At 39.6% G+C, this 141,717-nt stretch overlaps 12 protein-coding genes across 17 annotated transcripts in view; 5 read left to right on the top strand and 7 right to left on the bottom strand.

Annotated features, from left to right (window-relative positions):
* tmem198aa (transmembrane protein 198aa) overlaps positions 1-6,216 on the bottom strand; it is a 27,171-nt gene extending 20,955 nt beyond the window's left edge. The window contains exon 1 of the mRNA XM_072685646.1: positions 5,802-6,216. The gene's annotated coding sequence lies outside the window, so the exon portion shown is untranslated. The remainder of the gene's footprint in view (positions 1-5,801) is intronic.
* A 2,262-nt stretch (positions 6,217-8,478) lies between these two features.
* bin1a (bridging integrator 1a) lies at positions 8,479-24,449 on the top strand. 4 transcript variants are annotated; one of them, XM_072685642.1, is made up of 20 exons: positions 8,479-8,757; positions 11,893-11,973; positions 12,219-12,273; positions 12,366-12,460; positions 13,216-13,311; positions 13,413-13,523; positions 14,234-14,326; positions 14,463-14,548; positions 15,475-15,550; positions 15,633-15,688; positions 15,876-15,920; positions 16,478-16,550; positions 17,080-17,202; positions 17,295-17,381; positions 17,579-17,596; positions 19,037-19,297; positions 19,644-19,787; positions 19,922-19,981; positions 20,126-20,227; positions 22,021-24,449. In XM_072685642.1, the coding sequence occupies exons 1-20, from the start codon at positions 8,671-8,673 to the stop codon at positions 22,120-22,122; spliced, it is 1,851 nt and encodes a 616-aa protein (XP_072541743.1). In that variant the 5' UTR covers positions 8,479-8,670; the 3' UTR covers positions 22,123-24,449. The 4 variants fall into 4 exon arrangements, with proteins under 4 accessions (XP_072541743.1, XP_072541744.1, XP_072541745.1 ...); XM_072685643.1 differs by lacking the exon at positions 15,876-15,920; XM_072685644.1 differs by lacking the exon at positions 19,037-19,297.
* A 1,905-nt stretch (positions 24,450-26,354) lies between these two features.
* Positions 26,355-32,816, top strand: slc23a3 (solute carrier family 23 member 3). The gene is made up of 12 exons (XM_072685071.1): positions 26,355-26,495; positions 27,115-27,251; positions 27,356-27,426; positions 28,033-28,106; positions 28,345-28,526; positions 29,563-29,662; positions 29,867-30,068; positions 30,625-30,875; positions 31,859-31,964; positions 32,084-32,251; positions 32,380-32,475; positions 32,578-32,816. The coding sequence occupies exons 1-12, from the start codon at positions 26,355-26,357 to the stop codon at positions 32,814-32,816; spliced, it is 1,767 nt and encodes a 588-aa protein (XP_072541172.1).
* Positions 32,817-33,049: 233 nt separating this feature from the next.
* Positions 33,050-41,623, bottom strand: ihha (Indian hedgehog signaling molecule a). The gene is made up of 3 exons (XM_072685640.1): positions 41,249-41,623; positions 38,291-38,552; positions 33,050-34,865 (listed from the first exon to the last, which is right to left on the bottom strand). The coding sequence occupies exons 1-3, from the start codon at positions 41,546-41,548 to the stop codon at positions 34,186-34,188; spliced, it is 1,242 nt and encodes a 413-aa protein (XP_072541741.1). The 5' UTR covers positions 41,549-41,623; the 3' UTR covers positions 33,050-34,185.
* A 29,158-nt stretch (positions 41,624-70,781) lies between these two features.
* mettl5 (methyltransferase 5, N6-adenosine) lies at positions 70,782-73,846 on the top strand. Its single transcript, XM_072685070.1, has 8 exons — positions 70,782-70,853; positions 71,948-72,227; positions 72,346-72,460; positions 72,565-72,746; positions 72,869-72,951; positions 73,034-73,085; positions 73,424-73,473; positions 73,669-73,846. The coding sequence occupies exons 2-8, from the start codon at positions 72,128-72,130 to the stop codon at positions 73,708-73,710; spliced, it is 624 nt and encodes a 207-aa protein (XP_072541171.1). The 5' UTR covers positions 70,782-70,853; positions 71,948-72,127; the 3' UTR covers positions 73,711-73,846.
* A 345-nt stretch (positions 73,847-74,191) lies between these two features.
* On the bottom strand, positions 74,192-80,401 carry klhl23 (kelch-like family member 23). Its single transcript, XM_072685069.1, has 4 exons — positions 80,159-80,401; positions 78,727-79,947; positions 77,439-77,591; positions 74,192-76,117 (listed from the first exon to the last, which is right to left on the bottom strand). Exons 2-4 carry the CDS (start codon positions 79,940-79,942, stop codon positions 75,807-75,809), a joined length of 1,680 nt encoding a protein of 559 aa, XP_072541170.1. The 5' UTR covers positions 79,943-79,947; positions 80,159-80,401; the 3' UTR covers positions 74,192-75,806.
* A 390-nt stretch (positions 80,402-80,791) lies between these two features.
* On the bottom strand, positions 80,792-86,929 carry phgdh (phosphoglycerate dehydrogenase). Its single transcript, XM_072685067.1, has 12 exons — positions 86,761-86,929; positions 85,745-85,896; positions 85,260-85,325; positions 84,953-85,007; positions 84,667-84,765; positions 84,444-84,576; positions 83,830-83,978; positions 83,480-83,632; positions 83,061-83,199; positions 82,662-82,789; positions 82,290-82,509; positions 80,792-82,184 (listed from the first exon to the last, which is right to left on the bottom strand). Exons 1-12 carry the CDS (start codon positions 86,896-86,898, stop codon positions 82,030-82,032), a joined length of 1,587 nt encoding a protein of 528 aa, XP_072541168.1. The 5' UTR covers positions 86,899-86,929; the 3' UTR covers positions 80,792-82,029.
* Positions 86,930-89,819: 2,890 nt separating this feature from the next.
* cfap210 (cilia and flagella associated protein 210) lies at positions 89,820-93,824 on the top strand. Its single transcript, XM_072685066.1, has 9 exons — positions 89,820-90,021; positions 90,628-90,836; positions 90,948-91,121; positions 91,673-91,878; positions 92,016-92,172; positions 92,391-92,530; positions 92,727-92,919; positions 93,150-93,314; positions 93,408-93,824. Exons 1-9 carry the CDS (start codon positions 89,961-89,963, stop codon positions 93,759-93,761), a joined length of 1,659 nt encoding a protein of 552 aa, XP_072541167.1. The 5' UTR covers positions 89,820-89,960; the 3' UTR covers positions 93,762-93,824.
* Positions 93,825-94,760: 936 nt separating this feature from the next.
* fastkd1 (FAST kinase domains 1) lies at positions 94,761-102,541 on the top strand. Of its 2 annotated transcripts, XM_072685064.1 has the most exons (15): positions 94,761-95,071; positions 95,265-95,697; positions 96,092-96,160; positions 96,642-96,767; positions 96,877-97,275; positions 97,468-97,578; positions 97,954-98,085; positions 99,049-99,535; positions 99,630-99,744; positions 99,842-99,970; positions 100,238-100,369; positions 100,492-100,608; positions 101,509-101,644; positions 102,020-102,134; positions 102,244-102,541. In XM_072685064.1, the coding sequence occupies exons 2-15, from the start codon at positions 95,363-95,365 to the stop codon at positions 102,334-102,336; spliced, it is 2,496 nt and encodes an 831-aa protein (XP_072541165.1). In that variant the 5' UTR covers positions 94,761-95,071; positions 95,265-95,362; the 3' UTR covers positions 102,337-102,541. The 2 variants fall into 2 exon arrangements, with proteins under 2 accessions (XP_072541165.1, XP_072541166.1); XM_072685065.1 differs by lacking the exon at positions 94,761-95,071 and having other exon boundaries at positions 95,392-95,521.
* Positions 102,542-103,567: 1,026 nt separating this feature from the next.
* On the bottom strand, positions 103,568-106,493 carry klhl41a (kelch-like family member 41a). The gene is made up of 6 exons (XM_072685063.1): positions 105,429-106,493; positions 105,152-105,309; positions 104,953-105,060; positions 104,682-104,867; positions 104,323-104,469; positions 103,568-103,679 (listed from the first exon to the last, which is right to left on the bottom strand). Exons 1-6 carry the CDS (start codon positions 106,491-106,493, stop codon positions 103,568-103,570), a joined length of 1,776 nt encoding a protein of 591 aa, XP_072541164.1.
* Positions 106,494-107,187: 694 nt separating this feature from the next.
* Positions 107,188-118,604, bottom strand: bbs5 (Bardet-Biedl syndrome 5). Of its 2 annotated transcripts, none has more exons than XM_072685061.1 (12): positions 118,439-118,604; positions 110,889-110,971; positions 110,628-110,693; positions 110,332-110,381; positions 110,095-110,222; positions 109,667-109,802; positions 109,350-109,445; positions 109,189-109,251; positions 108,241-108,375; positions 108,040-108,123; positions 107,784-107,807; positions 107,188-107,656 (listed from the first exon to the last, which is right to left on the bottom strand). In XM_072685061.1, the coding sequence occupies exons 1-12, from the start codon at positions 118,498-118,500 to the stop codon at positions 107,555-107,557; spliced, it is 1,029 nt and encodes a 342-aa protein (XP_072541162.1). In that variant the 5' UTR covers positions 118,501-118,604; the 3' UTR covers positions 107,188-107,554. The 2 variants fall into 2 exon arrangements, with proteins under 2 accessions (XP_072541162.1, XP_072541163.1); XM_072685062.1 differs by having other exon boundaries at positions 110,889-110,967.
* An 877-nt stretch (positions 118,605-119,481) lies between these two features.
* Positions 119,482-139,806, bottom strand: col28a2a (collagen, type XXVIII, alpha 2a). The gene is made up of 35 exons (XM_072685058.1): positions 139,651-139,806; positions 137,884-138,458; positions 136,481-136,501; positions 136,315-136,374; positions 134,446-134,499; positions 133,641-133,685; positions 133,444-133,470; positions 133,311-133,355; positions 133,160-133,204; positions 132,721-132,774; positions 131,307-131,375; positions 130,947-131,015; positions 130,220-130,288; positions 129,066-129,134; positions 127,492-127,560; positions 127,214-127,282; positions 127,023-127,091; positions 126,851-126,922; positions 126,686-126,754; positions 125,587-125,658; positions 125,300-125,368; positions 125,040-125,108; positions 124,779-124,847; positions 124,597-124,665; positions 124,439-124,507; positions 123,957-124,025; positions 123,364-123,432; positions 123,172-123,252; positions 122,974-123,009; positions 122,853-122,889; positions 122,197-122,754; positions 121,746-122,011; positions 120,958-121,276; positions 120,653-120,838; positions 119,482-120,130 (listed from the first exon to the last, which is right to left on the bottom strand). The coding sequence occupies exons 1-35, from the start codon at positions 139,790-139,792 to the stop codon at positions 120,123-120,125; spliced, it is 3,738 nt and encodes a 1,245-aa protein (XP_072541159.1). The 5' UTR covers positions 139,793-139,806; the 3' UTR covers positions 119,482-120,122.
* Between the last annotated feature and the right edge of the window lie 1,911 nt (positions 139,807-141,717).

The raw sequence follows: 141,717 nt of genomic DNA, 5'->3' as shown, positions 1-141,717 counted from the left end.
CATTACGCCTCTGACATTAACCCCAACCCACACAGTGGGCAGTGGAGTTTAAAAGCCAAGTATGTATCAAAACAGTTTGTTTAGACTCTCACACAGAGGAACAGCTGGAGGCATCATCTCAGCTGAACCGAACGGGTGCACAGAGCTGAGAGGAAGACAGGGAGCCAAATAGGCTTTACTCAGATTAAGGCTGCGCTCCCTGGCCAAGTCCAACATGAAGAACACAAACCAGCGCAAGGGTCAGCCATTATACACATATCTGCTGTGCCAGTTGCTGGCTGATTGACCTCAATGCCTAAGACACAAGTGCAATGCATTTGTGGTGACTATAGCGCAAAAAAGAAACTGAGGACTGAAAGGTTTTTTTTTTTTAAATCAAGGACAAATAAATAAAGCAATTGATTCACCCTTCAATGAAGAGAATTCCAAGAGTCAATAAGCGCAAAAGCACTTGCATTCACTACCATATGAGATGAGTGTACATAGCTGGGTGCATTGATTCTCCACTACACTTTTCAAAGGCATGGCTCAGAGCCATTAGACATAAAATGCTTACTTTCAAGACACAGACTAAGCCTAGGCGTAGACCAAATGGAATTTTAATAGACAACTCTCTGCAATTTATTTTCAGACAGGACTTCCTCTTCATCCAGGAAACTGTCCCAAAGCATTCACTAGGGTTTTCAAAGTCTTAATGATTAATATTACACAGACCTGGACGAACCACCAACTATGTGCCGTTATATCACATTCAGCAACATAAGGCAGAGTCTTCAGATGCAGTGCCAAGGACATCTACGACTCCCAGGATGGGGGATACTCTTATGAGTCAGCTCTAAACCATCCATAATCCATCTGAGCAGTCACAGTGGATTTTGACACCACTACACATTCAACACAGATGTGTTAAGAACTACACATAGTTCCCTTAACTGGACACGTCAATGTCCTCAGTTAGCAACAGCATTTTTTTGTGTTTTGTTCAACAGAAACTGTCTGTATCAACACATACAGCGAGGGCCAGCCTTCAGGACAGGGATTAAACCTATGCTTGGACTACACAGCATTCTGGATGGAACTTACAGGACATTACATTAAAGAAAGATGCACTCCAGGATTGGACATAATATATGTCTTAATGTCTCTCTATGTCTTCATATCTTTAGGGACATGGTTGCGACAGTAACAACCTCTACACTTTTACGCTAGACTTTACGCTAGAGGTTAAAGTACAGTATTGGATGAAACGTCATTACTCCAGAGAATGCAGCTACACAGCTTCAAACCCCAATGCTAGCGGGCTTTACACACCTCAAGCCTATATAAGGCATCGGGCATAGTGACCTTAGGCCCATGTGCAGCTATTCTAGCCGCTTTGTATTGGCAGTGCTTTTCTATTGAGGTTATATAAGTTGTGTGCGTAGTTGATCACCTGTGTTAGCAATGAGTGAATGAATTTACTAATTAAAAGAAGTGTCTAGCTAGAACAGATCTACAGCAGTCCTAAAACATGGTTGCATAACAAAGAGCACAGCCCTAGGAAACTTTTAATTAAAATTACTATCAAAATTAATATAAACTTGCTGTTTTTCAATAAACCAATCAAACAAACAATCTATGAACAAACAAACGGACAATTCAACTAAAACAACAAATACTTCTCCACATTCTACACAAAATGCCACTTTTAATGACTACTGCAGTCTCAGAATTATTCAATCCCTTCATGACAAGCATTTTTAGTAGTGCACCGTTTAGCTGTTATGACCTGCTGCAAACGTAATGCATAGCCAGACAGCAGCTTCTGGCAGCGTTCCTCAGGAATCCTTAGGAGTGACCCATTACATATGCCTCTAGTTTACTAATATTCTTGATTTTGCCTTCTTTGTATTCCACCAAAGATTTTCTATGGGGTTCAAGTCAGGCGACTGACAAACACTCTTCTTCTTTGAGGTATACTTGGGATCACTGTCTGGCTGGAAGGTCCAATGATGCCTCAGATTTAGATTCCTCTGAGAAGGCATAACATTGTTTTCTCCTCCAGACATACCACTGATTCATAGGCCCAAAAAGAACCTCAAAATTTGGTTTACGAAGATTTCCATTTATCAATTAGGATATTCTGGAGTCTTTGGAAAACAACTATATTGTTATTGTCAATCAAGTCAATTTATATAATTTGGCCTTTTTTAAAAGCTCTGTTTACTTAATTAATTGCCTAAATAATATGTAGATTACTTAATTAATCATTTAATTGGCAGTGAAAGCCTTAATAATAATAATCTGATTTGAATCTGACTCTAATGAAGATTTATAATGAGTGCAATTAATCTTGGAACTACCAGCAGTATGTTTCTTCAGCACTCTCTAAATCATGGCCACTAAAACTAAATCCAGCTCAATCCGCTAGCTGCCCCCCGGACCAGTATCCACACGTAGAAGCTGTAGCTGGAGGGTAGGACAGCACTGACGGGGATAATGGGATTAACACTGACTTTCCCTCTCTCTCACTTGCCCCTCTGTTCTATCTCTTTCTCACTCACACTCCTTTGGTCCTTTGTGTCTTTTCTGCTATCTCGCTCCCAATCTCCCATGTATTCTATTCTTCACTTTAGCTCGCTTGCGTCCAATCACATTATCTCACTTTCTCTGCTAATCTCTCTCTCTCTCTCTTACCATGTCCCTCCCTTTCTCCCTTCTTTGATCTCAGATGAGATACGAAAATGTTTGGTCTGCTGTAGCGTAACTCAGTTGGATGGTCCCTCAGAGGAACACTGCCGCTGCCTTCATAGCCACATTATTACATAACTGCTTTCATTATACAAGATCTCATTCAGCTTCACCCTCCTAATCGCTTCCCCAGCCACTCCTCGCCAGTTCACACCACCACTACGCTAGCCTGGGTGTCCACACATCTGCATCTCATCATAAAAGCACATGTTTTATGAGCAGATTGGGGTAACAGGGCCAACAATGGAACACTGAATGAGTTCATTTTTGGTACAACTCCCAGACTCTCAGCAAAACAAGTTTCTTCCCCAAACCCCTAATCAGGGATTCCCTATCCCTAAACATGGTTTACATACTACATCTCCAGTTTATAAGTTTATAGACACCTGCTTACCAAACATTTCCTAAGATTGAGGCTAGTAATAAATAGGTTGTCTACTTTTTTTTAAGCAACAGTCAATACTCTTCTGAGAAGGTTTTATGCTAGCTGCTAGAACATTGCTGGGATGATTTGCCTGCATTCGGCCACTAGAGCAATACTTAAGTCAGGTAATGATGTTGAATGATTTGGATTACAAATGCTTCTTGCATTAATCCCTAAGGAACTGGATGGAGCTTCATCACTCCACAAAATGCAACCCAAAAGTTATTTTATACATCTCTATCCAATGCTTGGCACTGGGCATGGTGACCTTAGGATCATGTGTGGCTGTTCAGAGTGTCCCAATCTTTTGGCACTGGTTTTCTACTGAGATTATACAAGCTGTGCATCCATAACTCAAGTAGTTGATATTAAACTTTTGGGAACACAAAGCGATTTTACTTGGTAGACTCCTTAGACTCCTAGATTTTTCATGTGCAGCGAACAGCCAATATTAATTGTGAAATTAAGAATATGCAGTTTTTCAAAAACATCCCAGTGACAGAAACATAACCCAGTGCAATCTCTGCTTATTTAAAAGCAGAGTTACAGTAAAGATGTGTTTATAATCTCATCACAGTTCTCTATCCCCATCCTGCATGCATTCCCTCAGGCACTTTGCTGGTCAATAAATATGGGCAGCACAAAAGCTTTTAAATCTTCTAAATGCAACTGTGTCTCCTTTGTAATTTAATTTGCACTGTTTTTCACCAAGAAATGTCTGCAGATCAAGTACATGCTCTTTAATTATTGATGGCTGGGTCTCATGCTTCTCAAGAATGACAAGATTGAGGGAAATCAAACAGTGTGTCTGAACTTCTCCCCCACCAAAGACTCCCTTACAAGCTACCAGAAGAGATAGGATTCCTCCACAGCAACTCTGTTATCATTTTCTTTGGGAAAACAGGGATGTAAGACCGTCATCTGACTGTAGAATTACTTGCAAATCCACACACTTTAATGTTTCATATGTGTACGCAATGCATGACAGGCCCCGATGCCAAGATTAATGCCATCACATGCCAAAGAGTACACACACTCTGCCTGCTCTTTTTTTACTCTTACCTGCTTCATGTCAATTAGCTGTTAGAAAGGAGGTGTGAAGTGCAAAACTGCTTGAACAGAATGTGATTAACACTACATGCTCAAAAGCTCTACTGAAGTGACTCAGACGTCTGCTGATTTGGTGAGAATGGGGAGACAGTGACACCCTAGTGCTAAATACTAGGATTGTTTCTTGAATGAACTGATTCTTGAATGAACACTGCTAGAACCATTTCACAGAAAAAAAACATACGAAAGCTGTCCTTATCAGTGCCCAATGGTGTGTAAAGCCACCAGGTATAGTTGTCCATGTTTGGCTTCATAATACTCTGGCTTATGTCAAATAAATCAGTGTAGAAGATCAACGGCCCATACATTTTTTACCAAACTGGATTAATGGCTACAGACTAGAGATGACAGTAGGTATGGATTTTAAGATATCAGCAGAAAACTCTATACATATCAGTAAGAATTCCAGTCACAAACCCAGCCTAAAACACCACAAACTCAGACTGTACAGTGTGATGTTAGCTGTGTATTTCTTCTTGTGGGGCAGGAGTGTTTGGGTAGTTTGAGCCTGTTGGCCTTTATATATGATCATCTTAAGCAATGGTTTAAATAAAACAGTTCATCTTAAAGCTTAGTTTGTTTTAAGCAAAATAATAGATCAGGGGCTGATTTCCAATGTTTCCAAATTAGTATTAGAGAAGACAAAATAGTACAAAGCAGAAGATCCCCCCAAAGCAATGGATCTTCATAATGAAAAGCCCCTAGGAGACAGTCCAGGCAGCTCTGTGAACACGGTGTACTTGTACACAGCCCATTCCCACAGTTCACATATCATAGTATCTGGCCTCTAATCTTCTGTTTAAAGTGCCATAAAAACACAGCAGTGTATAAATGTCCTCCATTTCTCATATAAAAGAAACAGCACCTTCTGTCACCCTGACCACGTGACATTACATTGGCTGTTTTCACTTGTTTTCTAAGGGACTAGCTCGTATAGGGTTAAAATTACATTAAAGGGCTTGTTCGTGATCACTGTCTCTTAGATAAATACCTACATGGTTGATTGCCATTCAATTATATATATATATATATATATATATATATATATATATATATATATATATATATATATATATATAATACCAGGGCTGGTGAACCGTTATTCAAGCTGCTGAATGAAAACGGACCAAAACACTGAGAGCCAATAGACACAGAGGGAGGAAACAAAAGGACTCCTGAGAGCTGAGAACAATAGCACGTCGTCTTCAAGTGCTTCTTCTGGCATTTTTAGATGTTTTAAATAGCAATACAACTAATAGGAAACCAGGCAGGAGGGATACATAAAAGAAAGATGCTCTGACACACACAATAACGATTATTATATTTTAATTTTTAATGTAGAAGGGACCTCAGTGTCCCATCCCACCACAACCCATAACACTCACGATTCAGATGCTCTAACGCAACATTGCTTGCACCATTGTACCATTGCTTGCCACTAAATAAATCTGCCCTCATGTAAAAAAATGACCAAATCCTCTGGTTCGTGTCGTGTATTGTGTTTTGAACCCACACCAACACAAAAAAAACAACTTACCTCCTCCTTCTCCTCCTCCTCCTCCTCCTCCTCCACCACGGTTCATTCAGGAGTTCGTGTTTCCTTGCTGTGGAAACTATTCGAGCCTTAACGCTGTAAATAAGCTCAACATCCTCCACAAAGCTCAAGTCTGTGTCTTCAGCAATGAATACGAGCACATTGGCTGAGTTTAACGGCCATTTCCAGTCTGGATATTCATAACAGGTGAATTTCTCCTCACCACAATTGCTCTGTGGTGGAGATGAGAAGCGCTACCATTTGTTGAAAGCAAGCCAAAGCCATTTATTTGTGCTGACAGACAAGGTCAGGTTAAAAGAAGTCCTGGTCATTCCCGCTGGTCAGTGTCTCCGTGTTATCTCTGCTGGATTCAGTTTGGTCCAGCGGATCCAGCTCGGTTCAGCTTTTCAGCCGCTCTAGGCTTTGTTTGGACTGTACCATTGGAGAGAGCAGGGGGGGGGGGGGGGGGGGGGCAGTAGGCAGCAGACAGCAGTACACATCAGTATGATAGAGGCTGAGTAGAGGGTCATTTATATTACTTTACTAATACCATCATCACCCACATCATGGTATTAGATTATATTTAAATAAGCATTAATGAAGGTAATGAGACCATTTTGCTGGAGTACTAGTACCCCAAATGTTATACTGTTATACTGTAAACATACCTGGCCTTTTGATTGGGCTGTTTTCTTCGACACCAAATGTATTCAGTATTGTATTGTAAACTAGGCAAAAGGCACATTTTGAGAAAGGTAGCTCATTTATTATTTTCCTCCTAATTCCCACCCTGATTTTAATCATTTTCAATTCCCACACTATTGGTTCTATACTCCCATATTCTAGACCTCTTCACACAGTACCACCAGTGCTAGGAGGGTGAAAGTTATGCCTAATCCTAGTCACATGAAGCCAACCATATTTTTTAAACTGCTGCTACCACAACATCAGTAAGGAGCTGAACACGCTTGGAGGAGAGCACTAACTGTTATTTTTTTAACATCAGCTAGCCATCATACCCACCCAGAGAGAGTGAGGCCTGCTGTGCCCTTCAGGACTCCTGATCCTGGATGGCTGTAGCATCACCGGGTGCTGAAGAGTTCTTTTAAAAACAGTGATAAGCACCCAGTAATTCACATGCGCTGCAGTTCACCACCAGAGGGAACACAAAATAGATCTTGGTACCAGTCAGATATCACAGGACACCTTCAGAGGTCTTGTGGAGTCCATGCCTTAACGGCTCAGGGCTGTTTTGGCGTGACAAAGAGGCCCACACAATATTAGGCAGCTGTATTTAGTCTTATTGTTGCATACATGTTCATTATAATTACATTCTTATCATTATTATGATGTTCAGTACAGTATATAATTTATCAAACACATCACACAGGGCAGTGGTGGCTCAGCGGTTAGAGCGCCGGGCTATCAATAACGGGGTTGTGGGTTCGATTCCCAGGCTAGACAAGCTGCCACTGTTGGGCTCTTGAGCAAGGCCCTTTACCCTCTCTGCCCACTGCTCTGGGGGTGTGTGTTCCCTACCACAGATGGGTTAAATGTTGAGGGCACATTTTGGTGTATAGTGACAAATACATGCACCTTTACTCAAATGTTTAGAAAGCATTGTTAGTTTTTATTTACATCACTGAGATTTTCTCTCATAGTTTCACTGTGTCAATGTGCCTAAACATCAAACAGCAGGGAGTCTTCTATCTTATCTTGATCTTGGAGGCCTGTGGCAGCATTATGTTCATCACTTAACATCAGGGCATGATCTTCAGAAGAAAACTGTTTCATTCACATTGGCTTATAGTCATCTGTATACTTAGATGATATATAAATCAATAATCAAAATAGGACATTTAATGTACATGTGACTCACACCCACTATCTCGATGATACAAAACACCCCTAATGTTGAGATTCTGTCGCCCCCGTGTGGTGAAACCTCATCAGTACAACCTTTTCAGTATCCTGTATCTTGTTTTTTCAGTGATGCTGCACTCTCAGCAAGTTCTCCTCTTTTGCAATGCAAAGAATCTGACAAATGAACATCCTGATAAAAAAAAACTAAATAAACAAACGAGACAGCTCAGTATTTATGACTGACACCAAACTATCCTCAGCTCAAGGCTGCTTTTTCACGTGCTTGGTCGTGAACTGTCCTGAATTTAACTAAGAAATGCAGATATAATCTGTTATCAGTTATAAATCATATGATGTAACACCTTGGTAGCACTGCATTGCTTAATCAGCATCAATCACACCCTCAGTTCAACGAGGAGGCTGGATTATTTGGAGGAGAAAATGTGGAGGAGGAATATTTGCTGCAAAGGGGAAGGGTTTTCTAGTAGTCCAGGAGTCACTGCACTTCATTATCTAACGATCAAAACCTTTAGGTGCTGAATTTAGTGTGTCAGAGCAGGAAAGCAGAGACCACTTTTTTGGAAGCCTACCTATTTACCTGAAATGAATGCACCTACATGGCAGCCCACCCCAAATGCTGGTTAGTAAGGTACATAAGCAAGGTTAGCAAGGTTTTATAACCTCATCTGAACGTGCTCACACAGAACTATATGAGCTAGCTATATGAAATGAATGGGCCTCTAAGGAAGCCCCCCACTGAAGCCCCCCACTGAAGCCCAGCCTGATCAGACGCGCTGTCTCTTTAAGGTGACGTCGCCATCGCTCAACGCGCATCTCAGAGGTCCGTGCAGGTTCACCTTCTGCTGCGAATATCCTCATTACGGTGACTAACAGGCCGAAAATCCACATCTCACACTTATCGTCGTGGATAATCGTGCAGACGATTCCCCTAATGCAATAGAGATTTGACATTTTCGAGCAGCGTTTTGGGGTAAATAAGCGAGACAAAATGGCCGAGCTGCCGATGGGGAAGGGGGTTTCTGCGGGGAAGATAGCGAGCAATGTGCAGAAGAAATTAACCAGAGCTCAGGAAAAGGTAAGACACGGTCTTGATTATTCTTGTATTCCTTAATATCATGGTTGTCACTCCTCGTCCACATGGGCGCAGCACAGGCTCCAGGGCTGCCATGTCCCATCACCCTGCTCCTAACACGACTGCTGGCTTTAGCAGGAGAGGAAATATGGTTGTATTTCACATTGCAGTAATAGGAGGGCAAAGCCGACGATGCCTGAGCTACTGCGCAGGCCCAGCACCAGTCTCACCCTGCTTACACGACCCCAGTCCATGGTGCTGAAACATCCATCCACCCACTGCAGTGAGCTCTGCTTAGCCCGAGCACATCTCACTGCAGGCCACCTGCTTCTGCATCCAGGCCCTAGGCAGTCTTATGGGACTGGTGTGCTGCTGGTGCTAGCTCTAGTATGGGTCGTATGAGGCTTAGCTATTTTCCTTGAAACCACTTCTATTTAAACATGTACTGAGGGTGGTGGTAAGGGTGGTGTTTAGATGCTGGAATAGACACCAACCAGTTAGTGTGACAGTCAGATTGTAAGGAATGAGTGATCAGAAGTGTCCCAAAGTGTCCTTTTAATCCATCGCACACTGACCTGGTATGTACTGTGGATAATAGGAAATTTGGAAAATGAAATCTTACATGATGTAAGGTCAGAGAGAAAATACAACAGTTCCAGCTCATGTAGATAAATATTCTAAAAACCACCATATTTATACATGAATACAATAGGTAATGTAAACCAACTATAGCAGGTAAGGTAGAAGTGTCTCCCTTGAAGCTAAACCGCTAGGGACAGTAAAGCAAGGTCGGTGTGCGTTAACATTCAAGGCTACATTCACACGACTAAGATTGCAGCCAGTCGTGTAGTTAAGCAGTCTGACTGCAAGCAAACGAGAGTGATAGACAGGCATAGTGTCTGAAAGTTAGTGTCGACTGACTGCCCCATAATTGTGGGGATGGTCATGGCTGGATCACCCAGCGTTATGAATTTACAGCACTAAACCATGTTCTCCGCACCTACTCACCTGTCTTTTTAACTGGCTCTCAAACATGATAGCTGTGTGGGCCTGTGGAGTACTCATGTTTCTAGCATTGCCCATTTTCCTTATTAAAGCACTATATAAGAGGGGCTAGGTGCTTTTCTGGTTCTAGAAAGCTCAACATAGACGTGAGTCAACAGACGTCCCAACAGAAAACATTCCCTGGAAGGGTTGTCCCAACTGTCACCCTGATTTTATAGACTATTGATTTTTGTAATGGGGGGTGCTTCCAGTATGGCAACCGAGTGGCTTCACTTTGCTGCTGTGTTCAGAATGCATGATCAACATCTCTCTGTAGTACACCTGAGGGGGAGGAATGGGGAATATGCAGCAGGATACTGCTTACTTCTACTTCTAGGCAGTATCTAAAGTAGTCTCCAGCAGTTTAAAAATACTTGCCTGTAATCATTAGATAGATGCAACAGAAGAGCCATGTCCAACATTGTCTTGCTCTACACCTCATAAAAACAGTTTTGCATAGTATGTCAGTTTAAATGTATTTTTTACATGCAGGAAGTGCAGAATGTGACAAAGCTTTCAGGCACACATTTATTCTCATCTCACAAAGTGTCCTGTGTCGCATTGTTTTAACAGATGCTGATGATAAGGATGTTCGTTATGGACATGGTAAAAAACACTGCTCCCTAAGGCACAAGCTCTAGCAGGACTGCAGTTAGTGTTTGTTTTTGTGGTCTGGAAAATGTAGTCCTTTACAAAATACCTGTAAAATAAGCTCATGAATAGATGCTATCTGGATGCTTACTGGCATAATACCTGCTACAGTTACAGCAGCAATCCATTGATGGCAATGGATCAGTGTTACAGTTACTATGCAGTAGCTACACTGCCCATGGATTGGATGTAGGCTTTGGTTAATTAGTGTTTCTGGAGCACCAGGTGAAGGACTGTAAAGACCTCCATTAATCAGTTTCAGATACTAGAACATAGTAAGGTAAAGGTGCACGTATTTGTCACTGTAAGTGTACACTGTACAGCGAAATGTGTCCTCCGCATTTAACCCATCTGTGGTAGTGAACACTCACACACACACACAAGTGAACTAGGGGCAGTGAGTACACACACACCCAGAGCAGTGGGCAGCCAACTCCAGCGCCCAGGGAGCAGAGAGGGTAAAGGGCCTTTCTCTTGCTATCGATAGCCCGGCGCTCTAACCGCTGAGCCACCAGTGCCCCTTTAGTAGTTTAAAGTAACAAATTCAGCCTAATATTTATTGATGAGTAGTAGTTTTAAAACTGCACATGACAAACAATAAAATTGCTGTAATCCAGTACCACATTGGGTGAATCAAACTATGGACAGCACCAAAAGCAAAGCTAAGCCACACTTCACTGCAGTATCTAGATGTACCTGGCTACAAAAAGAAGAAAAAGCCAACTACAACCCTTCTGTATGGGACAATGTGTTTTGGTACACATCTTACCTGTTTGAAACAAATCTCTGTTAAGAAAGAGAATGTGTTTGCAAATATTTACTAAACAGGCAATCCCCTTACATACAATGGCGCTTGTAAAAGTTCAGATGGGAGAATACAGATACTAAATATTAGCACACTTCTGCCCAACAGTAATATCCTAAGGTTAGGATCTACAGATACAATTCCTAAAAGCAAAGCAGATAGATAACATGCAGGTACACTCAAGCTAACATAACCAGAATGTAGGAGAATTAACACCACAGCAGCTTGTACGTAACACACGTCTCCCTCCCAGCAGCACATAACAACAGTATGTATGGTCTTAAATGCTTTCCCTACTGAAAGCGTTGTGTGGGTTTGAAGCTGCTTCTTATTTGAATGGTGAAGCAAATAAGCTTTAGCAAAATCAATCAACACACCAGTTCATTAAAGAGACAGTCCGATGTAGATGCTCCAGATGTATGGATGTATGTGAGACTTCCTCAGGTTAGATGAATAATAAGCTTTTTTTCTTTTCCCAAGTCAGAGTTTTACAAATTACCTTAAATGCAGAGCTGTTTGCATACTAGATGAATATAAATGAAGCACAGCTTTTCTAATGGATTATCAGTATTACCATTACGAGTGTACACAGGTTTTCTTTACTCTTCTGATTAAATTTTGTAATTTGCTTCTCTCAGGTTATGCAGAAACTTGGAAAGGCAGATGAAACGAAAGATCTTGCATTTGAAGAAGGAGTCATTAACTTCAACAAACAACTGGTGAGAATGCCTTTGAGACAGTTTCCTGAACGAGGATTAAACCTAGTCTTACCTAAATCTAGACTAAATTTCTGTCAGTGATGAATACAGCTGACAATACATTTTAGTCTAGGCTAAGGCTAAATCTGGGTCTGAGAAACTGGCCCTTGGAATCATTAAAGGAAAACAATCTCTCAAAGACTCTTTTTGCTCTTTGCTGTGTGTACTGCCTTGACTTTAATGAATTTCTTGATTCCTTCTTTAAGGCTGAGGGCACCAAACTGCAGAAAGACCTGCGAGCCTATTTGGCTGCTGTAAAAGGTACATTGATTGATTTAAGGTCAACTGTTTTATACTCTGGCTGGTTTCAGGTTAGGTTTCAGTGCTGATGTATTTCACTTTGTTTTTAACAGCAATGCATGAGTCCTCCAAACATCTCCAAGAGTGCCTGGCTGACATGTATGAGCCGGACTGGTACGGCAAAGACGAAATGGATTCTGTTGTTGAGGTTACTGTTTTTTCTGGTTACTCTCATTATGGTACCATGAATAGAGATGTGAGAGTGATACAGTGTTAGCTTTAGTCTTTTTTTCTGCCCCACAGCATTTGTTTCTCATTTCATCATTTCGATCTCTTATGAATCTGTTGTTTTCTCTGATTTTGTTTCTTTCTGAAAGGAATGTTAGAAATGCACTAGAGGAATTGCAGAGGTAACAGTTGGGAGGTAATTCAAGGCTTTAGGCTACAAGGTTGTAAACGTTAAGAGCAATTGGACTTAAATGTAGATGAATCCCTTGATGTTACAAAGGCTTTTGCAGAGGCTTCATGTTTCTTATCATGCTGTTATGGAAAGTATATGTGTAGTGTAATGACAATCTCATGCTAGACTCTTAAAAATTACTCTGCTACAAATGGTTCTTTAAATGATTGCATAGAAAAAAACATGTGGTTCTTGGGTTCTTTAAAGAAATGTGTGGTTGTGAAGGTCCAAATGATTTTCACACTCTTACAAAACAGTTTTTTACAAAATGTCTTTATGGAATCGAAGGGTGGTCAAAGAACCATTTGGAGCACCTTTATGTTTAAGAGTGTAGTATAACCAAGCATGGACATGAGCTAGATGTAGACAGTTAGGCTGTAGCGGCATAGATTTAGCCAGGTGTTTTAGATGCAGATGTTTGAGTATGATTGATTGATCCATAAACACAGTTACTGGCTTGTTAGATATAGTTTCATTGAACACATAATTTTTCTGCTGTGCAGGACTCAGACCTCCTATGGACAGACTTTCACCAAAAACTGGTAGATCATGCCTTGATCTCCATGGACACATACTTGGGTCAGTTTCCAGATATTAAGGTATGTAAATACTGTGATTTGTATTAGATGTTAATTGGTGTTGTATGGTGTATCAATACAGAGTGTGTTTAAGTAAATTGCAACTGTGAATCCATTTCAAGACCCGTATAGCGAAGCGAGACAGGAAACTGGTGGACTACGACAGTGCCCGCCACACCTTTGCTGCTGTAAACAAAGGCAAGAAGAAGGAGGGCGGGATCAAGATTACTAAGGTAACAGTGGCTTGACAATTATTGATATACATATATTATGTGGATAAAAGTATTGGGACACTTGTTCATTCATTTCATCTTTTGAAGTCAAGGGTCTGCTGGAAAATAATGGTTCCTGCTTTGTTGGAGTATCTGTCTTTGTGTCTGTTTGAGTATCTGTTCTGTCCAGGGAAAGCTTTCTACTAGATTTTGGAGCATTGTTTTGAGGCATTTGAATGCATTCAGCAACAAGAGTGTTACTGGGATCAGGATGTTGTATGATCACCAACCCACCTCAACCCCAGCTCATCACAAAAATATTGGATGGAGCACTATAATTTCACACAGTTCCACTGCTGCACAGCTCAATGCTGGGAGACTTTATTTCTCTCTAGCCCACGTCTGACATTAGGCATGGTGCCAATACATTCATGTTTATCTACTTCAGAAAGTTCAATTCTATTGGCACTACTTCTTTACAGTGACTAGACAAGCTGTGTGTGTGCATTTGCACATCTGTGGCAGCAGTTGGTGCACCTTAAAGTAGCTGAGTGCACCCATTAGAAAGGCTATGGTATAGCACAGTCTATGTTTGGTCATTCGTCTGACCATGACAGTGAAACATGAACAACTAGTTTGTGCCATACACGTAAAGTGCAGTAGTTATTTCTTCTTTTTTTTAAGACAATAGCATTCATTTTTACCTCTCGTTTTGTCTTGTGGTATTATAGCCAACATCTTTACTGGAGAGGGCCACTCCAGGGTGGGCACAGGGGATCCTATCTGCTCATAACGTGGCTCAAACCAACCTGTCCAGGTGTCAGGTAATTAAATACATGTATCTTTTAGTACAGACCTTCATTTGGTCGACTTTTTCTGAGCAAAGACTGTCTGTGCTGTTTTCCCCAGTAACTAGTGTTTGTTCAAACATGTTGTTGGTGTGTGAATGCTTGTGTACAGGCAGAGGAAGAGTTGGAGAGAGCACAGAAGGTGTTTGAGGATATTAATGTAGATCTTCAGGAGGAGCTGCCATCCCTCTGGAACAGGTAAAAACTGAGTATTCTATGATGATTCTGTCCAAGCCAATCAGATGGCCAAGCCAGGCCACCTTAACAAGTTCAGCCCAAGGGCAGACCGCATAGAGGTGCATAGAGAAGTCTCCAACAATGCTAAATTGTCATCACAAGACCAGGGTGACGAGTACAGGTAGCTCTTGCCACAGTTGATATTAAAGTAAATGTATCCACCATCAGAAAGAAACTGTACAGTGGAATTTTCATGGAAGTGTTCAAGGAGGAAAACCTCAGGGCAAGACTCAAGATTAATCTATTCATTGTTCCCAGTCCTGCACTTTATCAAGGTGTCCTTTGGCAAGCAAACGTTAGTCTTTCCCTGATGTGTTTTTTGTTTCTTTTCTGGACAAGGATTTCATCCTTGTTGCGCATATGTTTAATATGTTTTGTTGGGGAACAGTTTGCTAATGGCACTTTTAATAAAAATAAATCAAGGCAGGGTCTCAAAGTGACTCCACTTTCTAATGCGCTTCCGCTATCTACAACTATGGCACGAGGGTCACAGATTTGATGACATCAGCGGCTGAAGTCTGAGAGAGCACAATTGGCCATGGTCACACCTAGTAGGCAGATGGTTCTCTGTCCCCTCATCCCTCTTAAAGCAATGTTGGCCGGCACAGGCGTCTGTCAGCTTGTGGGTTGGAGCTGGGGACCCAACACTTTCTTCTGAGCAGCGAAGCTGCATCAGTGGCAGTTTGCAAAGAGGCGGTGGCTGGCTTTAAATGTATTGGAAAAGACGTGTGTTAAATTCTTACCATGCTAGTGTCAGGAGCATTGCTAGTGCTAGGGGGAGCTTCCAAGGGGTGGGTTAATTGGCAATTTGACAAAAAAAAATCTAGATAATGTGTGAGGTGTCTTTATAAATGCTATTGATTTCCATACTCTTCTCTGTATTCCAGTCGTGTCGGCTTTTACGTGAACACTTTCCAGAGTGTCTCTGGCCTGGAAGAGAAGTTTCACAGGGAAATAGGAAAGGTAAAGTTGTCACCACAAGTTCAATGGCCTGTGCTTTGAATTTTAAAGAATGAATTGTTTAATGTGCACTTTGTTTTTACAGCTGAGCCAAAATATGTGTGATATATTGGTGAAACTGGAGAATCAAGACATGTCCAGGTCAGTTATATTTGTATGTTTTTGCTATGATAATCAGTACTGAATACTGTCTGTATTACCTACACAGCTTTTAAGAACCTTTACCTCTACCGTTAGTAGATGCTGCAAAACAGACTACCCTGTAAAGATACAAAAAATAATAAATAAACAGTAAACAAATGAATGAACGCCAAAACCACTCTCACAGAAAAGCAGGTAACCGAGGGGGGGCCACGTCAACAACTCAAAGGAGGTAACAGTGGCAGCGCTGTAGTGCTATGTGTGGGTGTGTTTTTGAGGATGTTTGAGTGTATGTGTGCTGTGTGTGTATGTGTGCTTTCTCTTTTAATGGAGGCTTTTGCGTGTTTCCTTTTGCTGCCCACATGGACAGCAGTGTGTCTTGTTTGAGATGAAAACTGTATTGACACAGTCTGCTGCCCATAAGCTTGTAGTGTTAATGCATTCTAGTTCCTCTACACTTTTATACACAGCATTTGCATAAATCAGTGGCATTTAGAGTCTACTCTACGTGAGTGCACACAGAAACATGCATGTGTAGAATGAGTTTGCATAAGAAGCAAGCGTGTCTGAGGCTCTTTGCATGAGTAAGAGTTGTTTTGTATCCATGTAGATGCACAAAGTTCTAGACTGATAATCCTCCAGTGTAGACTAATGACAAAAAACTGCCTGCTGAGGTTAAGGCTTGCAATGCAAAGCAGCTGGCCTTGGATGGGGCCTAATAACAAGCATGAGAGCAAGTGGCTAAAGGCAGTAGAAATAAAATAATACATCTGCTCTTTGTTTTACTAGTGACAGAACACAAGATGCCAATCACACTCTGAGCCCAGGAGGACCACCAGCCATCCCCAAATCTCCCTCTAAGGTAGTAATGATAAATCTACAGGTTCTGTTTAAAGGAACTTACATTGTGCCACCTCTATCTCTCTGTTGCAACTTACACTTTTAAAAGAAAAGGTGTCATACAAGAACCACATTTAGTTAATTTTAGTAAATTTCTTCATAGAGTGTTTTGTGAAGAGATTTGCAGCATGTATAGCACAAGGTTGATGACCACAGACAGTAATGCCCCTGTGCTTGATATAGAACAAATTCAAAACAAGCCATTATAAGTAAATGTCTGGGTATCAGGTTTTCGGTTCTATTATAAGCACAGGAAAAGGAGTCTAAATTATTGTCCAAAGAAATCAGTTCTACACTACAGCTTCAGCTCAGTCAAAGCTCTAAATGCTGGAGAATGTCTTTTAAAAAGCCATCAATTGAAAGCTTCTTTGTGGAGCCAATGGTGGTTTTCAATCATTTTGACACCTTATTCGTAAACTAATTACTTTACTTAAAAGCAATTTGGCACTTTCTATGTGCAGTTAAAAAGTTTTTTTTTTTCATGTTAACAGCTGAAACCTGCTGTTCCTCCACCTCCAAAAGTAACTCCATCCAAGGATCTGAAGCCAGAGAACATTATTAACCTGTTTGATGAAGCCGCTACTCCAGGCATCAGTGTTACGTCTCCGACACAAGTCAGTTTTTAACAAAGTTCAAAGCTGCATTAAAGGTTGTGAGCATTTGCATTGACATTTGATATTAAACTTGTTTTTCTCTTTTTAAACAGTATGATGCCCCAGCCACTAGTAATCTTTTGGATATGGACCTGGATGCATTCCATGCTGCTACCACACCAGTCGCAACCAACCAACCGGTGTGTATCTCTTACTTCTTAAAAGAATGCCTTAAAAGATTTCAAAAGACTGATTTTTGCCAACATGTTGAAATGTTGTTATTCCATCTTCATGGTAACAATACAGCATGAATGTGTTTCACTTGTTCATTAGTCTCATCTTTGTGTAATGTCTCGTTCATTTTCTGAAATCTGCTCAACACTGTGGTTCACTGAAGAACTGGGATTCGTGGGAGGTGAGTTTAGTTAATGTTCAGTCTGTCTTTGTAGGAATCTGCCAGCGCTGCATTTTCACCTGGTTTTGATGGACTCTCATACACATTGTTTCATATGTGTTAATGTATGTGTCCCTCTATTTCTGTCTTTACTATCTACTGGTAAACAGTCTTTAGTCATTGGAAATGCTGCGCAGGGGTGTAAATGTTTGACCTCTCACTTAATATTGATGTGCTTGTAATTCTTTAGGCACGTATTCAGGACCTTATTATAATTCAAACTTTCTGATTTGGTTCTATTTGGTTATTTGGATAAGGTTCAAAGTTTCTGATTCTGTGTTTCAAAATTAATAATTGATATGAAATATATATAAATAATACAAAAACATATATATAATACAAAAACATGGGGGGAAAAAGCTTAAGAGTTGTATTTAAGCCAAAAAATGAATACATACCTTTTTGATTCTACACTTATAAGGTTGCTTCAAATGGTTCTGTGAGCAGTGCCAGAGAAGAACCACGTTTGGTTCCATAAATAACTGTAGAGATGTGTAAGTGTGAATAACTGTTTAAGCATTGCAAGAATCTTCAAAGGGTCTTACACACTTAAAGGTTCTTCACACATACATTTTATAGGCAAATGTTTTGGGACACCTGATCATTCATTATTTCTTCTAAAACCAAGGGTATTAAAAACAGATTTTCATGTTTTTGTTGGAGTAAATGTCTCTACAGTCCAGGGAAAAAGGCTTTTGTGTTAGATTTCAGGGCATTGCTATGAGGGTTTTGAATGCATTCTGCGATAAGAGCGTTACTGGGGTCTGGATGTTGGATGATCACCAGCCCATCCTATCGTTAACTCATCCCAAAAGTATTGGCTAGAGCACCATCATTCTACATGGCTCCACTGCTTTACAGCTCAATGCTCTCTATTCCACGCCTGGCATTAGGCATGATGCAAATAGGTTCACATATATCTGCCCCAGATATATTCTAATGGCAGTACTTCTCTACAGCTCTAGCTGAATGCATTCATTAGAAAGGGTGTCCAATAATATTTGGACATATAGTGTGTCTTTGGAACAAATATGGGTCTTCTATGGTATTGCTCAAAAAACATTTAAAGCATCTGTATTTTAAAAGGTGTAACAGTTAGTTTAGTTGAACGACCACCTTCTGGTCCGTGCCATGAAGCGCTGATGCATTGGTACGCCTCTAATGCCACAGCAACAAAATAAAAAACTTAGAACCCTTTATTTTTCAAAAAGGCAACATTTTTGTATATTCGAATCTGTGGTCAAAGCAATGCTCACCTCTTTCACACTCTCCTGGCCTTCGCTCCTCCTTCACTGGCCCTTGTGAACGGCACCCGGCCCATGCCTCCCCCTCGGCTCCCATATGCCCTCCTACCATTGCTTCCCACCACCACACTGCCCTCACTCCCACCCCCCCCTCAAGCCGCAAGCAGAGAGCCATGCTGAAGCACCCCAGACATGGGACGATGATGGTAGCCAGCCTGTGCGCACTGGCTGGGGTGATGGTTCTACCCAGCCTACTTGGGATGATGATGGTAGTCAACCAGTGCGTGCTGCACCTGTATATCCTACCTGGGATGACGATGGCAGCCAGCCAGTGCACGCTCCAGCTGCAGAGCCAACTTGGGATGATGATGGTTCCCAGCCAGTGCGCGCTCAGGGTTTGGACAGTGAAGGGGCTCAGGTATTGTTCTAGATGAGGCTGTGCCCATGCCTTGGCTGGCTCTTGAAGAGCTTGACTGAAGGCATGATGCAGGCACTAACAAATAGGCACAAAGGCACTTGGCATGGCATTTGGGACATGCTAGTAGTAGTTGTCGTGGTAGTAGTAGAAGTAGTAGAAGTAGTAGTAGTAGTCGTCGTAGTAGTTTGCATAGTAGGTTAAGCTAAGCATGTTTGAGTGTGTTTTTTTTTTTCTTTTCTTTTGTTGGTCTGCCTTTGTTTGTCTTTCTATCTCTCTCTTTCTTTCTGTCTTGTTGTCTCTCTTATTCCATTTCTCCATCTTTTCCTTCCCTTTATCTGTTTTGCAGGCAGCAGAAAATACAGCAGCAGCAGCGGCAGCAGCAGCAACAGCAGAGACTGCAGCAGCAACAGCAGAGGCTGCAGCAGCTGCAGCCCCAGCGGCAGCCCCAGCGGCAGCCCCAGCGGCAGCCCCAGCGGCAGAAACAGCAGCAGTGAGTGTTTTACCACAGAGTTCTGAAACCATGGAAACACACTGTTTCACGCTACTACCATTTCTGTATTTGCTAATGCAAACCCTGCTGTATTTGACTTTTTCTGGTTTAATTCCCATCTCCTGTTTACATAGACAGCAGGAGAGGCGAATGAGAGCACAGAAGTGGAGATGCCACCAGGCTTCCTGTACAAAGTGAGTCCCTTAGGTTCAAAGCTCTGACATTAGACTCTGACAGATCTTTTTTAGATAGTTTTTTATAGTTTATGTAGAGTCACATGCAACATGACTTCTGTTCAGTGTGTTTGAATGCTTCTGCCCCTTTTTTGTCTACTATAGGTTCAAACGATGCACGACTATGCTGCTAATGACACAGATGAGCTAGCGATGAAGGCGGGAGACGTTGTGCTTGTGGTGACTTTTGATAATCCAGAGGAGCAGGTCATTTCTTATCTTCATTTTGCACATAACGGTTATATATGGAGGTTTTGATTCCACAACACATCGACAGCTGTTTCCATTCATTGTTTTTTTTTTTCTTTCTTTTGTGATGAGATGTTGGAAGTGCATTTTACACACATTGTTTTTGTCAGTATTAACTAATAATTCATGATGCCATTATTTATACATGTATGTGGTAAATAACAATTAATGATTAAAAACCAATAACAAAATTTTTAATGGATAGAAAACACAGGTTTGGAATGACACTCTTTATATACAGTGAGGAAAATAAGTATTTGAACACCCTGCAAGTTCTCCCACTTAGAAATCATGGAGGGGTCTGAAATCTTCATCTTAGATGCATGTCCACTGTGAGAGACGTAATCTAAAAAAGAAAATCCGGAAACCACAATGTATGATTTTTTAATAATTTATTTGTGTGTTACTGCTACAAATAAGTATTTGAACACCTGTGAAAATGTTATGTATTATATGTTATGTATGTTAATATTTGGTACAGTAGCCTTTGTTTGCAATTACAGTGGTCAAACGTTTCCTGTAGTTTTTCACTAGGTTTGCACACACTGCAGCAGGGATTTTGGCCCATTCCTCCACACAGATCTTCTCCAGATCAGCCAGGTTTCTGGGCTGTCGCTGAGAAACACAGAGTTTGAGCTCCCTCCAAAGATTTTCTATAGGGTTTAGGTCTAATATGCTTCTTACGGAGCCACTCCATGGTTATCCTGGCTGTGTGCTTTGGGTCATTGTCATGTTAAAAGACCCAGCCACGACCCATCTTCAGTGCTCTAACTGAGGGTAAGAGGTTGTTCCCCAAAATCTCGCAATACATGGCCCCGGTCATCCTCTCCTTAATACAGTGCAGTTGTCCTGTCCCATGTGCAGAGAAACACCCCCAAAGCATGATGCTTCCACCCCCATGGTTCACAGTAGGGATGGTGTTTTTGGGATGGTACTCATCATTGTCCTCCAAACACGGCGAGTGGGATTAAGACCAAAAAGTTCTATTTTGGTCTCATCTGACCACAGAACTTTCTCCCATGACTCCTCTGGATCATCCAAATGGTCATGGGCAAACTTAAGACGGGCCTGGACATGTGCTGATTTAAGCAGGAGAACCTTCCGTGCCAATCATGACTTTAAACAATGACGTCTTAGTGTATTACCCACAGTAACCTTGGAAACAGTCATGCCAGCTCTCTCTAGGTCATTGACCAGCTCCTCCCGTGTAGTTCTGGGCTGATTCCTCACCTTTCTTAGGATCATTGATACGCCACGAGGTGAGATCTTGCATGGAGCCCCAGTCCGAGGGAGATTGACAGTCATGTTTAGCTTCTTCCATTTTCTAATAATTGCTCCAACAGTTGATCTTTTTTCACCAGGCTGCTTGGCAATTGCCCCGTAGCCCTTTCCAGCCTTGTGGAGGTCTACAATTTTGTCTCTGGTGTTTTTGGACAGCTCTTTGGTCTTAGCTATGTTAGTGGTTGGAGTCTTACTGATTGTGTGGGGTGGACAGGTGTCTGTATGCAGCTAACGACCTCAAACAGGTGCTTCTAATTTAGAATAATAAGTGGAGTGGAGGTGGACTTTTTAGAGGCGGGCTAACAGGTCTTTGAGGGCCAGAATTTTTGCTGATTGGCAGGTGTTCAAATACTTATTTGCAGCAGTAGCACACAAATAAATTATTAAAAAATCAACAACAAGAAAATCAAACAAGTGCAGTAATTTCAAAGCTACAGAGCAGCTAACATTTTTTTTGTGTCTTCTTGTAGGATGATGGCTGGTTGATGGGGGTTAGAGAGGCCGACTGGATTCAGATGAAAGATCTCAGCAAAAAAGGAGTGTTCCCTGAAAACTTCACACAGAAAATGTGAGAGCCGTGATGTGACCTTGACTGTCAGTCTTCTCGCGTTGTTCTTCCACGATACCTTGCTTCACCTTCAAATATATGGATGTTCTGTGAGAACATGTGACAATAATTAAGCGAAACAGGCGGTCTCTGCAGAACTTGCTTCAAGTACCTGATTCTACGGAGGGCTTTTTGCAGTGGAGGATGGTTTTATTGTCAATGGATTCTTGTTTACAGTGTTTGAATTGTGTGACTGTGAGACTTTGCTGGTGTATTAAGTTTTATTTCGCCTGTTCCTTGAGTAAATGAAGTCTCAGTCAAATGCTTTGTGACATTATACTCCTCTGGGAGGCATAATATGGGTGTGCCAGCCTGTAAATTAGTCAGACTTTAAACATATCCTTCTACAACTTAACAGGCTGTCCTTCCGCTGTCCTTCCTAGCCCTGAGGCCCCTTTATTTGTCTGAAACTTTTTGTGTGTTCTCTCTATTTTAAACAGTGAAGCAGTGTACAATAGCTAGATTAATATACAAAGCCCATAGCCCTCTAAAGAAGCCTCCTTGTAATGTAGTTTAATGTTTAACAGTGGAAAAAAACAAGCTGCATGATGCTCTGTGAACAACTGTAATCATATCACAGCTAAGGAGGAGTAGAACATAGGACATCTCCACAATAGTACATTATTCCTCACAGCCTCATCACCTTTCTATCTGTTGTGTAAAGGAGTGTTTAAAAGAAATAATCAGAGAGAATGGAACGTGTCCCCACCTAAATGCTATATCAGAACATATATGTGCTAATTATATATCATAGAGACACTACTCATTAACAACATACCAATATACCAGAACACAAATACTCAGTCCTGCTGACTTACTATCACAGTAACTGTGTCACACTGTAACTAACAAAAAAACAAACCACACAAACAACCAACCTTAAATATATGCAGACAACCACTGATATGCAGCTAATCCAGACACTAAGAAACATATACAGTATTTTTGCTCAGGATTAAAGGTAGAGAGTCTAGCATCAACACTGTGCCCGGCCTGTCCCTCAACTTATTCATTGTGTAGACAATGTAAATGTGTTCAGAGCTGTCATACTATTCATTATCTTTCTCAATTCCCTTGATATGTAGTGCTTATTTCAACACAATATTGTATAAATAATTCCATAATTTATGGTAAGACACTGAATACCCGTGTCCCGTTTCCTTCACATGTGTAATTATGCAATAATGTCTTCTGCCACCATGTTCTTAGAGATATATCTGAGATATTGACATATGTTGTGATTGGAAGAGGAAGCTTTTGTCAAATTTCTGCTGAGTAACTGCTCTCGCTCTGATGGTGCAATTTTCAGCCGCAACCAGGAATATGCATAATATTTATTGAATCCTGTTACACTGTATTTATAGTTTTATTTTTGTACATTGAGACAAATGAGGGTTGAGGAGACATGGATGAGTGTTTATAGTATAAAAAACTCCTATGTGCCATGGACTGGATTCTTACCCGAATTTCTTAACTATCTACAACACTACTGAGTATCTTGTTCTTTGGTTCTTTGTTGATTCTTTTCACGTGTGATTCAGGCCATATGTACACCTCTTTGTTCTCTTGGAAACCTAACTCCTCTGGTGTGTTATTGTATCTGCTAACCCTCTGTAAGCTTTCTGTAAGGTTACATAGTCCGTGAAGAGGGAGAGATAAACTAGGCGCATTGCAGACTGACTCCCAGTTCACGTGCTATATTATTGGAGAATTTCTGCTCTTATCTTGTTTTCTTTAATGAGACACTTCCAATCGTCCAGCATGGAAGAGTTACATCCAATTAAGCAAGTTTGTGTCTGTGTTTTCGTATCTTTTGCTGCATATGAAATTACTTGAGTCTAATGGCAGAAAAGTGAGTTACTGACACACTCAACATAGCGCTAGCTGATAGGATTTGATTAGATTTGATTAGATCTTAGTAAGGACATTGACTGGGTGGAAAACACACTATTCCCTCCTGTACTTTAGCCTAATGAGAGTATACTTGCTTTTGTTTTTGTGCCAGTGCACTTGTAAATGTGAACATGGTGTCATTTTGTTGAGCTTTCTTTGACGAAGACGCGTAATATTCTCTGAACAGATCTACAGTATATGTGTGGCCATTGTGTGAATGTGACCGAGGCATGCTTAACCTCATGTACAGTGTGTTGGTGTATTTATGTTTTCTTGCTTGGGTGGGTTGGAGGTCCAGGCCCACCCTAAGCCTCTATAAGCCATGAGTGTTCCTATTCTTCAGCCGTGCACCCTACTGTCTGATCAATGCTAATAAACATTGGTTTAATCCCGGTGCAACTTGTCTCTTCTGTTTTTTCTGTCTAGAAGATACCATAGACATAGTCCATACTGAACATTTAAGTAAGTTTGATATGGGCAGTAGAGTGCTTGGTTTTTGATCTCATGGTTCTGTGTTTGATACTATGGTCCAATAAGCTTCCACTCTTAAGCCCTTGAGCAGGGCCTTTAACCTTGTCTGTTACAGGAATGCTGATCTATTGGTAATCCTGCGCTTTGACCCTTGGCTTTCCAAGCTGAGATATCAAAACAGAAGAATTTCATGGTATTGTACAAATACACTATATGGACAAAAGTATAGGGACACCTGCTAATTTATTGTTTCTTCTAAAAACAAGAGTATTAAAATTCATACTTCTTTTGTTGGAGTAACTGTCTCTACTGTCCTGGGAAGGTGTTCTACTAGATTTTGGAGCATTGCTGTGAGGATTTGATTGCTTTCTGGCATTAGGCGTGGTGCCATGTTTCTCCTGCTCTGGAGAATCCTATTCTATTGTCAGTATTTCTCTACAGTGAATAGATAAGCTGTATGTGTGCATTTGCACATTTGTGTCAGCAATGGGTGCAACTTAAAGTAGCTGAATGCATTCATTTGAAGAGGTGTCCACAAGCGTTCAGACATATTATGTATAGCTGACAATAAGGGCACATTATTATGTTATTTCAGAAGTCCGTAATGAAATAAAAAAACAGTGAAGTAGTCGGTGTAGATTGTTAGTAGGAGCACTTAAGGTGCTTAGTTCACATCCCTAGTTGTTAATTCAGTACTGCTAGGCTGCATGTTTAATGTTTCTAACTACTGGCATTGTGTATTTAAGAGACGCCTTTTAATGCATTTTGCCCTGGAACAGAAGCAATGTGGCATTCTGCCCATTCCCTTAAAAAGAGCAGGGAGTGGTCAGTGGTACTGTTGTGATGAAACATAAAACGTACAAGTGATCAAATAATGGGCAGTATAACAATATTCTAGCATTATTGTGAAACATTATGTCACAATACACTTTTCTTAGCATACTGATATGATCAGTACTAAAACTCTGACCAACCATTACATATAATCTAATTAATTAAGCAGATTTAGTTAAACAAAAATATCTATATTTTTTGTATATATAGTTTTTGATAGTATTTATTTTAACCTCTTAATATTTTTTATCTGTGCCAACATAACAAACCTAAGAAAAAATATTGCACATTATATGGCTTTCTTTTTATATATAAAATGTTATTTGATATATTATCCCCAGTCTTACCACTGTACCTTCTGAGTACTATGCTCAGGTTTGAATAGAGATGTGGAAATGCAAAGAACCTTTTTGTGTTTTGTTTATTTTTAACCTTTGACACATCTCCATAACAAATAAGATTCTTTATGGACCTAAAAGTGGATAGTCTATGGGATTAATCAAAGTGTTTTGTCAGTATTTGTTAAACTGCAGTTCTAAATGTTAAAATTAGTGTAATATAACATTGTTATTTGAATACAGTACATTGTTACTGTGCTACAAGTAGAGTAGCAGAAACACCTTCAACCTCTCCAGGGCCATGTGAGCCTGCAAGCTACTGTCCTTACGTAATCATTCTGTTATTTTAGACAATGAGATAATGATTAAATGGAAAACTCCACCTATCAATCACCAACTGCTCGCTGTTTCACAAGCTGGAGTCAAAGGTCAACATATGGCTTAGAAACACAAATGGTGTGAAGGCAAAAAAGAGAGAGAGCACTTAGCTTCGTCTTCTGACAGAGTGCAGATGTGCTGCTCAAAAGGCTAGAGCATGCATTTCAGGAAGAAGAAAGAATAGAAAGAAAGAAGGAGGTAAAAGACAGCATAGCTGAACAGCCATTCAGGTGTTGGTGTTTTACAGCTCTGAAGAAAAAAGCAGGAAACCTGAAAGATGGAAATGGTGGAGCTGGACAGGCATAAAGGGATGGAAATATGTGGTCAGCAGGTATATGAGGACCTGTGTGAGGCTGAAAGATTGAAGAGACTTCGGGTGGAATACAGACCTCCGCTTTTGCTGAACATTGCTCTGGCCCTGCAGGTATGATGTGTAATAAGCCATTTGTTTGTTGTACTCTGTGCACACACTAAAAATGCAAGTTTTCCCTCTACATCAGCTTTCAGGTAATAAGTGACCTGCAAATCTCTGCACAATTTTCTTTAATTATACCTTTACAGCAAAGTGTTCTTAATGCAGTAGACCCCCACATGCCTCTGTATAACAATGCATGGAAATGAGATTCCTTACATAACTACACTGCCAACCTAACATTTGGGTGCACATGACTGAGAAGTATTTTTAGAATTATTTTATATTATTATTTATATTATTTTATATTATTATTTATATTGATCTGTGTAAATCTGTTTATAAAGTATCTTGTGATGTGGATTGCTATAGCATTTATCTGAAAGAATAGCAAATTCTGGTAATAATATGAAAATTGCAACAAGAGACTTAATCTTAGTCCAAAATATGAGACACTGACTGATTTCCTGCTGAAATTAGGTTACTGAATATTTGTCTTCCAGTTAAAGCTGTTACAAATGGAAAATTTAGAGTCAGTTTTCAAAAGTCTTGCTTAGGTGCTAAAAATTTAGTTTTAGTGTCCATCAACTACTATAACATTAATCACCCACCTCTCTCTCTTTGTATGCAGCATGTTCTGGTGCATGTGTCTCTGTGTACGCTGGTGGTGGGGTCGTTGGTGGTGGAAGCTGAGAGGGAGCACATGGCAGGATCAGTGTTCTTTTACTCAGGAATTTCTACACTGCTGCAGAGTTATTTTGGAACACGGTAAAATTCCCTTCTGTCTCTGTCTACCTCTCTCTCACTTACTCTTAGCCCCCTTCCACATGGTCATTGTTGACCATTGCGCCTGCTTTGCATCTTTTCCACAGTTTGCCACTGGTCCAGGCTCCAACTTTGGACTTTTTGGTCCCTGCCCTAGTCCTGCTTTCTGCACAGACAGGTCAGTGAGGCAGTGAAGCTACACCACAGTGTAGGTGGGCTGTTCCACCCAGTCATATCAACAAAATCTAGATTCACCACTACATTCCAGCTCCTCAGCAGAGTTAACTGACTACAGACATAACTTAATAAAAGCTTGTGATACTTTTACAGTACAAGATATTGTCACTGTCACACAAAAATCCTATATCCCCAAAAGGAAAATAACATTTTTTTCCTTCAACTTTACAGAAGAATCATTCATTTTCAATGGAAGTCAATGTAAAAAGATTGTATTATTATTATTATTATTATTATTATTATTATTATTATCAATAATAATAATAATATAATAACTATAATAGTATAATAATATAATATATAATAATATATAATAATAACTGCCAACTTCAGATTATGTCAAAAAGTGAAAAACAACAAAATTTTCCATGACAGCAACAATATTTTTTACTGCCTTTTGTTTTTTGACATTTGAACAGTTTGGAAAGAATTGAAAAATACTCAAAACACATTGCAACATAATCTATCAGTATAAGGGTAGCATTCATCAGCTGACCCTTGTAACTGAGCTACTGAACCATCCTCCACTGGTCCTGATTTCCTGCAGGGACTCCCGAAGTCTGCAGAGGGCAGTGTGAGAAATCAAATGAGTTTGAGGGCCCAACACACCCAGTTAGAGAGGTACTGCACTGCTGTCCGTGGTCCTGAACACTCAGACCACCCCCTTACTATCTCTCTCTCTCCTTCTCACCACTGTGTGCTCTGTAGCATGCATTTAGTTACACATCATTTGCCACATTACTTTTATTTTGTGTGCTACATATCAAACCAGCCATATGTATCATATGTGTGCTTCTGTGTCTTCATGTATATTTATATATATGTGTGTGTGTGTATGTGTGTGTGTGTGTATGTTAAGTTCCAGGGCATGGCTGTAGTAGCAGGACTGGTGCAGCTGTTGGTGGGTTGGTCTGGTGTGGGTGGAGCTTTGCTGGGCTGCTGCGGTCCACTCGTGCTGACCCCTGTGCTCTGCATGCTGGGCTTCTCCATCTACAGAGAGGCGGCCCTGCTGTGTTCTGACCACTGGGGCCTTGCTCTGCTGTAAGCATCAGAATGTCTGAAAGCTTTGCCTTGTGTTTGTACTTTATACATCCATTCAGGGAAATAATAATAGTTCTGTTAATATAATAATACGGGTGTCAGTGTTGCATGTGCAAGTGATAGCCTTCTGTTTTGGAAGCCAAGTAAGCTTTTAGCCTCCTAAACTCCAGGGGTCTGTAAATGTGGCTTTTAGAAAAAAATATGCATTTACAATGAGCTAATTTCTACATCAGTTAAACATATTACATAAGTACAGACATTGCTATGTAAGTAAGAAAATGGAAAGACATCTATTTAAAGTGCACTGCCAGTGAACTACCAAAGCATGTATAGTAGTAGAGGGTATTTTCTTTAACTGTGGGCTTTCAACTTTTGGAAAATATAATTAACAATAATTTCCATAATTATGTCAGGACCAGCTTTACATGCTACAAAGCAGAGCTGGCCAACAGTGTAGTTTGCTGATTTCCCTGCTCTAACTAAACCTGGTAATTAACAGGTGAGTAGAATCAGATCCTTGAGCAGGAAAAGCAAAACCTCTGCAGAAATACAGGATCTCCATGATGGAATTGCCCATTCCTGCTTTAAAGTAAAGACTTAATGATGGCCAAGGCTGAGCTCATATACAATTAAAATATTTGATATTGATTTGCCAAGTGGCATAGCACATAAGTCCAGGTCATTTCAGAGGGTCATCTAAATTTTTACATATTTTACTGTTTTTCTGTATTATCTAGAGGTGTTTTGCAGCCATATTTACTAAAAATCTGTTTTAGGACGTAATACATTTAACTTTAATTTCTAAACAATTAAAAAGATACTGATGTTAAAAGTGAAAACCTGGCATTACCATAACCAGGTGTCATTACTATTACAACCAGTTTTGTGTTGGTAAAGATGTGTTGGGGTAATGACAGTTTTCACTTAGTGTTTACATTTTAGCTCAATGATAGTTACAAGTGCTTGATAAAAGTTTTAATTTACAGACATTTATATTTAAAAAATGTCTAGTCACATCTAGTCACACCGTTTTCAGGACGGTGTTTCTCCTGGTGTTCCTGTCTCAGTACCTGCGCTCCTACTCTCTTTCTGCCTGCCTGAAGCTCCCTCAGTATCCCATCTTCAGCATGCTCTCAGTGAGTTCAACCTTGCACTTATAACCATTTCTGAAGGGGTAATTTAAGAACCAGATCCCTATAATAAAATGTGCAAATATGCTTTGACATTTTACATGATGTTACAGGTCAGAAAGTTACATTATTGTCCTGCAGAGGAGGTGCAATAGTAAAACTACTATGTATTGTCACCACTAATACTGATGCCTCTTCACTTCTGTGCAGGTACTGCTGTCCATGCTGTTGGTTTGGGCTGTGTGTGCTGCTCTTTACTACTGTGATCGTATCAGACCTCACTCAGTCCCTGAACTTCTTTTAGAGAAGACTTATTTCAATACAAGCCAAATTGAGGACACAAATATTCCAAACTCATCCAAGCTGCACTTTACCAATTCCACCACACCATGGCTCATTCTGCCTGTACCAGGTACCTTCAGAAGATTTTCATTGTTAGCAGGAAGATAGGTGTTAAGAATAGTGCAACCTATTGACTAGTGACCCTTAACTATAAGAAACCTTAACTAACTTAACTGTGAAGATTTTAGCAAAGTGCTGGTGTACAGATAGAGATTGTATCCCATCTGTTGCCAGTTTGTGTTGGCTGACCTCTATCCCTTCATCTGTGGTCAATTTCTGACAACAGAATTATTCTTGGCTGGATGTTTTTGGGTGGCAGGCTATTTCCAACCCACTGTTGTACCTGACCAGTGCCACACACTACTACTGTGTCTGTGTTACTCCTGTGCTAAGAATAGTGCACCACCCATGTAATATCAAATGTGGCCCTGTGGTTGAAACTGACCTGTGATGAATGTTGTCCAGGGGGGCTGACAAATAACAGCTGGCCTACAGTCTGCAGTTGTACACTTATATAGCAGACACATAACCTAGGAAGATGTCATGATGCGGTGTGAGTACAGTGAAGGTGTTTATAACAGTGAATGATGAGTGCATTTGACGACTCTACATGTCCTTTACATGAGGTCTAGGGCTCCCCCTGCTGTCTGGACGGAGTATTGCAGCAGGAGCTGCCGCAGGCTTGTCCTCTTCTGTCAGTTCACAGGCAGTGTATGTGCTAACAGCAAGGCTCCTGAAAGCTCCCACACCTCCAGCACAGGCGTGTAACAGAGGGTTAAGTGTGGAGGGGCTGGGCACTGTCCTCGCTGGCCTGATGGGGGCACCAATGGGGCTTTGCAGTAGTGTGGCTAATGCCGGCACGCTGGGGCTCAGTCAGGTACAACCATGTCTCAACTCATTCTAATCTCCTCAGATAGTTGAGCTTTTATTTTTGGTATTCTTTCCACCTCTCCTTTCTCAATGGTTCAACACAACATAAACTTTACACAGATCTTTCCTTATGCCAAGAGCCATCCATCAGCCAACACATGTTTAGTGTCTGAGCTTTCGCTCTGGAGGTAGAAGGCTGTGTAGCTGTGAAGAAATGGAAACTCACTGTGCAAACTGCCTGTCTAAACAGAAGTCTCAAATATTACTGAGTAAAAGCTGAATTGCTCTAAACTGCTCAAATGTATCTTACCATATTAACTACATTAAATACACTATATGGACAAACGTATTGGGACACCTGCTCATTCACTGATTGATGTGTGTGTAGTTTATTGAATGTCTGGTAACTGACTGTGTTTAATTTACTGACCACATCTTTTTATTTACCTTATACTTTGGCTATGTTCTCACACGTTTTTCCTACTCTCTGGCATATGGACATTTTTTTTTGCACTCTTCCATGCAAAAGTCTCTCTATTTCCTTCTTTTAAGCCTTCCTTGGTAGATTTACTGGAATGTTTTTGGTCATTGTCATGTTGCATGGTCCATGTCTACTGCAGTTTTTAGACAGATGGCCTCACATTTATCTCAATCACCCTGATGATACAAAAAAGACTTCATAGTGAATTTATGAAGGGGAGCTTGCCAGGCCCTGCTGTGCATCACATTAACACATCCATGGTTCACAGTTGGTATGAGGTTCTTGTGCCCAACTTTTGGGTTGCACCAAATATGTCTTCTGTTGTTTTTTGTGGCAGATCTGTACTTTACTGCTGTTACTAGCTATGCTGTTTTCCCATTGAGAATCACTCTGACAATGCTCTAATATATATTTTGTTCAGAAACACTAAGCTTGTCCTGGCTGATATTTAGGGAAAATGCAAAATTATTTAATTTATGTACACATTTCTCTCTCTTTCTTTTTCACAGTGTGGGTCTCGGGGCAGTGTGCAGCTTGCCGGTGTGATGCTGCTAGTTCTGGGTTTGTTTCTGCGACTAACTCAGCTGCTTACCTCCATCCCTCTGGCTATCCATGGTGACCTGCTTTCTCTTGCTCATTCTCCCTCCACCTCCTCATGTTCAGCCTTTGTAGCTTTGTAGTTCACTGCTGTATCTAACTCTATCTATTTTTTTGTACCTTTATCTGCCTGCCAGGTGCTGTGCTCAGCGTGACCTACACTGTAGCTGTGGCGACAGGTATAACATACCTCCAGTACACAGACATGGACTCGGGACGCAATGTTTTCAACACAGGCTTCACTGTGTTCATGTCTCTAGTGCTGCTTCGCTGGTTCAGAATGCAGTCTGGCTTCATCTACACCGGTATGATGTGAACGCCTTCAGATCTCCACAGCACACACTCGTGATGTAATGCACTTTATTTGTTTGTTGCTGTCTGAGTGCGTGGGAAGGAACGCATTCGTACTAAATGTTCATCTTTCTACATTTAGGTGCTCCCGGTCTGGATACTTTTCTCCAGTCTTGTCTGATGCTGCCTGTGTTTTTGGTCGGCTTCCTGGCCTTCTTTCTGGACCACACAGTTTCAGGTACAATGTACATTCATAAAAATACATTTTTTAAAGGAAGTTATGCTGACAATGTTAGTAAAGGACAAGTTCTAAGGTGCTTAACAAATCTCTGTCCTCCAGGAACCCTGTCTGAGAGGGGTTTGGAGCAAGATCAGAGCACGAAGAAGATATATTCACTCGCTGATCAGCAACAAGGAGCCAGCCAAAGCCAGGAGGCGGTGTACAAGCCACCAGAGCTTGTGAGTAGAGTGCTGGGCTTGTCTGGACTTCGAATCGTACCTTTCTGTGCCTGCAGGAACTCAGACGTGGAGAAAATCCTGGTCACATCTCCAGAGATGTCCATATTATTGCCCCAGTAGCAGATGGAGCATGTTACTCGGACTGGACACAGTTTCAATATGCAGTGGACAGAACGGCAGCAAATTTGCACATTAATACAGTTGTCAAGTTTCGTTCTTTGGCAAAGCCTTGAGACTTTACTTCTGTCTTCTGTGATGTAGCATGGACCCAGAGGAGACAGAAACTTTCTCAGCAAAAACAAAACAATTGCCATAGTCACAGCAATAAGACAGAAAAGAAGAAGAGAACCGCATATTTCCATAATGTTTAATTTTGAAAAATAGATCTTTAAATAATTTTATGAACATTATATAATTTTTGACATCTTTCTGGTAAAAAGTGAATAATGCCACAAAATAAAAAGGTAAATACAGCAAGTCAGATTGTATATGGAGTATTACCCCATAGAGCATACAAAGGGAATACAGACCATATGGCATAACATAAGGCTGTTGACTGATGTAATGACTGTACTGAGTGGATAACATTATATTTAAAAATCTAATTAAATAACTCTAATAAAGTGAATGTTATGTTGTCTTTTAACCCTTTGTGTATGCTATATGTAGAAATACAGTGTACAACATGACTATTAAATACTTGATAAAGTTACAAAGAACATTTTCAGCAAGAAACATGAAACTGACAGCATGAATGGGTCCAAGACAATGAATCTGAACTTGTGAAAGACTAAATTAGAATAAGAACAGTACGTAACAAATAACATACGGAATGATAGACTGCCAGGAATAGGACTTTCCTGATATCTGGTGAATGTGGTAGCCTTTTCCAATAGACACAGAGCTTTTGTTCAGAACTACTTATGTCTGTTTGTGTAAGTGCCCCAACCCTTCCATCCTATTCCTCCATATAACACCTCATCCTACTCAAACACCTACAGTATCAGACAGGCTAAGGCTGAGTCACTGCTTACCTGAGCTAATTCATCTACAGTTTACATCTGCTGCATTATCTCAGTCAGTATAAGAATGTTTATTGATGCATGTGTGTATGCATGTGTGTGCGTGTTTGTGTGTTCTGTGAGTATGTTCCAGTGTAGGCAGTAAAAGAAACCCATTTTTTCTTCAAATAGTTTTGTGTTGAATATTTTTACAGGTGGGCGCTTTTCTCCAAGTGAGGAAACACCTACAGAATTACTGCATCCTTCAAGTCTTTAAAGAGAATAGTCTGGATAGAGTCTTTTTGAGTGAGAAGTTACTCTGCCCTTCATGGCAGAACTTCCTCTTCTTCGTCTTCTTTTTCTTCTTCTTCCTTTCAGAACAGTCTTACTACCCTCGTTTATCTTTTTCATTCTCATTCTGTCCATTCCGTGCTATGGATTCTCTCTAGGTGTTTTTTTGCCTGCAACATACACTGTCCTCCCTTCTCTCATCGGTCGATACCCATCACGCCCCATGGGTGGAAGTGTTTTGGGTCAAGAACTTTGCTCCCCACCCAGTGTAGCAGTGAGGAGTACCAGTGCACTCCCTCAACCTGGTGGCCCATCGGCCCTCCCCAGCTATGGAGCGCTCTGAGCGGGCTGAAAGCCCAGTGGGCCAGCCGGTGGTGGTCCGTGGCTGCGTAACAGGAGGAGACAATGTCATTAACCACCACTGTGCCGTGGCGGGTCAGTGGAGCGAACACTCCCATGTCCTCCCGCGTCTTGACCCTGCTGACCCGGGACAGATACCCTTCCTCTCCCGCCCCCCGGGCCGAAACCACGCACTGGCCTGGCCGCACCTGGCTGGCAAAGACAGTCCTAAGCTGGCCACTGGCCGCGGGCCCCGAACAGTTCCCTTCGGCCACAAACACCAGGTGGGCAGCGGTCAGGCTTAGTGTGGCCCCTGAGTCCGTCTCTACGGTGTAAAACTGCTGGCGGGCCACAGGGCTGCGGTCCAGGAAAGCGATGACCTCGCTGTAGAGGAGCTGACCACTGCCGTCGTTCTGGAGCGAGGCCAGCACTCGCTCTCCGGGCTGCAGTTCACGTAGGGTCTTCCTGCTCCCGTCCTCCAGAGTGACCAGAGCGCCTCCGGGAAAGCAGCCGCCTGTCTTAGCAGCCACAGAGTGTTCTGAGAGAGGGAAAAAGAGAGAGAATTTAACTCATCTGAGCAACCCAGCATTCTTTGCTAATTTGGAAGGTCAGTGGCTTATTTCCAAGCAGAAGTGTCAACATTTGAACATTTCCACCATGTTGTTTATTGCTATGCTAAATCAACACATGTAAATTGCAGCCTTGGAGCTCTACCTTTTGGTCTTTGGTGTGTTTTATGTTTTTAAAAACGTGGTTAATTTGTCTGTATAAAAATGTTCATTTTGACATAGTAAATGGACTAAATAAAGGATTATTTTGTCTTTTTGCAGTGACAAAATAAAAGTCACAGAGCCTATTAAAGAAATATATAAAACAAAACATAGTAAGTAACAAACAACAATTCTTGATTGTACCAGTAATGCAGTACAGTTCACTACAAAACCTCTCGTTAAAGAGGCGTCCCTCTCAAGAGGCATTTGATTGTTAAAGTGTCTACATGGCACCCTATGATTTCTTTCTGCCCTGGTTCCCCTACATGGACATAATCTCAGCACAAACTCAAAGTTTGTCTCTTTCTCTCCCTCATTGTAAACACGTAAAACACCAATAAAACTGAGAGTCTGCCACAGTGGCAAAACAACTTTGTGTCCAAGCAAACACTTTAAACGCCATTCGTACAGCTAATTAGTTTTCTCTTTTCGCTCAACTCGAGTCGCCACGTAAAAATACAATATAAGCTAATAAATAACCACAGGTCTGAGAGTGAGCTCGGCTTCCCCTCTCCTGCAGAAGGGGCTGGTTCAGGCTCTGTGAGACGCTATAGGGCCTGGAATGAGAGTCTCAAGTCTCCGTAGAGTCCAACACAAATATTTGGGAAAGGTGAGTACCAAGGCCAGGTGATAAGACATGGCTAAGATAAGAGATCTGAGAAAGGGAACAACAGAATTACCGTCTGGAAAACAAAGGAGCGGGTTAATCATCTCAAAGCACTTTAGTAACCTGCTCTACTTCTGAATAATCGGCCTCGGTCTCTCTCTCCCTCTCTTTCTCTCTCTGTGTTCTCTGCCCTTGCCACACCTACATTCTAATACCTAAAGGTACACACTATGAAACTCGGTTTCTACCACTACAAAGAACACAGAGGTTCACAGGAATGTGCTTGAACTGCACGCATGAGACAAATGCTTCCTATTTCATATCTAATCCGCTTATCTCAAAGCACAACCGAGCTTCCGACCACTGATGCCGTTTCATACAAATTCAATTTCATATTAATCAAGTATCATTCACTCAAATACCCAGCCATGCAGCAGTGCTGCACCCTGCGTAGCAGAACACACCTATAAAGGACTTTGATAAGGCAGGCGCAGACAACAGGTCTTGCCAGTGTTTGCACTCCCTATCAGAGCGATAACAAAAAGTGCTTCACAAACGTCCACACAGAAGTCCCATTCCTCACTAGGGGCCCAAATCTGACACTTTTAGACTTGAGTGTTGCGCTAAGACAAAAAAAGTCACAGGTTATAGGGTCAGCTTTTTGTACGTCTGTGTGTATGCGCGCGTGTGTGTGAGTCGTGTGAGTTCAGAATGTACTAACGCAACATTTTTGCTGAATGAATTGAGCAAAACCCACATTCCACTGACAAAAATACACAAAAATAAACATGATGGAAACGATGGGGAAATGGAAGGTTTTGTCGGTCTCTTCTGCTTCCTGGCAAAGTGAAACATCGGGCCAACATCTTCAGCAAAACATTACAGCTGAAGTATAAACGGCATTTAGATAACAAAGACAATGGAAGACAAAAAAAATAAAAACTCCAGTCCCTTTATCCTGGTCATCTGAACTGTAATTTGTTCCCAGATGACAAGAATATAGGTAGAGGGTTATGGTCTAATGATGTGGTCTGCTACATGGTCATCAACCTGCAGCCTACGTCTCCCACTTATCTCACCGCAGCTAATGAGAACTGACCACAGTTTCCACAGCCGGACACACCTGAGCCTCCTGGCCACACCCATGAGCATCTATGATCAATCTGAGCATCTTTCTAAAAAAAGTTCTAAAATGACCTGTGGAGTTTGGGTGGAGATGTAAAGGGGCTTAAAGATGTACGTCCACAATCAACGACATTCAAATGAGCAGTTTTCAAGACGTCAACAATGCATGCTGAGCTGGAGAGAACTAATTAAGGGTCTAATGATACAGTAGGTAATTAGAACAATTTGAGAGGTTTAGTTTTCATTTAGGCTTGAAATACACTGTGGAAAGATGTGGAGACAAGCAATTTAACTAGATTTATTCGACTCTAATAAATATGATGAAAGAAAAAATGGTTTGTTCAAAGTATTTATTTGAGTTAAATTAAACTAGTTAAGCTCTTTGTTACCATAAGAAGTCATTTTTCAGGCTGAGACATTTTTCACAGTGTAAGATCTATTTAACAGATTTATATATTTAACTCCTTCAAACCTCGCCTCCTGTCTCTTGAATCTTATTTGCTATTTGGCTTCTGTTGCTCTGTAGCTATCTCTTTATTTGCATTTGGGACATTTGGGACCCTTAAAGCAACTTACACTTAAATCACAGGCACAGGTAGGTGAATGAGTTTGGAGTCTTGCCCAAAGGCTTTTTTTTGGTGTAGCTGGTGTGCTTGCCTGACCAGGCAATTGAATCCTAGTCTGCCACAGGGAAAGAAGTGTTGTTACCCACTGTGCAACTCCAACCAGGATCAGATATCACATCAATGTTCATATTGTTATGAGATGGCCACATGAGTTTTGTATTTTTTAAATGCTCCACCAACACTAGACCTCATTCTTCCCATCTCTTGCATCCAAACTGTCTTGCTATTTGACATGTGGTGTTCCGTAGCTAGGAATACTCTGGTGTAGCTAGTTACCCAGTCTCCTATGAGGCTACAAAACTTAGGTATAGTTATAAGTATAAGTATAGTCATGGTATTAACTGGCAAAATGCTATGATACGGCTTTACACTAAACACCTTCTTAAAGTAGTAAAAAAAGTGCTGCAGCAAAACGATGTCTTGGAAGTGAGAACAAAGTCTAGTCTAGTCTTAGTAGTGTATAAAAATACCCATGTGTTTAAGGTTATTCTCCAGCATTTCTTCATCTAACCTGAAGTAGTAAACTGTTGAAGCACCCTTTAGCACCTGGCCATAGGGTTTTGTGTTTTCCAAGTAAATGAGTTTCTATTATTTCACTCTTGTCTTGTCTCCTTTTACTCTAAAACAAACAGTGCTTTTCTACTAAAACATCAAATCCTCCTGTAGTACCGAGGCTGAAAAATACTCCTTTGAGAAGATCAATACTGCAGCACTGATTTAAGATCGGCAAGGAAGTAAACTGCACCAACTTGACGCTTTAGATTAATTTGTTCATAATTCATGTCTAATGATGCCTGTGCTTTAGCATGGAGTTCATAGCAGTCTTGTTCCCTACCTGACTTCACGCTGCAATGAACGTGTGCTTTGGACTCATAGTAGACCCAGTCAAAACCGGCCTCCACTGCCAGCCGGGCCAGCATGCCGTACTTGTTACGGTCACGGTCAGAGGTGGTGATGTCCACTGCTCTGCCTTCGTAGTGCAGAGAGTCATCAAAGTGATTGCCATCTTCATCCCAGCCTTCAGTGACCCTCAGCTTCACCCCTGGCCACATGTTCATGACGGAGATGGCCAGGGAATTCAACTTGTCCTTACAGCGCTGCAAAAGCAAGCGTTTAGGTCAGAGTTAGTCAAAAGTAGAACACTGCAGACCTGCTTTGTCACAAGAAAGTGTACTGGCCCTGTAGGGTAAACTAGGCTCGCTCATAAGACAGAACAGTTTCCACACATGCAAAAACATGACCAGCGGTGAAGGTAATGAGTACCACTTTGTGCTGCATTTGTGGATTTAGATAGCCAAATAACATTAGAACTATCAGCAATACTAATGAATGGCATGAGCGTACCACACAAATACGAGAGGGAAAGTGGTAGTAGAAAAGAAGAGTCACAATAGAGCAAAATATGCAGACATGCGATCAACAGGTAATCGTTAAAGTGCAAAGGGTCACTGCCAGAGACGGCCAAAGTTCATGATCATAGCAACGCAAAGAATGGAGCTTTCCCTTCATAGAAGAAGAGCGCTCCAGATTAAAGTGGGAGAAGTGTAGAGAATACATTCTGTACCTACATATTTTATAGGTTAGCAATTTACAGATGAATGGAAACAGAAGTGGGCAGGCTTATATAATATAAACACATCAAGCCAACAGCTTCTGCAAAACTGCATTGAAGACAAGCCTTATTCAAAACACACACACACACACACACACACACACACACATATATATATATATATATATATAGACACATTTTGTTGATTTTCTAAGTGTACACATGTGAACCATTCCAAAATACTGCATTTTTCTGATATTATTTACTTTCTGATTTTAACATATTGAGAAAAAATAAACCATAACATATAAAATGTATATAAAAATTTTGCTCATGTCACATTAAATGTTTAATTAAACAACTAAACAGTAAGTATGCTGTTAAATGTGCAGAAGTGAGTTTCTCTGTAGAGAACATGAAATTTTTCACCACACAAAAGGCTACGTTTGTTTCACTGTGAAAAAAAAAAGAAGCTATTTTCTGTTCTTTAAGACGGTCTCCCGAAAATGTTTCTATATATTCGACAGTGACCCACCCTCATTCATTTGTCATTTAACCTCATTTACCATGCTTTAAAAAGCTAAAAGGCAAGTTTCTGCTTGTGACAGTCACGTTTTCCTTATGGAAACAACTTTCACTGCCAAAACACAGAGCACAAATATAGAGGTCTGCTATTTTCAGCACTGTTTATTATGTGTTATACCAAGAAAATAAACACAAAGCATTCAGCTATTATGTATTCTTGTAATCGTAAAATGATTTATGACCTCTAAACCTATGTGTGTAAAGTTTCTACTTAGTATTTTGTGTATGTGACTTTATAGTATTAATAGTATCGCTCCATGTGCTGGTATTGTTATGTCAAATCAAATGTGAATACACCATTATATTTAGACACCTTTTCTCTCACTGGGTCACCAACAAAAACAGTTTAAATGTTGTACACCTACGTTGTTCTTCTAAGTGTGTTTCATCAAAACTATGGATCACCTAATTGTAATCACCTAATTATATCCATCACATACATTCCCTATTCTTATGTTCTATACTTTCTAACTATACTTTACTTTATTAGCCATTTATCATCTGCGTCACAAGTGTCCACAATTGTCCAATGTGAACGATGCTGTGGAGGAACCACTTTCAGTCTAATAAAGTACCACATATGTTACAGAGATAGGGTTTAAAAACCTTCAAGTGATGTAGAGGTTCTTGACCAGTTTAAAGGTTCTTCACACTCACACACCTCTATTACAAACATGGTGCTTTATGTTTTTTATGACATCGCTAAAACAACCTGAAGTGCCTGATCAGGTGTGAGGTGTCAGCAGAAGGCTGTAACTCACTTTGACACCAACAGCTCATGTTCAAACCACACAGCTTCACCTATCAAACCATGTTCTCAATATGCTGATCTGAATAGCACCATTTCTGTTTGTTAAAAGACCTTTGAGAGGTCACTCGCTCCCAGACGGTGCACATGGTCATTGGTGTTGTCCACTTACGGAGCATTTATGGATTAGTTGTAAATAACTCTGATAAGCTGATAGTTATATTTGCAGTTCTTTCATCACTGTTTCTCATCTGCAGTCCTGGGAACTCGCTGTTCAACCCACTGCCCTTTATCCTGGCCAATCCTTCTGTGCTTACATCTCAGCTCTGCTCTTAACCTTCATGTACAGTGTTCCTCGACTCCCTACCCAACTCTCAGTTCAGTTATCACAGCAAAAACAATGAAGTCATATATATATATATATGAAATCATATATATTTCAATCAAGTGCAATTGTTTGTATTATAACAATTCAACACCACATTTTTAGCAAGAAATGAACATTAAGAATGTATTCAAAGTCTTTAAGAACATAATAAAAGTAATGAACATAATACAAGTGACATAATAAACATAATAAAACATAATAAAAGTGAGAGTATGAGTGCCAGAGGAAGCCAGAGCAGGTGTTTTGGTTCAGGAGACACATTAACAGAAGAGGACAGTACAGGACAGTGCAGGACAGGACAGGGGGTCCAGCAACTCAAGACAACTGTGCTCTTTGAAGCCGTAGTCTTGAGCTGGGAACAGTGGGCTGGAAAAGAAGCCCTGAGAGCAAATCAGGTCTCAGTGGAGATCAATAGAGGCTTGAACTGTGAGCAAAGGGCGAGCAGCACGAGCGTAAAGCAGCTCTAACGCTGCTCTGCTGGAAGCACTGACCGATTCCCAACGTCCGGACCCACTCTTACCTGCGTCATGAGTCTGTCTGCGCCCGTGTTCTCCTCATCCTTGAAGATGATGTCGGGGTTGTAGTTGGGCGTGAGCTCCTTAAAGCGCTCCGAGTTTCTGGTGATCTTGCCCTCCAGCCTGCCGCTGGCCCCCAGCGTCTTCTCGGCCACGTTGGGGCTGAACTGCTTGAGGCTGAGGGGCGTCAGCTTCTTGGGCGGCCTCCGCTTGCCGTATCCCCTCCCGGGGCCGCACGCCTGGGCGGCGGGGGCGAGCAGCAGAGCGCACGAGGCGAGGAGCCCCAGGAGCGCGAGGAGCCGCATGCCGCCCGGAGCTCCACGGCGCAACGGGTCTCAGCCTGCACCTCCTCCGCCACCTCCTCCAGCTCCTCCACCTCCTCCTCCTCCTTTCCCCCCCACCCTGCCCTCTTCTTCACTCCCCTCTCGGAGCTCCTCGTTTCCCACCCCCCTTAAACCGGGGTACAAGACCAGGGAGGTAGAGGACGCGGGCTTTAATCCTCCTTGGGCTCCTCGCTCCTCGTCATCGTCGGTGCGTAAAAGCGGCGCGGCGGAGAAAAACGCAAAACGCAACAAAACGGTAAAACGAAACGAAACGCTGATCCGGAGGCGCCGAGCGCGCAGGAGAAACTGAGCGCGAGCCGCAGGAGAGCGCGTTTATTTAGACCAAGGGAGGCGGTGTGGTGTGGAAGCGCGTGCACGTGTATGAGTGCGTGTGTGTATGTGTGTATGTGCGTGCGCTCTGTGGCGCGCTCTGTGCGTCCTCTCCAGCGGCGGAGTGAAGGGGATCGCAGGAGCGCAGCTGGCGCGTGAGAGGGCCGCGCCCTGCCGGCTACCGACTTCCTGCCCGCGCGCGTGCCACTCCTACCCGCGGGAGCGCGCGGAGCAGGTCACTGGTGCGGAACGCAGACACACACACACACACGCGCGCGCGTGCACACACACACACACACACACCAACACACAGGTAACGTGTCCCAGATAACATACATGCACTCTCACACTCAGATAGGTCGCACATGCATACAAACCCAAACACACACACACACACACACACACACACACACACACACACAACATTGATTGATACAGAGAATAACACTCCATTGTTCTGCAGATACATTTACACTCATGGCATCTGACTGAAGCTCTTTTCTCCACACTATAGTTACCCAGGTCGGCGAATGTAGTGTAGCAGTCTTACCCAAGGACTCTTATCCTCTTAATCCGAGGGGGGGTTTTCCTTGCCACTGTCACCATTGACTTGCACTGCTTAGTGACAACATCCGCTGTGAAAAACACTATATGGATTTATTTGAGCTGAAACATTTGAATTGAATTATAGGTGTAGTGTGGCGGGCTTGCCGAGCCAGTGAATCCAGCCCTAGTCTACCACAGAAAAGGTGGTGTTGTCATCCGCCATGCTATGTCATCACCCACTCAGTGGTCATCAAATACAAATGCTTACATTTACATTTGACTCTCTTATTCAGAGTGACAGTGCTAGAAGTGGGCTGCTACTCACACAATCACTGGTGCACAGTCCCGGCACTTCCTTATTTTACTCTTTGGTGTCACTTTTTTTCCCACAAGTGGTGAGTTCTCGTTTCTGTCCTCTCTCCCTGACCCAGGTGGCTCTATGTGACACTCACCTCTTCCTGTTCTTTCAACAAGTCTAGAACAAGACAAGTAACTTTAATGCTTGTCAAGTAAACTGATGTTAATGCTGCAGTATTTATTTGCTTGCTGCTCTGGAAGACCAGACACAGAGGCTGCCCCACATTTACATTTACATTTATGGCATTTAGCAGACGCTTTTATCCAGAGCGACTTACAAGGTTACTCGTATTACAGAGGTGGATCAGTGTAGTGTTAGGAGTCTTGCCCAAGGACTCTTATTGGTGTAGCGCAGCATAGTCACCCAGACCGGGAATTGAACCCCAGTCTCCCATGTGGTGTGGTAGTTCACTGGCAGGTAGTGGTGTTATCTGTTGCACCATACCAACCCACATAACATCATACATGTCATACATATATTTATTTATTAACCCCTTAAACAGCCCTATCCTGCCGGCGAGCTGAAAGTGCTATTACAAACTTCTATTACCAAATAAACCAGTTTGTGCAGAAGTCCCTGTAGTGACTAAATAATACACCTAAGTGTGTAATAAGCCTTTCTGCAATAAGGGGTTAAAGTATTGTGTATTATTATTACATATGGCCACAGTCACGCAAAAACCTCATATCTCCATTTTTGCCCGGTTTGAAAAGAATCTCCTTTCTCAATTTTGCCATAATGTGAATCTGTTGTTTCTTTTGGTCAGCTGCTGGTCAGCTTGTGGCTTGTTTGTGATAAGCGACTAGGACTAGGGTTCTTTAACAGTTTAATAAATCTTCGGGCTGGTCCCCTTTTGCGCATCATCAAGCCCTTGCAACTTATCCAAAATGCAGCACCACAGGTTGTCTTCAACATTTCTAAGTTCAGCCATGTCACTCCACTGCTGCGTTCTCTCTTCACTGGCTTCCTGTAGCTGCTACCGGCATCAAATTCAAAACCCTGACGCTGACCTACAAAGTCAAGACTGGACCAGCCCCTCCATACTTGATGGCAATGGTCAAAAGCCAATCTGCACCAAGAGCTCTTTGAGCTTCAAGTACGGCTCAGCTTGACCCGCCATCTCTGAAGATGCACAGAAGACAAGCGTCCAAGTTTTTTTCTGTCCTGGCACCGAAGTGGAACGAACTTACCCTGGGTGTCCGAACAGCAGAGTCGCTCACTGTCTTCAAACACAGACTGAAGACCCACCTCTTCTGAGAGGACTTGGGCGAAGAGTAGAGTATTATGGTCTCCTCATTGACTTGTGTTTAGTAGTGTCTAAGCTTAGAGATATAATTTTTAGTGTATTCAAACTAGCTAACTATTTTTGAGTAAATAGCGAAGCACTTTTGTGAGTCGCTCTTGATAAGAGTGTCTGCTAAATGCCATAAATGTAAATGTAAATACAATGATTTTCCCTGTATTTAAAGAACCAGTCAACTGGGCAAAGAAAACGACTAGGGTGATCCTGGGAACCCTTTAGATAGGTTGATAGGTTTTATAAAGGGTTTATAGGGTTTTAGGTATATTTTGACCTGTAACTATTGTTATGTGTCAAATAGCTCTTTGTGTACTTTACAGAACACATAGAATATGTTTGAAGTAGTTTAACTTTTACCATTTGCTTTTTGGGATTCCTCAACATTTTATCTGAGATACCCCTGGTCATTTCTATCATTTAGTAAGTTGCTTTTGACCCCTTGTTCATACTGAAAACAGCTGCCTACCGTACATTTCTAAATGTCTATGATGGGATCCTGAAAATGGTCATGGAAGCATCGTAGATGTTCATGAATCATGCTAGTGTGATGGGAAGTGAACTAAGCAGTTGTGTATAATCACAGATGTTATATATATTTCGGTGAGGTGAGGCTTTCTTGGACTGAACTTACAATGCTGGCACACAGATCTGCTACACACACACATACACACACAACAAGGCCTAGTTTTATCTTTCCACCCTATTAAGAAGCGCAGGGCTGCAGTGTGCGGCATGCTGTGCTGAGGTGATGGGCAGCGGTGGGACTCTCCTGAGGGCTCCACTGTTCTAATTGCGGATGGAGCAGGTAAGGGGGAGAGGGCAGAGTATAATTAGGAGCAGCCTTTCACAGGAGCAGCTTTTTTTCGACTGCAGCAAGAGAGAGAGAGAGAGAGAGAGAGAGAGAGAGAGAGAGAGAGATAGAGACAGAGAGAGAGAGAGAGAGAGAGAGAGAGAGAGAGAGATAGAGACAGAGAGAGAGACAGACAGAAAGAGAGAGAGAGGATGCTCCACTTACACAGATGGAGGACTGTGCGGCCTGTGTGGATGGTTCTGCTCGTCGGTCAGCCAGCGGCGAGAGCCTCAAGAAAAGCTCGATCTGTGACACTTGCACTCTGTTAGCTCTATTTTTCTAAGGACCGAGGAAGAAAAACAGCCCCACGTCTTCCAAATTAGCTTCTCAAATATTTGCCAGAAAGTAGCTTGTGGTTTTGTGCCCATTTCAAAAGCAAATTTTACAGATGTTTGGGGGTCTGGGGTTGATTTATATTTTTATTATTTGCGTGGGTAAATAATATAAGTATTTCAGGCCTGGAATGGTTTGCGTGTCCTCATTCAGAACAGAGAGCTAAAGTATTAGGTAAGAAAAAGAGAGCGCTCTCATTTACGCATGTTTGCTTTAATGTATGTCCACTCAATCGTCTGTTCACTTATTTAGACATTCATGTATTCATGCTTTCATGCTCTCACGCTTTAAGTTACCAACTACATGAACCTGGTGATAAATTTCAGAATTAGAAGTTGAAGTTGAATCAGGTGAACAGCTCTAAAACAGCTCCAGAGTCTCCAGCATCCCTCAGGGAGGCAGGAGAGGACCATTCTGATACATCCCTCTGCTGAAGGTGAACTGAGAGCAGCTTCATATGCACGCATGGAATGCAGCGGATGGACTTGTTTTGCAGCGCCAATCTGGAGATCACAGAGACACAATTACAGAGTGTGTGGATCCCACGGAGTGTGTCTTCTTCTCTTTGAGGGATGTAAATAAAGACATGGCTCGCTGCCGGCCTGCCTATTGAACTTGGCTGTTGACAATGCTTCAGAAGTGGTCGGATCCCAGTCAGAAATCCCTTCTGCCCTCAAGAGAAGAGCCCACGGCCTTAAAGGCATCATTGCATCCTTAGGCTGGGGTGATGGTGGTGGCTCAGACGCCAGCCCAGGCCCTTTTAGCGCGAGCCCATTGATGTAGCGGAGTTATTAATTTGCCCCTGTGAAATAAGAGGACACCGGGGCCAAAACAGAAGGAGATGGGTGCCTTTCAAATAATGCCAGCCATGCGGCCTTTCATCTGCTGTCAGTGGGGCGAGCACTCTGGGTCCACTGGGCTCTCACATGGGCACCAGGGCTACCCACGGAACTAACCAACAAAGGGTACAACGGGGGAAAAGAGAGGGAGCAGTGAGGGGGTGGAGGAGGAGGAGGAAGAGGAGGAGAAGAGAAGGGCGAGAGAGCAAGCATAGGCAAATTGGTGTTTTTCTGCTATTAACTGGTAAACAACTCTGTTTTTAGTTGTTTTCGTCCTGCAGGAATGGCGTTCTTGTGGACTGCGGTGGGATTCGGTGTTTGAAACGGCCTTTTCGTTCTCTTCAAGGTAATAGCTGCATTTTTTTTTCCCTCACCACTTCCTGCTGTCCCCAGCAACCTCGAAGGGAAGAGGGGCAGAACCCTCCTACTAAATGATAAACCCTCTCTTTTCCTCTTTCTCTCTACTGGGTGCCTGGATCCCAGGCTTTCCTCCAAGTAAGATCCATTGTGCATGCCCATCATTTAAGTCAGGCCCATATTTTACACACATTCAGAAAATAGTTTTCTTTGGTCGTCCTCTAGTCCAAGTGAATTTTCAGTCTGTACTCTGCATCACAGTTTTGGCCTGCTCGCTGGTCCATTCTAAAGGCCCTGAAGGCAGAAGAGGTTTCCGTGTTTTGGTTGGAGCTCAGCTCAGCGATGTCATAGAATCCATGCATACAGAACGCTGCACACCGTCAGTGACTGATCACTCCGTTCCCTCCGCAAAGCACTCCAGTGCCCTGAGTGGTTGAGGCCGTTGCAGTTGGAGCGAGCAGGGAAAAAATAATACCAAAGACGTCTAAAAGCAGAGGCTAAAAGCGGCCTGAGCTAGCCGCCTGCTAAAAAAACAAAGCACTGCCCAGGGGACGAGCACAGGGTCGGGCAGCGTGGACCGGACTTGCCACAGCCGCGTCTCCCTGCGTTAGTGCTCCTGCCAAATGGCTGTAATTGAGGCCTAAAGTCCAGAGCCCTGAATAACTCAATGCATCAATGGCAGCCTGTGGGAGCTGCCCCCTCGCTTTCTCATTCTGCCTCTGTACCTTCAGCACCACCTTCACTTTTTCCTTTGGTAACCCCAAAAACCTTCCTCATCTCCCATGGTTTGAGCCTCTTTCACTCTGTAAACGACAGTGTAGGCCCTTAGTTTGGGGTTGGGTCTTATTAGCACTAAACTGGTAGTATTGTGTTTGGATTATTCTAGAAATTAAGTATGTGTAGAGTCACAGGAAATACTGGCTGATGACTCATGATGCGTGTGGTCTCAGAAAGAGTTGCAAAGGTTGCAAAGGTGATGAATAAGGTGAGATCAGATTAAAGTGTTTACATGCCACTAGCAGTCAAGCAGACTACGCTAATGACGCCATTAACGACGAACCTGAGGCACACGCTACACATCACTGTTCTTTGCCTCTGCTAGCTCCCTCTCTCAGGCTTCAGAGGCCTGGCCTGTTTTTATTTTTTCTTTCCTGCACGCATGCCACAGCTGTGGTTGCTGTGGTGATGTTTCACTGCTCAGAATGGATTCACCAGCTCAAAAACGTTCTTATTATATTTATATTTTACTACACCACTGCTAGCCCTGCCAGCTGTGCGCTGGCTAACAGCCTGTTTCCTTTAAATAGGCTGTGACAATATGGTCAAACAGCTAAAAACCGAGGTAACATCAAAACGGAAGGACCCAGCGTTGACATAAACACCCCTCATCCCCCCAGTGAACAATGCTTGATTATGGAGCAGGACACTTTACTAGAAAGGAAGGAGATGATAGTGGGGAAAAGAGAGGGGGGGGGTGGGCTGTCAAAGGTCATTCAGACGCTGGACATAAATATGTGTATGTGTTGGAGTATGTGTTGGAGTTTTTTGACAGCCCATTCAGTATCAATGGCCTTTCAGTCTTACAAATAAAGAAGGCATGAAAAAGTTCTTTGGGCCTATGCCATAGAAGGACCATGGTTTATTTTCTAAATAACCTCTTAATTGCACAGAATGTTAAAACTTAGTATTATAGTATTATAGTGCAATAGTGCATAGTGCAAATGTTTTTTTACGGTAAAAAAATGCAAAACAAAAAAAAAAAAGAAAAGGAACTCCCTCTATTAGTAGGTTGGCACTGTGACGCTATGATGATGTCAAATGGTTGCACTGAACTCAGTCCTACGGAAAATAAGAACATTGCAGCAGGTCACTCTCTAAAGCTGGAAAGGCTGAATTATATATTTGAGTTAAATTAGATATTTAGCTTGCTGTTCCTTGCCCAGTGGACAAGAGAGAGAGAGCAGTCATTTGAGGCTGCAATAAAAATGGTAGCCTAGAAAAGTTATTATGTCTACTTTTAATAATACATAAAGTTTTCTGATTAGTTTATATCACATAATGTTGCATAGTACTGAACTTGTACATGTTAAAACAGCTTACATGCCTTAACATTCACAGTTTTTATTTGCCCCTTTTTGCAAATGGAATTTTTATCTGTTTTAAAGGTCTCTAAGGACTATGCGTTTGTTCCCTGTAATATACTTCAGTGGAAATACGTTTTCAATTTTCATTTTATTGTGTTCCAAAGTTGTAGCTTTTTTAATTGTGGTTGTACATAATGTTTTAATATGAAGAAAGCTACAGTTGTGACTTTGGGGAGAGATTGTTTTCATAGCAGGAGGTTCTCACCCCCCCCTCTTTTACCCCCACCCACCCCCATTACTCTTTAGCAGCTCAACACAGAATCATACAATTTCATACACAGGCAGTCAACAGTGTCCAAGTATAGGCCTATTCACACCAGATCCAAATTTATGGACAAAAACACGCACATTAAGTTTTAAAAACAAACTAAATTTAATGCTATCTTTCAAATGGAGTTCATGTCATGGTATATACATTTGGCCAAAATAAATGAGCATCAAGATGCCAGAAGAACAGCCGATCAAGCTTTAGCAAAGCTTGAAGGTTATACGACAAGCAATACACTGACTATAAAAATGCAGAGATTCAAGATAAAATATGGCGGACTGTAAGGAAAGGCTGGGGAATGATGGTGAGTTCAGTACAGCGACTTTGTATAGCTGGTTTTTAGTCTATCTAGGTACATTCAAGTCTGTTTATGCCCACAATGAACCACAGACTAGCATTCCTTACTAATGACATTCATATCTGTGTTGTTTTGTTGTAGCTGATTGTAAAAAACGACATTGCAAAATCTCTACAGCACATTTATCAGAAAGAAATGGGAAATTAAAGAAAACAACAGCAAACAGGAATCAAAGACAAAAGGAAAGTGTAGAAATGTTTCAGAGGTATGGAGTTTCTTGTCCCATTTAAAGTTTAAATAAAAACAGTCAGAAAATAAACAAAGGAAGGAAAGGAAAAATTAAAACCTGCAGAAAAACGTTACGAGCATCACCCCAAATAACTCCTTTTAATGACAGAATGACAGAAACGGAGACAGAGCTACGGTGCGAGGTAAGATGAGAAAAAGAGGAACAAGAGATAGACAGAGAAAGAGAGAGAGAGAGAGAGAGAGAGAGAGAGAGAGAGAGAGAGAGACTAAGAGAAACATGGGACAGATGTGATGAGGTTGATACTCCTCCCTTCGTCTCCGGCCCATGTCGGCCCGCTGCTACCGAAGCGTAGTGTGTGCACTTGCGCACACTTTCCGCTAGCTTGTCCCCAGCTCTGGGCAGGGACCCTCTAATTAGGGCTGTGGGCAGGCCTGCAGCCTTTGAAGCCTGCAGCAGCACCAGAGCAGCTAGCCACAGCCGGGGTGACAGCGGCATCCCACAGTGGATCACGAGACAAAACCCATACGACATGGACACGCACGACCCATTCTCTCTCTCTCGTTCGTACTCTCTTTCTCTCTCTATTTCTCTATTTCTCTCATATTCCCTCTCACTCTCTCTCTCCATGCCTGCATAGAGGGAGGGAATTGTACATGGGATGAGTTTCAATGAGTGACAGATGGACAGTCACCAAATTCTTGATGACAGATAAAGCCTTGACCTGAATAAGAAAGTGGTCCTCACAAGTTAAGCAATGACTTAAATGACCTGTTCAGTTCAGTAGCGCAAGTGAAGCTGAGGCCTGAGTTGCACTGTCGTAAACCAAAGCTATGTTGGTTCATTAGGTAATACGCATACTGGTCATTCAGACGCTGATATTTTGTTTATGGCTGTAGCCTTGAAACATAGAAGGCCCTTTTTTCCCTCACCTAATTTTAGCCCCGTGGACGTCTGTCTTCAGGTTCCCTCACTCCCTGCCTCACCTATATGTAGAAGAAGCCTCACAGCAGAAGCAGTATAGCGGGGCCTGACCACGGGTAAACACCAGCACGCCACAGACGTGCTCACCTAGCACCATAATGGACAAAAATACCACACAGCAATGAATGCACGCTCACACATCACCAAAGGGAACTCTGGAAGATTTCTCAAAGAAGAAGCAGACTGACTGTAGGCTGGACTTAGGAGAGCGCTTAAATCATCCAGAAACCACAGTCTGATTCATTGCTGACAGCTTGTCTGTCTTCAGGGTTCATGCGTGTGTACTCGAAGATGCACATTACACACATATATGTGTTATTATGTTAAAATCAGACTGTAGATCTATCAGCTTATGAAGAGGTGAGGACAGGAGGCCCACAAGGGCTGAGTTACAGCGATGACACTGGTCAGGATATTTACAGTAAGGTAATATTTACTCTGCTAACACTGCTTTGATTTATTGATTTCCATCCCGGCACAGTTATATTCAGCACTGTAGAATTTATGAAAAGGAAATTATCACTCAGCCACTTCACCAGGCACTTAAGGAAAATGGCACGGAATTCAACAACCACATGGCTTTAACACTACAGTAATTTACTTAGCTTAGCGTTGTAAATCAGTACATTAAAAAGTGAATAACTAATTTATCAGCACAGAAATAACACAGACTGGGCCTGTTTCTCAGAAGACAGAGAGCAGAGAACGTTCACTCCCAATCGAGGATATCTACTAATAGTGATCTGAACTTTATTTCCACATATAGTCATGGGTGGAGGGTTTGTTTCAGTGTGGACTCACAATTGAAAGTTGAATTCAGCGTAGGAAGGAAAGTGGAGGGGACTCATTGAACAAACTTCATGTTCACAAGAGATTAAAATCTGAAGGAAGTAATAATGGCAACTCCCATGCAGCCAGTGGAAACCAGTGGCTGCTGCTGGGCCCAGCTAGCGTGTGCTTAGGGCCCCACCTCAGCCCCAATTTGTCATCAATAGTGATTTAAAGCAGACAAGTGCAATCAGAGACCAGTGTCCAGATGCACTGAAACCAAAACACGGCTCTCTGATCTTCTCGGCTGCGACGTGTCAACAGTCGGAGCTCAATCACGCTAGATTTAATACTTCTAAAGAGCAATAACAGAATTCACTGGATTGGCTTCCTAATCAGTGGGAATAATACTGACTAATGCCATTGTCCCCTCAGCTTTAATCAGCATGTCCTCTATCTTCTTAGAAACACCCTTCCTGGACATAAATTAGACTTCTGTAAATTGAAAGGAGAAGAATGAGAGGGAGAGGAAGAGAGAAAAATAGAGAGAGTGAGCAAAAGAGAGCGAGAGAAGGGGAGAGAGAGGGCAAGAGATGGAAAGAGTGCTGGAGAGGAAGTGCAGAAATAACCTGACACTTAATATGGTGGCTGGTGTGTTATGGAAAGTTCTGGAAATGAAAGGTATAGCCTGAATGGGCGAGCAGAGCGATCAGAGATGTTTTGTGAGCGAGTGAGCCAGGATTCTTCGCCATCGTTCGGCGCTGCGACCCAAAAGCGCACATTCCCACAGCCCAGCGTACCACTTTAAAGAGTGCCAGGGCCGCTCTGGTCCACCACTGCTACGCCACTCCCTCAACTCTGAAAAAGCAAATATCAATAAATTCATTATGTACTTTATATTTATATATTTGTGCTCATGAGCTTTTATATAATCCTCGTATTTGCTGCTATTGATATTTTTAGAGTAGAGATGTGTGCGTCTGTGTGTGTGTAAGAGAGAGAGAGAGAGAGAGAGAGAGAGAGAGAGAGCTCTAGACAGAAGTTTCTCTAACTTTCTGTGGTCTATAAGGCCAGATGTGATAGAAACTCTGGTCAGCTCCATGTCCAGCTGTGCTGAGGTGATCCAGGCCAGGTCGGACCCAGTTTAAAGGTTTGAGTGCATTCCTGGCATCATTAAGCCTTTTGTGTGGCACTGTCCACGCACATTCTTAGACTTGTTAACTTCTGTGATTCAGGGGGTGAAAACACTTATTTCTGATGAATTCAGATATTAGCCTTTTGATCCTATGATTAAAAAAAAAAAGGTTCCAGGGGGCAACATGGTGGCACTGCAGATAGCGAGTGTGCCATACAGCTCTAGGGAACTGGGGTTATGGGTTCAACCCTCACTGCAGTCTCTGTCTGGGAGAAGTAGGTACGTGAACTTGCCATGCTATACTGCCCCTATGTGTGAGGGAATCAGTGAGCGAGGTACGTTGTGGTATTCCTGCCTTGTGCCCAATGATTGCAGGTAGGCTCCGGACCCACTACGACCCATACCAGGAATTCCAGGAAAGAGTGAATAAAAGGGTTTACATACACAATTAATTACTGAAGGTTCTTGATGCAAGCATGTTTCTCAAGAAGAATGTCCTTAATGATTCCCTCAGAAATCTCTCATAAAGTAAATGTGTTTTTCAGAGTATATGAAATATGAAAATAAAGCCATACAATTATGTTATGGTCCTTTTTAGGCATTTATGTTTTAGTTTCTCTAGAGGGGTCAACCCAGAACTAACCTTGGAGGTAAAAGATAGATCCTCATTACTGTTTTTGAGATATAAACTGTGAGGAAGGAAAGAAGTGTCAGAGCTCATTTCTCTGTCTGAGTCTTTCTACAGCTCCACAAAGGGGCAGGTTTTGCATTACCTGCACAAGTTCACATGACAAACAGCTTGAACATTTATTGACTGAGTGTCTGTAAATGTTTCACCTGAATAAAGGGGAAGAGTGGAAGAGGGCAGAGGGAAAGGGAGGGAGAGAAAGGGCAAGGGAGATAGACTGAGAGAGAGAGAGAGAGAGAGAGAGAGAGAGAGAGAGAGAGAGAGAGAGAGAGAGGTAAAACAGGCTGGGCGAATAACCTCCTTTAGCCTTTCATTCCCTGATCCCTTCACAGCTCCAGGTCCACTGAACTCTATTGCAACACAGCTATGAAGAAAAAAAGAAAAAGAAGTAGAAAAAGAGACAAAAGTGAGTGAGATGCTGACGTGCCCCTCTGTTTCTGAGAGCATGAGGCCAAAGTCGTTTACAGGGCAGGTTAATTAGTACTGTGCAGAAACAATCCTCAAGCTGTCTTACTGTAACACTCATACTGTACCCAAGGCACAGCATGGAAAACACAGCAACTTGAAGTTCAGCAAACTGAACTAAGTATCAGTGTTCATGTTGCATATATTCAGTTTATCAACCAGCTTAAATGAAAACATCCAGGATCAGACACATTACACATTACTGATCTGGACACTGGTCACTGATCTGCTTCAAATCACTATTGATGACAAATTGGGGCTGAGGTGGGGCCCTGAGCACACGTTAGCTGGGCCCAGCAGCAGCCAGTGGAAACCAGTGGGACCTATTAATAGGTCTGATTACTCTCTGTTACTTTTTTATTACCTGTCTTTTAAAACCATATACTCAAATAAAGACAAAATATAACATATAAATTCACATGAAACCATCCTGTGTGTTTACACCAAATACAAAACCATCGCCTCTCCACATCAAACAATTTTGTGTCCTCATGAAACCTAAGTTTGTCCTAAGCTCCCCTGACAAAAAATAGTCACCTTGCTTGAGGAAGGAAGGAGGAAGTAACTTGAGGCTCCTGCAGATGGCATTGTACAAGGATGATGGGGCTATAAACACCTGCAGGGTGTGTGATGGGATTCATAGATTGAGAAGAAGTGGTACAGTGCAATGAACGTCTTGTTGGATGTGTGGAAAATGGGTCACAAAGCAGATGTTAATGATTGGCTAAACGGAGTAATTGCATTTATACATGCCAAAGGCCACAGTGTGAAGGAAGTGGTTAAATTTGAAGGAGTATGGAAGGGTATGGTCATACAGGTCTACCAGCAGTGGCACAAATCCCAGTCCGCAGGAAATTCTTTTCAGAACTGTGCCAAAAGACAAAACTGATGAACAGGGACCACTGCTGTGTTTCACGGTTAGTAAATGAAAATTGCTTCACTTCCAGGCAGAGATTGCTTCTAGACATCAACGCAGGTCTTTCACCACCAATTTCTAAAGAACACTTCACAGGGAACTGGATACCATAAACATATGGAGCAGAGTGGCACGAAAGAAACCTTCGCTCACTTCTGCTCCAGAATGATGAGGATTTTCTGTTGACTGGGATTTTTGCCACTGCTGGTAGACCCGTATGACCGTATGCTTTGAAGAAAAACATCTCACATAAGTTCACATAAAAACAAGTGAAATAATTTTATTCCAGTATTTTGAATGATAATGATTTATTTTGTCAATTCATCATGAAATGCTCAAACATCCAGCTGAAACAAACCAGATTATACTGGCCTGGTTTATTGTATACTGTTTGTTCTATAAGGGCAGTGTAAAGGGATTCTGGCTTTTTAGATGATGTACAAAACTAGAAATGCATCAAAATAGAGTATTTGAAAAAGTGTCATCATGTCAGTGAGTAAATATAAGATTTAGCTTACCAATTATTGTGATTAATATTATGTATGCTAAAATATCACACAGACATTCACCTGCACACACGTTTAGCAAACAAGCGAAAGGGAAGTTTGGACAATACAGTGTTCAGCAGTCAGCCAGTCATATAGCAGTCAGCCTAGTGCATCTACATGGATTAAATGGGGATTTTCTTACCTTCAAATATTTAATGAAATTTGAAGCTAAGAGAATATTTACTGCTGGAGGGCTTAATTTACACTGAAGAGTGATATTCTTTCCCTTTTCGCTTTTAAAAATTTTGTTACTCTGAAAACTTCTGAAAAGGATTGAGAGTGCTAATGGCGCACACGCAAGCTTAAGATTTTCCACAGGAGGGCGCCATTAGCACTTTCAATCTTAAGACAGTTTTAAAAAAAACTACATTTTTAACTTAACTATCTTACAAGCAGACATGGTAAGAGTAGTGATCGTTTTTAGGCCGTAATGTATTCCTGTTCGTAATCATTGTTTCAAAAGTAATCATTTTTAAAAAGCACCCGTAGTCTAATTACTTAGACTAATTACTTTTTTACAGTAACTGTAACGGATCACTGTTTTTTTTCGTTGTTTTTTTTTTTTGTATCCTGATTATGTTACATATATATATACAAATATGTATATATATATATATATATATATATATATATATATATATATATATATATATACATTTTAAGGTATTTGACCTGTAAAATGCTTTGTAAACAGTTACTTTACTTGATTTGCGTAACTTTTGCCATTAATAAAACATAACATAGTGTTGGCTTTAAGTTTTCTTACCCTTGATAATAATTGTGCGCATGTGACATTTTATTTATGTGAAAATTACATACACATCCAAATCAAGTTTACTGGATTACATTTTTCCACTTGTCTGGCGTGACCTTATGCCCACTGTAGCAGAAACCTGTGTAAAATGATTAATCAGAGTTTGCTGCACTGAGTCTGATAGATGGATGTGGGAAATTCTGTCTGCCTTCACAAAGAGACGTGGCTCCATGCTCTCAGCAGGAGGTCGGCTCTGTAGAGCAGTGGGTACAGGCGGTCTTTACACCCCAACACTCAAACATGCTCCATTATTGTTCATATGTTTATTGTGCTAAGCATACAATTGTGGTAGCTTGCGCCCAAAGATTTTACTGATTGCTTATATTGTTTCATTGAATTTCATTGAACATGGACCCAAACAAACGGTCAGTGTATGAGTCCATGATCTAATGGAGAGCCGTGCTGTTGGTCACATAGCGAAGGACAGTAGGTTTCAATACTATATTGTGTGTCTAGAGGCAATGGTTATGATGGAATACTGTCCCCTTTCTTCTCGTCCAGCTGTTCTTGAATGTGTATGGAAAACGGCAACATTTGTTTACATCTATTTCTTGATGCAATTGTAAAAAAAGTAACTGAGGTCATTTGTAAAGGTCATTGCTGTTCCATCGAACCCTCATGTCCCGAGAGGCATAAGAAAGTACAGTGGCCTCGGGGTCTACACACTATCCTGCATTTGGCTCGCTGGCTGTGGCTCTGTAAGGCTTTTGTGTTGCCATGTTTGCTTAGGCCGTGCTGCCGGGGCAGGAAGTGAGCGAAGTGGAGGAGGCAGAAGTGCACCAGCAGCACAGCACCCCTTTGCCCCCCACCCCCACGGAGCAGTCGCTGAGTCGACACCGCTGGCAGGAGAAGGTGATGAAAGACTCTGATTGATTGCACTCATACACCTGTCTTACACCTACAGATCTGCTCTACACAGCATCAGAGCAGGAGGGCATCACCACAGGGACTGACTTACCTAAAAGATTACTACGATTACTTTGTCTGTGTTCGTTTTTAAGGTGTTGTTGGCAATTAGTGTTTTCATTGTTAACAGATGTTATCAGTTTGTCTTGTGATATCTTTGAGGTCTTTTAAACCCTTACATGTGCACCTCATGTCATTAGCACATATGATCTCATTTCTTCTGTGTGCATTATTCATTCATTCACAGGGGTACAATATAACATAACATTATTTTATTGGTTTGTTATTGGCACACACAACAGTCTCACAGCTTGTATAATTTTAAGGACTCCCTGAACTGGGCTAAGAAGCAGTAGAATTGTGTTCTCTGGAGCAATGGAGGACATCCAGTACCTTTGGGATGAGTTGGAGTGGCGTTTGTGACCCTGAACTAATTACCCAACACCAGTACCTTCACTACTGCTATTTTGGTTAGCTACATAAATACATACAGGGGCCAAAATATATATTTTTAATGGAGAATTAGTAAACAGCTGACACACATATTTTCAGCAAATCCTAATGCACTGTTATCACATAACAAAAAAGAGAAAGCAATCAAAATGGGGGCATTAATTAGGATCAGTGTAAGTGCTTCAGGTACAACCAGTCATGATTGGGCCAGTCCTGTCCAATCTAAACCTTGGTATTTTAAATTAGAGTAAATTTAGTTGTGCATGTCATGCCACAAGGACGAGAGATTTCTGAAGACCTCAGAAAAGGTTGTGGACAGCTCTCAGTCTGGAAAAGGTTACAAAATAATTTCTATAGCTCTTGTGCTTTACTGAACTACAATCAGAGCCATATTGTCTAAATGGAGAACATTTTGAACAGTAGTCAGTCTTCCCAGGAGTGGAAGGTCTCCCAAGATCTCTCCAAAACCAAGTAAAAGTGACAAAGAACCCAAACTGTGGATATTTCTCACCTTAGCTAAAGTCAGTTATTATGACTCAACCATCAGGAAAACTTTGGGCAATTATCAATAGCACTGCACAGACCATTAGTAACCAAGAAGAATATAAACGATAGTGTCAAATTTGCCAAGAACCACTTCTGGAACAATGTGTTATGTACAGATAAATCAGAGGGGGAGTTTTTTGGTTGACATGGCCCATTATGTCTGGTAAAAACTTTACACTGCTTTGACAAATACAAAATACCAAATGTGAAACATGGTGGTGGTAGTGTGGTGCTTAGCTTTTTGTTAGAGACTTGTTTGTGAGAATTTAAAGAATGTCATCTGTTTGTGAGCTGAAGCATAGTTGAAGCATTCAACAAGACAATGATCCAAAGCAAACCAGACATCATTATGGTTAATATCAAGAAATGTAAGAAATAATAAAGGATTGGGTGTTGAATATCTCAAAATATAGTATGTAGTATATGTGTACTCTATGAGTCAAGACATGTACAAACATTTGGCAAAACACCTATGCATTTATGGGTTAAACCACACAGTATTGAGTTCTCTGACTTTAGAGACTTAATGATACACAAACGTCTTGTGGTCTCCAGCTCACCAACTCCTTGCCGGGACACTGCCAGGGATTTTGGGTGATATTACACTGGGCCCCACCGCCCCAGATGTGTGTATCATTATTATACTGAAAAAGGGTATGGAAAAGTAAGTACAGAGTGTTAACATTCTTTTGTTGTAAAGAATTTAACTGTAAAGATTTTTAAATAATAATAACAATAAAATAAATTCCCACTGAACTCCTGCAGGTATGCCAATTGACAAGTTGTTCAACCATATTTTTTAAATAAAGAAATAATTTTTTTTGTAAAAATATTAAATAACTAATGTTATTCTATTTTGTGAAACATTGGGTGATATACTGTCAACCTTTTCTTTCTCTTGTCTTTGTTTTCTTTCTTAGTTTTTCTGGAAACCAGGTTTTTCTGATTCATCACTCCCAACCCACAGTACATTGATTGTAAGATGCCCACAGTGAATCCCTTTTACATTTCCAGGTTCTCACTTCCATCAGTTTCTGTTAGCAGGTTATTTTGTTTCCAGTCGAACTAGAACAAACAGCGCAGTCCAGCTTTACGGCGCTTTGCTCTATTCCTTAGTGCCACAACTCTAAACAAAAACAGCTAAACTCAGAATTTCATAAAATTCTAATCAAGCACACGCTAAGAACCAAATGACAATGACCGTGTTTTGTCAAGTTGTGCTACCCATCAATACTTGCTACTTAGTGGCTATTTTATATATTTTTGTGTGTTATGGATAATTCTGTTGATCTAATTATAAATCAGTTTTTTTTTCTGGTGCATCATACAATCTTAGTCTTTCTGTTATATCTGTTATATCACATAAAACAAAACACAGTTTCTTATCACATTTATTAACTTATCTTTACCCTCTGATGGTGATTTAGTGATTCAGTGATTTAGGCTCCAAATATTAAAATATTCTACCTATAGTTCTGTTGGGAGCATTTTCTGATATGATGCTTTTAGGCTATTAGTTTTGCCGAGAGTGACGTTGGGTTGGTCCATATTCAGAGGTGCTGCAGTACCCGGCTGAGGTATATCTAGCCTGTGACCATGACTACATGTCTCTACCACCCACTGGTAAGTTACTCGATTCATTTATGTTTCAACACAGGTTGATATTTTTATTTGTTTTGATATTGGTGTGTAGAGTTAGAATCAAGCCATCCTAATTTTATCAACAACAACAACAAAAGAAATAAAGAGGGGAGGCAAAACTGCCAATGCAGATGTCCTGAAAGTGTACTTTTTGCCTAAGAATATTTTATGCATAAAACGCCCTTACCAAGATTATTGTACACCTACACATACATAAAAATCCTGTCCACATTTATCTTTTTGATTTGCCATCAGTCAAGTAAATCCCATAAACTGTGTGATAAACAGCTCGAGAAACAAAGTTGCTGTTCTGTATCTGGCAGAAGTCTAGCCAGTGTAGAAGCAGTCGAAAGTCTGGTCAAATAAAGTGTGGAAAGATTGTCCGCCATACCTGCCTACAGTGGGAGTAGGGTATATTTGCTGCTGCCTTTGGGGAGAGGGGTTTGTAGGTGCTGAGAGGCCGACCACAGTGAACACAAACAGCCCCCGTACAGCCTTCACAAAGACGGCAGTACAAGCTTGGAGCTCCAAGCAGGGGGGGAGCAGGGGGTACTGTGTGGTTTCGGGGGGTGTTGGGGTTTAAAACTCTCAGCCTCTAATCCTGACACACTGTCTCCACCAATTAGAACTCCTTCAAAAGGCGAAAGAGGAGGAAAAAACAAAACCAGAAACCCAGCGAGGGCATATTTAGTAACATTTTGGCAAGCTGTAATTACATGTATGGCTAACAGAGAGATTTAACTACTTTTTCCCCATTGATTGACAAGGCAGAAAAAAGAGAGAACAGAACGAGAGTTCTGCTCCTCTACACAGGCTCTGCCTCTGAGACAGCGTGAAAATCGTATGAAGGACAATCAGGATAATATTTTTACAATGATATTTTTTTACCACCTGTGTAAAGACAGTGGGGAAACACAGATAATACAGAGCCTATATCTTAAAAAATGCAAAAATGCAAGAAGCCACAATTTATGGAAACAGTTTCTCTAGCTGTTTTTTTTTTATATTCAGATTATTTTATTTTACTTTGGTTCACCAAGAGCAAAGCAGGGGTCAGCAGCGCAGTGGTGAGAGATAAATATTGATTGTAACAAAATTAAATCTCAGCCTCCCTTGATCAGGTAATCCAAATCAGAAGCCCTACAAGCCTAGCTGTTTACGGTAGGCCCGTCGTGTTGAGGGAGTTATAATTACCTCATGGGTCAATATTGACCTTTGCAGCAAGGAGCGTCGCCACTAGAAGGCCTAAGATAGACAGAAAGCACAATTTCCTGGGAATCTATTCCTACTTATGACAAACATGCAGAGGAAGGTGTGGAAGTGAGTTTACACAACATTTATAATTCTCATTCATCACAGCATCAGCTCAGTCAGTTACCATATTAAAAAGTTCATGATTACAGACAAACAGCTATTAAGCTAAGGCCAGTGACTTCCAGACGTTTGTGTAATACGCGTATAAGATAATGTAGGTCAGATATTTATGGAACCCTGTTTCAGATCGCATCAAACATTGTTATTTTGATGGAAAAGTCCCCAGGTTTTAGATAAAAAAGCCACTGTAACTACCATTGAAAAGTACAGTACTAACTAGAGCCTGACTGATATATCAGCTGGCTCTTAATATTGGCTGATGTTCAAAATCTGCAATTTGATTTGCATCATTAAAGATATAGGCTCTAATAACGAAACAATAGTTTGCACATTTTAAGTTGTACAATCACAATTCAAATCATATGATTTCCTTATGATAGGGTGAAATTTTAGCTGGTTCAGCCACTTGTTAGAGGAGTAAGAAACACCCCCTCTTTAACTTTATGACTGCAGTACAGACTGAACTGGTACATTTGAAAATAAAATGCTGTCACACTTGTAAAATACAAAATTAGCACCAAAAAACAAAACCGCAAAGAACTCTGAGTAGCTCCACCCCCAGCTCTACAATAGCTGCGTTCCAAAGCCTAGGCTGCAGCTGAGGTAGAACGGTTGGTCCTTGGTTGGACTGTCCCATAAAGACCCGTTCTTAGTAGCCTATTGGTCACACAGATGGCGCCTGCCTCTTACAATTGTGTGTGCTTGTTAATTTCTACACGATTTCTACACCCCTTTCGTGTTGTATGTGCGCAAAGAACTGTGGGTAACTGGGGTCCGGGAAGGATACCTCAGTTGTGTCCTTAAAATCCCTCTGAACGTAGGTTACATGTGTAGGCTGTATACAAAGGGTCCTTCACTTAGGAACAGTCTTCTGTGATGCAGCAGACAAGAAATGCAGCCCAGGCTTTGGGATGCAGCTAATATGTATATCATTTAAAACGGAAAGTTTCTGCCGTTTATGTGAGTTTTCTAAAGAAATTCAACCATTAAGGACTAAATCTCATTGTATATATATTATAAATAAATGTTTATATGTACTGTTTTGATATTATCTGTTTTTTCTTTTAAGATCACAATATCTTCAGACCTACACTGAATCAGCCAACAAAAGTGGCTTCATGTGGTAACTGGTAGCAATTAGCAATTGAACTGGTTTTAATTAACCCAAATAAATGCTTTAAAGGAACCCAACTTTCAAAGTGTTTATGTGAGTTGAATAAAACATGTGAAATTGCTTGTAACCACATAAAGTGCCATTTTTACAGTGTGGCACTGAGCTGATGATTCAGTGGGAATGGTCATAGATGAGTAGTAAGAACACTGCTGTAGTTATAGAGAACACTAAAGCTGTTAAACTGGAGCTGTGTATGGGCGGCACAGCAAAATACTAAAATATGGATATTTTGACAAAATCATTAAAATTACCTACTAACCTACCTACTAACTACTAAAAATAGCCCACTCAACAGATAAAACTGTTTAAATTTGAATGTCAGATCATTTTTTACTATTTTGTTGCTGTACCCAAGTTAGTCTGAATTTGGAAGGTTATGTTCTTTCTGGAAGGCATTTTTAATGCAGCGCTGTCACTGACGCAGCGCTGCCTGACAACTGATTTATCAGGCAATTACAGTTCAGCTGAACTTCTCATAATGCTGTCCTCATAAACACGTTCGACAACCATAAAGACTATGAATCACTTCCTTACCGCCTCTTCTCTCTCTCTCTCTCTCCCTCTCTCTCCCTCCCCATCCCACTCCTTCCCCCCACCATGTGCATTGATTCCACCATAAGGTCCATATTGTCCCTATTTAAGTCCATCAGTGTGGGGGCAGAGGGAGTGTGGGGTTGACGCCGGGTCGGTTAAGGAGGATGCAGAAGACCTGGCTTGTTCTTCTTCACTTGAGGACAAGCTGACCATAGCAAACAACCTGAAAACAAGACGCCTTTTTCTGCATTTCAGATGGAGGAAAATTATTCTCCAGAAATACCCCACAGTGGACTTTGATGGTGAATGTCCTATTTCATCATCTGCATGTAAAAACATTGGTCAGTAAGCTGTCCTAAATGTAGCTAGGTGTTTGTGTTAAGGTCTGTAGAATGAGGGTAGGTTTTATCATCCTCACATACTAAAGGTGATTCAGAATTGCCCAAGAAAAGTGAGGCTCAGAAAAATAAACCGAGGAGATGACACCACATTAAAGGAACTGAAATAGATCTTCTTGTGACTCACTGATTCCCCAGAAAAGGTTAAATCACTGCAGTGAAAATGGCAAAATGGAAAAGTCCATTAAGGGACAGTTGCTTGACCCTTAGAGGAGGATAATGCCCAATGAATTAATGAATCAAGTGAATGAATAATGAAGCAAATGTAGTAAATTTCCTGCTGAACACACAGTAGGACATCATCATTTTAAGCTCCAGTGATCAGATTTTACCAGGAGGGATTTGTTACAGTATCTCATAATATAATAGCTATAATAAGCTCTCTGCTAATAAACTCATAAACTCATATCTATAACAACACCAATTCTCTATCACAAGCATGGTTTCTCATGTAACTAAAAGTGGTTCTTCTATGGAATCCTCAAAGAACCATTTGAAGCACCTTTACGTTCAAGAGTGTGGCCTGGAATGGTCATGGTGCCATTTGTGGCACTTCCTAATCGCGTTCCTTTATTCGGATGTAATTTCATCACTTACGCACACACAGGCACACACGCAGCACAGCTCAACATCCTGTAGAAAGTGGCAGACTCTTACGCCTTGAGATAAGAACTTGAACAAAGAAGCTGGTGGATATCAAAGGCCGTCTGCAGCCGCACAGGCCGACTTGTTTACTTCCCCACAGAATGCCTGACAGAAGCCACCATCAGCAGCAGCGTCAAAACAACAGCACACGCCTCGCTCGCACGTCCCGTAAAAGGGCAACAACACCCATGCATATCACAGAGAATTCTTCTGCTCCCCAACCCCTCATTTCCTCTGGGAGCTGACGACCTGTAATCACACTTGGAGAAACCGCTATACTTCATTACTGCAGTGATTACACCAATTAGCAGCATGTAGGGAGTGGCCCACAATGCCCAGCACTACCGCCAGACTGTGGTGGTGGTGGTAGAGGCTGCCTTCTCCTGCTGATCTGGGGCCTGTTTAGTGGTTTCTGACGCGACGGTTAGGGTTAGGCTTCCCGTAAGACACAGCTCTCAGATCAGACCCAAAGCCACGTCTTTACCTGGAGCCTCGGTGGCATGTCGCTCTCTCTGAACGCCACTCTGTCTGAAGAAAGATTACCACACCACTCTTGTAACTTGGACCTAGTTAGAGGACATACTCCAGGTGAAGTATTTCAAGACTGACTAATGCCCACAAAAAGGCTCACTTGAAGTCAGTTGGCTCACTTGAAGCTTGAGCTACACATGTTGCGTATTACTGCATGTAGACGACAGGCTATTTATGGAGCTACTCAAAGCCCAATCAAGGAGAGGACGCATATCTTGGGTGAAGAACCACTTACAAGCTCTTTCTCCTTGTCAGTTCTTTGATGTCACTTGTCTGCCACAGAAAGATGGAACCATGAAGAGCCCCAAGATCTAAAGACCCAGTGATCTTTCCTCACTCCGAGTCAGCCCAAGGATGCTGTTTTTGTCCTCCAACTCAACACATGACACAAATTTGAAAATCTGAACACGAGATTAGCAGCTTTTTTCATGCCATGTCTCCGTCCCTTTCAACATCTTCTTCTCAACAGATGTTAAGTTCAGGAGTGGCATCCCAGCTGACCACAAGTGAGCGTATTTTCCTACCACAGGCTTGAGAGAGAAGCCACAAAACAGCTTGCTGCAGCTCAACATAAAACAAAACTCTGAAGAGAGGAAAAAAAAATGAAGATTTTTTTTTTTTCAAGAAAAAGTGGGGGGAGTAAAAACTAAAGATTTTCTAATCCAGCCTTTATTGAGGTTCCTGGTTTCAGCATTGCAACCTTTTTTATGTGTGAGAAGAGCTCCCTGTAATTTCCTCACCACCACCACTGGACCGGCTTGTAATAAAAAGATGTCTATTCTGGGATTCTCTGTAATAATGGATCCTTCTTGTCTTCGTGCACTTCTGTCTTTCTCGCCTGTTTGAAGAGGAATAGGCAGCAGGTGGTGATAGATGAATGAATGAAGACATGGACTGATGGATGGATGGGTGGAAAGATGGATAGCACAAACTGATGGATAGCACATTTATTGAGAATCAAATTTATAGGCAACTCCAACATCAAACCAATGGCAAGATATGTGGAGGTGAATTCAGTGTTTCTAAACTAATGATAAAGATTTGATTAATGATTTGCTAGAGAAAATATGTTGAAGGTTGCCAGATATTCATCTGATGAAAAAGAGAAAAGGCCACAAACTGGAGAACAATTCATTCAACCTTTCCTCCTTATTAGACCTCATTTGCAATGCTAATAATGTCCAAATCATTCCATCATCACACTTCATACTTAAAACAGGTGTTTGCCAACGACTGAACAGCTTTATATAATGAACCCTTAATTGAAAGCACTAGGCAATAAAAAAGCTTTTCCGGTGGTGAGGGTCTTTGGAGAGGCAGAAAAGTGCGGTTTGTCTGCCGAATGCGGCGGTGGCTGAATTTCTCCAAAAAGTTGAGAAAAGAGTGAAAAACACACTCTTGTTGCATGACAAAATCCCTCCCAACCAAGACTTGTCCTTTAATACCGAGGCCTTTTCATGTGGCTTCTCCACGATTGCACATGGGGGAAACACAAACCGCACAGTCGGGACAGTGCTTATTATACGCTGAGACTGTGTGTATGTGTGTTGCTATGTGCTCAAGGAATGCTTGCTGCAATCCATGCAGCGCACTTTAAACTGAAATGACACGTCTTAATTTGTCAACAAGCTTCCCGTTGGAAGAGAGTGAAGCAAAAAGAGAAGGAGTGCGCACAGAACAGAGCTCACTGTAACAGTACTCAGAACAGTGTGCAGAACTGCCATTAGATAATGTAGGACACATGCGTTAGGAGCTGCCAGTCCACAGCTGTTTCTCTGCCAGGACGCTCGCCTACAAACCCAAATCCTTCGGCTCACCTCAACTCACACTCTGAACTCATTATACCCTGTGAAATGCACCCCGCACTTGGTTTTCAAACGGCTGTGAATGGCTTTCACATTCACATATGTTGTCCATTTATAGGAATGTATCTTAGATTGACTGAATAGACTGCAATTTATTGTTACTGACACAGTGGGCTATCATTTGTCAATTTTTTTACTACACTTTTTACACTTTAATATTCACCTTAAAATAATGCACTTGCCCCTTTCAATAACATACCCTTACCAGTTAAATGTAAATGTTAATTTACTCTTATTTAATTCATTTTCTGTCAATATGGTTAAATTGTACTTACATTGTCTATTTAACTTTAGACTTTCCACTTTCCAGACTTTCTGTCTGTTACGCCAGTCCTGTCTGAAGGCCACAGCCAAGGGGCAATAATATTGTAATTGCTGTTTTTCATGAAGACCAAAGTTCTTGCTAGTCTTTCTGGGACTTTAACCCACAACAATCAGATTGCCTTAATCACTGTACAACCATTACCTTTTTAACAGCATTTCAGGTGGTTCTTTAGATATTGTATGAGTTATTGCTGAAGTAAAGGTCAAAGCAGTGAAGTCTTCGAGAAACGTCATGCCTCAAGCACATAAACAAAATTACACGTCATGCTATTGACAGTTTGCGGTACAAATAAAATGTGCAAAAAACTATAAATATTTTGCATTAGAGGTGGGCTTTTTAGAACTATATACTAAAAAGTATATATAAATAATGTTGCTGGAAGACTTTAGTGTCTAGAATCACTCAGTTCAATGCTGTAGTGTGTCTTATAATACAGTTATAATACAGGTAATGTCACAAATATGACGCTACCTAAAATAGATATCTGCCCTTGTGCTGTGAAAGAAAACTTAGACATTTACCAGCAACAAAGACAAAATCCTAATGTTTCATTAACTTCAATATCTTTAAGCAGGAGAGGAAACAGTCCAGTTTGTTAAAACTGGACTAGTGTAGTCTAGCATGCAGGTCAGAACACTGAGGTCACTGCTTTCACGGATTCTGTTTATATATATATTTACCTGTCTTTAATAACACTGGAAAGTGAAGCTGAATGATTCTGAAGACACTTTATACCCCAGTAGAAGTGTGCTGCCATATTTACTTCATAATTTAGATTAAAATAATAATTGGGGACAATTCGGGGATACAGGAATTGTTCAAGGGGGAAAATGTGCTGAACTTGCTAGTTCAAGATACTAGGAAGAGGAAAGAAGCCTTAAAACAAATAATGGTATATAGAATCATGACAACTCAATTAACCATTTGGTTGCATACATCTTTCTTCATATAGGAGAAAGACCTCTTGCAGATTTTATAGATCCATTAATCCTATTGTAGGTACTTTATAGATACAATAAAAATGGCTCAGTAAAACCACCAATATATACTCTTTACAGTGAAAATACTTAACTGAAGACAATAAAAAATGAAAAGAGAAGACAAGAGAAAAGATGTGAGAAGAGAAGAGAAGAGAAATAAGAAGAGAAAAGGAAAAGTGGAAAGTTTAAAAGGAGAGAGGAAAAGAGAAGAGAAGACAGGAGAAGACGTGATAAGAAAGGAGAAAAGAAGAGCACAGAATAGAAGATAAGAAAAGGAAGGAGAAGAGACTTATTTGCAAGTAAATTCTTTAAAAATCAGACAATGTGATTTTCTGAATTTTATTTTCTCATTTTGTCTTTCATAGTTGAGGTCTACCTATGATGTCAATTACAGCCTCTCTCATCTTTTTAAGTGGGAGAACTTGCACAATTGGTGACTGACTAAATACTTTTTTCTTGTCTTCTAAAGTCGAGAAGACAAGAAAAAAGAAAAGATGATAAGAGACATGAGAAGAGTAGAGTAGACACAAGAAGAGAAGAGAGGAAAAGAGAAGAAGTGACAGGAGAAGAGACTCTGCTACTTGGTATAGCGTCTCACTCTTCTCTGTTAGATACCTACACTATATGTCCAAATGTTTGTGGACAGCCCTTCTGATAAATTCATTAAGCTACTTTAAGCTATACAAGTAAACACACACACACATCTTGTCTAGTTCCTGTAGTAGAGTAGGACTCCATGCCATGGCACCATGCCTAATGCCAGGAGTGGGCTAGAGGGGTATAAAACCCCACAGTGCTGAGCTGTGGAGCAGTGGAACTGTGTTGTCTGGAATGATAGTAGAAAGCCTTTCCTGGCCAGCAAAAGCAGGATAAACTCTTTTTTTAAATACCCTTTGATTTATGAAGAAACAAGGAATGAGCAGGTGTCCCAATACTTATGTCCAAATATTATGCCTAAAAAGGAGTCTTGTAATGCGTCTCACTCTTTCTGCCATCAGACATGTTTTCTGCCCTTTCTCTCTTCATCTCTCCTCTCTTATCTTCTCTCCTCCCTGGTGCCAGTTGATTGAGGATGGCAGTTTGGTGGGTACACTAATGGGCTCCAGAGTTGGGTGCTGGAGAAGGTGCCGCCTCCCCTGGCCCAACGTTTCTCGTTGCCTTCTACCCCAAAATCCGGTCTGCTTGCTGCCATGCATGAATTACCAGCCACAGGAAAGTTAAAAAAGAGGAGTCTAAATTAAGTGCCCTCTCATTCCAGCATTTTCATGGTTTGGCTAAAAACAGGGTGCAAGATGATTCACATTTTATAAGCCCTCTCTTGCGGCCGACTGCGTCACCCTGGCGTTCGGACTCCACCACTCATTCACACATCTCTTTCTTTCTTTCTCTCTTTCTTTTTCTCTCTGTCTCTCTCCCTCTCCCTCTCTCTCTCTCTCTCTCACTCTCCCTCTCTCTCTGTCTTCGTCTAATTCAGAGACACAGATTTTCTCAGGGATGTTGGATAAGAAAACTGAACGGTCACTCAGTTCACCTGTAAAGTCAGAAGAGAAGCTTCATACTGGGTGACACTATTAAAACTAGACGCTCTCAGGAGAGATCTGGGCCAAGCACACCTTTAACAGAGGGAAAATATGGGAGACTTTTGCCTAATGTTATTGCACATGGTCTAAATGCTCATCGATCACACACACAAACACACACCAAAACAAGACACTCTACTGCATCCTCACAGATCCTTGTTTCATGCTTTTCAGTAGAGAGTCAAAACCAGCATCTGGTGGCCAGAAGGGAGAAAAGGAAGAGGAATGACATTTCTCTAAACGAGTCTGACAGCTAGTGCCGCGCTGACCACTGTCCATTATCATTTCCTCATCATGGCTGCCACTAGCCGGGCACTGTGTGCCAGGAAAAACATCAAGCTGCAGAGGGCAAAGGAGCCTGTATGGGAACAGCAAGCCGGTGGACTGGACAAAGGGTCGCTGCTTCAGCTTTACGGCCTAACATTGGCTTATGCTGCCCCCTGTTAATCACTATTGATATTACAAAAAAAGAGCACTGATCTGTCCATTTAGAAAGTCTTAGAATGGGCCAACATCAGCGCCCATCCATCCGCTCACCCTTTCGTCCATTACGCAAACCTGTGTGTTCGTGAGTGTGTATGACTGTGCCTGGGTGAGTAAGAAAACTGGGGACAATGAATGCTAGGTTTGACTAACAAATACCAAAGTTCCCTTCAGCACTTAGCTGTTCATGTAAACAGAGCTTTCCCACAGGAAGAAAAAAAAACAAGATCAGACGTTCACCACAAAAAAAGTGGAAAAAAACATTATGATGAATTACATTCCACAGCTACAACTGTTCACACACACTGACTGTATGGGCCTGTCCAGCCTCCATTCATCCCCAAGCAGGAGGAGGGGAGGAACTGAGCGCTCAGTGAGAAGAATTGGCGTGGCTAGTCTGAGGTTTGGAGGAAGAATGGGAACTATGCTGTTACTGTGGTGCTGGTCAGACGGCAGGCTTTAGGTTTCCTTACCGCAGCAGCCCTGACCACATCTCCCCATCGCTCGCACTCAATCTCCTTAACCATTTTAAGCTATAAAATGCTTCCTTACTAAATACTGCTCCACCCTACACTTAAATTGCATACATTAAAAGAACACCCCCTTCTACACCCACATAATAGAAAATAAAACGGGCTCACTGGGCCGTTAAAGTTGCCCGAGCGGGCCGGCCAACTCTTCATTCACATGTTCTGATGTTGTTTGTGGTCTCCACTGCCCCTTCATGAACAAGCACAGAAAAACAGGAGCGGCGACGAGAGAGATTTCAGCAGGCCTGAGCTGAGTGAGCTGAGCAGAAGCACTTACACAACTGTGCTTCTCTGTCAAAATATAATCAAAAGGAAATTCCAGTGCTTTTCTTTTAAAAAAAAAAAAACTTATTTTAGCTGATTTTTTAAACTTTAGGTTGTGTTATTCTGTTTGTTTTTTGTTTGTTTTTTGTTTGTTTTTTACAATAAATGACAAAGCAGCTGTGCAGTATTCTCAAATAATCCTGGAAGACCTGATGAAGAGAGTTTCATGTGTAATAGTATTATTTGCCTGGAATTGCTTCATTTCTCTGTGCTTGAATGTTGTGGACAGCAGTGTGGTCAGCGAATGTGTTAAAATAGTCAATTATAACTCAATCATAACTGATACCTGTTCATTTTTGAAGTCTGAAAATGAACTAAAGACATTTTTAGTGAAAACACAACAAACATATCAGTGGGAGGTAAGATCTGTTTTAAGGATACACAACAATTACAGTCATAAATATATACACCATTAATTATGTCATATAGGATATTTATTACAATTCCTCAGTATGTGTAATTTCATAATGTGTTTTTTTTTTTTGTTTTGGAGTAAACTATTCATTTGTAGTTTTGAGCCCAAAACTGTATCACTTTAAAAGCACACATAAACAGATAAAAAAAAAAAAAAATATATATATATATATATATATATATATATATATATATATATATATATATATATATATATATATATATATATATATATATATATAATAATTAAGTAGGTTAGCTCACACTGATCAAATGCCCCTGAGAGGACTCTTATTTTGAAGCATAGTCATAGACTAAACCGGAAAGGAGGTGTAGGGAAACAAAACATGGTGGCACGTGGCTGTACAGGTCAATAAGTCGTTTACTTTAATTCACGTAAGTGTTTTAAACGTGTTTCTGCTGTATATAAATCCAGATACGTGCACGAACCCATCTGCTCCATGCTTAGTGCATGCTCTGCTTTTAGGAAACACGCTGGCAGGTCTGCAGGTCTGCAGGTTATTTGGATAAAGAGATTTAAGCAGACTCTCCCGTTTCTGTGTCCATCAGTATTGCCCATAAAACAGAAGCAGCGTCTGGCATTAAAAGTTTGAGTTCGTGCTAAACTTGACACCCCCTTGGTTCGTGTTTTCGTACTGCAGTCATTCTGTATTAGCAAAAACAGCGAAAACAGCACATGATGCTGTGGGAGCATCGTTGTGCATTTCAGCATCCAGTGAATTTGCTTAATTGCAATTGATGTGATGCATAAGTAATTGTTAAGAGCAGAAAAAGCACTAGTAAGTCACTTTACAGAGTTTTTCAGAGTTGAAGTTGCTGTGTTGGGAAGGTATACTCTGAGATTGGGAGCTAAATGTGTTAACAAATTGGTAACTGGTGCACTACACTTTTTTAAAGGTTCCTAAAGGATTCTTTAGTAAAGGCAATGCTTATATATAGATCTCTTTCTATATTCTTTATAGCACCAACAACTCAAAGAACCAGAGCAGAGGTGGGGAACGCCAGTCTTGGAGGGCAAGATTACTACACATGTGTTTAAGATTTTACCTGCTTAAACACACCTGACTCAACTCCGCATTCATTTCCAGCTTTAGTTGTTGCCAGAACAGAGAAATGATCAAACTGCGCTGGCTTCCCAGCCCCTGACCCTGGTACCAGTGACCCATTTTAGGTGTCCCTTTATCTAACACCAACTCATTAGCAAATATACGCTGAACTGGGTCTGTCAGTCCATCTTCAGGTAAACCACCAAAAGAAAGCTTGAAGGCTACTACCAGACCAAAGATGGTCCTGTTGAGTCAAAGCACGACTGACCGACACGTTGCTGTCTCTTTTAAATGAAGTGACTGTTTCCTTCTGCAAGAAAATTGTCATTTCATTATTTATCTGGTGAAGATGCAGCTTGTGTTTGTTCGTGTTTGTGATTAAACAGTAACCGTACACTTTTTATTTTTTTAATTTTTTTGCAGAGTTGATGAACCGGCACTGAATGGGAGCAAAAGGAAACAGCCGTTCAAGTGAGCGGGTTTTTGGGACAGTCCATGTCTTGCTATGAGAGGACTTTCACTGAGAAATCAGTGTTGTTGCATTCTCGGTCCTGACAGAGCAGCTCCGGAAGAGGTCCCAACTCTTATTTATATTCTGTAGATATGAAACTTAAAGAACTGGAAAGTTGCCTTCAGCAAGTAGATGGATTTGAAGAGCCCAAAATCCTCCTGGAACAGTATCCAACCAGTCCCCATATAGCAGGTAGTCATCACTTTGTAGTTGCTGTGGCTTTTAGGATTTTTTTACTAATGCATCATTAGTGAGTATCATGATATCTGACCTCATGAGAGCTACATACTGATGTTTTTCTGTTTCTCAGGTTGTATGCTGTACACTATCCACAACACATTTGATGACATTAAGGATAAACTGGTTGCTGACTTGGGATGTGGATGTGGAGTACTTAGTGTAGGATCTGCAGTTTTGGATGCAGGGTGAGAATAAACTGGAATTACAGATCTTTGTTGACAGTAGGAATTTTGTAATTATCACAGTGTGATGTCAAATACTTCTCACGTCTCATGTTTTTCTCAAACAGGCTTTGTGTGGGGTTTGACATAGACAGTGATGCTCTAGACATTTTCAAACGAAATGTGGAAGAATTTGAGCTTCCAAACATCGACATGGTTCAGACTGATGTCTGCTCCATCGGATCGTCATATGCAAAGAAATTTGATACGGTCGTCATGAACCCTCCGTTTGGCACCAAACACAATCAAGGTGAGAGAACGCCACAGTTTTCCATTTCATATGTAGGGATAAAACAGCTGCTGTGTCCAAATAATTATTCCATGGATATGATTGTCTCCAGCAGCAACATACGGTGTCCTTTCTATTTGAAGGTATAGACATGCAGTTCCTAAAGACAGCGATTTCAATGGCTCGAGGCGCAGTATATTCTCTTCACAAGACCTCTACACGAAATGTAAGTGGTATGATTATATTTGTTGGATGTACAACATCCAAAACTACAGCTCTAAAACTGAACTTTGTTTTTGTTTCAACAGCACATACAGAAGAAGGCAAGTGACTGGAAAGTGAAAATGGAAGTAATTGCAGGTACTGTCTTACAGATTTACTGCCACACAGCAGATAGTTTTAAGACGTTATATCCCATATAATATAAAATATAGTTCACAGCCAGCCTAAAGAGGGCAATTGTTGTTTCCTTAAAACCCATTAAGTGGATAGATCTGAGATGTAAGAGTGTGAAGAACCTTCTCCAGTAAAGGTCCTGTACCCATTTGAGTTTTCCTAGATTTAGGAGTCTATACTTTGAAGCGTGGGATTTACTATGTTGATAATATATATTATAATATATCCTTCATAACATGATCAAATGTGACATTGCTTGGGCTTCTTCATGTTGTGATAACTTTGTGTGCCTTCATCAACAGAGCTCAGGTATGACCTCCCAGCATCCTACAAGTTCCACAAAAAGAAATCGGTAAGAATTAGTCCATATCTCACATTTCAGTAATGTGCAGGTATTTTTTAAATTACTAGAAACAAATTGTGATGGCAAAATGTTTAATAAATCATTTGAAAACCAAAAGAGAGAACAATGTATAATAAAGACAAAACTGCATGAAATGCTGTTGTTTACTAATTGATGCCTTTCAATTTTAAAATAAAAATCTAGGTTGATATCCAGGTGGACTTCATTCGGTTTACCCCTATGTGAACTTCACCACTGAGAAGATCTGTTTTGTGTGCAACCTTCTCCTGTGCTGTTCTGTTCTTTTTGTTGTTGTTGTTGTTTGTTTGTGTTCTGGCTACAGCCAATGTATTTCAAAATAAATTTTAATAATTTAACAAAAGTACCTGATCTTTACCCTTTTCTTCTCTAAAGCTGAAGATAATTAATGGTTAGCAATTTATGAATGTAAGATGTACTGACGGTACGGTAACAATACTGATGTATAATAATATATAATACAGGAACCCATCTCACAGTGCAGTGCAGTTGTCTCCCAGTAGATGGGGGTGTTGTACCCACATAAAATATTGCTGTGCTTTGTAGGTCTAATGAAAATTGTGTAAAAAAAAAAAAAAAGTGTAAAAATAATGATTAAGAACAATAACATTACCCAACAAATCATTAAATGTATAACATTTTATTTATTACTTTATAAATATACTCAAAAACATTCAAAACAATTCCAATGCTTGTTGGCTCTATGTAACACATGAGGTGAGAAGTAGGCATACAGTCAGTCTGCCTTAATACACATTGGCTCTTTTGATATCAGTAAAGCCTATTAAAATATGTAAGTGGTTTCATTAATTCAATATTCCCTTTGAATTAATTTATTTCCTATCACCAAAACACTAAAGCTGTCTTTCAACCCTGATCACTTATTCCTAAAATTGAGAAAAGCTGCACTAAGAGTTAGACTGCAGTCGTACAAAAGCCCATGTGAAGCACTATGTGTCTAATAGTTCATAGACCCCTAAAACCAAGGGTATTGATGGGGTGTTTGTCCACCATTTGCTGCAAAAACAGCCTGAACTCTTCTGGGAAGGCTTTATACTCAAGATGGTGGAGCATTGTTGTAGGGCTCTGACTGCATTCAGTTAGTGAGGTCAGGTACTGATGTCAGATGATTTGTTCTGGATCAGAAGCGCCACTCCAACTCATTGCAAAGGTATTTGATTGTGTGTTGTCAGCATCCAGTTGAGCTAGCAGAGCTTTTCTGAGAGCCAACATTCAAAATCTGTGTATTAAAAATTGTGTTTTTCAAGGTTAAATATAAAAGTTTATTATTCTAGTTCATTGTGACTGGATTTGATTTTTTAGTGTTATTCAGCACTAAATAAAGTAAACAATACAAAATCCTTTTCACAATAGCATTTGGCACTGCTCTCATGGAATGATGACTATGGAGATGTGTATGCTATTGAATGTAGCTGTGTATGCTATTGAATACCTGTGGGTTCACCTGAATGTATTTGAATTCATTAATTAGAAGGAAAATCTTGACACTTTGACAAAGTATATATTTAAGGAGCTTTTTGTGTGTTAATGTGTAACTTACAATAACATGTTTTTTTATTTTGTTTTTTGTTGTTGGAAATGTGGATCCTTTCCTCACACATATACTTAAGTAAATATGTTTATTGGTAAATACTCAGGAAAGAGTAAAATTACCAAACTGTTACTTAAGTACATGTCGGACTACTCATTGTTATGCAGAAACCTTGTATCTATTTCTGACATTTTTCACTTTCTGAAGTTGAATCCTGCAGTTGTTTATAACACTGAAGAATGGACCAGTAGAAATGCTCCAATATTACTTATTAATTAAACAATGACTTCCAGTGAAAGTTAAAAAGGCTTTTTCCTTCTCCTGTAAAGTTTTTCCAAAAGCTATCCATCTATTTGGAGATACAAGATTTTTGCGTGACAACAATGAAATGTAACTTGTTATTACTAGAGACGTTACAAACAAGAAGACCTGTCACTGGTTGTAATGCTGACATCTGTTTATAAACAAAAAGAGCCAATTAGGTTGCTGGTTATGCCTGCAATCGGAGGAGGGTCAGGGTTTTTTGTGAATTATTAAGCAAAAAGCTACAAACTATTCTTGAGGTTTTGGTCAGATTTTAGCAGTGATTTAAAATCTGTTTTTGAAATGGTAATCTGACCTTCAAAAAGGATTTTGGTCTTTCCTCATTCATAGAGATGGGAGCCTGGTCTTATGCAACTGGAAATTACTGCCTGGTGGCACTGACTTAATGTTAATACCCACCTCTGCGAATTCCATATGTGAATATACTCTACACACTGAACACTGAAACGCAGCCATGCGAACGAGTTGCAGTAGGTAGGTTACCTACTATTTCCCAACAGTCCAGCTCTGGGTCATACCTTTCTATACTCTGCAAGTAGGTACCCTTTGAGTAGGAATAGCCACCAGTTACATAAATGCACCCGTTTATTACTGCAGCTCCGCACTCCATTCTTCTTTCCTTCATCACAGCCAGCTGCTTCCATTCGTCCTTGTCTGGGTCATAGCAGTCTGTGATGGTGGTCTGACCGCCGACCAAAAAGAGCTTGTTGTTCAGGGACACAGAGCAAAGCCCATACTCTGCAATAAGAAGTGAGATATGTATTTGGTTATATTGTTTAGTCAACTGCGTCTGGGATTGTGTATAAATGTGAAGGTAGATAGAAGCTTTGCGGCCAATTCTGTCTAGTAAGTTAGTGACTTGTAAAGGCAGGGTAGTGATTAAGGGACCTACAAATACAGCAACACCTCAAAATGTGAAAAAGGGTATTTTAAAAAGGCTTGGATACTGTACTTCATTTATTAACAAAAAATGTGGTATACAACATTAATTAATTGACCGTTCTCTGTGCAGAAAGAAGCTCTAACGCTCAAAAAGAATTGGGCCTTTCACTTGGTTTGTTGGCTAGGCTAGCATTAGCTTACCTTGAACACAAAAAAACAGACAATATTAGTTGCTGTGCTCGTTATTATTATAAAGAAAAATAAAATACTAGAAGAATGCGTATACCAGTTCCTCCAAAAAGCCAAACTGAATACTTCATTTGAAATAATCTGAAGTTAAATTTACACAGCAATGATTTACTACGTTAAAAACATTCAAATACTATTCAAATATTACATTACACCTCAGCCTAGACCTAATGAATCTGATCATTTATTTGTATAACAATTGTACAGGTAATATGAACAACCATGCTGGTACTTCTGCTTTTCTCTTGACCTTATTGGAACTGACACACAGGATTATGAAGAATACAATTCTGCTGCTATCACAAAATGGCCAAAGGTACCTCTGCAGGCAGCATTTTATACAAGAAGATTCAGACATGACTGGGTTGAACATTTGTTATTACAGCAATATTGTCCCAAGGACTCCTATTGGTGTAATGCAGCATAGTCACCCAGGTTGAGAATCGACCCTTAGTCTCCCAAATGGTGTGGTAGTTCACACCAAGGAAAGGTATATCAGGAAAAAAAATATCACTAGCTTTCTTAAGGCTTCAATGTGATTTTTAATAGATAACATCACGCAGTTTACTTAACAACTACTTAATTTCAGCAAGTAGCAAGATTGATTTAGGCATGCCCAGGCATATACAAGGTATATTAGCAACTCTAACTAGCCTCATTGTTTTCAGTGAAAATGAAAAACAAATTATGGACACCAATTATATTTTTTCCGATCTTTAACATTTTTAAGGTGGGGAAAGTTGTGTAAATTATATTTCTCACCAAGCCCTCACTTTAAGGGCTGGTTTAGAATCTGCCAAAAACACACTGCACTGTATGCTTTATTCTCTATGGACCGAATTAAAGCTTGCACATACACTATTTACTAACACCCAGTTATAGTCTGTACTTGTGAAGATGTGAATGTGAAGCAGTTTGGGTACACTACCTGGATGGGGACTTATTGTTGTAATGCTCCACTCGTTGATGTCAGCTCTGTAGGTCTGGATTTTGTCATAGGTGCAGCTTCCCCTGTACCCATAGTGGCCTCCTGTCACATAGATTCTGTCTTGCACCACACATGCAGTAGCATTTCCAACACCTTAAAAAAAGCAGACAAAACATGCTGATTCACAATTTATTTATGTGCTAATAGAATGCATCACCAACCACCGACTGTGTTTACAGTTCAATTTGGTAACAGCTGGCATACCAGTCTGTCACAAGCCTGGTTTGTATTTTTAGTGCTGTTTCTAATTAAAGGCCGTCATCACGTTCCTTGTGAGTAGCTAAGAGGCATGCCAGAGTATGGAGTTACCCAAGTGCCTAATGACACTGCAGGATTGGGGGTTTCTAACACATTAACGTAACCCCTTAAATTAATCTTTTAGTGTGCTTTTGGACACCCCTGGTCAGATGATTTTGTTGTTTTTCTCAGTGAAAATATGTGAACAAATCCTCTGCAGAAAACATATTTCTGCATATTTGCTTCATGAACCCCTAGAATGTCAAACTGTTTTTCCTTTGGCATAGTCGAATAGTAAGTACAGTTCAGTGACAGTTCAGTGACATACTATGAACCTCAAACACTGTTGTTTCTTAATTCAAAAGAAAATCTGGCACAATCAAAACAGCTGTAAAACAGGCCAATTCCAAAACCCTAGTCTGTTTTCTTACAGTCTTGACAGTCTTATTGTTACATTTATGCCCCAAAATGTATATACGCCCAGTCCACTAGCGAAACTCCTAGTCAAAACTAGCAGTAAAATGCAATGGCAATGATAGAATATTTTTGTTGATACTGGAGAGCAGCACCAAAGATCTGCCTTAGGCTAAAAGCTGAAACTATCTCACTTCTCTTAGACATCCACTTCCTCAAAAAACAGACTGAACTACCAAACTGGAGCTAAACACTCATCAGAAGGGAAAGTAGTGGCTTATTTTTTTTTACTGGTAGGACCCAAGAAAGCCAAACCCAGGGACCATCAACACTATCTGGTAAGACTCTGGAATAATTAGTTTTTTTGTTACAATGTTAAAACTATGCAATAATATACATGTTATGTTAAAACAAATAAATGCAAAAGATTATGGCACATTTTATGGTTATATTTTATGTCTTTCTATATATCAATTTTGCTCTTTATTTTTCAGAAACATTCCACATTTAAGTATCTTTCCAATAGAGTTTTATAGGTTATGTATGTTTAACTTTTGTTCATATTTTTTTGACATACCTTGTATCATATCGGCCACAGGGAACCATTTCTTTTTTAAAGGATCATAGAACTCCGTCTCACGAACCGGGGCACCTCCCCTATATCCACCAATGGCATATATACATCCATGTAAAGGCACAGAGCAGTGGTAGTATCTGGCAGTGACCATAGGGCATCCCTCTGTCCACTCATCAGAGTCAACATTGTAAATCCAGACTGTGTCCAGTGCATCCACGGTCTCTGTCCTATATCCCCCTGTGACATATATGTTGGCACCCAGGAGCGAGACACCGTAACTCTCTCTTGTATAGTCAGGCATGTCTTTCCCTTGGGCCCATGTGTTGGAAATGGGATCCCATATGTGAATTTCCGACAGCGGGTGCCAATAATATCCTCCTACAATATACATGCTTGATGAGGCCTTTTTACAACTTAGAGATAAGTCTTTTCCACAAGATCTCATAGACTGCACGATGACAGATCGTAGCTTATTTTCATTGCATACTTTGTGCACCTCTAAGGCAGTACTGAGGTACAGGTCATCCACCTCAAGCTGAATGCAGTGCAACAGATCGTGTATACAGTCTCTCCGGGAATCTAAGTCAAAGGTCGCCCACTTCACAACCGCTTCTAGGAGGGTGTCCTCCTTCCACACACTGAGGTTCTCAGCAGACAATATTGCCATTAGCTTTTTGAGATCTAGTCCCAAAAACTCTTCTTGATGGATGAGCTCCTCAAACCTACCAAGTATAATCCTCAGTGCCTCGTGTTCCAGCACGGGACAGACATGGAGCTCAGCAAAAGTGTGCATACCGAGACAGTTATCAACATCTAACCACCGCATCAAGAACTCCTCACAGGCTTTCTTTACAGAGCTGAACTGAAGGAGGTCAGCTGCCTCCAGGAGACTTTGCACGTTGGCTTGTGTGATGCTCACCTTTGAGGTGTAGACATAGTTCACCAAAGCACTTAGAATATCTCCATCCACACCAGGCAGTCTGATGATGCCATTTGAACGTTCCCGCATGTCTAAAGTAAACATTACCTTAAAGTAGGCACTACGGGCAGACAGCACAGCCTTGTGACAGTGAAACATCTGTCCTGTAGAGCAGCACAGGGTGATGTCTGTGAAAAGGCCGCTAGTGTAGAACTCCTGAAGGGCGTCCAGCATTTCTGACGGATGGGAGCCATTAAAGAAGTCATATGTGTAACTCTCGAGATCTTTAGCAGACATGGTTCCTTGAAAGCAAGCAGGAGATACAGTGTTGGGATCAAAATCTGTATAATCTACAGGATTATACTATTTTTGCATTAAAATTTGAAAAGTACTAAACCTTGAAAAAAAAAAAGCTTGACCCCTATATTTCTTTGCACAAGAAACAGTCCCTGCCCCCATGCCATTACATGACCTTCAAAGACACACAAAAATATGTACAAACCCAAAACTTACCAGGTGTTGAGAGGCAAACGTTCTATTAAGAAGAGAGCATGATGTGATTCGTGGCCGGTGTTCCTCAAATGTGTATCTGTCTGGGACAGAAGAGACAAATGACCCCCCCTCCGTTCAGTCCCAGTGCTGCCCTCCTATTTTGGTAACTGTGTATAGTTGGAGAGGTGCTGCTGGTTCCACACAGCCTTGTAGATAATGTCAAGCGTCCAGCTGACCGCATTCTTAGAGCAAACGTGAGCCGTGTAGGTCCACACACACACACACACACACTACACATTACTTCATAAAGAAACGTCGCTGCACATACAGTGCTCTCCCCAGTTACCATGGTAGAATCGGATCTACAGTTAATCCTAATAAGGATTAAGACCATTGCATAATGTGGCTTTTAAAGTGAGACCGTACCGAGAGGAGGCAGATACGAGGAGTTTGGGAGGCCATCCCCTGTTCACATACAACCTTACTTATTATGGTATTATAAGCAGCAGACAGCACACATTACAGAGCAAAAATAACAAATGCCAAATGGTTTCCATGGAGACTGACTGAATGCTTAAAAATAAACAAGGCATGTAAACCTTTAGATCCAAAAAAAAAAAAAAAAAAAAAAAAGAAAAAAAAAAAAAGAGTCTATTATGGTCCTGCTGGTTTATTTAAACATTCAAGCTAATTTCTAAAATACAAACATATTTTTATTATTTTCACATTATTTGAGTTGTGTGGAGTGTTGGAGAAGGTTGCAAAGAAAAACAGGATACAAAAGGCCGGCGTCCAAGACAAGGATCAAACCAGTTCAGCATTTCCAGTAGCAATAGTGGTCTCTGACATTTGAAGTCCATTATTATAATATATAACCCAATTAAAAATGCTGGAGTGGCCCAAGCCTAGGCTTAATCCCGGTCTAGGAAATCACCCCTAAGTGACACTTAGAGCAAAATGTGCACAAATTATTAATGGATGTAGTGCTACTGATATGGCAACCCTGGGCCAATATCTGCTCTTAACTACTTTTTTCATGTATGCATCTGTTGATGCCAATATACAGCAGGGTCCAGAAGTCTGAGCCTGCCTTTAAAATCTTTTTATTATTATTGAGAAGGGGGGGCATTTTCATTGAAGCAAACGTTCAGAAGACTTTGAGGTTAATTTATTATCCAAATTATTTATTAGATGCTTTTGCACAAACTTGGGGTGTCTATACAGGTACACGTAATCATTACATACCAACTACCAAGAAATTCTGAAACTCATGTTAAATTGTCACAGATTCTACTATTCACATAAATATGATACTGACAATGGACTTTGTCGTTAAACTATTAGCAACTGAAATGGAAGCAGTGGTCTCAGACATTTGAACTCCATTGTACATTATAAAATGTAGAAACAGACTCCTGAGAGCATTACAGAGCATTATAAACAAATAATAAAATAGTTTGCTTTTTCATTGTAGCTCAGCTCCACATCAACTGTTCTGCTCATCCAGGATACAATGTGTGATCAAAATATCAGGCACATGCCAAATCTTCCAATATGATTGTGCATTCCTAGTGTTATCTATATTATTTATAACTATATCATACCTTCACAGTACTAAATGATGTCTATTGGTTTACATTACATGTTTAGTGTTTACAACATTTTAATAGGATCAATTGATCAATCAGTTGTTTGCAAACAACTACAGTTCCTATATTAGCATTCTACAGACAACAGCTAGTGGCCCAACCTAGGCAAGGCTTTTCACAGTAAACAGTAAATTGCAATAGTAGTATGGTTATGCTATATTAGATTACTCAACCCTGTTAGGCACTGGAATGCTAGGTAACTCCCACTAACTTTTAGTAGTAGGAATTTATAGTAGTAGGAATTTATACAGCAAGTTGTGCGGCCTCCTTCACCAAGGACTTCAAAGAACCAAGATCTCCCAACAGGGACTGCATTCCCACACAGTACCACTGGTCACCATTAGAGGCAGTGGAGGCACTGAAGTAGTCCATCTCAATACCAGCTCCTGCCAAGACCCCTGAAGAGATGAAACATGAATATAAAGTCATAATTATTATTTGTTTTTAAATAAACATCTGTAATAATAGGAGGGCTTCAGTTGGTCTTTGGTCAGTTAACCCACCAGTAACTGACGGCAGAAGCTGAGATGATCCGGCAGCCTTAAAGAAGAGCAGGTTTCCAGAGAGTGGGATTGGCTGCCGGAATGCACTGCCATTCAGCTCGAGCAGGACAGGCACCTCGGCCTGCACTGAGCCTAAGGCCTTATAGATACTGCCATTCACAGAGACCTCCATCATACAGGCACCAGTAGCTTCCTTTGTGTCACTGTGACTTTTTTTAATCTGTTGGGTGAGACCAAATAATGCTGCTTAATGCAAGAGGCACTGCTGTGGGAGAAGATACCATCAATGTTTTATCTTTATTTCAGAGACCAACAGAACTCTATAAGATGGGGGTATCAAATATGCATTTAAAACAAGCAATTCATCCTTACTGCAATCCCAGTATCTTCAGCTAGAGGCAGTGCGTTCACCAAGTTAGGGCCATTCCCAGGTCCTTCAGTCAGCAACCCAACAACTGCTGCTGAGCTCAGGAACCCAGCTGATTTCTTTAAACAGTCTCCTGGGGCACAAACAACGAAATCGTGTTAATTCACATGCTTATAAAATTTACTTATTAAAGGCAAAACAATAAAAAGTAACTTTTTAAATCAAGCCTGTGGTACACATTCACAACACTAGAGGGCAATAAGCAACCACTGATGAAACTCAAAGTCCAAGTTTCATCATAACTCAGTCTCATCAGAACCGCACCTTTAATCTGGATTAAACTTGTACTTTGATTTATGCAGTTCCTAAACTGGTCACCTTTAATGACCAGTTCAGAAGCCTACCTTGAGTTGTGATGTGCACATGAGCATAGGGTTGTTTGGAGGAGCTGCAGGCCTTTAGCACTCGCCCCATGGCCTCGCCCAGCCTGATCCACTGCTGTGACTCAGGGGTAAAGGTGCTGGCCAACACCTGGGCATTCACCTGGATGAGAATGTAAGGACAATCAGGATTAGAATTTCAGATTAAATATAATTATACATATTGAATTAAACAAATTATCTACTTATGTAGAGCAACCTAGATAACTAAACTACACAATCAGTCCAACTACATTTTAAAGAGGTCGTAGAAATAGTTCAGTCATTAGTCACTGGAGTTTAGGCACAACAAAGCACACTTACCCAAAATAACAGAAGCACATACAGTTGTAAAGCTATACTGAACTGCCAAACTGTTCATTTCTTTTAATGGAATAACTCACAGCTCCCACTAATGCTTTGCCTTTGACCATATCCACAATCTGCAGTGCAATGTCCTGGCCACAGCGAGCTTGGGCTTCCTTTGTGCTAGCTCCCAGATGAGGGCAGCCGATCACATTAGGGTGCTTTACCAGGGCCCAGTTCTTTGGAGGCTCCTAAACCAACGTGATGGAAAAGTGGCATTACCCATCAACCTTTATAAAAATGAGCAGCTACAGCATCTCCATGCACAATTATACAAATATAACAGTCAGTAAAAGACATACATCTTCATCACTGCCTTTAGTTTGATTGTTGCATTAATAATAATAATAATAATAATAATAATAAATAAATAAAATAATTGTCTTACCTCCACAAACACATCAAGGCCAGCTCCACCACACTGTCCGGACTCCAGAGCTCGGAGTAAAGCAGCTTCATCAATGATGCCTCCACGGGCACAGTTCACCACCTTCACACCTCTTTTACACTTCGCAAAGGAGTCATCGTTCAGTAAACCTACCAAATAGAAGGGTCAAGGGAAACAGTAAGAGAGGGTTCATCAGGTATTTTGGATTTAAAGGATTTTGGTGAACCAATTCATTTTTTCAACCTGTCAATTTCCCCAATCTTTCTGTTCTTTCCAGATTGTTTTGGAAATGGGGCCTTTATGGCCAGTGTATTACCTGTAAATGACCTCTGTTCTGACTGGATTTTCTATATGTTGTCTCATTCAGAGTGAACAGGTGAATGTGTGTCAATATTTAGGATTCTGTGACACCACAAAAACACCATATTCAAAACATGCTGTTTTTCGCAGCTTATTTTATTTTCTTATTTATTTATGAGTAAATGGAAAGTGTTGAAACATTAAAGGGTTTGTGTACATCACCACATCAAATTATTTTTAAAACAGAATAAAGAAACTTTATATAAATACAGCAATGAAGCGGAAACATAAGTGCCTCTTAACTGTACTCTTACCTGTAGTGGAGGGCATGAGAGGTGTGTGCACAGTGATATAATCACACTGGGGCCAGAGCTCCTCCAGGGACATCTGTTCCACCCCCCAGCTGGCAGACACTTCTGGAGGGGTAATGGGGTCATAACCAATGGTCTGCCAGTAAATGACACAGATCAGCACCTTATCCATAGATTCTTGGACAAACTACCAACACGTTTCGAACATGACGAGAGATGATCTTACCCTCACACCAAAAGACTGCATTCTAGTGGCTACTTCTTTTCCGATCCTTCCAAGCCCAACTATTCCAAGGGTTTTTCCATACAGCTCTGCACCCATGAACTGTAAAATCATTAACAAAACACTGACCCACCTACACTAAAAGCCTGCATGACGTAACATATCCAGTTGTCAGACCTGGTTAGTGACGACTGGATGAGCACAGAGAACACAAAAGCATGTTTAATTACTGTCCACACTAAGTAACCAGCCCATCACAGACTCTATAGTAGTCTACTCCAGTCTGTACCTTTTTACGATCCCAGTTTTCTGATTTCATTGACATAGCAGCTTGTGGAACATGTCTAGAAAAAGGGAAAAAAGAGGATTATATCAATAGTATAATATTGGTGACATTTGAGTAAAATGAAAATGTAGGTTTACTTTATATAGTTGTAATCATATGTATTTTTAGGTTCAATTCTGATGTCTATTTGCTTCTGTATTGAGTACTTACTGCTTTAAAATTTTACCCAATATAAACCCAAATCCCCACAATCTACAAAGTATTTACTGCAAATCCTTTCATTAAAATGCATACAACTGATTTCTCATACCTTGACAAACTCATCAGAAGAGTACAGGTCAGCTCAGCAGCACTGATGGTGTTTCCACTTGGAGTGCTGTAAAGTACAAGTAAAATAACTGTAAATATAGCATTGTAAACATAACCTCAACACATAAAATAGCTCATTTGAACAGTTTACATTAACACATGACAGAATCCCCCAAAGAACCAGATTTGAATTTGATCATTATATTTCCACAACCTTGTTGCCATTTCTAAATAAAAATAATTAAATTAATATTTATTTATATTTAAATATTTATTTATTAAAACTTTCCATGAACATAACCCATCTGCCTGGGCAGCTGTACGTAAAAAGCTGCCAGCAGCAGAGCGATTCAGGCAGTTGGAGCAAAACTGGGCAGGACTTTTACTTTCCGAATCCGACTTTACTCTTTCACTTCTGCCTGCCCCCACTGCACACTGACACACGGTGCTATTTGTTTTTTCTTAAATGTTAGGTCATCTCATTACTTCATGACTATTATGCCCTTTTTGGTGGCCGCATCCACATCCACGTTGTCCACGCCGGTCCCAGCTCGACCAATCACCTTCAGGCTGCTGGCAGCGGCGATGACGTCAGCAGTAACTTTGGTCGCTGATCGAACCACGAGGCCGTCGTAGTCCTGGCGGAGAGGGGTGAAAGGGGTCAGCGCGACAGGTCGAGCAAAGCCATGACCTGTATTTAACAGCAACACTGCGAACAGTTAGGATCTGAGCTCCCACTTTTTGGACTGCTATTTGGAAAGTGAATCTGGAAAACTTGGTGGTTACGACGTAGGCGTTGGCTTGCTGCCTAATGGTAGCATTTAACGTTTTAAAAAAACTAAAAAAGCACAAGTTTAATTAAAATCAGACCAAACTAAGCATTAAGTTTAGAGGGTTTGTACAAATTAATTTTTGCATTAGTCAAACGGCTTAAAACACCTTTCTTAACTGTAATGGAAGTCAATGTAATTTTTTTTTTTAATGCATTTCGATTTTATCCATTTTAAAACCAACAACCACATTCAGATTATTTGCAAAAATGTTATTTTGCAAAAAGAAAATAATAAATAATAATAATAAATAGTCGAAATGGGATTTATCTGCCTGTGAAAGACACTGCAGCCTGTTTTTCTACCAAGTCAGCTCATCTGCCATCGTGTTTTAACCCATAATAAGTTATTAGAAGATGCAAATGCTGGATAATTACTAGGCTTCTCTCGCTGAGTAGTTCACAGTATTGCATTTGCAGGCAGGCAGGCAGGCAGGCAGGCGTGCAGGTTCAGCACACGCAGCCACACCGGCGGAGAGGTTACATCAGCCTCGTGAGGAGGGAGGCGCCAATGGCGGTGCGACTCAGCAAACCTGAGCCTGCAGCTCCAACATCGATAAAACTGAGAAAGCTTACAAAACTTTTTTCCTGAAGTATCTGCCACAATGCATTAGTAAATGCAGGCAGGCCGGGACACCGCGAACAGACTGCCTAACAAACAGACGTCAATTACCTTAATCTGGGAAATCAGCTCATCTTTGCTCATATTTTGCTTCTCCGTCACCTCGATCCCGTTTTCCTGCAGAATCGTCTTGCAGCACGGATCGACACTTTCGCTGATTAAAATGCGTTTGATTGATACTGAGGCCATTTTCTCCTGTTTGTGGATGCAACTCGCAGGAGCTGATGGGCATGTGTGAACTGATTTTACGTGGCCGGGCTTTGAATGAACACTGGGGTGTGGGAGGAGCCTGGCTGAAGGGGCCCATCAAAACAAGGACTACCAACAACACAACAGTTTCAAGGCGTAGAGGAGCTCAAATGGGCACTAGAGCCATTCATTTCATTTTTTCATCAAGTAAAACATTTGTTGTATTTTTAAATGATAATACTTTAACCTAAGACAGGATTTATTTTTGGGTTTTTGTAGTCGTTAATATTTTCTTTTTACATTTTACATTTTTTACATCTTTTACAATTACATCATATTTATTTACATTATATTTATTTTGAAATAAATAAAATGTAATCTAAGTATTATTAAGATAATCCTTTATAATCCTTTAGAAGATTACAAAAAACAGTTGTTTCCTGTCTTAGGTAAAAGTATTATCATTTAAAAATACAACAAATGTTTTACTTGATGAAAAAATGAAATGAATGGCTCTAGTGCCCATTTGAGCTCCTCTACGCCTTGGAACTGTTGTGTTGTTGGTAGTCCTTGTTTTGATGGGCCCCTTCAGCCAGGCTCCTCCCACACCCCAGTGTTCATTCAAAGTCCGGCCACATAAAATTACATATAATTTTACATATAATAGATTACATATAATGTAATCTAATAATATAATGTAATCTAAGTAAAAAGATTAAGACAATCCTTATAAAGGATATTCCTACTTAGATTACATTATATTTATTTTGTACAGTTAAATACCAGTAGTTCATATTTCTCTCGTTTCCTTTTTTGGATTGCTGGATTTGAATCACAAAAATCACTTATATTAATCACTCAAAATTTTCACCGTTCCTACATCTGCTGTATGATCAAGGAAAGGTACCCTACAGAAACGATATTCAAACCAAAGGAATCCTAAAAAGACAAGAATAACACCTAACAAACTTTGTGGTACTGAACACACACACACTAGTAAACTAAGGGCAGTGTGTACACACACACTCAGAGCGGTGGGCAGCCAACTCAGCGTCTGGGGAGCAGAGAGGGTTAAGGGCCTTGCTCCAGGGCCCAACAGTGGCAGCTTGCAGAGCAACCTTGTCATCAATAGCACAGAGCTCTAACCCCTGAGACACCACTGCCCCTCAGGATGATGTGTGCAATAAGTAGTTCACACTTCCTGAGCCCTGGTTGTGGAGTTTCCCCTGCTCAAACATGCCTGACCCAACCAATCAGCCCATTAACCAGCCATTCCTGATTGGAAATGTGTGTGTTAGATCAGGTATCCACTGACATGTGCAGAGCAAGGGTACTCAGAGGGTAGACCAAGGTAGGGAACCTGAGCTATAGGTAGTAGGTTCTGGTTCTGGTGGTCCGTAAAATTACTGCATTGGTGAGGGCTCTGGAAAAACTCTTCTGGATGTCCCATGTATTTTTGTATATTTAGTACATTCAGTTCTGTATATTTAGTGCTATCCTGCTGTTAAGTAATTATCTGAGCCACATCACAAGAAGTTCAGTGCCTGATTGGCTGGTCATGTTGTGCAAATGACAAATAAACCTTGACCTGACTTGATTATTAAGTATAGTCTTATGCAAATGTACTGCACACTCAAGTAGGTACACTACTTTACCCATCTTTGCTCAGTGTACATCAGGATCGGTTTGTTTGCAGATGCCTGAATTTGTTTTGGCACGTTGAAAACTGCTCACATGACACTGAGATGAGCAGGACAGCATTGCTGACAAAGCCATCCTGGTTTAAACATAAGTAACATTAGGGATGAAGTGAAAGGGTTACACAGTCAGCTACCCCATGTTAAACACTGTAACTTTAAAATGTAATGAAGGTCACAATTGTGGTCTAATTTTTGGCGTACGTTTGAACATCTGACCAATTAGGACACCACATGATAGCACACCCACCCTTTTTTTGTGCGCGGAAAGTAATTAAATATGCTGCTTTTTTAACCACCATACAGGCAATATGCCATGCTGAACAGACCTGCACTCAACTGGCTGAACTTGCTAAGGAGTGCAGTTTTGCAGCATCCTGTCCGGGTAACACTGGAGCTTCTTGCACAATATTTATTCATTTTTATATGAATTGTGTTATCATAATTCTATGATCATAAGGGAACTAAGCAAAAAAACACAAGGTAGACAAGGCAACAACTAAAGGACGATAACCACAGATAGGAATAAAAATATTCAGAATGGTCCTAATCTAAACCTTACAAAAATAGTGTAGTATGCTATAAGATACACAGTTAACTTCTGCAGTGGAAAGGTTTATCCTGCTGTGCTTCTTGTTAACCTAATAATTTTAACAAGATAATGAACAGCTCTGTACTAATTTATCTAGTCAGTTAACAGTGTACAATTCACTTGATTTTTTTTTCTTCTGAAAAGCAGGTGCCAACTGGCATTCTCTGCACCCTACACACAGATAATAAAGATGTTCTTTATTAATTTCTGCTCTTAATTTATTTTATTCACAAATGAATTTTAATTACATTGTTGTACTAAATTCCTCATTTCCTTAATTCCTGAAAAAATGTGCTTGTTTAATTTTTACATAATAAATATATATTATACATTTATATTATTTATTTAAAAAAATATTTTTATTATTAATTTAAATTGTTTTATTATTTTTTTTTTTTCATTTATTATTATTATTTTTTTTACATACATAATCAAATAAAGTACAAAAAATAGTTATTGGTGTATGAATAAATAAATGAATAAATAAATAAATAAATAAATAAATAAATAAATAAACAAACAAATGCTCTCTTTGTTCGCATTTCCGTGACGTCCTGCTCATAGTCTCGCGAGGTTGTCATTGGAGACGGTGTAAATGTAAACACAGTTGCTAAGCAACGCCAGCGGAGCGCTACAGCATGTTTGCCAAGTTTGGGTGTAAAGCTCGGTCTAAACAGAAGAATAAGAAAGCATTATAAGGGTTGAGGAAACTTTATAAAGGATCTGATGATACGGGTTTATTCACCGAGATGATCTTACATTAGTCTGCCAACATGTCCACAGTTTCTCCATCCGTTGTGCAGTATGGTCGAAGACAAGGATCAAGCAGAAAAGGTCAGTCAAAGACCTAGCCTAGCTATCTATAGCTACTTTCATACTAAGGTCTCTGAAATGTCTTTAACTAGATTAGCTAATCTGTAGAGCTGAAACTTGGTCAGTCAGACTGGCTTTTTTTTTTACATATAGCTGGCTGTATATTTGTTATTATTATTATGGGCTATTTAGTGTGGTAAACCCTAAGGTTTGAAGTCCTAAGGTATATTAAGCAGCCCTGTCTAATTAGACTAGCTATTTCCACTTTATTTATATAATTAGATAAAACAAATACCTTTAGGTAAAATGAATACCTTAGAAACTCAATACATTAGATAAATGTCTCAATATTACTAGCTAGCTACATTCCTCACATTTGGGCTGGGGATCACATATCCTAGTCTCTTATTAAACATTTTAAGTGTAACCTAAGTGTAGTAGATGCCATACCCTCATAAAGTCTGAATAGATTTTCTATTTTTAAAATATGTTAGTATTAGAAGTCATTGTGGAGCATTGTTTTGCCATGACATTGTGATACCAAGTAAAGTGTCAAATGACTGCGACAGTCAAATTATCTATGTATGTTAGTATTAATTCACAACCTGTATCTCTATCAAACACCAGTTCACTCTGCCGAGGTTAAAACTAAACCTGGTCAACCGATAGATCTTCGGCAAGTGACAGTGCTACCCAGATCAGAATGGCTGCGTCTTCAGGACAGTCTGAATCAGGTGAACAAACACAAGGAGAGTCTGATCGAAGCAGCAAAGCAGAGGGAGGCCATGCACATGCGATCCAAAGAGGTGGTAAAAAACTGGACAAATACTATTGCTGTGAGTAAGTTTACTTTTCTGAAAGATGAAATGTGGATTTAACTTTGATGCACATTAAACATAATATGTGCTTTTCTGCTTAAAACATGTGCCCATGTCATGTATTTATAGGGACAACGTCAAAAAAAGTTGGAGGCGAAGAAAATCAGAGAGGAGATTGAAGAGGAGGAGAGGAAACGAATCGACATAGAAGAAGCAAAGTTTCAGCAACAGAAAAGAAAAGAGGCCATTGAGAGGGCAAAGACCCTGCAATACTATCAGGCAGACAGAGTGAAAGGGTTTCATGTTTGTATTTCTAGATTTCTGAATTCTTTTATTTGTGCTTGTGTTTGACTTAGCCACATATTAACATTCCCATTTATTAAATGCTTTCCATCTGGCCACCAACATTGATACCCCCTTATCTGCTTGAATGTAGAACATGAGGTTGGGTGACCAAAATTCAGTGTCAGGACATTTCAATGTCAATTTAGCGTACAATAGTGACAACAGCAGACATTGATATTTTGTTGGTTTAGGTTTTCCAAACATCACATTCCGGCATCATACTGACATAAATCCCAACATTTAGTTGTGAGGTATGGTGACCAAAACCCAAACGTCTGCCAAACTTAGTATAATGTCAGTGTCCCCACAACGAAGATTCTAATGTTGTTAGAGGCTGACATGATCATGTCATGGTGTTAAGTAACCATAATATGTAATTCATCATATGTCTAATGTGGAGCTTGATGTCAAGCCAGTGTTGATTTTGATGTATATGTGACTCTGATTTCCAACCAAAATTCAACATCTGTCTGATGTTATAGTCCAGTGTCTTTCTGGTCTCCCCCCAGAGTGCCCTGTTGCTGACTGAGGTTCTGAAGGAGAGGGAGGCACAGATTGAGCTGAAACGAAGAAAGCAGAATGCCTCTAAAGATGTGGATAAGGAGGTCTTGGCAATGATTGCATGCAAAGAGGAGGAAGCCTTACAGCAGGAGCAACAGAAGGCCCTGGAGAAGAAGCAAGAGTGTCTGGCAGTGGCTGAGAGTTTAAAACAACAGTAAAGTATAAGAGAAACTACCATGTAGAGGTCTAAGTCTGTTAACTGCTGATGTAATTATGTGGCCAAAACACTTTCTTATGATTGATCAAAGCCACTGACTCCCTCAGTGTATCAAAAGTCTTCATCTTTATTAGGATGAAGGAGCATGACCGTGCTGAAGAGCAGGAGAAAATGGAGCACAGGAAGGAGGCAGAAGAACTCCAGCGGCTAAGACAGCTTCATCTATGGGAACAATCCATGCTTGAGCAGAAGAAGCAAGAAGAGAAAAGAAACATCATGAGAGCTCATCAGGTCCTGATCAAGTCCTACATGGATTCCACTTCCATTTTTTTAAAATGTTCTGTTAATTCATAATGGCAGCCATGTGAGGTACAAGGAAACAAGTACACTGCTTCCTTTTCTGACAGACCAGTGTTTCCAGTAAGGGACTATCTAACCATGCAGCTTGCACAGATGTGTACTCATCATAATGCAGTAAAACATAAATGTGTATTTGTTTTGTTTTTCAGAAACACCTGGCTGACAGAGATATCATTCAAGCAATTGAGGCTCAAAAACAGGACCAGGAGGAGGACAGACGAAGGCTTTTTGCTGATGCTAAAGAGAAGATGATGAAACTAAGGAAAGAAAAAGAAGCAGAGCTCTTTAGGTACTGAATGCTTTTGAGAAGTGTGTTAAGTCATACCGGTCATTATTTCAGTAGTAGTACAAATGTGCTGTATTGTATTGGTTACATCCAAGTGCATGTCCATTGTTATATTCACGCATTTAATGGCAAATTACTTACTATAGGGTACCCAATTCTATTTAACAACCCAGTACCCAATTCTATTTATCTGTGGTAGAGGGATTCAAAGACACAGAGAGGCCATTATTGAGAGACTTGCAGCACAGCGCCAAGAACAAACCAGCAATGAGGAAGAGCTGATCTCCAAAGCAGTGGCAGAAGCTGAGGCCAAGCGAGTTCGGCAGCAGCGCGAGAAGGATGAGATGAAGGCGGCAATGCTGAAGTCCATTGCTGCCCACAGAGAGGCCACAGTAAACTTTACTTTTAATACTTTGATTAACTGAGGTACAAATGGACATGTGAGGAGGAACATGACTGAAGCCCCTCCTCCTCTTAATATACCATCCTGTAAATGCTTATCTCTGTCTGCCTGTCATGTTCATGACTAAGTTTTTGCCACTTTATTTTCATATAATACTGCTTTAAAGTGTGCTGTTACTAACACTGCCCCAATTCTGTTACATTAACGTTACAATTTTAGCTTCAAGAGAAGGAGCACAGGGAGCAAGAGGAGAAACAAACAGCTGCTGAGTTGCTCAATGTGAAAAAAGAAGCTGATAGCATTTTTCTTGAAAAGCAACAGCTCAAGGCACAGAAAATGAAAGAATATGCCAAAACACTACAAGACACCTATGTTCATCAGATGGTGGGTACATCTTAATATTTTGATTTTCTTCTAGTTTTCATTTAGTGATATTCAACAAATCACTACATTTCTGGTGACTTTTGTCTAACCCAGGCTGAGAAACGTGAACTGGGCAAGCGCATGACACAAGAACAACAGAAGTTTGAAGCCAGCAAAGCAAAACTCATTGCAGAGGAGGAGAAGCGGTTTCAGCAGTATGCCAAGCATGTGATCCAGACAGCCACTGCGGCCCAGAGGAACACCTACCCGCTTCACAAGGCTGCAAGAGAGGGCATCGGTGGAGGACTAGGTCCTGTATTTGGTGGAGTTAGGCCAAGTTATCTTGTTCATGATGAATCAGGTGTTCAGATGCCCAATTATGTTAGCAGTACTACTCAAGACATAAAGGAGCTTAATGAAACCATTGACATTCATCAGTCCAAGAAACGACTGGGATTTACTTGGTGATGATCATGAGCAAACATGACCTTTAACTGTTTACTGAAGCTACTGTCAAAATAATAAAGGGGAAGGACCTTTCAAGTTAACACATTGTTTTAGTCTTCTTTAAAGCTGTTGCAGCCTTGTTGATAGTTGCATGTATTGCATGATTTTATTTGTCATTTTTCTTTCATGCTTTTAGCTATTAGACCTCTTTGCTGTGATCTACAACCAATAAATGTGTTGTTATTTTTTTTTTTTATTCCTTTCCTTATCTCTATGGTGGGTTAAGTCACAAAGCTGCCAGAGTCTAGCCTGTCCATCAGGAAAAGAGCTGAAAGACATTACTGTTGGACAGGTTTGACTTTGGTGTTAAGAAATCTGGCTAAACTAAGAAACCTTGCATTGTGATCAACCTGCGTGTGGTTGTCAGTCCTGGTCCTCAAGTACCACTGCCTTGCTTTTTAGTTGGCTCAAGTGTGTGAGCATTTACATTTACATTTACTGCATTTAGCAGATTTTTTATAGGCTAAAAAAATTAAAGATACCTCTAAGTGTAGACACTACTAAACACAAGTCAATAAGGTGACCACTCTTAGCAGAGAAAGCACAAAATGAGCGTGAGATGCGTTAGATGTGGGAATTACTAGTTTATACCAAAAAATGTGTAACAGACGTTATTGTTATAATATTGATAAAATTCGAAATATTTTCTTTTCATTGGGATTTTCTGGGTTTAGCTAGTTTACTGTTGTTGTTCATCCTTTTAATCCCAATATAAAATACAAACACAATTCTCAATAAAGTCTTTATTTTAAAAAAGTTTTAATTATCAACATATATAAGTCTTATATATACGCATCATGTTTAATCGTATGCCATGCTGGCGTAAATTTTCCTTCATTTTTATTGACCAAGTGAGAAAGCTGTTCTCGATGAGGGGCTTTTATTTTGAAATCTGCCGAGTCTTTGCTGTAATTTCGGTTCCTGTTTCAATGCGTCGTGAAGCCGGAGGCGAGAGGTCAAATAAACCTGCTAAGTCTTTTCAGCAGTCCGTGGGATAAAGTTTCTCTTGATAACGTCCTCAGTGTTTTATGGTCACAACAGTAGGTTTCCTATGTGATTGCATTAAATAAAATAAATAAATAAAACAGTTGTTAGTTACCTGGCTAGCTAACGGCGGCGCCCACGTGAGGAACTGGGGAGCTAGCGAGAGGACCCGGACAGGACAGGCATGCTTTTATAACATACACTGAAGCTTAACCGGGACGTTTTTGTATGTTTTCGTGTAGCTAGCTATTTTTGCTGGGGACGGACTATGATAAAATGACAAAAAGGTATTTTTTACAGCCTTGCTCTGTTTGTAATTCACACACTTGGTTAAAGTAAAGCAGAGACAGTGTAAGATCTCATGTCATGTGGATGGCCCTGCCCACTCCTGCTCTCAGTGCTTACCTAACAGTGTGTAATGATGGAGGTTAATGCTTGCTAACATTCATTGTAATTGTGTTTTCTGTTTTATGAACCTAGATGCGTCCCCTCATCAGTACTCGAGCCCACTGCCCATTACTGAATGACCTCTCATTTGTGGGGTAGACTCTTTTCTTGACCTGCCCCTTTCCCAAGACATGTTCAGGCTCCGTTCCCTGTACTCCTACTCTTTCAGGGTATTTCACTGCGGGACAGTGTGCAGGGACCAGGTCCTGGTGCAGCTCCAGGCCTGTACAGCAGAGGACCATGTCTTTAGTGTGGTGGACAAGAACAGGGCCATGCTCTCTGTTGACCATGTGAGTTGCGCCTTAAGAGTGCTTTGGCATATGCAGAGGTGTAGACCAGACATGTATAGAAAAACTGAAATAATCCGGAGCCACCCGGAGTTCCTGACACTTAGAGTCTTGGCAGAGAACAATGTCAGTGTGATGAGCGATGCCGTGGTGGTGGACGTGCTTTATTATGTGCTCAGGTACGTGATGTGATGTGTTACTCAGACCTTTTCTAGTGGTTCCCAACCCAGTCTTCAGGACCCCTGAGTTATTCCTCATATTTGCTCCTTCACCTGAACCAAGCCATTAAGAAGCCCGAAAAACTGTAAGGTGCTAGGGTTGAGCCAATATGTGGAATATCTCAGGGGGGTTGAGGACTGCTTTTGAATCCACTGCACTTGCATTTAGTCATAATCATCATAATTGCATTGGCCAAGTCCTTTAAAATGTGTTAGAGCATGGAAAACCCAAATGATTGGCTTCCAGGACTGGATCTAATGGCATTCAGCTAACTGTAAAATGTGTTATGTTCTATATGTTTTATATGTTCCACTGTTGTATTATTTGCGATTGTCTCATTTTCTTCATTTGAAGGCTCTCCGTAGAACCACATGACTCTCTTGTCCAGCAGTTGATGGTGGAATGCTGGAAAAGGCTAGAAAGGTATTTGTGGCTCTACATTACCACTACACACTTCTGTCGCAAAGGATTAAGTGTTTTCAATAAAACAAAACTAGTTGCAGATGAATGTATAGAATGGTTCTAATATGCTAGTCTGGTGCATCTTCACAGGTTCCACATAATTAGTAGAGCAAGCTCTAAATAACAATTAAGAAATGGTGGGATGTGATAAACAGAGGTGTAAATTATGTTTTAATGGGAGTAAAATATCCATATTTATTATAAAGAGCTCAAATCTCAAGGCATATGACATTACAAAACAATGTAAATAGGTATTGACAGTATGTGATGTTTTTTATTGCTATTGATTTATTGTTGTCAGTATGTGACAAATGTGTACCATTGTATATAAAATAAATTGCTAATTTCACAAAATGTTATACTATGGTGTAATTTATTTATTACCGGGTTATTTACATATGAGCTATGCTTTAAATCCTGTATATCCTGTCATGTTTTTCAGGTTTTCGGTGTCAACACTGTCAAAGTTTTCTATTTGTTTAAATAAACAGTTCCTTAATAACAGTCCACTGGTTGGTCAGATAGCTGAGATTGTGAGCCAGAAACTGGATTCAATAGATAATCTCAGGTATCACTCGTATCTCACTAACCGAACCGGTTACCATTTGGCAAGTTTAATGCAAAGATGTTCATACGGATAGAAATGTATGATTTGTATGTATGTTTTCCCTTATCAGAATTCTAACCACCCTCATGACCAACATTTCCCACCTGATGTCTCCTCGGTTATGTGATGCACTCCTTGAGAGAGCCAGCATTCTCCTGGACACCATAGAGCCTTACAGTTACAACAGCCCCAGAAGGATAGTGCAGTTCCTCCGGAACATCAAGTACACTCATCACCCCTTACTGGAAAAGTGCAAGCTTATCATTCTCAAGAATATGCCGTATATGGATGTCGAGACCATTAGTATGATCATGGGATTGTATCACACAGTGCAGTACAGCAGCTGTGAATTAAGTCTGGCTGCCAGGCAAAGGCTAATGGAGCTGATGGATTCTTGCACTGACCCTGTGTCTTTTACAAAGCTCATTAATACTTTGTACACTTTGGGAGATCAAAGAACCAGAAGGGAGTAAGTATAAGAAGAACTTTTCTTAGCGCATTGTTGACCTCTGCAGAAGTGTAACAGTTTTTATTGAGTTTGCTGTTTGCATTTCCTATAAGTGTACTCTGACAAAAATAAAAATATATAAGATATAAAAATATCTTTAAAAGCTATTAAGAATAATAAAATATCAATATTTTGATATGTCTTGTCTTACAGACTAGAAAGTGCAGTGCTGTCAATGGCTGACCAGCTGAGTCCTCAACAAGCACTGAATATTGCCGAGGCACTGATTATTAATCTGTGTCAGAACCTTCAAGTTAACAATAAGTAAGATCTCCCCCTTTTTTTGGTGATGAATGTTAAGAACACTCTTGGTTCCATGTAGGACCGTGTTTGAAATGTAGATTTTTAAAGGTCTAAAGAACCTCAAGTGAAGCTTTTTTATGCATCTCTATTACAAACATGGTGATTTATGGAACCACCTTCATTTTTATAACTCCTACTGCTGGCGTTCAGCACAGTTTGGTGGGTTTTTTCCCCCCCATTTTTAAACTCTGTAGTGTGTTTGTGCAGAAAAGCCACTAAATTGTGCTAGATCCAGTCCTTTAAAACCAGAACTGATTACCCCTGTGTTGCAGCAATTGTAGCACTAAAGTATTGTTGTGTTGTTCTTTAATTTCTTTTCTGGACATCATTTAACAGGATTGCTTCAGTGCTGCAAAGGAATCTGGAGGTATATCGTCCTTTAGAGACTGCAAAGATGACCCAGGTTCTTATTTTTGGGCACTTTCAGAAACCAGAGGTCTTTGCTATGCTGAGGAGTAAACTACTTCAGTAAGTCTTTTCTTTTTATTCATAAACTTTTATTACCTGTGCAGTTTGTTCTTGGACCAGAGGACCCAAAAGACAAAGCATGATCGCTACTAAAAACGGAACATACTTTGTGGAAAGGCCTGAGCAGTCCAAACACTTGAGATTTAAAGGGGCAAAACTAGTGGAAATGTCAACAGACTTTTGATAATTGGTAAAAATTGTAACAGACCTGTGGGAATATTTCTTTTTTAATCTAAACCACCCAATTACTCAGTGAAAAACTCAATAACTATGCAAAAATCACTTCAGCCCCAAAGTCAATGAAACATAAAGGTTTTGAAGAAGGTTTAAAGATTAAGGCACTAATATATAATGTGTTAGTCTGAGACAGCCAGTGTTCCCCAAGGCAGTCTGAAGAAGTCTAATTCTGTTTGTGGTGTATATGTATTTGTGAACTTCTGGACAAAAAAACTCTACCCCTGCACATTTTTTTTTTGTCATTGTGATTGATTTAGTTCCGCTTATATCCAACTAAAAAGGCACTTTTAGGTGACATACTTCTCATCTAGTTCCACTTAGATACAAAACTGCTTTATTTGCATTTTTTTTTTTTTTTTTTAAATATGCGGACATCCTCAAAACCTGGCAAGCCCCAGTTGTGCATTTTATCAGACCCAGTTAGGGCTACACGACATTGGAAAGAAACTGACATTGCAATGTTTGACTTTTTGCAGTGATATAAAAAATACAGGAATTTTCACCAGATGTTACCAGAAGTCAATAAACCAACTTATCATTATTCATAATACACTCTGTGTATCCAAGATTGGCGCAAAATAAATGGCAGTGTACCTGCTTGCTTGGCTTTGGTGCAACACCTTAATGCATGTTTATTTAATGTTTTTCCTTGATAGTTGATTTGCTTTGATTTGAAAAAGCAGGACTAGATATCTATTGATCTTTCTTTCTTTTCCCCTTTGTTAGGTACTTACAGGGTAGTGTGTACCCTTATGAAGTGACCATGCTGATCCGCGCTCTCTCCATGCTCCCCTCTCCTTTTATGGAAGAGGTGGCCATCTCTCGCATTGATGCTGTGCTGCCTCAATGCAGCCTACATGACCTCAGTTTGATCACTTTGGCCATTACCAAATGGATCCGCACTGACTCTACCTACTGCCCCGACACTCCCAACAAGTATGTTCATGTGCTTCAGAGTGTGAACCACTATGGAAGTGAGAGACTGCGCAAGGCCGGCCAACTAGACCAGATGCTGGAGGAGTTGAAGTACATATCAAAGGAGTGGTTTGAGAAAATCTTGCTTAAGGACACTATTGCAATGATTCAGAGATTGGAGGACCAGGTCTCCTGGACCAACGTGTCAGACTTGGCACTTTTCCTGACAAGAGTGAAATGTATCTCTACGCCACTGCTGGACCGCATTGCCAGTGTGGCTTTAGAGAACATACATAAGGTAGGAATGATCTGCTTGGTACTACAAACAACACCACCAGTTTTCTCAATGTCTTATGTTGATGTATTTGGTCACATTTGTTTATCCCTCTTAGATGAATTACCCTTGGGCCTGTGACGTTTTGCACTGTTTTGCTGTGTTAAATTACAGCACACCAAAGGTGGACGAGTTATTTGAGGCTTCCATTCAGCATTTGACGTCTCATATGAGTGAGTTTGTCCTTTCTAACTGCAACCCTTGTGATTTTAAAAAATTTGAGTTTATGAAAATGTGTCATTCGTCTGTTTTGATCTTGAATTCTGCCAGGTTCTATTGACCCTCACCTGCTGGTCTGTTTGGCCTACACCTTGGCAATGGTTAACAGATTCCCAGAGGCTATCATCAGAAAAATATTCAGTGTGGATTTCCTGGCTAAACTGGACACACATCTTGAGGGTATGTGCAGTTGCTTTAAACAGCAATGATTGCTATTAATTCAGAAATAGGTTCAGTTTAATTCTCCTGAACATTTCCTATTGTTACATACTAGTCAGTAATTAGTGGACAAAGGTATTTGGACACACCATTCATTCAGTCCTGTTGCCACAGCTTACAGAATTCCAGTGTGGTACTGTAATAGGATGCCACTGTTGCAGCAAGTCAGTAATATTTCTTCGCTCAAAACCACAAACTGATGCTCAACTTATGATTATCCCCTGACAGTTCTGACAGAAATTCTGAACATGCGAGTGCGTGTATGTTTGATGATGCTTAACCGTGCAGTGTGTCTGGAATGCCCAGAGTTCCAAGTGCCCTGGTTTCATGAGCGTTTCTGTAGGCAGTTTTGGGAAAGAAGTAAGTAAAGATGAACATGTGTCATTTTAATCCTGACATTTCAGTTTCTGTAGGGCCATAAATATTAGTCTACACTAAGGCTAATGGCTAATCATGTTTGTTTTAATGTCTCTTTCTGAAAGACACAGACTTCTCGGTCAGTCCATTACAAAAGCAGATCCATAACATACTGGTTGAAGTGCTCGGAGGCATTGACTATGTCAGAGTAGCAGTGTTGACTCCATACTTCTACACTGTTGGTAAGTTTGATACAAGTAGAGTTTTGATGGTGGTTAATACATTATTTCATTTGTTTCGTTTGTTTCCATCACGGTATGAGGGACAGATCCAGTCACGTAAAAGAGAAGCTTATCATATTCTAAGATGTAAGATGTGGGATTTACATGGTATTGTGGGAACCGTAGTGTTTTGCCAGGGTTAACCATAACCGTGAAGTCCAAACCGTGTTGTGATCCAAACTGTAACTTTTTTGTACTGTTGCACCAGTACATCACTACTGAAAAGTGAAAGTAGGATGTTCCTTGAACTCTCCAATAGGGGCCTAAACAAGCCAAACATTTAGTTTCATAAATTTTCACCAAATTTTACCAGAAATTACCAGAAGTCCATTACCCAACCTATTATTAAGAATGCACTCCGTATATCCAAGATTGGAATAAAATAAATTGTATTGGGCAAATATAATCTGTCTGCATAGTTTCGTTTTGTATAAGCAGCAAAAAAGCATGACTTTTAATTTAATTGGACTTTGCATGTCCCGCATGCGCACATTGCGATGGAGATTCTGAAACAATATATTGTGCAGCCTTTGTCTTTGTTTATTTAAACAATTATGATTTATTTATTGTGGAAGTGTGTTGTATATTATAATATCCTGATGGTAACAGTTAGATTTGGATGCATTTTACATTTTGTCCATGAATATGTGAACAGGCGAAGCTTAGCTGTTTATATACAGCTTGACATACAAGCTTGAAACCAAGCTACTTTGTTGGTGCTTCATATATGGAATATATTTGCTGATATTGGTGAATCCACAGGACCTGCTATCAACTGCAACATCATCAGTCAGCTGACATATTGGTCAGCCACTGCTCTCAGAGTTAACCAAGTTGAACGTTTGAATCCTATCCCTGCAGATTTTGAGTGTGTCCTGGACTCCCATAATCAGCCAGTGCCCTACAGTGAGCTGCAACTCACTGAAAACGGGATGGTGCACTGGGATTCTGGATCAGCTAAGCAGGGGAGAAAGGAACTACCGCCAGGCTCTCGCCGGTATGTGTGTCAGATTTTTATCTTTCTGTTAAATATGGACCAATTTGGAAAAATACACTATATTGCCAAAAGTATTGGGACTCTACTGTCCAGGGAAGGCTTTCTACTACATTCTAAAGCATTGCTAAGAGGATTTGACTGCATTCAAAGTATTCTATAGAGCACCATTGTTCTAGAAAACACATTTCCACTACTCCACAGCTCAGTGTCAGGGTGCTTTAACCCCTCCAGCCCACGCCTGGCATTAGGCATGATGCTGATAGATTCATGTTTATGTGCTCCAGAGATTGTTGTGCATTTGATTTGTTGCTAATGCAGTTTGTAGAGGAGAGGATAGATGGAAAAAAAACGTTATTTTTTTTCCCCTTTCTTTAGTATTGCAATACACTTCTTGCATTTCAAAGCATACTGCATAAATTCACAACATGTGAAAGGGAAAATTCTGCTCAAGAAAAGACACCTGGAGATTTTAGGATATCACGTCTTACAAGTAAGTAGAGAGAGAGCTTTACTTTTCTTTGGTAATGTTACCTATGGAGGAAATTTGTTTATGAATTTGAATGAAAATGCACTGCCTGATTAAGTGCTCTCTAACACAGATTCCCCACTTTGAATGGAATTCCATGGAGCTCTCCACCAAAGATGCTTGGAAGGAATATTTGAGAAAGAAGTTGTTTACAGAACATGCCTAAGATTTCTGAACTGTCGGAACACTAGGTGGACAGACACTGCTGCTCGAAAATGCAGTGCAACAGAACTGTCCCTTGGCATCTGTGTCAGTAGGCCAATGTGGGAGAGGGTGATCATGAATGTATTGTATGTTAAGAACCCCTTCTTTTTTTCTTTTGTTTTTTATTTGAATACAGTTCGTTGTCACACATATCTGCTATGTAACACTTCGTATAAGTTTTAAAACTGTAAGAAAATAAGTTTGTAATAAAATAATGTTGCAAAATGTTGCAGACATTCATATCTAAATGAAGTAAGGCAGGTTTTTGACCGCAAACACGTTTTTATTTTGGTAAAAAGTTAGTGAATAAGCATTTAAATATATGGCGTTGGTGCTCAAAAAAAGAGTGTTTGCCCAGTAGACCCACACCTTAAAACTAACAGACCAGCCCTGTGTTTCATGCTTAAATTCCTGTAATTTCATTCTTAAAACTAAAGGTGCTTTAATTGATCCTTTGAGTAGTTTCTGCTGTAGGAGAGCCATGTTTAGTTCCACAAAGAACCATTTTTGCAATAAAAGTGTGTAAGAGTGAAGAACTTTGAAGGTTTAATCTTCACTTGAATCATCTTTGCCTACACACTCTCAGTCTCTATTGACAACGGGTTCTTTATGGAACCAGAAGTGGTTTTCTATGGTATCGCTCAAAGAACCGATTCAAGCACATTTATTTCTTTACTACAAAATATACTTTAACAGTACTGGAAACAGCAAGTGAGTGTCCATGATTAGAGTATATGTGCGTGTGTTAGTGTTTGTGTGTATTAGGGGTGGGCAATATGTTAAATTGTGCATCATGTTTTGTAAGAGACATTTGTCACGATACATGATATTAACTATTAACTGCAGTATATACATGATCACAAACCGAATGTATCAGTAGCCACAGATTCGTAAAAACTACTATTCCAATCATCAAAATTTTTTGCACTTCTAATTAAACATCACATTACACTGTTATGAAAGGTGCAGTTGATCAGTGTTTGTCAAGCATATTGTGTATCCAATAACAAAATTAATCACAATATTATAAAATAGTCATATTGCCCAGCCTGTGTGTGTGTGTGTGTGTGTGTGTGTGTGTGTGTGTGTGTGTGTGTGTGTGTGTATATATATATATATATATATATATATATATATATATATATATATATATATATATATATATTAGATAGATAGATAGATTATATGCTATTTTATAGTTTGGGCATTTTTTCAGAATTTAGTCTCATTGAAACACAAGAGGCACTAGCTGCATAACGCATCTCTCTGATCATTCCTGTCCACTGCTTCTTGTCCTCTTCGTACCTAAAAAGAACAGAAAATCCTGGAGGTTAGACTTCTGGAAACATTTTCCTAGAGAATTAATTTTACAATTTAATAGCTAAATATTTTATTTTATTTAATTAAACATTTATATAATTATAATAGTATTCTGTGTTGAAAAGAAAACCGTCATTAATCTTGAAATTTTTACACCTAAACAAATGGTTACCATCAGCTTTACAGCTAATCACACAACAGTTAGGTCCGGCCTGATCCTGCAATGTGCCAATACTGCACTATTACCATATATCACTGCTATGGCTGTATGTGTTGTGTCGTACAGACATAATATTGCCCGCCTAATGTTATGGCCGATGATTAGGAAACTATGAACGTTCCTCGACCATTATGACTGAAGGGCACAAACTGATAGAATGGAACTATTTTATCTTGTGTAATGCTGATAAACAAGTAAATTGTCACCTGTCTGCACAAAACTGGTATAATTACAATAATACACTCAAGATTTGCACTAAAACATGAGATATTGGCACAGGTGTACTGATCTACTGAGTGCAGAACACTAGTGCCAATATCTCATGTTTTAGCACGACCCTCGAGTGTATTATTGCTTACACATAGGTTGTACAGTATTCCAGTAAAGGACCTGACTGCTGCGACTTACTGCCAAATGTCTGTAACCTCTGAAGGAGCACACTCCTTATCCTCCATCTCTACCATGGTAAAGCCACCCACTGCGTACAGGACAGCGCCAGCACTGACGAGATTAACTGAGCTTCTCTCCTGGGCAAACTCAGTGAACGTTTCCCACCTACATGGTAAAAAAAAAAAAAAAAACAACACACACACACACACACATTAAACCTGATTATAAAAGCATATTCTGTGGATATAAGATCAGTCAGTTTTTGTGGACACCTTCAGTATATTTGCAGTGGAAAAATAAAGCAGTAGTCTTGTAGGCCTACTTCCCAAATGATCAGTATGTGTAGTGCTGAAGAACAGTGACCTAATGACACTCACTTGTTGGTTCCAAAGTTGTAGGCTTCGCAAGATGCTAACAGACCATCTTCATTGATTCCTCCAACCACGATAATCTTTCCTTTGTGAACAACAGCCCCAAACATGGCCCTTGGTGTTTTCATTGCAGCCAGCTCCTTCCATTCTGCCTTTTTGTGGTTATACGCAAACATCTTATTGATGGTTTTGCTGTTTTGTGCACAAAAACATGATGTGAGCCACAATGCAAGAATAGAGCTAATGAGCCAAACTACCAAACTAACACTGATCTTACTTTTCATCTGTTTTCCCTCCTATGCAGTACACCAGTCCATTTTGGGAGATCACGCAGTGGCCGTGTAGCCTCAAGGGAAGTTTTTTTGTTTCCGTCCATTTCATTTTCCTGCCGAACAAAAAAAAGAGAAAGTTGTGGGCTGCCTGGATGCCTGATGGGCTTTTATGAAGGTAAAAAACTTGAATGGCCATACACTTACTCTGTGTCATAACACATTACTGAGTCAAGAGACTCGTTACTCTGTAAATCTTTGCCAGCAACAGCAAACAGGAGATTCTCAAATTCACCCAGTGCAAACAGGCATCTGGGAGAAGGCAATGGGGGTAGAGCAATCCACATTGACGTAAGAGGGTCCAACTGTAATAAATGTATATTATAAAGTATGTGTAAAGAATCAGCTCAGCTGCCATCGTTGTTCATTGTGAAGAATACCTTAAAATTATAAGTGTATTAATAGGACAGTGTAAGACATTTACCTTAAAAACGTAGCACTGCAGGGGTGATTCTTTGTTCTCCTCGTCCACAAAGAGCCCACCTATGACATAAAGTTGATTCTTCATGGTACTGATGCTGACATGGTTTCTAGGTATCTGCTCAGCCATTGCTGCTAGGGAGCATTCATTCTCATTAGGGTCATAAGCCACGGCTGCTGTATCATTAATCATGAGGATAAGCTCCTTGGCGTACATGCCCAGCCTTTTGTTATCATTCAGATAACCAGGCATGCTCTCTCCTTCCTTATTTTCTGGGAGTTTTCCAGCAAAAGCATCTTTGATTACCCCAAGTTTCTTCACCAGCTCTGGATCGGCTTTGATAATGTCGTCCTTTTCAACCTTTTCCTTGAAATACTTTTCTGAAAGCAGACGGAAACGAATATGCTCAAAGGCATCTCCTAAAAACTTCACCCGGTTCTCCTGGTCTTTCTTCACCCACTTCATCAGGAGCTCAAACACCACTTCCTCTTTCTCCACATTGAGAGCATCACCTCCTATGATGGCAAACAGCTCTGGAGGGTTAAACTCAAGAAAGTCTGCTTCCTTGGCTAGTGTCTCAAATCGCTCCGCTATGTAGTCTCTTGCTGCCATAGCCAGCCTTGGGCAGTTCAGCACCAGCCCCATTCTGAAGATAGCCAGGCAGTTCCCCAGGGAGAGGTTTTTCTGCAGGTAGTTGACACATGCTGTAAACACAGATGGTATCTGAAAGCGGTTAGCTACAGCAAAAATGTCCTGTACGTTCTCGTCTGTAATGTCTATTTCTGCTGAATAAAGGTAATTCACGATCATGTCCATTATGGCTGGATCCACGTTCTCCAGCACGACCTCCTTGGAACTGCTGGTCTCTTTGCTGTCTTCTGAGAAAGAAAGCTCTCTAAAGTAAGGGCTACATGCTGCCAGTATGAGTTTGTGGCAAGGCAGACTCCTGTCCCCTACTTTCAGGACGCAATCAATAAATTTGTTCTCCCTCAGTAGTTCCTTCAGACCATCCTGAAGCAAGGTGCTCTGAAAGAGCCTCAAGTCTTCTTTCATAGTCGTGGGTTCCATCTTGGAGGATGTGTGTGTCCAGGAGGATGTTGCGACCACAGTGCTTCCCCTAGTCCTGCTCTCTTAGTTGTAACGGTCTGAGATGACGGAGCAAAGACAGGAGCCAGTGTAGTTTAACCCTACCTCTCTATATTTAGGCCCTCTCACAGACAGAAAGAATTCAGTTTGGTCAGATTAGAAAATAGTGTCACGGTAGGCAGCTGTCAACGATTGAAAGAAACAACTGGTAGCTTGAGGTCGTTTATGACTGAGCTTCTCACATTCCTCCAAAGAGGAAGACAATGGTTTTGATGGTCTGTTGTAATACTTTGTTGTTTCACATAGTTGGAATTTTGTTGGAAAAGAAAAGGTCTTGTATTTGAATCATGGGCCTATTAATAGTGAGTGTATATTAAGAGTTTACTGAAAGAGTGACAGCACTTAGGTTTGTGTGTCATGGTCTCAAAGCAGGTAATGGCAAGAGTCACAAATTGATTTTTTTTTTCTAATGCTGACTCATTTGCATATGTGACATCTGTATGCAATTTACTATTTAAATGTGTTTGGCATGAGATGACCTTCCTGCGCTTAGAGGTCAGAAAAGAGCAGCTGTGGTTAGAACAACAGTTAATCTGTGCTCCTTTGGGCCACCGGTAAAATTCTTTAGCTCCACTGATGGCCTCATTATGGCCACTGTTCAAACGACAGACAACAAATAATGGTGGCTTAGTACAGCAAGTTTTAATCAACAGTAGTTATTCAAACACTAAAAAATGTCATTTTACTCTAATAGCAAAAATAGCTAATTGTTTTACTATGGAAACATTTATTGTGGCTTTAAACAGAGACACAATGAATTCTTAAAATCTATAAACTCAACATTTATAAAGTTTATAAACATGAGACCACCTAGACAGTGATACCTTCCATCTAAATATCATACTGCATATCAAGCAGTACATATAAAGTCAATCTAAATATATATATATATATATACATGTTTTAAATGTTTTCTGGCTGTAAACATGTAAACAACTGTACCCCAAAGTTTTCTCAAATGATCAATGTTCAATTTCATGTTTTTAGCCCATGACTTCCCAAAGTCCTTGAAGTGTAAAACCTTCTTTTAACTTCTCCACTGCTAAACCAAGCTCGTCAGAGAACACCGGCTCCCGGTCTTGTTGCTTTAAAGGACAATAAAACAATAGTGGTGAATTAAAAATATTAAAGAATATATTTTAAAGATAATGAGTAATAAGACCTAGGCTGATCTATAGAATAATGACGGCCAATAATGCGGTCAATATATACCTTGTTGCTATCAGCAAAGTAAGCCTACAAAGGAAAGAAAGGAAAGAGCACAAGTTAGAAAACACTGATTGTCTTCATTAAAATAGAAACACCAAAATGCACTTCAGTGTAAACATGTTTGAAACCTGGCAACTGAAGTCAGTGTTGATGGGACATTGTGATATGTGGCTTAAGCATGTTGCTATTTTCAGAGCATGAGAGAGACCCAGACAGCTCCCTGCTGAGTGGATCATTCATTAGAGTGTAGCATGCTCACTGTGAAAGCGTCGGTCTGTTCATCTGGCTCGATCTCCACGTCATCAGGAGGCTGCTCCACCGTTAGCTCTTCCAGTGGCTGAGGCTGCGTTTACATGAGAGGCTTTCAGCTTACCCTAATCAAGATTCTACCAAAACTGTTCCCAGCAAAGTAATTAAAAGTAAAACCTACATACAGTTCAGATCACATGGTTTCTTTTACCTTTTCCTCCATCTCATACTCCACACCAAAAATGGGGTTTGCAGAGTACACTTTGTGAAGGGAGTTAATTTCCTTCACTGCATCCTGCAACTTGTCCATTGGATCAATCTTGAAACCTAGCACATATCCACCGGTCTGAAAGAACAGTTGCAGTGAATGAAAGCAGACAGACAAAAGATGCTGATAACATTACTCATTTTCCCTCGTCTGTTTGTACACTCATAGGGGTGGTTCTTCAATTAGGAGACCTTTTACATGCTTGGGTTATAAATTCATGCTAGACATTTTTACAAAATAAATAGCTTAGGTTGTAAATACCTTATTTATTGCAGCACTTTTTTATGTCTTAAACATCAACACATTTTGCTTTGGCCTTGTCCCTAAGCCAGATACTTTTCTGCTCCCAAAAGATGACAAATCAATTCAATGAATTACAAAAATCACTATCTCTATGTTTTTATCATAACTTATAAACATAAACAATAAACATTTTTTTATCAATACAAATTTAGCATATTTCTGAACAATATATTGCCATTCCCAACATTAATGTCATTACCACAACAGCCTGTGAATTTTGTAAGATGTTTTTTTTAAAGGTTACACTTCAATATACTGGCAACATGGCCCATAAGACGTCAGTAGAGTGCTGTAGAGAATACAGGAAACAATAAAGGATAAGCCCTCTAGAATGACCTGGATTTCTGCACAATGCCACTTGGCAAATAAATATAACATATTTTAATTCTATTTAAGCTCAGTGATTTAAAAAAATACATAAATTATAGATTTTATTTGAGAAGAGGATAAAAGGGGCCCCAACTGAAGAATCACCCATATAAAATAAACAACATAAAATGGTGCATTCCTCAGATTTACAATAAAACAGCTCATCATCAAATATCTGTATACTATAACCAGAGCTTGTAGTTTTGTTTTTAGACCCACCTGCTGAGAACTCTCGATCACAAGCGCAAGTCCAAATTTTGAATCTCTAATCCTTATGGAACGCTTGGGGGAAACAAGTATAAATATAAAATAATCTGATTATTTGCAATCGTATGATTTTAACAATTACTGAATCACTGAGGGCAAAAGTATACACTTACAATCTGCAAGTAGGGAATGCTGACATTGAAGCTCTCATTCATGTTGGCATGCCACACTATCCTCACATTAGTAATAAAGAAAGTTCCAAGGTTTCCCTGAAACATACATTCAGAATGCACTAGGTTATACAATTTGCTATTATGAAACATCATTACAAGTCATTTTGTAGCATTTGTATTGGTCCATTCATCATGAAATCATGAAACAACTATTAGATTCAAATTATTTGAAAAAGGGAAAAACAAAAAAGGCATCTGCAATCATTTGTAGAAACCTGCTTGTGACAATATTATTACAACAAGACTTTTTTAACTACCTGATCACTGGATAAATTCCAAACTCCATTTATTTTGTCATAAACTTGTTCCCGTGGCAGTAGTCTCAGCTGCTTATTCTGAATCAGAGCCCCTCTTAATTTTAGGTCCCGATACATTTTGGAGGTCTCATAAGCTCTACGGGGAAGAGCAATCAGTTGTGATGAAGGGGAAGTTTAAATTTTAAAACAACAACAAGCAATATTTTAAAAGACAAAATTAAAGAAAATGGATAAAGAATTATTAAAAAGGTCATATTTAAAAAAAATGCATCATATTTATATTTTTAAGAATGATATGTAATGTAGATATACTTTATTGGTATAGGGAAAGTTTAAGAGCTACTGTAGCAAATGCACTGCACATGTCACTGAATCACAAGACAAAGGCATTGTGCTGGCTTTGCAGGGGCTTTGTATGGCTACTCTACCTGTGAACAGCAATGACAGATGTGAAGAGTCTAGGACTGCCAGGAACGACATTGGTGAAAATGAACTCAAATCTTGTGTTGTTAGACTTGGTCAAGATGTAGAGAGCTTCAGTCTGGCCCCTCAGTTTCTGCAAGATTTATAAACGTGGTATCATACACAGATTTTGCAGCCATGCAAAACAAGATGATTTCATAAATACTTATTCAATTATTTCATTATGAAGGAAGTTTTCTTACAGAATTTGCTGTCCTTGTGGTGATGTTTATAACAGAATTGTAGCCTACAGCTGTAAATACATAAAAAAAAAGTTAGAATCAGGTATAATATTTAATAAACCATCTAAAAAAGTCTATACACATTATAACCCCCAATGAAGAACTAAATGTGTGAGAGTTAAATGGTAATGAGCAATTGCTAACATCAGAACTTACAAAAGATTGTATTTACACACATTTCTAATAACAGAAGCTAATATTTTTGGTGTAGACAGTGGAAACGTGGGTGACCGTGGCATGAATGTAAGTGTACTTACACAAGTTAACCCTTGGTAAGGCGATGGAATGCCAGATGATTCTTAGATTGGTCACCAGGAGTCTTCCTATACCATTAAATGTACGAATACAATATACTTTACGTTTGTTTTAGTATTTTAATATCAATCAAATATTAATAATATTAATATTTTACTATTAGCATGCAAGATAGTTGTGAAATAGTTACTCTACAATAAAGAATAAAAAATATACACAAAGTATACATGTTCCTGTAGATGGATAAGTAAGGAGATAAGCACCTCTGTCACCATTATTTCCTTTTGTGTCTTCGATAGAATCCAGACAATCGATGAGTACTTCACCTGGTCTGGTTTTCATCTGTCTTAAAGAAGAAAAGTAATTATTAGATTCAGAGAGAGAGAGAGAGAAACTGAGAATGTTACACACAACACTTATGGTTAACTAACCAACTTTCATTCAAAAGCTAGCCATGTGACCCAGTTAGTGTAATTTTCTCATCAACAAACACCATAGATTTTCACAGCGTTAGTTTTCTATGGAGCCCAAAAGCTTTGAGGTAGAAAACAATATGTAGAGCCATATATCCTTCTGTCAATTTAAAGGATTCAATTCAGGTAAACTGAATAAATTACTTATTAAATCAATGTTTTAAACTGAGGCAATGATAAGCTAGCTAATTACATAGAGGGGGCGTTTAAGTGTCTAAAATATAATTTTCTACTCTGATATTTAAGGGTCTGCACTTTTTTCCAGAAACCTGCACCAGAGCCCTGAGAGCTAAGGAGCTAGCAGCTCTCTAAATATTGTAAAATAAAAAGACAGACGGAGCAGGCGGACCAGAGCCTCTCTCTCTTTAACAGGTAGCTAAGGTATAGCATAGTAGCTAGATATAACAAGACTATTATACTGGTTATAGAGTGAATGTAAGTATAACAGCTCTAATCCAAGACTATTATACTGGTTATAGAGTGAATGTAAGTATAACAGCTCTAATCCAAGACTATTATACTGGTTATAGAGTGAATGTAAGTATAACAGCTCTAATCCAAGACTATTATACTGGTTATAAAGTGAATGTAAGTATAACAGCTCTAATCCAAGACTATTATAGAGGTTATAGAGTGAATGTAAGTATAACAGCTCTAATCCAAGACTATTATAGAGGTTATAGAGTGAATGTAAGTATAACAGCTCTAATCCAAGAATATTATAGAGGTTATAGAGTGAATGTAAGTATAACAGCTCTAATCCAAGACTATTATACTGGTTATAGAGTGAATGTAAGTATAACAGCTCTAATCCGAGACTATTATAGAGGTTATAGAGTGAATGTAAGTATAATAGCTCTAATCCGAGACTATTATAGAGGTTATAGGGTGAATGTAAGTATAACAGCTCTAATCCGAGACTATTATACTGGTTATAGAGTGAATGTAAGTATAACAGCTCTAATCCAAGACTATTATAGAGGTTATAGAGTGAATGTAAGTATAACAGCTCTAATCCAAGACTATTATACTGGTTATAGAGTGAATGTAAGTATAACAGCTCTAATCCAAGACTATTATAGAGGTTATAGTGTGAATGTAAGTATAACAGCTATAACCCAAGACTATTATACTGGTTATAGAGTGAATGTAAGTATAACAGCTCTAATCCAAGACTATTATAGAGGTTATAGAGTGAATGTAAGTATAACAGCTCTAATCCAAGACTATTATAGAGGTTATAGAGTGAATGTAAGTATAACAGCTCTAATCCAAGACTATTATACTGGTTATAGAGTGAATGTAAGTATAACAGCTCTAATCCAAGACTATTATACTGGTTATAGAGTGAATGTAAGTATAACAGCTCTAATCCAAGACTATTATAGAGGTTATAGAGTGAATGTAAGTATAACAGCTCTAATCCAAGACTATTATACTGGTTATAGAGTGAATGTAAGTATAACAGCTCTAATCCAAGACTATTATACTGGTTATAGAGTGAATGTAAGTATAACAGCTTTAATCCAAGACTATTATACTGGTTATAGAGTGAATGTAAGTATAACAGCTCTAATCCAAGACTATTATAGAGGTTATAGAGTGAATGTAAGTATAACAGCTCTAATCCAAGACTATTATACTGGTTATAGAGTGAATGTAAGTATAACAGCTCTAATCCAAGACTATTATAGAGGTTATAGAGTGAATGTAAGTATAACAGCTCTAATCCAAGACTATTATAGAGGTTATAGAGTGAATGTAAGTATAACAGCTCTAATCCAAGACTATTATAGAGGTTATAGAGCGAATGTAAGTATAACAGCTCTAATCCAAGACTATTATACTGGTTATAGAGTGAATGTAAGTATAACAGCTCTAATCCAAGACTATTATACTGGTTATAGAGTAAATGTAAGTATAACAGCTCTAATCCAAGACTATTATACTGGTTATAGAGTAAATGTAAGTATAACAGCTCTAATCCAAGACTATTATACTGGTTATAGAGTGAATGTAAGTATAACAGCTCTAATCCAAGACTATTATAGAGGTTATAGAGTGAATGTAAGTATAACAGCTCTAATCCAAGACTATTATAGAGGTTATGTGTGAATGTAAGTATAACAGCTCTAATCCAAGACTATTATAGAGGTTATAGAGTGAATGTAAGTATAACAGCTCTAATCCAAGACTATTATACTGGTTATAGAGTGAATGTAAGTATAACAGCTCTAATCCAAGACTATTATAGAGGTTATAGAGTGAATGTAAGTATAACAGCTCTAATCCAAGACTATTATAGAGGTTATAGCGTGAATGTAAGTATAACAGCTCTAATCCAAGACTATTATAGAGGTTATAGAGTGAATGTAAGTATAACAGCTCTAATCCAAGACTATTATAGAGCTTATAGAGTGAATGTAAGTATAACAGCTCTAATCCAAGACTATTATACTGGTTATAGAGTGAATGTAAGTATAACAGCTCTAATCCAAGACTATTATAGAGGTTATAGAGTGAATGTAAGTATAACAGCTCTAATCCAAGACTATTATACTGGTTATAGAGTGAATGTAAGTATAACAGCTCTAATCCAAGACTATTATAGAGGTTATAGAGTGAATGTAAGTATAACAGCTCTAATCCAAGACTATTATACTGGTTATAGAGTGAATGTAAGTATAACAGCTCTAATCCAAGACTATTATACTGGTTATAGAGTGAATGTAAGTATAACAGATCTAATCCAAGACTATTATAGAGGTTATAGAGTGAATGTAAGTATAACAGCTCTAATCCAAGACTATTATACTGGTTATAGAGTGAATGTAAGTATAACAGCTCTAATCCAAGACTATTATAGAGGTTATAGAGTGAATGTAAGTATAACAGCTCTAATCCAAGACTATTATACTGGTTATAGAGTGAATGTAAGTATAACAGCTCTAATCCAAGACTATTATAGAGGTTATAGAGTGAATGTAAGTATAACAGCTCTAATCCAAGACTATTATACTGGTTATAGAGTGAATGTAAGTATAATAGCTCTAATCCAAGACTATTATACTGGTTATAGAGTGAATGTAAGTATAACAGCTCTAATCCAAGACTATTATACTGGTTATAGAGTGAATGTAAGTATAACAGATCTAATCCAAGACTATTATAGAGGTTATAGAGTGAATGTAAGTATAACAGCTCTAATCCAAGACTATTATACTGGTTATAGAGTGAATGTAAGTATAACAGCTCTAATCCAAGACTATTATACTGGTTATAGAGTGAATGTAAGTATAACAGCTCTAATCCAAGACTATTATAGAGGTTATAGAGTGAATGTAAGTATAACAGCTCTAATCCGAGACTATTATACTGGTTACAGAGTGAATGTAATTATAACAGCTCTAATCCGAGACTATTATACTGGTTATAGAGTGAATGTAAGTATAACAGCTCTAATCCAAGACTATTATACTGGTTATAGAGTGAATGTAAGTATAACAGCTCTAATCCAAGACTATTATAGAGGTTATAGAGTGAATGTAAGTATAACAGCTCTAATCCAAGACTATTATACTGGTTATAGAGTGAATGTAAGTATAACAGCTCTAATCCAAGACTATTATACTGGTTATAGAGTGAATGTAAGTATAACAGCTCTAATCCAAGACTATTATACTGGTTATAGAGTGAATGTGAGTATAACAGCTCTAATCCAAGACTATTATACTGGTTATAGAGTGAATGTGAGTATAACAGCTCTAATCCAAGACTATTATACTGGTTATAGAGTGAATGTAAGTATAACAGCTCTAATCCAAGACTATTATACTGGTTATAGAGTGAATGTAAGTATAACAGCTCTAATCCAAGACTATTATAGAGGTTATAGAGTGAATGTAAGTATAACAGCTCTAATCCAAGACTATTATAGAGGTTATAGAGTGAATGTAAGTATAACAGCTCTAATCCAAGACAATTATAGAGGTTATAGAGTGAATGTAAGTATAACAGCTCTAATCCAAGACTATTATACTGGTTATAGAGTGAATGTAAGTATAACAGCTCTAATCCAAGACTATTATACTGGTTATAGAGTGAATGTAAGTATAACAGCTCTAATCCAAGACTATTATAGAGGTTATAGAGTGAATGTAAGTATAACAGCTCTAATCCAAGACTATTATACTGGTTATAGAGTGAATGTAAGTATAACAGCTCTAATCCAAGACTATTATACTGGTTATAGAGTGAATGTAAGTATAACAGCTCTAATCCAAGACTATTATACTGGTTATAGAGTGAATGTGAGTATAACAGCTCTAATCCAAGACTATTATACTGGTTATAGAGTGAATGTAAGTATAACAGCTCTAATCCAAGACTATTATACTGGTTATAGAGTGAATGTAAGTATAACAGCTCTAATCCAAGACTATTATACTGGTTATAGAGTGAATGTGAGTATAACAGCTCTAATCCAAGACTGTTATACTGGTTATAGAGTGAATGTAAGTATAACAGCTCTAATCCAAGACTATTATACTGGTTATAGAGTGAATGTAAGTATAACAGCTCTAATCCAAGACTATTATAGAGGTTATAGAGTGAATGTAAGTATAACAGCTCTAATCCAAGACTATTATACTGGTTATAGAGTGAATGTGAGTATAACAGCTCTAATCCAAGACTATTATACTGGTTATAGAGTGAATGTAAGTATAACAGCTCTAATCCAAGACTATTATACTGGTTATAGAGTGAATGTAAGTATAACAGCTCTAATCCAAGACTATTATAGAGGTTATAGAGTGAATGTAAGTATAACAGCTCTAATCCAAGACTATTATAGAGGTTATAGAGTGAATGTAAGTATAACAGCTCTAATCCAAGACTATTATAGAGGTTATAGAGTGAATGTAAGTATAACAGCTCTAATCCAAGACTATTATACTGGTTATAGAGTGAATGTAAGTATAACAGCTCTAATCCAAGACTATTATAGAGGTTATAGAGTGAATGTAAGTATAACAGCTCTAATCCAAGACTATTATAGAGGTTATAGAGTGAATGTAAGTATAACAGCTCTAATCCAAGACTATTATACTGGTTATAGAGTGAATGTAAGTATAACAGCTCTAATCCAAGACTATTATACTGGTTATAGAGTGAATGTAAGTATAACAGCTCTAATCCAAGACTATTATACTGGTTATAGAGTGAATGTAAGTATAACAGCTCTAATCCAAGACTATTATAGAGGTTATAGAGTGAATGTAAGTATAACAGCTCTAATCCAAGACTATTATAGAGGTTATAGAGTGAATGTAAATATAACAGCTCTAATCCAAGACTATTATAGAGGTTATAGAGTGAATGTAAGTATAACAGCTCTAATCCAAGACTATTATAGAGGTTATAGAGTGAATGTAAGTATAACAGCTCTAATCCAAGACTATTATAGAGGTTATAGAGTGAATGTAAGTATAACAGCTCTAATCCAAGACTATTATAGAGGTTATAGAGTGAATGTAAGTATAACAGCTCTAATCCAAGACTATTATACTGGTTATAGAGTGAATGTAAGTATAACAGCTCTAATCCAAGACTATTATACTGGTTATAGAGTGAATGTAAGTATAACAGCTCTAATCCAAGACTATTATAGAGGTTATAGAGTGAATGTAAGTATAACAGCTCTAATCCAAGACTATTATACTGGTTATAGAGTGAATGTAAGTATAACAGCTCTAATCCAAGACTATTATACTGGTTATAGAGTGAATGTAAGTATAACAGCTCTAATCCAAGACTATTATACTGGTTATAGAGTGAATGTAAGTATAACAGCTCTAATCCAAGACTATTATAGAGGTTATAGAGTGAATGTAAGTATAACAGCTCTAATCCAAGACTATTATAGAGGTTATAGAGTGAATGTAAATATAACAGCTCTAATCCAAGACTATTATAGAGGTTATAGAGTGAATGTAAGTATAACAGCTCTAATCCAAGACTATTATAGAGGTTATAGAGTGAATGTAAGTATAACAGCTCTAATCCAAGACTATTATAGAGGTTATAGAGTGAATGTAAGTATAACAGCTCTAATCCAAGACTATTATAGAGGTTATAGAGTGAATGTAAGTATAACAGCTCTAATCCAAGACTATTATACTGGTTATAGAGTGAATGTAAGTATAACAGCTCTAATCCAAGACTATTATACTGGTTATAGAGTGAATGTAAGTATAACAGCTCTAATCCAAGACTATTATAGAGGTTATAGAGTGAATGTAAGTATAACAGCTCTAATCCAAGACTATTATAGAGGTTATAGAGTGAATGTAAGTATAACAGCTCTAATCCAAGACTATTATACTGGTTATAGAGTGAATGTAAGTATAACAGCTCTAATCCAAGACTATTATACTGGTTATAGAGTGAATGTAAGTATAACAGCTCTAATCCAAGACTATTATAGAGGTTATAGAGTGAATGTAAGTATAACAGCTCTAATCCAAGACTATTATACTGGTTATAGAGTGAATGTAAGTATAACAGCTCTAATCCAAGACTATTATACTGGTTATAGAGTGAATGTAAGTATAACAGCTCTAATCCAAGACTATTATACTGGTTATAGAGTGAATGTAAGTATAACAGCTCTAATCCAAGACTATTATAGAGGTTATAGAGTGAATGTAAGTATAACAGCTCTAATCCAAGACTATTATAGAGGTTATAGAGTGAATGTAAATATAACAGCTCTAATCCAAGACTATTATAGAGGTTATAGAGTGAATGTAAGTATAACAGCTCTAATCCAAGACTATTATAGAGGTTATAGAGTGAATGTAAGTATAACAGCTCTAATCCAAGACTATTATAGAGGTTATAGAGTGAATGTAAGTATAACAGCTCTAATCCAAGACTATTATACTGGTTATAGAGTGAATGTAAGTATAACAGCTCTAATCCAAGACTATTATACTGGTTATAGAGTGAATGTAAGTATAACAGCTCTAATCCAAGACTATTATAGAGGTTATAGAGTGAATGTAAGTATAACAGCTCTAATCCAAGACTATTATAGAGGTTATAGAGTGAATGTAAGTATAACAGCTCTAATCCAAGACTATTATAGAGGTTATAGAGTGAATGTAAGTATAACAGCTCTAATCCAAGACTATTATACTGGTTATAGAGTGAATGTAAGTATAACAGCTCTAATCCAAGACTATTATACTGGTTATAGAGTGAATGTCTGGTCAGTCCAGAGACGCAGCGCTAGCCCTGCGGCTACACAGCAGCTTTCACTAGCCCGTTAAACTTACTGTGCTGTAATGTCAAAGCGAACATCTCTGTCCTCCCAAAGTGCGTCTAATACACCCGCCATATTTCTTTATATGTCTTTAATCGTTTAAAACGCTACGAAACGAAACGACCAGCTAACGGTACAGGCTAGCGCTAGCAGGCTAAGAGGATTTGTGGACTGGCGTCTTTGCGTCACCTCGGTAACAGCGCTCAGACTACGGCAAGTAGGAGGCGTCAAAAATCAGCGGTTATTCACACAAACTGGAAGACGCCATCTCCGTGCCTAACAAGTTAATCAAATAACAGAGCATATTTCAATCATTTTATATTATATTATAAACAAAAACTTATATATATATATATATATATATATATATATATATATATATATATAATATTATATAATACAAATAAAAACATAAAATATAATTAAATAACAATTATTGGCAATTATATGTCCAGTAAGTTTTAGTTAGAAAAAATGATCTTACTCAAATATAATTATAATAAAAAAAATAATAATCATACAAAAAATGTTTTTTTTATTTCTTTTTTTATTCAAACTTGCTGTACATAGAGTTTTCTGGCAGAATATGTAGAAAATTTGCATTATAGTCTCTGAATAAGTATTTTATATAATAAATCTGTTCTCTGTAGACTTGTGCATTTTTGGATGTGTGCTTATTGTGTTAATGTACTTTATAGTCTTTTATTTAGTCTTTCATCATTTTTTCTCATTGCATATTCATCTTTACCCAGATAACTTTAGATGAGTGGTTAATTAACAGTATTGTTCGTCCTGTAAGATAAAGAATAGTGCATACAAATGACAGAAAGGCGATAAGAAGCACAAATATTAACCAAATATTTTATTTATTTAAAAAAGTACAAAAGCATCAGTTATACACATTGTACTCAAATCATTTGCTTCTGAAATGAATCACATTTTATGGTTTAACAGTTAATATGAGTTGTTCAATGGAAAGTCTTTCAAAACACAACAAAGATCTAGTTTTTCATAATTTGAATCACTTTAAAATCATCCTGCAACTAAAAATGCGGAACAGAATAAAAAGAATAGATTTTTTTTATTAGAATGTAGTAACTACAGCTAGTTTTTAGATGGGGTCATCTGTGTATGAGAATTGATAGTTAATGTGTGAGGTCTTAAGTGTGCTGTTATTTGCATATGAAAAAATATATTTTAAACTTTATATAAAGTGAATAATGACAGAACATAGAAATTCCAGTCTAATATTTTAGGAAAATCTCATTAAAACACAGTGCAGAAACTCCCTAGTGGGTACAAAGTAAAAGATCTGTATGATGAGGTATATCATAGGAGTTGAGCTATTGGTAAACTACAACTATGAGGAACAGGTAGAGCTACTTCATAAAAGCACAAAACACATCAGAATTGTAGTCATCAATCATTTTAGTCTTTTCTTTCATTTAAGAAATATAAATACCTGCTGTAAAAGGGAGATGTTTTGATGTCATTGTTGGTATTAAATATTGCAGTCATATGAGAAAGCAAATGACGGATGTGAAAAGAGCTATTACATGTCAGCATGGATGTATGAGAATAACCAAAGCTCACAAAATCACTGGGAAATAATAGAAAATAATAGAGCATCACTTCAGTCCATTTCTTTTGGCTTAGTGTGAAAATGCTGCACGTTTCGTCACGTTTTATTTTCCAGCTTAACCCACTGTGAAGAAGGGAAGAGAGGGAGAATATAGATTAGGGAAGGATAAAAGAGGATTTGCAATCGAAATGAGCAAGATGGATATTATGATGTTGGACATCATGTTCTGAGCTCATGAATCATCTAAAAGGTGTTTACAAAGTGCACAGTGATTGCTTTCAGTCTAAAACATTTATCCCCCTTGAGTGGGCAGTATGACAAAATGAACCAGCAGTGCCATCTTTAAAAGCCATGAGTACAATGATCTGTATTAAACGGCTCGCACACCACATTAAATCCAATTAAATTAATAATATATATATATATATATATATATATATATATATATATATATATATATATATATATATATATATTAATATATAAGTCTTTTTCATGTTATAAGCAGTTGGTCAGTGTTCTTTAAGTACTGATGATATTCACAATTTGCTCAGAGAAGCATCATAAAAATGATGATCATATTGCCCAGTGCTACCAGACAGTGCATTCTTTGACCTAATTAAAGGACTGTGTTATGTGATATACCTATAGCAGGGCGAACGCATGTTTTCTTGCACTCAGCCTCCGTCTCAAAGCGATTCTCGTTACCATCACATCCTCCATACCAGAACTGTGCACAAGCGTTCGCCACTTTGTCGTAGTACCAGCGAATAACATACTCTCTGCAGGGGCCCTGGTTCAGGCTCAGTGAGCAGCGGGGATCCAGAGGAGCTGCAGACACGCACAAAAGATCAGCTCATATCAAATAGGTAAGTAGGAGTTAATCACTTGGCTTAAAAAAGTATTTTAAAAGAGACAGAACAAGCCACATGTGGCATAAAGGTACTTACTTGTGATTACAACAGGACGGGCCTGTTCCTGCACATGCACTGAAGTAGATGTGACTGATCCTGATGAATAAGAGGATACTGACGATGATGACGACGACGATGATGATGATGATGATGATGACGACGAAGAAGAAGACGATGGCAAAGGTGAAGCTGGCAGTGACGACACTGAGATGCTGGAGTGAGATGTTCTGCTGCTTTCAACCACAGGCTGTACAGGTGGGACCGTTTTGTTAACCACAGTTACTTTGCTGGATCCTCGCAGATGAGTATGTAAGTCTAAATCTTCTCCTTCAGAGTAGTCGTCCTCTACTTTGACCTGGATAGGAAAAACAACAATGGGTTAGACAGGTCCTTCACCAAGCGACTGATCAGAGCTTTCAAGATCAGGTAAAAGGTAAAGGTGCACTTATTTGTCACAAAATGTGTCCTCTGCATTTAACCCATCTGTGGTAGTGAACACACACTAGTGAACTAGGGGCAGTGAATACCCAGAGCGGTGGGTAGCCAACTCCAGCGCCCGGGGAGCAGAGAGAGTAAAGCCTGGGAATCGAACCCACAACCCTGTTATCGATAGCCCGGCGCTCTAACCGCTGAGCCACCACTGCCCCACAGTTTCACATGGACCAAAAAAGCATGGGCCATGGAACCCTTAGTGCTAGATGTATGTAGCCATCATAAATATAACCCATGCCTACACATTTAGGTTTGTCCTTATTTCAACACCTTATTTCAAATCTGCAGGACTGTATACAGCTGATCTCTGTGAGTCGGGCTAGAAAACAGACCTGAGTACTGAGAGGAGCAGGGTTGATTGGTAAGGTGAAAGTGTTGCCTCTGCCTCTCACATGGGTCTGAGGGTTAAGTCGTGTCCTGTCCAGATGTTCCTGATGCGGACTTCCAAAACCATTATTTCCATATAAGATGTCTGGATGGTTATCATAACCATTATGTCTGAATCCGTTGTGTCCGTTGACCCCGTTGGTGATGCGGTTGTAGATGAGTGCTCCATTCTCATCCTCACAAAACTGACTGACCAGCTTAGACTCCAAAGCTGCAAGATAAAACACATTATTCTGGTTGAGTAGGCTGTTTGGATCATTTAACATTGGGTCCAGTCTGAAACAATAATGTATTAGAAGGTTTCACTACATATAATAATCATTCTTTTCTACATTTTCTGAATGGTATTCATAATTTTGTCATACTGTTCAAAATAGCTAAAACTGTCAGTCTTACCAGGCAAGGTATTGAAGTCATCAATGAGGTACATGTGTTCGCTGTCTGGATCAGAAGCAATGAGGTTTAGTTCCCTAAGGAACTCTGCCTGTGTGGGGTCTGTTGTGTTAACAATTCCAATGGCATACATCTCAATATTAGCAGCATGGGCCTCACGGACTGCGATGTCCAGTTTCACAGGCTCTCTCTTATCTGCCTGGCCATCTGTGAGAACAATGGCTACTTTGCGGACACCGTTGCGAGCACTGTAAAAAGCCTCCTGCGTGGCCTTGCGAATGGCAGTGCCAGTGTAGGTGCCTTCCCCCATGTAGGGCATCTTTCTGATGGCCTGCTTTACATCTTGCTTTGTCATATATCGTGCCAGGTTGAACTCCAGGTGCACGTCCAGGCTGTAGAGAACAAGGCCGATCCGTGTGGCATTGCGGCCCACGGTGACACGGTCCACCAGGGCTGTGACAAAGTCCTTTATGATCTCAAAGTTTTCTGGGCCAACACTCTCTGAGCTGTCAATCACAAACACCAGCTCCATTGGCCTCTCCTTACACTTAATACCACATCCTAAGACAAGCACAAAATGCAAAAATAGACACATTCAGCAGTGGCTCTGCTTTAAAGATTCTCATTCACGCTTGTTATTTTTAATATCTGGGGCTTACCACAAATCTCCTTGATTAGCTTAATGATGTCCTCTCTCTGGAAAATAACAGTTAGATATTTAACCACTCATTTTATCATAAATTATATTTCTTATGTAACTATAAAAATTCAGAAACTTACTGTAAGACCCATTTCCCCTTTCATTCCGGGTTTTCCCTATGATAGAAATAACAAAAGAACCTTTGATCAAATAAAGATCACCATTTTGTAGCTCACAATAAACTGCATATGCGCTGTGATGTGGCTGGTAAAGTTTGTAGGCACAACACTTCTGACTCCTTGGCTAGAACAAGTTAACTCTCATTTAATTGGACTTACAGGTTGTCCGGCGTCTCCAGTGTCACCCATGTCACCCTTAATTCCCTTCATTCCTCTCTCACCCTGTAAACCTCTATCTCCCTTTAAGAAACAAGAGAAAAGTCATATTTACAAATTTTGTGTAAGTGCACAATCATAATGACTAGCCCACCAATATAAAATGGCATTCAGGAGCAGAAATAGACACTTCACCTTAGGCCCAGTGAGTCCCTCCCCTGCAGGTCCCCTTGGTCCAGTGACACCTGGTGCCCCCTGGTCTCCCTAAAAGAGTTCAACAAATGAGTCAAAGTTAAAATCAGCTTTATTGTCAAAACTGCAATATGTACGGGACTATAACAGGATTAAAATCTCAAACCCATGGTGCAACAATAAACATTTTAATAGGCATTTAAATAAACATTAAACATGAAATAACACTAACCAAGAAATGGTATTATACTCATTTGTAGGAATGTAAGTGTTTGTATTAATGAATCTCTCTATTGGCTTCCATTACAAGTACAGAGGAAGAGTAAGTATGAATAGTTATCTGAATAGTTAATTCAAGCAAATGCTCTACATAAAGTAAAGTACTCCTTTAATATAAAATAAGGCATGGAATGTTTATTTGTGATGCTATGCAATGCTATTTTTTCTTCACATGCAGCAAATATAGAGCAGGTTAAATACTGTAGTACGCCTTTAATGCCTGATTAATGAGGTAATATTACCAAAGACATCTCTCTTAACTCCTGATTCCCAGAGGCCATGGTATGTACAGCCAGTGTTGTAAGTGATTAACTTACTTTGGGGCCTTGAATGCCTTCTCCTGGAGGCCCAGCTGGTCCTGATGGCCCTGGTCTTCCTATGTTGCCCTTAAACAGCAGGAGAACAGGATTAATAGGAGAAAAGCAGACAACTTGTTGTTCTTACCAACCATAGCAACTAAAAGGCTTTGCTCACATATTCTCTTCACAGCTAGAGCTCTTACTGGTCTTAACACTTGGGATAGGGGGTGTATAGGGGATGAAAGTCTCATTACTGCTGATGTCCCAGGAGTAGTTTAAGCTATGGCATAAATGTAATATAAGTATTTAATCAAGCCACAATTGTGAATATATTTCAATCCATAGCACTGTGGCACAGTTGTCCTCTTTGCTGTTGATGCAGATACTGAAACTAAACAGTTTTTTAAAAAATGGATGTAGTTCGCAGAAGGATATTAATATATCTTTCACTGAGATGTGTGAAGACGTGTTCAGAAAGTAATTTATTCAATTGGGCTTACTGGTGGACCTTGTATCCCCTCCCCTGGTGGGCCTGGCAAACCTGGCAAACCTCGGAAACCAACGTCACCCTGTAATAAGAACACAGCATAGGGTCACTGCTGCACCGTTATACATTACCATAACTGAGAGCTTTGTTAGATGACATCTGTAGCTGTACCTTTGGTCCTGGAAAGCCAACGCCCTCAGGACCAGGCTCTCCTGGAAGACCTGGAAGACCAGGAGGACCCTGCAAAAGATAAACAACATAGTTTGCGCTGTCGGGTGGTAGTTATCAGTTTTTTATTGTAAGAGCACACTGCTTATATGGGGGTGCAATGTGTTTTATATAAATCTACCCACCGCTGGTCCAGGAAATCCTTCACCTTTTGGTCCAAATGGCCCAGGAGGGCCTGGATTGCCACGGTCCCCCTAACAGGCCAAGTCAGAAAATAGGAATACTTTCATACAGCATACATTTTGACACTCAATGTTTTTTTCAAGCAAGTCAATCTGCAGCATATGTAACACACAACTGATTTTTACAGACAATATTGCCCGAACAATAGTATCTATAGTATATACTGTATATTCTGTATAGTACATATATCAAATAGCACACACCTTGGGACCTGGCAGGCCGTAGCCGGTTTCTCCAATCGGCCCAGGAGGACCAAAAGGACCTACATCCCCCTGAGGGCACAGAGAAATTAAGTCATGGCATCATTCCTCCTGCGGCTGCAAAACTGGCTGCAATAAACTATAGTGCATTGTGCTGATCTCTGAAGCACTCTTTCTCTGCACTGGCAATGGGCTGCCTGTGCTATGATGGCTTGCCAGAGCCTGTGGTATGAGGCACAGTTGTAGCATTTTACATTTGTTACCTTTGGTCCTGCAATAGCACGCCCAGGAAGTCCTGGCATGCCCAGTCGCCCTGGCGTTCCAGGCTCTCCCTACAAAAACAACAGTTCATGTTTAAATACAACACACCCTCCTTCAACATTAAGAAAACGACCACACTATCTCTGCCAAGCAATATTAACAGCTGTGATAACTTCTGTTCTATTGCCACTTTAAAGACTATTGAGTATTGTTTTTAGTGTCGTCTGGAGGGAGAAGATTAAAATGTATATTGGAGGTACAGTGAAGCTGAGCAGAAATTAGACCTTACCTTGGCTCCCGAAGGGCCAGAAATGCCAGGTGGTCCTGGTAATCCTCTGATGCCCCTCTGACCTTGGTCTCCCTGTTAGAAAAAAATGAATTTTATTCACAAATCATCTTACAGAGGTTTAAAAACCACATAGAAACGGCATTTGAGTGCAAGTGTGAGTACTGTTTCAAAATGTTTGATACATGGAGATGAAAATCTGCTTGACTAAACATCTAAAGGTATCTACATTTAAAGATATCATGTATGTTCAAGTAAAAAGTAAATAACAACACATAAAATGACACATAAGAGTCAGGATGTGATCTTTCTTACACTGGGCACAAGTTTATCACTCTTTTGCAACCCTTACAAGCAAATCTGTTTTATTCTCTGATTATTCTCTTTAGTGATTGTGTAGACACTATTGGGTGATACTGGTTATTGCTGAATTAGTATTGTTTCATTTTAATGGTTTTTAATTGGAAATGGTTTTTAATTGTATTTAATTATTTCAGTGAAACAAGTACAGCAGTAGAGTACAGTTAAAGCAGCATTATGCAAGAATGGGCTCCTTGGCGCCCCCTACAGTTGCAGAGTGTAATTCACTTCTGTAAATACAAATTGTGCTATGAGCGCCCCCTCATGGACAGATCTACTTGTATATTTGTTGACCGACTGAAGTGAAAGAAGCATGTGGACTGAGGCGGTAGAGTTATATTACAGGATCCATACACAAAAACAAGTTGTTTTACTGCAGTTTTACCAAAGTTACATAGTGCAATAGCAGTGTTCTTGACGCAGAGTGGCAATCAGTAGGGCATCAAAATGATTTTTAAGCAGCTATTTGAAAATAAAAATGCTCATAATGTTGTTTTAAGTATTTCCCACCTCTTCCAATTTTACACACCTGAATATACACAGAACAAGGCAAAGTAATTGTTTGGGGTCATAGAATGTTGCATGGCATTGGCGTGCCATCTAAAGGCATTCACTCAATCTATCAACACAGTAAAGAACATGGTGAAAATTTATTAAAAAGACTGCCTCGTAATACGTTCTCTAGGAGGGTCATAAAACATAAATGATCTGAGGCATCAAGAAGAATTGTCAATAGATTCACCTTCTCTCCTTGTGTGCCAATCCCTGCTGCTCCTTCAGCTCCCCTCAGACCTTGTGCACCAGGCTCACCCTGATGAAAAGTAACATGGATGAAAAAGCAAGCATTAATGGTGCATGGGATATATTTCTACATTTTTTTGTGACTTGTTTAAGGTGTCTGTAGTACCTTTTGGCCTGGAGCGCCATCCTCTCCAGGAAGCCCAGGTAAACCTGCCAAACCTGCAGCACCAGGCTCACCCTGAAGAGAGATGCACAGTAACGTTTTGCTGCACATTGAAACACATGTAATGGCATAATGTTTAGCTAGTTAATTTTATTTACAGAATAAAATCACACACCTTCGGTCCGGGCTCTCCAATGCCTCTCTCTCCGGGGCCACCAATCTCTCCTGGTAATCCTTGGTCACCCTAAAACACAGTGATCATCATGATAACAAAGAAACAGGCTCATTTTTTCTTTGCCATGGAAGATCCAAATGACTGTTTGCAATTCAATACAAAAAGCACATGGATTTATTACTGGTGCCAACCTTTGGTCCAGGGAGTCCCTCTCCTGGGGGTCCTCTGATTCCTGGAGGCCCCCTTGGACCCTCCACACCCTGTTAATGAATATTATTGTAATTGTGTGTTAAATACTTTGGGCTCAGTTTGTCTTTTTATTTTATTCTATTCTATTTTATTCTAATATTGTATTTGAGTAGAGGAGGATTAAACTACATGGCATTTCTGTCACAAATTTAAATTGCTCTTTCAGAGATACAAGGTTTTCTTAAGACAGTAATAAAGATTTAAAAGATTAGCTTGTTACCTTCTCTCCTTGGATGCCAATTCCTGTAAGTCCAACTGGACCAGGAAAACCTGGTGGCCCAAAATCACCCTAAACATCCCAAAAAAGACAAAAAGTGACAGTTAGATTTCCCTACTGTCCCAATTTAGGGTTTATGGAATTGATTTGACTCATTTGTTGCAATAAACAAATAGGTGTCAGTTGGAGGAACAGGTGTCAGTTAGCTTCCCCCACTGTCCCAGTTTAAGGATAATAAAATTGTTTTTTATGCAACAAAATGAATAGCTGTATTTCTGTATGTATGTACTTTAAAATATCAGGAGAACTGTTAAATATATAGACAGACTTACTAAATGAATGAATGAATGAATAATTAAAAGTCTGATGTATTTTATTTACCTCCCAGGGAAAACATTAAGAGAAGATAAGATAACACTTTATTGATCCTGAAGGAAATTGAGGTGTCAAAGTACTGTAGGGAGGGGGGTGTACAGAAGAGCTATTAATCATAGGTTATAAAAGTGAAAAAGGAAAAATACGTATAAACTCTTATACATATAAATATATATGATTATATAATAAACCCAACACATGCTGGAGAAGCCATTGTGGATATTGTACAAATGATCATTTTAAGGGGTAGAAAAGGCATGTACAAGAGCAGCATTTGTATTATATATAAGACTATAGATCAAATATTATTACTAGGCACCACAGTGACAGGAAAGTGAGTGTAGTTCATTAAGTAATAAAAATAAACATAATAAACTGACATGTAGCAGTAGGTTTAACTCAGCACAGTTCAGACAGAATGAGATCAGTTGTGTCCCTGCAGTATTTGAGTGCAACCGTAGCCAAAGAACATTTATACAAAATGAATAGCAACCTATACATTAATATTTAGTTGTATGCAGAAGATATGAAGAAGAATTGTACTGTGAAACATTAATGTGCACAACAAGTTGGTTAATGCTAGTCTAACTAGCTAATGTATAAACATTAAATACAGTATATGAGATTATACTACACTACATGCCATCATATAGCATTATTCAATGTAGAAACTTTGTGAGTATGTGATTACCACAGTAATAACAATGCTAATTTCTGCTAGTGCCTCTATGGGCTCTGTTATGTTAACATTAAGCCAACAGCATTCTTGTTCACTATTCAATTTAAAGCAGTTACTTTTCTCTGTGAATTCTTTAGTAAACCTTAAAGCTCAAGTTTGTAATGTAATGCTGGTAATATTATTGATTTAACAGTGTGGATATTATGTTATGGAGGGCAATGTAAAGTCAGCTGTGATTTTGCTAACTTCTTCATATGTTGATTTCCACAACATATGAAGAATATATATAGGTATAATGAAGATAAATGTGCATTTGTTAAGCCTAAGCTTTTCCCACAGAGATCTTCACCCATCCCATCTGCCATTTCTCTCACTCCCCCGCTTCGCAGCGTGTCTTCTGCAGACTACAACAGACTCAAAGGCACATTCACTCGTCTTTTATGTCCTTCATTAGGCCTTTTGTGTGGTAGGCATGGTTTGTTTGTGTGAGTGTCATTCATTAGCTGATATATTTATAGCCTACCTTTTCTCCTTTGATTCCAGCGCCTTGCTGTCCCCTAGGACCCCTCGGCCCCTCTGGACCCCGGTCACCCTGTCCAACAAAAGAGATGTCATTAGCCCTGTCTTCCTGAAATGCCCCTGCACTCCCAACACTGGACCTGATTCACAGCTTCAGTGGTATTGTTCTTCGCCTGTACGACTCAGAGCCAGTCATTAGAGGGTGAGCACACAACTATTTATTCCTTTGTAATATACAGTGGGTAAAACATTACAGAGCAATCCAAACCGGTGAACTGCAGCCATGCTAACGTCTGGTCCTCGATGGGTGTTGGACTGTTCCAGACGTCGTTGACTGATAAACTGGTTATTTTTCTTGTCACAGGGAGGATATTAGTGGCTAGGGCTTCAACATTGCTTTATGGCCTTTTCGGGACTGGAAAAGAATGGGGATTCCCCTAAAGATCCATAGTACACTTCTAACAGATGTTTAGAGGCCCGAGAATGCACAAGTTGGCATTGCAGTTACAAAATCATTATAATTAGCATTGCTGTTGAAAAATAGCCAGGCCTTTTATACAGGCTATAGTTATCACACATGGTAAATTCTCATGTCCATGTGGGTCCTAAGCATACCTTTTATGTTCTAGACATCCATACACATTCCTGAACTGGAAAAAAACATCTACTTTTAATTAAGCCAACAGGTTTCTACATGGAAAATGACAGTGGTTCCCAGTTGGTGAATACATACTACATTTGTGAAACTTGGGTGTACAGTGCAGATGAAAAACCTTACAGATGCCATACAAGCATGACTAGAAAGGGCCCCAAAACACAAAGAACCTGACTGAATTTAATTACAGTTGTATAGCAAGTTACAAATCAGTATTATTTCTCGTTTAGCTGGTGGATACAGTTCAGCCCATGGAAACAGGTGGGATAAAAATTACCTGTTGTTCAGTGATTTATGTACTAGCAAGTGTACTGTTTAGTGTACATGTTAATGCCATGGTACAAAAGCATTAATTGATGGCTTTGAGAGACCTTCATCACCTTATGTGGTTTCTAGCTATTAGAGGTCCTCTTTCTATTAAAGAACACAGCTTACAGAGGAATGAAGATAACCTGTTTGTGTGCTGTTATTATTTATTATTTTAATAAAGGGTTCACATTTACCTTTGGTCCAGGAAATCCTTCTCCCTGTGGCCCTTTCTCTCCTTGAACACCCTGTGGACCTTGAGGTCCCTGTTTGAAAAGTAGATTTTTGGATCAGGGCTTAGATGTTAAAACAGCATCATCATTTTTTCATATTCAAGGGTAAATCTAATGTTTGAATTTCAGATCTTATGTACCACCTGTATACCGAATATAATTTAAACTGTTTTGAGTTTATAGTATCAAGTACATTGGAGTGGAAAATCTAGTAATAGACAATATTTTTCCAGATTGGTGTTGATAGACACCATTGTCCCAAAGTGCCACTCAAAGCAGAAGACACTCCCTTAAAGGAGCATCTAGAAAAGTGTAAAAAGAAAAGTATGAAGTGAATGAAGACCAAGAATAAACAAATATATAGGTCATATGTAGTGTGAGACATGGTTGTATGTAGTATGAGAGGAGCCTGTATGGCTGTAGGAAGAAGTAGAACTTGGTTTGGAGTTCTAGGTAGCTTCTGCTTTGTACAAGGAAGGAAAGTAAGCAAAGTAGGACTGATGTGCATAATGTTGGAGATGTCAGCTCCAAAGTAGTCTACAAACAGCTCGGTAGGATGCGCCTAACTTCATCACTTCTCTTCAGAATAAAACCTACAGTATTGTGTGCACTACCCTGACAAAATCTTAGTCTTACTTAGATTCATTGGAACGATTCCATTGTGGCACATGAAGAGTTATTGTATACTCACAGGTGGGCCTGGTTCTCCAATTCCAGGTGGGCCAGGGGGCCCGGACCTGCCCTGAAATCCCATATCACCCTGCAATGTAAAGCACAGAATGAGGTCATCTTGATATCTCTATAATGTCCGCTCAAATCACATTTTGTACTGACACATTTTTGAGTAACTGATATGGGTAAGCCAGTGTAGCCTCCAGTAAATTGCTGTAATGGAGGGTCTCTCATCAAAGTAACAGAAGATAGTTATAAGGAAGATCTTACAGACAGTAATCTTGGTAAGCCTTTTTACAGGGATTGATTCTGGGGTTTTGGATTTAAGAAGAAACTAGCTGTAGAGAAAAAGTTGATAATATGTAGGTACAATACCAACCTTTGGTCCAGGAAGTCCAATTCCAGTTTCGCCCTGAAGGCCAGGAGGACCAGGTGGACCACGCTCACCCTAGCACAACAAACAAACAAACAGGCTATGCAGTTGGTGTAGCGTAGTGGGTAACAGCATTGCCTTCCAAGTGGAAGACTAGGGTTCAATTGCCCCAACTGGGCAAGCACACCTTGGGAAAGAGTCCTAACACTACATTCTCCTTCAGCAGCAATCACTCATTTGCTAATATAAGGACAAATGCGAGGAGGCATGCGTCATTTTTTAAAATACTACACACCCTTCAGGGCAACCAGAGAAAATTCTTCCTTTCTCAGTGTAGGGGTCTCAAAAGTACATAATTACTCAAATTCATGCTTTAAATCAGTTCACCACTGTCTGGCCCCACTGGAAAGTTGTAAGGTATTCGGTCTTACAGATCTGAACAAGTTAGAGCTCATCTTCTGCCAGACACTGTGCCTTCAAGCTAATTCAAACACGAAACAAAGGAAATCTGATGAAGGGTGCAGGCAAAGATCTCAGCTAAAGTCACATCATGGTCTTTCTATAAACAGGACCTTGTTAAAATAGTACGTTTTCATCAAGAAATAGTAATAATAATAAAAATAATTGTTTCTTAAGCCTTTTCTCTCCCTGCAATTTTGTAAGTCACTCATCATCTTCATACCTGCAATCTGTCTTCATACCTGCTCATATATCCGCCAGTTTGAAATTGTTGCACTGGTCATTAATGTGTCATTAACTTATCTAGCTCCAAAACAGCTTTTCACATTTAGTCTTATTGTCACTCTTCTTCTACACTCCTCTGCATTGCACAGTGGCACCTCCCTTTGGCATTTAAGGCCTGAGACTAGGTGAGAGCAGCACTGGCTTTGCCTTGTCGGTGCATTGTTCCAGTTTCAGCTTGTTTAATGTAAGAATGAATGCAGTGGCAGAAATATTCAGAGAGCGCTACCCATCTTTAGAGCATGACAACACTTCATAAAGTAGGACAGCTTTACAAGTGTCCCATTCGGCTACCGTACACCTCACAAATTTCACATGTACTCTTTCCTTACATCACATGTCAGAACATGGTGTAAAAACATTTAGTTTTTCTTTTTTGTGAGAAACAAGTTACTGCTGTTATTAGGTGTCATGAAGTGTCATCATAAAGTCAGCATAAAAAAAATTATATATGTAAGCAGCTCTCGTGTGTAGGAATCCCCACGGGCTATGTCTGCATGCCTCCAGTTAAATCATCCACAAAGCCAGGCTGCTAAAAACGTTCCTCTTAAAGGAAATCTGCTACAAGCATGTAAAACGTGTGATTGTAGGGTTTCCTCTGTCTTCTATGAACATTACCCAGGTGGTCATGTAAAAAGTGTACCCTGAAGGTGACTGCTGGTGATTAGAAGATACACACCTTTTTGCCCAGTTGGCCTTCTGGTCCAATGTCACCTTGTGGTCCTGGTAAACCCTACAGGAGAAACAGAAGCAGATGTCCCATATCATGTATCATGAAATGATTATGATGATAAAATAGATATTATCTATTGCTTCAAACCAATAATAGAAAACATGGGGCTTGGTAAACATGGGCCAGTGTCTCACATTAAAGTATTTTATATATCATATACATTTCTCATTTCCATATACACATTTTTTGCAGCTTTTCATGTCATGTTTTTATGACATAATTCAAATCTGGCAGTTGTTTTACCTTGTGCCAAAATTCATTAATGAATGAATCGATAAAAATGCTCAAAAATGACCTCCGTTTAAAGTATTGCGTTTTTCCTTCTCTTGAACAGTTACCATTTTGGAGTTACAAGGCTTTTATGTGACAGCACCAATGCACCCACCTGTAATCCTCTGGTTCCTCTTGTGCCAACAGGACCCTCTGGACCCTAAGTGGAAATGAATTTCATGACAGTTCAGTTGAGAAAAACCTTTAACACATTGTGATCAATTCTGTATGATATCTATTATAAATAAAGGCATATTAATACACACCCTGTCACCCTTGATTCCTGGTGTGCCACATTCCCCTCTGTCTCCCTGCAGGCAGATGAGAGAAAATTAAACCGATATGTCAAACAATATTGGATAATTACAATAATGATCACCATGATAACGAGGTACATACCTTTTCTCCTTTGTATCCAGGTTTCCCCTACAATCAAATCACATAGATAATAATAAGCCAGTAATATTATAAATGATATTATAATAAGTCTTCTTATAAACACTAAATTACTGTAAGCAGGAAAAATCATTGTAATGAGTGCTCTTTGGAAGCAAGATTATTGCCCTTGGCACTCCAAGCTGGTTCTGGTTACTCACCTCTGAGCCCTCACGACCTGGAAGTCCACTCAACCCACTCTCACCCTGAAAGGAACGAAAAGGAATCAAAATCATTATCTTAATAAAAGACAAATAGGTCATCTTACAGGAGGATAGAAGATAGAAATCGTAGGAGCTTTTTGTGCCACTGGATATAACAAATTTGAGTATATCATCATCTGACTAGAGGGAAACTCCCATTTCCTTCAAGGGAAGGCGTAAATATTTCTTGGAAGATTATGTATATATTTATTTATATTTTTATATTTATATAAGAATATATAGTTAATTTATTGTCATTCAAAATAATCATGCTTGTATTTAAACTTAAACTTTAAAATTAAACTTGTGATATGCTCAGATTGTCCAGTCAGGATTGTTTTCCTCAGTGCTATCTAGGCAGATAGAATGAAAACAGTGGCAGAGGCTCATGCTAGGACTATTTACTGTTTTCAAATATACATTACTCACTGCTACAAGCTAACAAATAAAACCTCTGCATTCTTATACAAGGTTAATATTGTTTTGTGTTTAGTTCAGCCCAACAAATATTCAGTTATATTGACATTAAATAGTGCTAGTGCTAACATATTGGAAAACTGGCATTACTGTACAAGTGGGGTTTTCCTCAGTTTTGACATGTGTGGCCTAAACTAAAGCCTTAGGTCTAATAGTCTGCATTCTCCACTAGATGTGATGAATATCATTAACTAGTCTTTTTTTCCATTGACTTGGATTTCATACAGATACATCCTTAAACACAAATCTGCAAATATGATAACACATGATAGAAAAGGGTATGAACCTTTTGACCTTTAGGACCCGGGGCTCCGTCTTCACCTGGGCGACCCTTCTTTCCCTGATGTGTTAAAAGGAGACAAGACATGGTGCAAGACATCGATTAGCGCAAGACAGCATCAACATTACATGGTGGTTGAAAAAGCCAAAGAGCTCATCTGTCTGACTGAAACAAGCCGAATTTTCAATAGAGGGAGGAGCTAATGGACTGTAGGCAGAGACAATTCATGGAAATTAAAACTGAAGCACACAGCCTCTTTACACATGCTCTCTGCTCTCATATTTTTTAAACGTTTGTTGTATATATATAACATGGGACACATGTATGCACCCCTGTCCTATGTCTTTCAGCAAAAAAACCATCCTGCTGCCGTTTAACTAATGCTAGCATGAGATGAAAGCAACCCAATAATGATGAGGAGGCTGCCTGACCAGGAGGCTGCCGCTAACTGAACATGATCCACCCTGTGATCTGAGGAGGGAAAGGACTTCACTTTACTTCAACTGTGAGTGTGGATCATATACAACCAAAGCTTAACTGAAGGCTTAGTGCAAGTCCCTACTTTTCTCTGTGACTGTGTTCAGAGAATAAGGAGTGGGGGATGTGGAGGCTGGTGCTATTTATGATGGTAACAAAAGCTTTTTTTATAGGGGGAATCTCCGGGGAGTCTTGCTGTGCTGAAAATAAAGTGCTCGGAACTTATCTGTACAAAATTTCAGACTGTTAGATTCTTCAAAAACTTAATGAAAACTTCAGTTTAAGACAGTCCAGCTTGTCCTTTTTGGCGGTTTCTCTATTCCCTAGTATTTTACATGAAGACAATTTTGGGAAATTGACTGCATACATTCCACTGCATTAATTACTAATGAATGGATGAAATGTTTATACTTGACTAAACTTACTATTTTTATTCTGTCTAAATTGCACATTGTTTACATATTGTTGTCGTTGGACAATTAACTTGCTTCTCCATTTTTGCTGTTTTGTTTTTTTTTTAACTTTTTGACAGTGTTTGAATCTGGCAGCTTTACACTGTGTCAAAATTTGCGATGAATGGATTAATAGAAATGCTCCAAAATGACTTTTATTAAATAAAATCTTTTTACATTCACCTCCTTTAAAAGTATTACATTTTTATCTTTATTTGAAAGTTGCTGTTTTGGAGATACAAGGTTTTTCGTGTGACAGAGACAATATATATATTTCACTTATTTTCTTTATTTAATTCTGACAAGTTTGTACCTATCAGTTTTGTACCTAATGTACATGTTCACTACTTTGCTGCAGGTTAAATACTAACTGCATTTTATTGTTTTATACTTCCTGTACTTTATCAATGAAAAAGCTGAATCTAATCTAAAGACTAAAAGTCTAAAATAGAACCTTTTGTTTTCATCTTACATGAACCACAAAGCACGTGCAGATATTAGCTCAAGGTTAATCCATTATATGGAATAATGATAACGATTGTAATAGTCTTACCATAACAGTTTTGGCAGACATCCACAGATTAAAAACAGCCATGCTTAAATGGTTGTATCTTAAATGTAGTGTTTGTTAAACAAAAAGGATCCAGTAAACATAGTGATCATGCTCTAATTATGTTCATGTTTTAAGGATGCTTGACATGAAGATTGCAGAAGGTCCCTTACACACACCTTTCAGCAAGCCTGGAGGCAGTGCAGAGAGATTATAACAAAAACTGCAATTACCCCCACCCTCGCCCAGCAAAGCAGTTATTTGAAATGTCAAACTCTTGCCTTTATTCTTAGCTGAAACTGTCCCCTCTTAGCCAGGAGACAGGGAAAAAAAGAGCCCATGTGATCAACAGAGTAAGTACTGGTATGTTTATGGTGTTGAAGTGATAAAACTTACCGCTGGGCCACTAGGTCCTTTCTCACCCTTCTCACACGAACATTTCTGAGCCACTGGACACTTTAAAAGAGAAGAATGTGTTTAGATGGGTGTACAAGTGTTATTGAGGTTCAGTCAAGAATTATTCAAGTATGTGGAAGATATGTGCATATGCACAACTACTTACCCCATCTTCTGCTAGCTGAGCCTATGTGGAGACAAGGAAAGAAAATAAGAATAGGGGGGAGGGGGATACTCTGGTACAAAGTAATCCAGAGTATAAACACATATAGTTCTAATAATGTTGGTGGGTGAATAGGTCTGATCTTCCACAAGCCCCTTGTAACATGATCTAATGTGTAAGACCTTCTCCAAAGCTGTCTGTCCACATTTCACAGAAAACTGTGATTATACATAGAAAAAGCTATGGAACTCTGGGACATGAACACTTTGTGTTTTATACATCTACCAATGTATGTGCATGTGTGGTGTAAGAAATGATCCTTTAAGATGTTTTCCCTGTTAGTGCGACCACCAACAATGTTTTTTAGGCTCAGCTTGGTCAAGCTTTAATTTGTCCTGTATTTACTACTGTTCTATACTGAAATGAGAGGTGCCAAACATAAATCTTACATAAAACGAAAAGAATGACAGAAACATCTACGGAGTATTTCAAACTAGCTGATTTCCAGGAGAAACAAAACAGGATCTGTTTGCACACATTAGGAGCCAGGTGTGGACAGATTGAGCATAAGCTTGGTAATACCACAGAAAAGAGAATGACAGGAGATGTGCTTACACTAAACATAAGAATTGCTGGCATTTTTGTGCATCTGTTCAAACGCAAAGGCTCCAGACAACCTCTGCCTGAGGATTAATCGTCTTCTTAAAATAATCTCTGCAAACAGTTTACTATTACATTTTTAATGATTAAACTATTAAATAAAGCATAGTTTCTGCTTACATGTTTAATGTGTTAGATGTATTATTATGCGATGTATTAATAATACAGCAATACAATTATACAGTAAGACTGAAAGCAATTAAGTAACAGTAATGAACTGGAATCTATGAATAAACGATATAGCCTATGAAAAGGTTAAAAGTGTGCAGAGTGCTTTTGATTCAGTTCAAGATTAGTGTGAGCCTACACCAGCTGTCTGCTCTTGGAACCACACTTTCTTAGAATTAAGCCATGAATTAATTACTTTTAGCACCTTAAGGAATCTTTCAGAGAATGTTTCCTCAAAGAAAATAAGAGTTGCTAGCTTCTGAACACTTCTACATCAGGGTTCTTCAATTCTGGTCTATAACTCTGTTCATCCCTGGTCTGAACAGTTTGGTGATTTCTCTGCTCAAATACACCAGATTCAAATCTGTTAACTGATGGGTTTTGTGGAGTGTTTAACTCGGGACAAACTGTGCTGGACACTGGATCTCCAGAACTGGGTTTGAAGAACCCTGCTCTACATAATGTATAAATATTTTATCAATTAAGGTTCATAATAGACTCTTTCAACAATAGTTTCTGAGGCTTCTCTAAAACAGGTCAAAAAGCTGCTTAAAGAGTGAGACTAACATCATACTTACAATCTCTGTGAGGATTTTCTCTTTGATGTTTATGTCCTGCAGGTTATGGAGGAATCGGGAGGCAGGTGTGTTTGCCAGCAGCCTCAGCTGAGCTATGTTGGCTGGTTCGTTGGCAATGTGGGTGATACCAATGGTGAAGAACTTCACTCCCTGGTTCTTGGCATCAGCTGTGGCAGAGAAGATGTCAGGGTTTCTCGGGTGGGAGACCCCGTCTGTAAATAGTAGTGCAATTTTAATACGGTCTTGGCTGGACTCCTCCAAAAAGATTTTGGTCATGTTGGTAATGGCGTAGGTGGTGTAGGTGCCGTGGCCAATGTAGGCCATGGGAGCGATGCTGTTTTTGAAGCTCTCTGTGCCCCTCCATTGCTTCAAAGTTTGCTCAATGGCGACATGGCTGCTGTACTGAAGGAGGGCCACTCTCCAGCTCAGTTTGCGCCCTGTCTCCAGACGGATGCTCTGCAGGCCGTCCACAATGTCCATGGCAAACTGCTTCTCCTGCTGGTGGTGGCCCTTGGCACTCTCAGAGCTGTCGACTAGGAAAGCCAACTCAAGACCGCAGTCTTCGTCCAAGATGGCTGTTGAAAAAGAAGTAAGTCAGAATCACACATGCAGAAAAAGTGATACATTGAATAGCTTTCATTTAGAGGTTAGATGTGAAATGGACTGTTTTAGAGAAATCTAGCATATCAGTCTTGCTCACAACAGTAGTGGTTAGAACCAGACATTCAAAACATTATCTGTTTATTATTACCTGTAGCTATCACATGAAGTGGTGGAGAAAATTATGTCTGAGACATTGTGTTTGATGCTAGTTTAAAGTCTATGTTTTGGCCTATAGTTTTAAAAATACATATATGGCGGAGAGGTACATTCAAGGCGTTGAAAGGCAAAAATAGTGGCCAAAGAAACGTGTTTTTGGATTTACTACTATTGTACCATCATCAACATTAAGAATAAAAACTCCTAAGATATGTGTAGGTGGCCAGTTTATTTTGCATAGCAGATAGAGTGGTTATATGTGCATTGCTGAGATTGTGTTAATATTCATATTAACACTATTATAAAGAAAAACAGAAAGAAAGTCCTCAAAAAACACTCTTTATTTACTTCACAAGTATTCAATTATATTAAATTTATATTTATATTACATTTATTTTCCACAAAAAAAATTGAATCTTAAATCTCTTTTTTCCAGTGAAAACTGAAATCCATGTAGGATATTTATGTGCTATTTGTCCTAACTTGTCTCTTTTACTAGTGTCAGCCTGTGAGCTTGAACATTGGACTGCATATCTGTCTGCATAGTATTCCTTTGCTCATTAAGTCATGATATGCAAAGCCTGTGATTCAGTGCTTCTGGATCATTGGAATCCTTTACTGCAGGGTTTAACATACAATAAGTAATACTTCATTCGTCATTCTGTTGCTTGTAGCTAAACACCTTAAATATGCCTTAAGACTCATCACTTCTCAAGACACTTCATTAGAGGCAGAAAAACCTGTGTGTGGATCGGCATGCAGTATATCACACTGATGATGTAGGAAATATGCCAGTGTGTAAAAATGCCTCAGGCTACAGACACCCTGTCAAATGAAATGTAAATACATGGTCAAATACACAACTGGGGAAAAAACCTAGTGACCCTGATGTCATATTTTTTTAAACATTGTTTTTCTTAAATTCTTTTTATTTTTTACTCCTGGAAACATTAATGTCTAAAACAGCAGTCTCAGCTGAAATCAGATGCAGCACAGCATGTCTCTCACCTTGTCCATCATGTTTCTGCAGGTTTGCAGGAAACACTCTGACCCGGGTTCTTTTCCCCCCAGTCCGTTCCTCGTAATACTCCTGAGCACACACACCCAGCAGGCCTGTCAGCAAGAGCAGCCAGCTTGCTCGAGCACACATGGCTGACGCGCCTGCAGAATATCTAGAGAGGAAGATATCTTAAATCAGATATAAAGATCCGTCTGTTGAGACATGCTTCAGAGAACCATCTTTAGACCATCTGTAGACCATCTTTAAAAGAACCTAATACAAGAGGTTTTCTATTTATTTGAAGAATTCTTTAAATCCAGGAAAATAACTATTATTCTATGAGTTGCCATCCTACCAAATAACGCATGAAGATCTATTTTTAAGAATCTAGTATTAACAAATAAATGAGTTTCTACACAGTTGCTACTTGTGTTTGGAGCTACTGTGTAACTAAACATTCATTCATTCAGTATGCCCAGAATCTGGATTCTGAAGGTGCCAAAAAGGATTTTCGAGAGTGATGCCATATATAAATCCCTCTTTTGAAGAACCTTACAATGTATGATTCTTTTTGTAACCTCTCAAAAAGCAAACTTCTATAACCAAAGAATAGTCCCACCAGTTTGTATAGAAGTCCCTGTAGATACAGAATAATACGCCTAAGTGTGAAGCCTTGGAGTGTTAGGGGTTGAGAACCATTTTTGTGAATGAGGTATATAACAACCTTTTGGACATTTAAAGTGCACTACATTAGGGAAAGGGTCTATAGAAAATAAAGCACGTTTCCAAGTCAGGACCTGTTTAGGAACTAAATATTTATGTTATGAATGTAAAAAAAAGAACAGCTCCAAAAATGCTGCACAGCTATTACTCATTGTCACTCGTTGTGTTTCATTGGTGTCTTTGTAGCCTGCATGACAAAAACACAGCATTCCACAACAACAGTGTGAAGCATCAAAATCAGCCCCAATGCACATATTTCAGACCTTTGTTATAAATAGTGCCTCCAGAACCCCAGTGTAAAATCATTTACTCACTTACTCTTGATGAGTGTTACCTGTCCAGATGTGCTCAGCGTTTCCAGAGTTGTGTCAGAGAGAGAGAGAGAGAGGGAGAGGGAGGCAGGTGCTGGTCTGGATCCAGTTAGCTCAGTGTGTGTGCAGCAGGAGTGGGCATATTGAGGCTGGATTAGTGAATGGAGCACAACTCCTTTCTCTCCCGTTTTTAAAGAGAGGAGGGACCTCCAACACTCCCACTCATCCTCATGGTGGTGGAGGAGGGGAGGGGATGTTGGAAAACTGTCTTGGACTGCAGCTACTTACTCTAGGACACTAGGAGTTTCAGATATTTCAGATATTTTATTCACGTGTGTTGAGATGGAATGTGTTCAGTTTACCTGATTTGGAGGTGTGTAACATTTGCATGTGAATAAAGTATGTTGTTACAGTAACACTTTTTTTGTCTTTTTACATCACTTACTTTTGGCAATGATTATATTTATGAAAAATATTTTAGTCATGTGGAAACGATGCATGTTCATCAGGCAAATTCAGTAAATGACTGTTCAGTAGATGTATTAGCTGTGATCCTTTTGTCAAACAAATGTTTAGTTCTGTATTAAGCAAACAAGGTGGAGGAGGGGTGATGAGTCTTTAGAGCCAAGAACTTTCTCCTGCATACCATTGGATACCACCCTGGTTGTCATGTATCCTGCAATTCAGTGACATTGTATGGCTTTTTCCTTTGTGAAAAGGCCACACTCTTTCCAAACTGTTGGAACATTTGAAAACTGTGGGATCATTTCCTTGGCTGATATTTCATTAATACTCCCAATATTTCTAAATAACTTTTGCTTACATCACTGATTCTTTGCTGGAGAAGAGTATACTTGTTTAGCCTCTCTCTAACTGGAAAAAACAACAGAATTAGTGGTTATTCTGAGTGAAATCAACTAAGAATGACATACTCTCTTTAAACTATTTTGTGTGATGCTATAGAAGAGCCCGTTTGGTGGCATTAAGAACTATAGTTGTACTATAGCTGTGTGAAAGTGAAGAACCTTTCAATTGGTAAAG

Source organism: Salminus brasiliensis, chromosome 8 (assembly GCF_030463535.1).
Source record: "Salminus brasiliensis chromosome 8, fSalBra1.hap2, whole genome shotgun sequence".
NCBI lineage: Eukaryota > Metazoa > Chordata > Actinopteri > Characiformes > Bryconidae > Salminus > Salminus brasiliensis.
The sequence above is the reverse complement of the archived record's forward strand: the minus strand, read 5'-3'. Positions and strand labels throughout refer to the sequence as shown.

Coding starts and splice junctions, on each gene's coding strand:
- bin1a (XM_072685642.1), top strand. CDS start 8,671: ATGGCCGAGCTGCCGATGGGGAAGGGGGTTTCTGCGGGGAAGATAGCG. Junction 12,274..12,365: donor CTATTTGGCTGCTGTAAAAG/GTACATTGATTG, acceptor TGTTTTTAACAG/CAATGCATGAGTCCTCCAAA. Junction 14,327..14,462: donor CCAACCTGTCCAGGTGTCAG/GTAATTAAATAC, acceptor GCTTGTGTACAG/GCAGAGGAAGAGTTGGAGAG.
- phgdh (XM_072685067.1), bottom strand. CDS start 86,898: ATGGCCTCAGTATCAATCAAACGCATTTTAATCAGCGAAAGTGTCGAT. Junction 85,897..86,760: donor AGCTGATTTCCCAGATTAAG/GTAATTGACGTC, acceptor CCTCTCCGCCAG/GACTACGACGGCCTCGTGGT. Junction 83,633..83,829: donor GCCTTGATGTGTTTGTGGAG/GTAAGACAATTA, acceptor ACGTTGGTTTAG/GAGCCTCCAAAGAACTGGGC.
- ihha (XM_072685640.1), bottom strand. CDS start 41,548: ATGCGGCTCCTCGCGCTCCTGGGGCTCCTCGCCTCGTGCGCTCTGCTG. Junction 38,553..41,248: donor CAGACAGACTCATGACGCAG/GTAAGAGTGGGT, acceptor TTGCTTTTGCAG/CGCTGTAAGGACAAGTTGAA. Junction 34,866..38,290: donor TCATTGCAGCGTGAAGTCAG/GTAGGGAACAAG, acceptor TCCCTCTCTCAG/AACACTCTGTGGCTGCTAAG.
- slc23a3 (XM_072685071.1), top strand. CDS start 26,355: ATGGTGGAGCTGGACAGGCATAAAGGGATGGAAATATGTGGTCAGCAG. Junction 27,427..28,032: donor CCTGCTTTCTGCACAGACAG/GTCAGTGAGGCA, acceptor GATTTCCTGCAG/GGACTCCCGAAGTCTGCAGA. Junction 30,876..31,858: donor GCACGCTGGGGCTCAGTCAG/GTACAACCATGT, acceptor TCTTTTTCACAG/TGTGGGTCTCGGGGCAGTGT.
- klhl23 (XM_072685069.1), bottom strand. CDS start 79,942: ATGTCTGCTAAAGATCTCGAGAGTTACACATATGACTTCTTTAATGGC. Junction 77,592..78,726: donor TGTGGCCGATATGATACAAG/GTATGTCAAAAA, acceptor GCTTTTTTTAAG/GTGTTGGAAATGCTACTGCA. Junction 76,118..77,438: donor AACAATAAGTCCCCATCCAG/GTAGTGTACCCA, acceptor TTCTTATTGCAG/AGTATGGGCTTTGCTCTGTG.
- cfap210 (XM_072685066.1), top strand. CDS start 89,961: ATGTCCACAGTTTCTCCATCCGTTGTGCAGTATGGTCGAAGACAAGGA. Junction 91,122..91,672: donor ACAGAGTGAAAGGGTTTCAT/GTTTGTATTTCT, acceptor GTCTCCCCCCAG/AGTGCCCTGTTGCTGACTGA. Junction 93,315..93,407: donor ACACCTATGTTCATCAGATG/GTGGGTACATCT, acceptor TGTCTAACCCAG/GCTGAGAAACGTGAACTGGG.
- fastkd1 (XM_072685064.1), top strand. CDS start 95,363: ATGTTCAGGCTCCGTTCCCTGTACTCCTACTCTTTCAGGGTATTTCAC. Junction 96,768..96,876: donor GATTCAATAGATAATCTCAG/GTATCACTCGTA, acceptor TTCCCTTATCAG/AATTCTAACCACCCTCATGA. Junction 100,609..101,508: donor TCCATACTTCTACACTGTTG/GTAAGTTTGATA, acceptor CTATCCCTGCAG/ATTTTGAGTGTGTCCTGGAC.
- klhl41a (XM_072685063.1), bottom strand. CDS start 106,493: ATGGAACCCACGACTATGAAAGAAGACTTGAGGCTCTTTCAGAGCACC. Junction 104,868..104,952: donor GGAGGGAAAACAGATGAAAA/GTAAGATCAGTG, acceptor TGCACAAAACAG/CAAAACCATCAATAAGATGT. Junction 103,680..104,322: donor GAGGTTACAGACATTTGGCA/GTAAGTCGCAGC, acceptor TGTTCTTTTTAG/GTACGAAGAGGACAAGAAGC.
- bbs5 (XM_072685061.1), bottom strand. CDS start 118,500: ATGGCGGGTGTATTAGACGCACTTTGGGAGGACAGAGATGTTCGCTTT. Junction 110,694..110,888: donor AGGAAATAATGGTGACAGAG/GTGCTTATCTCC, acceptor TTAATGGTATAG/GAAGACTCCTGGTGACCAAT. Junction 108,376..109,188: donor TGATCGAGAGTTCTCAGCAG/GTGGGTCTAAAA, acceptor CTGTTCTTTCAG/ACCGGTGGATATGTGCTAGG.
- mettl5 (XM_072685070.1), top strand. CDS start 72,128: ATGAAACTTAAAGAACTGGAAAGTTGCCTTCAGCAAGTAGATGGATTT. Junction 72,952..73,033: donor ACAAGACCTCTACACGAAAT/GTAAGTGGTATG, acceptor TTGTTTCAACAG/CACATACAGAAGAAGGCAAG. Junction 73,474..73,668: donor AGTTCCACAAAAAGAAATCG/GTAAGAATTAGT, acceptor ATAAAAATCTAG/GTTGATATCCAGGTGGACTT.
- col28a2a (XM_072685058.1), bottom strand. CDS start 139,792: ATGTGTGCTCGAGCAAGCTGGCTGCTCTTGCTGACAGGCCTGCTGGGT. Junction 136,502..137,883: donor AGAAAATCCTCACAGAGATT/GTAAGTATGATG, acceptor GTCTCCACATAG/GCTCAGCTAGCAGAAGATGG. Junction 125,109..125,299: donor GTGCTATTGCAGGACCAAAG/GTAACAAATGTA, acceptor CTGTGCCCTCAG/GGGGATGTAGGTCCTTTTGG.